This window comes from Peromyscus eremicus, chromosome 1, assembly GCF_949786415.1.
Source record: "Peromyscus eremicus chromosome 1, PerEre_H2_v1, whole genome shotgun sequence".
NCBI classification, from domain to species: domain Eukaryota; kingdom Metazoa; phylum Chordata; class Mammalia; order Rodentia; family Cricetidae; genus Peromyscus; species Peromyscus eremicus.
Window position 1 is genome coordinate 61,937,550 of NC_081416.1, and position 144,179 is coordinate 62,081,728.

Sequence of the window (144,179 nt, forward strand, 5' to 3'; positions counted from 1 at the left end):
ACTGGCGCTTTTAAAGACTCTCTGGCTCAGCCTCTGTCACTTTACATTGGCCTCCACTGGGGTTACAAGTGGAGTAAGTGGTCCCCTGGCCTCCCTTTGAGGTATCCAGTTTGCAGTTATTCCCCTCACATACCTTAGACCCTCAGCAGCACACGCTGGGCGACATTACCGTGCAAGCTAGCTTGCTTGGGCTGAGCGTTTGAGAGTCTCCCAGCTGCCTGGACCTGTTTACTCCTCTTGTCTTACTGTAGGTGACAACATTGCCCTTATCAGTCACCTCATACCCTAAACACTTGTCCCTTGTCCTCTCCCCTCCTGTGGACTTGTCCTCTACTTCTTCCGGTACCACTTCAAGGTTGTTCTCTTGTCATGGACACTGTTTGCAGAGGTAGTCCCTCTTCACATTCCATTTCATGCACCCTCTGACCGTCTAGTCTCACTCCCTCGAGTACCTGAGCTCTGAAGTTGTTTGGGATCGCACTTCCTGGCCCACATCAGTCCAGACACTTGTATTTGGTATATCGCCATTACAGTGACTCCTTGGCCTGTGCCCCTCACTTCTGGTAGTGTCTTGTGCTGGTTGATTTTTGTCAACTTGACCCAAACCCAGACATATCTGGGAAGAAGGAATCTCAACTGAAGAATTGTCTCTATCAGATTGTCCTGGGGGAAAGTCTGTGGAGTATTTTCTTGATTAGTAATTGATTGGGGAAGAATCATTCCTCTGTGGGCTGTGCAACTCTTGGCTAAATGGTCTTGGGTGGTATATGAAAACAGGTTGAGTAGCCACGAGGAGCAAGCCAGTAAATAACATTTCTCCATGGTCTCTGCTTCAGTTCCTGCCTCCAGGTTCCTGCCCTGACTTGCCTCAATGATGGACTGTGATATGGAAGTGTAAGCCAAAGCTTTCCTTCCCATGTTGCTTCTGGTCACTGGGTTTTAGTCCAGCAATAGAGAGCTAACCAGAACACGTGTCTTCTGAAAAGGCCCCAACACAGGATGAATTCATACCACTGTGCAGAATGTGGCTAGGAAACTACCTTGTACCTCACAAGACCACAGCCTTGTCCTATGTGCCAACAACTTCAGAGGATTGCTGTAGTGGTGTGTTCTCACACCCTGGAGATGGCTCCTGCCATACTACCTCCTAGTCACAGTGCCTCGGCTCTTATTTCACAGACATGGAGTAATCAGAAACAACAACCCAAGCAAACAAAAACAAAACCCTGCAAACCAATCACTCGACCTACTACCCTGCCTTCATTTAAAGATTCTATGCTTCATGTTCGCTCATGTCTTTGTACAGATCTCCAGCCAATCCTCTCGTGGCTACATTTTATCACTTCTCCCTGAGGCCTTTGCCACAGCTTTCTGCAATCTCAGCAACTTTGGCTGTGCTGAGTCTCTATAATCAGCACAGGTTTTTGCTTCCACACATCCACATTCAGGCAGAACCTGGGCTGGGTGTCCATCTGCTCCCTACCATCCACCCTTGCTCTTTTTGAGAGAATCTGAACTCCGTGAATTGCGTTTGTCTGTTGAGCACCAACGGATCAGAGGCAAGACAGATAGATTTCGATCTAAGTTTAGTTTTTAGTTTTTTATTATGTGTGTGCATGAGTGCATTTTTGTCAATGTCTCTGTGAGTGCGTGTACACACACACACACACACACACACACACACACACACGTGCACACACACACCACAGACCATAAGAGGGCAGTTGTAGCAGGAATCTTAGAAGGTCTTATTAATAAAATCAAACCTGAGGTCAGTTATTGGGGTAAATGCTGGAAAATCAGAGAGACAGAACAGGCCACAGCTTCCTCACCTTGCCAGTTCCTCAGCTGATCCTGTTTCCTCAGACTGGAAGCCTCTGAGTCCTCATAGCCGAATGGATTTCAGCTGAACTGCTGCTAGAAGCCTAAAAGCTTAACCAGCCAATAGCTTCTAGTTTCTGGCCCTCACACCTCATATACCTTTCTGCTTTCAGCCATCACTCCCTGGGATTAAAGGCTCGCTTTCTGGGATTAAAGGCGTGAGTCACCATGCTTGGCTGTATCCTTGAACAGATGGATTTCTGCCTCTGGAATGCTAGGATTAAAGGCGTGTGTTACCACTGCCTATCCTCTATGTTTAATATTATGGCTGTCCTGTTCTCTGACCCTAGATAAGTTTATTAGAGTGCACAATATTTCGAGGAACACAATACCACCACAGGCAGTTGATCCCTTGGAGCTGGAGTTACAGGTGGTTGTGAGCCACCTGATGTGGGTGTTAGGACGCAAATTCTGTTCCTCATGATTGAGTAGTAAATGTTCTCACTACTGAGCAATCTCTCCAACACCAGTTCTAAGTTTTTATGCTTGAATTTTCTTCTTTTTCTTTATTTTTCTTTTGATTTTTTTTTTTTGAGAGAGGGTTTCTCTGTGTAGCCCTGGCTCTCCTGGTCTTGCTTTGTAGACCAGGCTGGCCTCTAACTCACAGAGATCTGCCTGCCTCTGCTCCCTCCCCCAAGTGCTGGGATTGAAGGTGTGTACCACTATGCCCAGCTTTGAATCTTTGATTGTAAGTAAAAGCAAAGTGCTCCATATTGATCTGTGTTGTATCTGATTATAATTTTTGCAGATGTACAAGTATGCTATATTTGTTAAATTATAGAATTCACTGTAGCAATCTGCACAAATTCTGATGAATTTTCTAACATTTGTGTCTTCCGACTTTATCTGCCTGAATGAAAACAGTGTTGTATTGAAAGTTTTTTGTTTGTTTGTTTAGGGACAGGGTCTCTCTAGGTAGTCCTGGCTGTTCTGGAAACTTGCTATGTAGGCAAGCTGGTCTCGAACTCATAGATCCTTCTACCTCTGCCTCCTGAGTGCTGGGATTAAAGGCATACGCCCCCATACCCAGTGTCTTATGAAAATTTTAACACCTTTAAAATACTGAGGCTATGAACCAAGTAAGTTGCTCTATGCTGTTAATAAGCTGGGATGAAACTGGCTTTGTTCACAGGAACACTCCCTCTATAGTTATCCGGTCATCTTGTAGAATGCTGTCCTCTGAGCATAAGAGTCATCACCGCCTTCGTGGGAAGCAGCTGTGACTATTCACGAGCGATCTTCAAGGTTGGTCCTGTTGGCATTCCCTCCTAGAAGGAGGGGGTGAGGGTCCTCAACCCCTCACCCGAGGTCTCAGCTACTCCTTCCCGTACTTCCCTGCAGCTTTATGTAACTGTCCCAATTACATGTGGTCTTGTCGTCTAGAATATACAGAAAGCAGAAGGTTAACCGAATGGGGAACTCCATCTATTCAGCTGTAGGGAAGTCAGGGTCCATGGTGGGCAGTGCCTTGTTGGTGAAACAGCTGTTTGAGTCACCCACACTCCTGTAAGTAACTCCTTGCCCATGCTCTGTACGTAGGCCCGGTAAACTCACTGGTTTGCCAAGCTGAACAAGGGTGGAATCGGACTTTGGTCTGTCGTTGGCACCCTCCTTGGGTGCGTAGGTGTAGGAAAAGTTCATGTAACAAGTCCTAACAGAACTTCTCTGGCAGCCAGCACATCTAAAACTCCATTGGCAGTTGTTTCAAGCTAGCTTTCAAATTATTATAACACTTCATTTCCGATGCAAGTCAAAAGTAAGATGCAGAGCAATGGGAAGAGATCACACATGCAAGTACACACATTGACACGAAGATAACATTTGAATGCTGCCCTAAGCTGCTCTGTGGAGAGCTGGCTGCTGCTTTTTGGATTTGGGTGAGGAAATCAAGCCACATTCATGTCTATTACTCATGTCTATTTCTGTCTCTCAGGCTCCAAGGTGACCTTGTTGAGAGAAGTGAGTTATGAAATGTGGAGGCTGCCGAAATCCATGTTATCCTGCACGTTCCATGAGCATGTTCCATGTTCCATGAGCAAGAGGTGAGGGGAACCCAGCAACTTACACCAGCAGCAGAGAGGGTTTACTGAGCTGAGTTTTCGCAGGGAGAAGGAACAGGCTCAGCCTAAGGGCAGTGGGCCTCTCTGTCTGCTGTCAGGGATGCCACGGTCTCACCTATGCAGAAACACTCCACAGAGATCACTAAGGTGAGGAATAACTTCGAGAAGCAGGTTAGAGGCCAGTTTCTCACATTCACAGCATGTAAGATAGTGTTAGTAACTCCTTCCGTTAGAAGGAATTGCCCTCTAGAATTTGGTAACTCTGGGACCACATGCAGTGGGCCAGGGACATTTCTGAAATCAATGGACCCTACTCAGAACAGTTCTGGAAGCTACAGTTAGCACACACTTCCCCTCTCCTGTCTAAAACAGGCAGTTAACAGGTAGCACTTAGTCTCCTGGTCAACAGTCTCTTAACTCTGTTGCAGGATGGCCACACAGGCCATGCTAATGCCCACTAGGACCAGTGTCGGGAGCCATAGTGCAGGCTCTGATTGACTCTGGCTGTAGTGTGTGCAATATGCCATCTGTGAGCACCAACAGGGAAAACCCCACCGAAGCCGTCCTGCCCTTCAGCAAGATTGTCCTCTGTTCTGCCCCTGGTGCACATTCCTAGGCACCGTGAGCAGTGTCCATACATTCTCGTAGCCCAGAGTATCTGTTCTTCCTCTCCTGTGGTGCAGTGTGTGCTGATGCCTTTCAGAAATTAAGGCCAGGCATGGCGAGAAGATGAAGATACTGAGATGTGGGCTTGACCTGTGGGGAAAGACTACGATCCATAAAGTAAGAGTAGGCAATCCACTGATGCAGTGTCACAAGGAGACTCTTACTTGTATCACAAACTACAATGACAGCCAGCTCAATAATGTGACCCTCGTCAACTCTCTCAAAGTACTCATGTGGACTGGCTGCCCTCAGCCCCACCAAATCCAATAGACCTTTCTGGAAGAACATCAAGCCAGGCCCCTCTGCCTCCTTTGCCTGATATTTTGTAAAGTAATGTAACTTATCCACAGTCATAACTGAAAATCATCAGACAAACCCCAGCTGTAATGTGGGGGAAGCAAATAAGAGTTATTTTGACATGTGTGTGTCCAGCTAGAGCTGCAGTGGACCCCAGACCATGGCAGCTAATGTCACCCAAGTGGACGCTTGCCATTGTCTCTCGTTTTATATGATCCAGAGAATGATCTATGAAAACCAAATTTCCAGTTTTGAATAATAAGATTATTAAGCAATAAGTAGTGTGTGTATGTATGTGTGTGTGTGTGTGTGTGTGTGTGTGTGAGAGAGAGAGAGAGAGAGAGAGAGAGAGAGAGAGAGAGAGAGAGAGAGAGAGAGAATTAAAGTGGATACTCAAAGCACCAAGAAGAAACTGACTAGAGAAGCCCTTTGAAGGCAAACAGTTGGAGTTCCCCAATAGAGCAGCGCTGGGCAGAGCAGAATGCCCCCCCCCGCCCCCCCCAGGAAAGGTTTCCAATTAAAAGAACAAATGAGGACTGAGATAATTGAGATGAGATAATCAAGGAAGTCACAGTTGAACTGCTGCTCCCTGAACTTGGAGGGCAAGCGTCCCCTGGGGGACCTTCCAGCTTCTTCTTCCCACAGCAGGAACTTTTGATAAACAATGGTAACATCTGTTGGATGTTATCTTCCAGCTGTTCTCAGGGGCACAGGGTTGTTTTCACTTTTTTCTTTTAAACTCTTGAACTCTCTTTGCCATTCTCTCCCCTGCCTGTCAGTCAGGGGAGCCGGCCCATCTGCACACCTTGGAGGACACTTTGAGACAGACATGGGTCTTCAGATGGGAGAAGGAGTCAACCCCACTTCCAGAGCCAGCTTCTCAACACGTGATGATGTATAAATATAATGTACAGTACATCGCTCCACCAGTATCTTCCATCTCCAGAATCTTGCTTCCTCCCTCCAGGGCCTGACTTTTCCCTCAGGGGTCCACTTCCAAGCCCCTACCCCTTCTCTTCCTTTGGAGCCCCACCTTCTCCCTCAGACCCCATCTTTTCCTGTGGGCCCCACTTACCTCCTCAGCGCCCCCTCCTGGCGCTGTCAGGCCGGTATCCCTCCCCAGGCCTTGCTTCTTCCCTAGAACCTGGTCCTCTTTTCCTCAGGGTTCTGTTTCCTCCTACAGGGCTCCAGCCTGTGATGTGCTAAAGGTGTGGTTTCTGAGGGCCTTGCACTCCTCTGTGGAGAGGCAGGTGCAGCATGGCTGAAGCGGAGGGCAGAGCAGCGCAGAGGCCTTGGCCTGCATCTGCCCAGAATCACTCAGCCTGGCCCGGGCTGGTGCCTGATGCTGGCCTCTTTCCTGGCGTGGCTTACAGGTTTGCCTGTTGTGGTACGCTTATGGCTCTGCTCCCCGCGGTGTCCCAGCCTGTCCCTCCCTCACTCTGAAAGAAACATTAAATATTATTTAAAAACTGTAAAGCTTTTTATGACGAGCAATTTAGATCTTTTAATCTCCCCCAGCTTGTAAGACTTGTATGCAAAATTTTAAATCTCTATCTTATAAGATTTTTACAAAAAATTTTTAAAATTTTTCCCACCTGGTTAACCCCCTACCCCCAAACCTGGTAAACCTTTTGTTTATACAAAGGCCATGCTTGGAATGGATATGAAAATAGGATCCATCTTTCTGCCGCATACAAGAAACATACCTCAACTTCAAAGACAGACATTCCCTCAGACTAAAGGGTTGGGAAAAGATTAATAAACTAATCTGGGGTCAGAGAACAGAACAACCACTAGATATAGAGGCCAGAAAATGGTGGCACACATGCCTTTAATCCTATCACTTGGGAGGCAGAGATCTATCCGGATCTCTGTGAGTTTAAAGCCACACTGGAAACAGCCAGGCATGGTGACTCACATCTTTTTTTTTTTTTGTCTTTTGAATGCGCTCGGTTTATTCACACAGTCATTCCTTACACTGTCACGCTAATAGATGAACAGACATCTCACCAAGTGGGAACTGTTGTTTGAGCAGAAATGCTGCAGGATTCCACTGGGAAATCTTCTCCGGGGAGGATGCTTCAGAAGCCTGCGGGCTCTACCCAAGTCCGCAAGTCCTTCAGGCATAGCAAGTGGGAGGATGGCACTGATGGAGGTTCAGGAGGTCCCTGAGAGTGTAGGCCAATGGTTAGCGCTGTTAGGTGAGATTGTGTGGGCCCAGCAACAGTGCCTCAAGTCCATTGGTCACTGAAGCTATGGCCACACACAGAGTCTCAAGTCCTCTTGCCGATGTATATCAACCTAGAGGCTAGAGAAGCCATAGCTTGGAGCACAGCATGGACAGTGCCATCCTAGAGACTATTACCAAAATTCCATTTTCTGCATCATTTCACTAGGTAATAGCTTTGTGCTTTCAGGGGGTGACTCACATCTTTAATCCCAGGAAGTGAGCCTTTAATCCCAGGAAGTGATGGCAGAAAGCAGAAAGGTATATAAAGTGTGAGGACCAGGAACTAGAGCTGGTTAAGCTTTTGTCCTGGTTAAGCTTTGAGCAGCAGTTCAGCTGAGATTCATATTGGATGAGGACTCAAAGGCATCCAGTCTGGGGAAACAGGATCAGCTGAGGAATTGGCAAGGTGATGTGGTTGTGGCTTGTTCTGCTTTTCTGATCTTCCAGCATTCACCCCAATACCTGGCCTCAGGTTTGATTTTATTACTAAGACCTGTTAAGATTCATGCTACAGACATTTCATATTCATCACAGGAGAAATCCATCAAGATGAAGTCTCAATTCTGAACATTTATGTCCCCAAATACAATGGCATCCACATCTGTAAAAGAAACATTACTAAAGCTTAAATCACATCAAGCCCCACATACTAATAGTGGGAGATTTCAACACCCCACTCTCACCAATGGACAGGTCTGCCAGATAGAAACTTAACAGAGAAACAAGGGATCTAACAGATTTTATGATTCAAATGGTCTTAACAGACATCTATCTACAGAACATTTCACCCAAACACAAAAGAATATACCTTCTTTTCAGCACCTCATGAAACTTTCTCTAAAATTGACCACATACTTGGACACAAAGCAAATCTCAACAGATACAAAAAATTGGAATAAACCCTTGTATCTTATCGGATCACCGTGGCTTAAAGTTATAATTCAACAACAACACAAATTACAGAAAGCCTACAAACTCACAGAAACTGAACAGTGCTGAACAGAACCACCACTGGGTCAAGGAAGAAATAAAGAAATTAAAGACTTCCTAGAATTCAATGAAAATGAATGCACAGCATGCCCAAACTTATGGGACACTATAAAAGCAGTGCTAAGAGGAAAGTTCATAGCACTAAGTGCCTACATAAAGAATTTGGAGAAATCTCATACTAGTGAAAGCTTTCACACCTGAAAGCTTGAAAACAAAAAGAAGTAAACTCACCCAGGAGGAGTAGATGGCAGGAAATAATCAAACTCAGGGCTGAAATCAACAAAATAGAAACAAAGAGAACAATACAAAGAATCAATGAAACAAAGAGTTGGTTCTTTGAGAAAATTAACAAGATAGACAAACCCTTATCCAAACTAACGAAAAGGCAGAAAGAGAATTTTCAAATTAATAATATTAGAAATGAAGAGGGGGAACATAACAACAGACACTGAGGAAATCCAGAGAATCATTAAGTCATACTTCAAAAACCTGTACTCCATAAAATTGGAAAATCTAAAAGAAATGACAATGTTCTGGATAGGTACCATGTACCCAAAGTTAAATCAAGACCAGATAAACAATTTAAGTAGACCTGTAACACCTATGGAAATAGAAGCAGTCATCAAAAGTGTCCAAAAAAAAAAAAAAAAAAAAAAGCCCAGGGCCAGATGGTTTCAGTGCAGACTTCTACAAGAATTTCAAAGAAGAGCTAATACCAACACTCACTAAATTGTTCCACACAATAGAAACAGAAGGAACATTGCCAAACTCTTTTTTTTTTTTTTTTTTTTTGGTTTTTCGAGACAGGGTTTCTCTGTGTAGCTTTGCGCCTCTCCTGGAACTCACTTGGTAGCCCAGGCTGGCCTCAAACTCACAGAGATCCACCTGGCTCTGCCTCCCGAGTGCTGGGATTAAAGGCGTGCGCCACCACCGCCCGGCGCCAAACTCTTTTTATGAGGCTACAGCTACCCTGATACCCAAACCACACAAAGATGCAACAAAGAAAAAGAATTACAGACCAATCTCCCTCATGGACATTGATGTAAAAATACTCAATAACATACTGGCAAACCGAATCCAAGAACACATCAAGAAAATCATCCATCATGATCAAGTAGGCCTCATCCTGGAGATGCATGGATGGTTCAACATACAAAAATCTGTCAATGTAATCTATCATATTAAACAAACTGAAAGAAAAAAAATCATACGATCATCTCATTAGATACTGAAAAAGCCTTTGGAAAAATCCAACACTTCTTCATGATAAAAGCCTTGGAGAGATCAGGGATACAAGGAACATACCTAAATACAATAAAAGCAATATACAGCAAGCCAACAGCCAACATCAAATTAAATTGAGAGAAACTCAAAGTGATTCCACTAAGGCTGTCCATTCGTTCTCTCCATATCTATTTAATATAGTACTGGAAGTTCTAGCTAGAGCAATAAGACACCAAAAAGAGACCAAGGGGAGGGGATACAAATTGGGAAGGAAGAAGTCAGACTTTCACTATTTGCAGATGATATGATAGTACACATAAGTAACCTCAAAAATTCTACTGGAGAACTCCTACAGCTGATAAACATCTTCAGTAATGTGGTAGGATACAAGATTAAAAAAAAAATCAGTAGCCCTCCTATATACAAATGATAAACAGGCTGAGAAAGAAATCAGAGAAAGAACACCTTTTACAACAGCCATAAATAATATAAAATATCTTGGGGTAACTCTAACCAAATAAGTGAAAGACCTGTATGACAAGAACTTTAAGTCTTTGAAGAAAGGAATTGAAGAAATTATCAAAAAATGGAAAGATCTCCCATGTTCATGAATAGGCAGGATTAACATAGTAAAAATGGCAATCTGACCAAAAGCAATCTACAGATTCAATGCAATCCCTATCAAAACCCCAACACAATTCTTCACAGACTTTGAAAGAATGATACTCAACTTCATATGGAAAAACAAAAAATCCAGGATAGCTAAAACAATCCTGTACAATAAAGGAACTTCCAGAGGCATCACCATGCCTGACTTCAAGCTCTACTATAGAGCTATAGTAATAAAACCTGTTTGGTATTGGCATAAAAACAGACACATGGATCAATGGAATTGAAGACCCTGACACAAATCCACATGCCTATGAACACCAGATTTTTGACAAAGAATTAAAAAACTTACAATGGAAAAAAGAAAGCATCTTCAACAAATGGTGCTGGCATAACTGGATGGAGGCATGTAGGAAAATGCAAATCGAACCATATTTATTGTTTTGCATGAAACTCAAGTCCAAGTGGATCAAAGACCTCAACATAAATCCAGTTACACTGAACCTGATAGGAGAGAAAGTGGGAAGTAGCTTTTTCCTGAGGTGGCTTTGCCCAATGTCTGCCAAAGGATTTACCAAGAGCAACAACCTCAAAGGATGGCTTAAACTCACCTTTAATTCTGTGGAGTGGAGTCCCATATTTGGGGCCATGTCTAGACATTCCATCACCCTCATTTTTAAGGGTTCCAGATACAGGCAATCTCTTCCATTGGTTTCCAGGATCCATGCTGCCCAAACAGCCCCAGCCTCTCAGCTCTCAACATGCCAGTTTGGGCCCTGGTTCTCTCGCTGTACCTGTCCCTCAGATGCTGGTACCTATCCACAAAAAGTAGGGCCATTGGCTGTGTATATGCTTCTTAGGGGTGTCCATGACGTTTAGCTGTTTCTTGGGGGTCTGGGCATAGGAAGGGTGAGAACCAGAACTGAGTCTCCAAGTTTTATTAAAGCCTATCCTTACATACCCTTTAACTGTTGGCTTCCAAGCCATGGCTGAGATAAAGGAGCATTTTGAACATTTCCTCAGAGTCTGGCCAGGCTCCAAGTGCTCCACACATATCAATTCATCAAACCTTTCTCCTACCCATTGAAATTCACCCCTTTAAAAAGGTGTATAGGGTTGGGTGTGGTGGTGCATTTAATCCCAGCACTTTTGGGAGGCAGAGGCAGGCAGTTCTTTGTGAGTTCAAGGCCAGCCTGGTCTATAGAGTGAGTTCCAGGACAGCCAGAGCTACACAGTGAGACTCTGTCTCAAAAAGCAAGCAAGCAAGCAAGCAAGCAAGCAAGCAAGCAAGCAAGCAAGCAAACAGGGTGCTTCTTCCAGAGTGGGGATCAGAGACCCTAGTGTGGGGCCAGGATGGCACTTGAATGTTAGCACCAGTACTGTCACCTCAGATCTTGCTCTTGGGATAGATTAAGATGACCTGGGTCCTTCCCAAGGCAGGCCTTAGAGAAGATGCAAAGTCACTGAGGAGTCAGGAGAGGCTGTGCCCACTAGGGAAAAGGGGTGAGATGTGGCTTGATGCCAGGTGTGGTGGCGCACGCCTTGATCTCTGCACTTGGGAGGCAGAAGCAGGTGGGTCTCTGAGTTTGAGGGCAGCCTGGTCATTCTCCCTGAGAAGTGTCTGGTATCATGCAGGCCAGTTCTGCTCCAAGTTCGTCCCCTCTGTGAGCTCCATGAATGAGCATATACAAAGGTGTTAGCACTGGTCTGTAAACTGTTAAAGAACATTTAACTTTATTTATTTGCACACGCGGCTGGGCTCATTCCTTTCTCCCTGCCCCTGAAAGGAGCGGAACCTGAATCTTCGTGGGCCACAGCATGTCGGACACAGTGCCCAGACCCAGATGGACTCTTTCCCTTCCTGACACTGCCCTGTCCCTACAGGCGTACTACTTCTTGAACATCTGAGGTAAAACTGCCCTGAACAATGTGGAATCAAACCCCTAGGGATGGCTGTGATCAGACAGATGCTAGGCTATGTATTCAGTCACATGCAGGGCTCTTCATAGAGCCTCACTGGCGGCCTGCTTCCTACCTGTACCATGCCCACCTCTACATTCTGCCTGTGACCTCAGTGGCCTCTTCTCAGAGGCCTCCTTCATCGTCTGGTGTGATGGTTAGAGTTGTCAACTTGACAAAATTTAGAATGACCTAAGAGAAGGACCTCTGGGCATGCCTGTGGGGGCTAGCTTATGTTAACTGATGTGGAAAGACACATATTAATTGTGGGAAGGACCATTCCCTGGGCAGGGGATCTGAATTGTATGAAGTGGGAGAGCAGTTGAGTATCAGCAGTGCATTGCTCTCCTCCTCTTCCTCCTCTTCCTCCTCCTCCTCCTCCTCTGGTTTTCCCAGACAGGGTTTCTCTGTGTAGCCCTGGCTGTCTTGAAACTCGCTCTGCAGACCAGGTTGACCTTGAACTCCCTTTGCCTCCCAAGCCCTGGGACCTAATGGCATTTGCCGCCACCACCGCCTAGCCTTGCTCTCTGCTTCTTGACTGCAGCCACAATGTGACCAGCTCTGTCACTCAGCCTTCCTTCACCGTGACTTCCCTACCTCCAGGAACTGCGACTTGACCGGAGCCAGAATAAAACCCTGTCTCAAATCGCTTCTGTCAGAGTATTTCGTCACAGTAACAGGAGAAGAAATAAGATACTTGGAGCAGGGGCAGTGCTAGCAGATCTCTGGCTGATTGTCCTTGTCCCAATGATAGGTTCAGATTTACAGGTGTTAGAACTCACTTTATTGACACCCAACTCACAGCCGCCCACTAGAAAACTCCAGGCAGCTAGAATCTCTTCAGCAAGCAGCAACTTCATGTCCCTTGATGGCGACAAAGCCCGTGCCGTTGACTTGTGTGGGTGGCTAAGTCAGGGAAAGGGACAGGCAGATAGATGGCTTTCCTCAGGTAATGCATCCCTCTAACTCCCCCGGTAGGTGGTGTAGGACCATGGGCTCAGCAGCAGAGGTACATGGAACTTCTGGGTCTCCTTTGCAATAGTGAAAACAACCTGTGAGAATCAGAGAAGGCATGTGAAGACACTGTAGATGGCGAGTCCTTCCTGCAACACCTCCCGGGCCTTCCAGATGAGCAGGAGGTGCTTTGGTGACTGCCTAGAAACAGGAGACACTTAGGTAAGGCTGATGTTAGGGTTTGAACAGTGTTTCCGACAGGAGATGTAGTGGTCTTGGTTGCTGGTTGGTGGGCTTTGGGGAAGGGATTTGATCCCGAGGGCTCTGATCTAATCAACTGGTTAATCTCTTGTGATGAACTGGATTCATCATGGGATGACATCATTAGTAGGTACTGAAACTTGGAGGGGGCCCCACTGGAGGAAGGTCCCTGGGTAGTGTCCTAGGGATCTGTGTCTTTCTTTGTGTTCCTTTCTGCTTCTTGTCTACCATGAGGTGACAGCTCTCCTATTCCACATGCTCCCACCGCCATGGTGAGTGCATGGAGCCGAGCAATCATGGGCTGAAATTACAAACCCAAATAAATAATTTGCCCTTAAGTTGTATCAGTGATGCCGAAGTAACACACCCAGTGCTCTGGAGTCTGGGCTCAGATGAGAACCTGTCTACATAGGAAGATGAGACACTTACAGCCTGGCCTCTCCCTCTTATGCACCTGATCCAGGGGCAGCTCAGTGTGTCTGAGAGCAGACTTGCTGCCACCCAGTCTGTCCCTGGCCTGGAGGAGGCCTGGCTGCAGGACCTGGTTGTGGTCAAAGTGAGTCAGGGCCCAGGTGCTCCGCCCACCCGTGGCCCTCACCTCTACATATGGGTAAAAGCTCTCCTGACCCCTCTCTTTCCAGTAGCGCTCTGTGTCGAAGGACAGCTTATAGGTGCCTGGCTTTATCTGGCCTGGTGTCAGGAGCCCAGGACAGCGACCATCCAGGTTTGTGTAGCTGTGAAGAGACAAGGTGGAGAGAAGAGCTGAGAAACCTCCTTCCCCTAGCTTTCCTGATTCCCAACCTCAGATGATTCCCAACCTCAGATGATTCCCACATTTCACACATGAAGCACAGATGGGGACAATGTCCAAGGATATCGGCGCACTGCCTATTTAGGAAATCTTAAGGCAGAGAAACAAAAGGTAAACCTCTCCAGCTTTTGTGAAAGACTGAACTAGGAGCGGACGAGCCACACCTTGTTACCACAGGCAGGTCAGAAGGGAGGAGATGGGTGAACCAGTCTGCCTTAAATAGAACCTGCTCTCAAGGCCACAACTCCGCAAGCTTTGGCTGGCTAACCCTGAAACAGGAAGATCCCAGCTTGCAGCAGAGCATGTTCCAGGGGCATGGCCAGGGCCAGGACCTGAGCCTGGCTCACCAAAGACCAGAGTACTAGACCAGAGTGGAGTCTTCGCTTTTACCTCATGCCTATTATCTCATCTCCCTTCTGTAAACCAGGTTAATTACACTACCAGTTCACAGCTATTGAGAACAGAGAAGAGAAATACAGTGCTTGGCATGCAGTCTGGCCTTCATTTTCTCCCAGTCCTTTCCAGTTGCCTCTCCTCCCAGCAGCCCAACTGGGCTGCATCTGACAGGCAAGGACCCTACAAAGCTGTCTCAGACATTTCCATGACCTTGTCCCAGATATGTGTATCTGGTAAAAAAATTATTGTCACTATCCTTGTTATCTCAGATGAGGAAAAGGAAGCCCAGGGGTCAATTGGGCAGTGGTCAGTTCTGCCTTCCTGCCCCAGTGTCCACACCAGACTCAGTCCCACTTGGTGTTCCCCTGGTCACACCATTCCACCTCAATACCGCTGCCTAAGATCTTCCCCAAGTGGGACCCAGGAAGGACCCTGCTGCTGGAGCTGGTACTCACAGATCCCAGACCAGAAACTGCCTCCTACCTTGTCCTCAGCTCCATCCACTGCTGGCCAGGGGCTTCCAGGCGTGACAAACGGAGGCAGAGGCCTTGGGCAGGGAGCCCAGAGGCAGTGTCTAGTACATGAGTAGTCAGGGGACTGCTCTCCGTAGCCATGGCACCAGCCTGAGCGGAGAGAGTCAGCGTGATCACCGTGGAGCCTGTATGTACAGGCCCAACTGGGTCTTCGATTCACTTGTGAGGAGAACAAACAGCCCTATTGCCCCGGGGGCAGGCTGGATTGCTGAGTTGCAGGATGAGGTGCCAAGTGCTAAACAAAGCTGACCTGTGCCCTCCATTGCCCCTACCTGGGCACTACCCTCTCTCCTTTGTATGAGCCCTTTAGTTTCTGCTGCTCAGTGGCCTTAGCTTCCCAGAACCCAGCTCTCCTGCGCCCTGGCTCATTGGGTTTCCTAGGAGCAACCCCACCCCCAACCTCCCACACCTAGCTCCTTCCCTGTCTCCTTACACCCCAGACAGGAATTCTGAGGGTACAGGCCAACTCCTTACCTGTGGCCAGCCCAAGTGTCTCTGGAGCGTCATGAGCCGCGGGGCGGTCCTGGAGCTCATGTCCTGCCCTGGAGCTCCGGGCTGTGCAACACCCACAGGCAGTCACCCTGCCAGCCAGCCGCAACAAGCTCCTCCGGTCAGCCCGTGCAGGCTCGACTCGTGGCCCCGCCCCAACTCCTGGGGCCACCTATTCCAGCACGTCTAGGGAAGCCGCCTCCCGCTAGACGAGCCCTGGCGGCCACCCGGGGGTTGGGGCCTAAGGGGCGGTGACTTAAGGGAAATAAGTAGAAGTCATGGATGGCGTCCCTTGGGGAGGAGGTGGGAAGGCCGGTAGGCAATTGGGGAATAAGGGTGGCTGGGGGAGGACCGGTCCTGAGAGAGGCGGGGCCAGTGGGGCCTAATGGGAAGAAGAGTTCAATTCCTGGGACCCATGTAAAGGTGAAAGTTGAGAAATGATTCCACAAAGTTGTCCTTGACTTCCACATGAGTGCTGTTGCACCCTCGCCCCCACCACACATACAATAATAAACTAATTTTTTTGAAAAGATCGAGGCATTAGTCGGCTCAGGTCTCTAGCCTCCTGGCTAACATTTTGATAAAGCCACACTGAAGAGGGCAGGAAAGATTCCGGTCCTGACTACTGATAGGTCATGTGACCTTGCTTCAGTTTCTTCTAGGGTGCAGTGGAGCAGTAAGCTATGGTTGAGACGTCAAGCAAAGCACCCCCACTCCTCAAGGCCCTCCGACCATTCCACCTTTTGGTGCTTACCAGTGGGAGGGCAAGTCTCTGTAGGCAGAAGCTGTGTGTACCCTGGGACTTCACCTTAACTCCTCTGTGTTAGTGCTGCAAGCCGCAAAAATATACAAAGCAGGATCTCAGCTGATTATGACAAAGCTAGACCTGGAAGTAGCCAAGGGCCTTCCAGAGGTCAAGCTGAGGCTCAAGGAGCCTTGGTGATATTGGCTTTATCAGCCGTTTCCTGCTATGAGTTTCTTGTGTGCTATTGTAGCTTTTCCATCATTTATTGGACACCATCTCCCCTCTACTAAAGGAATATTTAGATAACCTTGTGTGCTGACAGCTATGCTCAGCCAGAACCCCAGTTCAATCCTCCCTGTAATTATCGTCATTGGCAGCAGAGTATAAGCTTGTAGAGAGAAAACTGACAGAATAATAAAATGTATTGGACTAAGGAATTTCGTGTACATAGATTCATTTCTTCTCATCAAAGATTAATTATCAGCTGGTTGTAGATTCTTCCCGGACTCTGGGAGGGGACTATCGAGGGGCTGGACCCCCATAGTCCACCATATTTTGGGATTATATAGTATATATAGAGAACATAGCCTGAAGGTATCATGTGATCTATAAAAAACAAAGGTGGACTGGTGCCATCACTTAGCAGGTAGAGGCCTTCGCTGGCAGGCCTGATGACAGGATTTGATCAGGATCCTCCAAGGTTACAGGAAAGAAGGGACTCCTCGGAGTTGTCCTCCTGTGTCCCGGTTATCCTTGCTGTCCAGAGGAAGAAGCAGAGAGACCATCCTCAGAATAGTCCCTAGAAGAATGCATAGAAAGTTGGAAGTGGTGGCCACTGCCCAAGATGAGAATTTGTGGATGAGGACTCTCATTTTCCCTCTTTACCTTTGGTGCCCAGGCACTTTTTTCTTTTCTCTTAGATTATTTTTATTTTATGTGTATAGGTATTTTGCCTGCACTGTTATGTCCCTTTCACAGAGTTGAGTTAAAAAAAGACTCAATTTAGCAAACTATTCCATTAAAAAGAAAGGTTTGGTCTATAACCCTATGTATTATTATCTGCCATTCAGAGATGATGGTGACTTCTAGACCAGGTTTATAACTGTTAACCCAAACGGCAAGTGGAATGATTTAATACCACATGTTTGCAGTGCCAGCAGAGGCCAGAGCAGGGTGACTGAGCCTCTGGATCTGGGGTTACAGACTACTGTTAGCTGCCGTATGGGTGCTCTCTCTGGAAGAGCAGCCAGTGCTTTTAACTCGCGCCGTTTCTCCAGTCCCTCTGGGCACTTTAGCAACGTGGACTCAGATCACTTCTTCTAAAGTCTCAAGTGTAAATAAACTGACAAACAGAAGTCAACCCTTTTTGAAAATTCTCTTTAAACCCTCCCCAGAAGAGGCCGGGTGCTGTCTGCTTGGAGGGAGGACTAGGTGGCATAAGATGGGGGTGGTGGTGAACGAGTTGTCAGGATGCTGCAGTTGTGCGGGCCTCCTGGTACCTGTCGTGTGATATTTTGATTTCATTCTGAAGATATAACTTGCTTTGAGTCAGAGGGTGGAGCTAGCCACTAGCTGACCAAAATTAACCATAGAGGTATGGAGGACTGTGGACAGATAGGCAGGAAGTAATAAGGCAGGGCTGAGAGAGGACTCAGCCCTTTTGGAGGAAGGAGCAGAAGAGGTAGGAAGTCACTGGTGGCTTCTCTGCTGCTTCTTTGATCTTTCAGGTTCTTACCTCAATATCTGACTCCCGATTTTTTATTGATAAAGAATAATTAGTTAAACGCTTCAGGCACCTTGCCCTTTTCAAGAACCAGGTTCATTACACCGAAACCTTCCAAAACTTCCCCAAAGAAGGCTCTGCATGTCAGGGCCCTATGGTGCCTTTAGGCAAATTTGAAAAAGGGTCCATATTATGTATTTACTTTTTTGTGATTCTGGGTATTGAACCCACAGTATTGTACATGCAAAGCAAAGGCTCAACCACTGAGATTCACTCCCTACCCCGAGGTCTCACTGTGAAGGGAATTAGCTCCCAAAAATTTGTCATAATAAACACTTGACCTATCTTTAGATTCAAACAAAGCATAATAAAACGTGAAAACATTTCAAAATTATAAAGATAGCTGCAGCATAGATGTAAGATGTCTAGTTACAGAATTTTGTCAGATATAGGTCTTATAAACAGAAAGAGATGCTTGGAGTTGACAATTCCTCTCCCATAACTTATTGTGGTATAATTACTTATCAAAGGGCTAGGGAACTAACTTGATAGTAGAACACTTGCCTAGCAAGAGCAAGGTCCCAGAAAGACCTCAAAACATACACAAAAAGATAAAATACACATATATGGAACTTTTTCATCTTTTTAAATTGAAACCAAGTAGGAGCTTGTTATTAGGGACAATTTTCAGACATACACAAACAGAACCAATACTGTAACATGAATTGCTAAAATGGTCTTATAATAATAAATCCCGGAGCCAAATATTGGAGTAAATGCTGAAAGATCAGAGAGACAAAGGAACAAGCCACCTCTTACCTCTAGGACTCCTCAGCCTGAAAAGCTTTCCTCAGCCGAAAGACTTTAGTTCCTGTCTCCTCAAGCCTTATATACCTTTCTCTGCCCAGCAATCACTTCCTGGGATTAAAGGAGTGTGTGCTTCCCAGTACTGGGATTAAAGGTGTGTGCCACCACTGCCTGGCTCTGTTTTCTCACCTAGACTTGAGTCAGTCTCATGTAGTCTAGGGTGGCTTTGAACTCACAGAGATCCAGACAGATCTCTGCATCCTGAGTGCTAGGATTAAAGGTGTGTGCCACCACTGCCTGGCCTCTATGTTTAATCTAGTGGCTTGTTCTGTCCTCTGATCTTCAGGCAAATTTTATTGGGTACACAATATATCACCACACAATACTGTGATGAGCATGGATCCCTACCACATATGTTCACTAGAGTTAACATTATATTTGTCTGTTCATCCATCTCTGCAACTATCAGTATTAGTTTGCTGTTACTGTATGTCTTAGTTAGGGTTTCTATTGCTGTGAAGAGACACCATGACCACAGCAACTCCTATAAAGGAGAACATTTAATTGGGTAGCTTACAGTTCAGAGGTTCAGTCCATTATCATCATGGTGGTTGGGACATGGAGGCATGCAGGCAGACATGGTGCTGGAGAAGGAGATGAGAATTCTACATCTTGATCCACAGGCAACAGGAAGTGAACTGAGACATTGGGCATGGCTTGAGTATATATATGAGACCTCAAAGCCAACCTCACAGTGACACACTCCAACAAGGCCACACCCACTCCAACAAAGCCACACCTCCTAATAGTGCCACTCCCTATGAGATCATGGGGGCCAGTTACCTTCAAACTACCACATTGTACAAGGAATTTCCACACATTTTGCTTTAAAACGTTATATGCTTATCTCCATGTCAGGAGGTCCAGAGTAAAGGCGTGGCTAGATCTCTTTCAGGGTCTCACAAAGCCACATTCTTGTATGGAGGCTTCCAGGGGAGGTCTGTTTCTGAGTTTGCTCAGTTGTTGCAGGACTCTTTCTGGAATAAGTACCGTGACACCAATGAGAGTAGAAGAGAGGAGATGTCGCCGGTGGACTGAAGCCAGGACAGTTCCTGAAAGGCTTCAATGCTGGGTCTCATTTGTATTCTCAATTTATACTATAAGACCACAAGGTGGGTGGGCCAACAAGCAAGATTTTACAGATGTGGCAGTCAGTAGGTTGTTCAGGGCAAAGACCCATTGTTTTAGCTATTTCTCCAGGTCATTTTGTTCCAGGCAGCACGTGAAGTCATGCTTGGCAAATAGGCAGTATAAATAGTATTTTAAGTCAGTCAGTAAATAAGTCAATAAATCATGTATAATAGTTGCTTTTTTTCTAGCTTATTCTACTTCACAGTCTGTTGACAGGATTCATTTTCTCGAGGATATAGGATGGAGACCTCTGTTTTCTGGTTGGCTGATGGCTGGAGATTGTCCTTGGCTCCTGCCCATGGCCTCCTCCACAGGCTGTTGATGACATTGTTGCTTGATTCTCCTGGCAGAATCTTTGGCTTCAGTGGGATAAGACAACCTTATGTAATATCACCACAGAAGTAACATCACACCGTCAGTGCTGTATTATGTTGGTTCGAAGCACACTAACTCTCGAGGAAGAGATTGTGCAAGTGTTTGTCCCGTTGGAGTCATCCCTCGACCTGTCCACCCACTTCTCAGTTACACTCCTCCTTCACCGTCCATCCCAAACTATCGATATTTGAAAACTGCCAATGCCAGGACTCTACTCCTCAGTGTCCATATGCATTTCCCAAAGAACCTTCCCATATTTTATTCCAGTAGCATTGCCACAAATAGGAAACTTGATGATACTTTCCAATACATCCCTAATGTCTTTTTAGTAGATTTCCAATCATTTAAAAACTTTTTTTTTTAATTTAAAGATTTATTTATTATGTATAGTGTTCTGCTTGCATGTATCCCTTCAGGCCAGAAGAGGGCGCCAGATCTCACTACAGATGGTTGTGAGCCACCATGTGGTTGCTGGGACTAGAACTCAGGACCTCTAGGAAGATCAGCCAGTGCTCTTAACCTCTGAGCCATCTCTCCAGCCCCATTTAAAAACTTTTATTGTGGGGTTGAGGATTTAGCTCAGTGATAGAGTGCTTGCCTGGGTTTGGTCCTCAGCTCTGGAAAAAAAAAAAAAAAAGACAAAATAACAAAAAACTTTTTTTTTTTTTTCCCGAGACAGGGTTTCTCTGTGTAGCTTCGAGCCTTTCCTGGAACTCACTCTGTAGCCCAGGCTGGCCTCGAACTCACAGAGATCTGCCTGCCTTTGCCTCCTGAGTGCTGGGATTAAAGGCATGTGCCACCATCGCCCGGCAACAAAAATTTTTTTTTTTTTTTTTTTTTGGTTTTTCGAGACAGGGTTTCTCTGTGTAGCTTTGCGCCTTTCCTGGGACTCACTTGGTAGCCCAGGCTGGCCTCGAACTCACAGAGATCCGCCTGGCTCTGCCTCCCGAGTGCTGGGATTAAAGGCGTGCGCCACCACCGCCCGGCAACAAAAAACTTTTATTGCTATTTATTTTTACTTCTTAAAGTTTTGATACTATAATATATTTACATTTCCCCCTTCCTTTCCTCCCTCCAAAGCCCTCCCATATACTCCTCCCAACTTTCCAAATTCATGGTCTCTTCTTTCAATGTTATTGCAAGCACAAATTATATACATATATATTCCTAAGTGTAACCTGCTCAGTCCATATAATGTTCCTTAGATTTATGTTTTCAGAGCTGACCATTTGGTACTGGGCAACCAATTGGTGTGCTCTTCCCCAGAGAAGACCACCTCTCCCACTTCCAGCGTTCCTCAGTTGCTTATAGTTCTTTGTGTAGAGTTGAGACCCCATAGGCTTTTTCCCTTGTCCAGTTTAATATGTTTATTGGCTTCATCCTTGTTCAGCTCCTGTTTGGGCAGTCATGTTGGTGAGACTGCATGGGTGTAGCTTCTGATATGACTAAAGAGACCCAATCTCACAGCCAACTCCTTCATCTCCTGGCTCTTACAATCTTTCCATCCTCTCTTCTGCAGTGTTTGCTGAGCCTTAGGTGCAGGAGTGTTTTGTAGATGTAGCCAATTGGGATTGGCTCCCAACTCTGCATTTTCATAGGTTTTGGTTTCTGTAATGGTTTCTGTCTATTGCAAAGGGAAGTTTCTTTCCTTGATGAGGGGTAAAGAACTACATTTATATGTGGGTAAGGACTGATGTTTTTCAGGGAAGTCATCATCTGTACTGGGTGCAGACTTTGCAGTACAGATATTTTATGGCCACCCACAATCCTGCTAGCAACCCCTCACTCATGCTCTGTAACGAAGCTCCATGAGCTCACTGGTTCCCCAGGGTGCACTTGAACTCAATCTTACTTTGGTTCGTTGTTTGAACTTTATGAAGAGGGGGTTAGACATGGTTGGTTCTCACCAGGGGAGGAATTTTCACTGCATTATCTCACTCATGGAATCTAAAAAGGTTGGTTTCATAGTAGTCAATGCTACACTGTTGCTTATTGGAGTGAAGAGAGAGTTCACAGGGTAGAGGGAAATGTTATTTTGATGAGTATGGAATTCTGTGTTATTCCACATTAAGGTAACTACATGTAATATCATGTAGTATGAACTTCAGGAAGTTTGAAGAGCTTTGAAAGATTTCACCACAAATAAATAATATTTAAAGAGATGTGGTTAACATGATTTATACGTTACATAGTATAGACATGTCAAAACATTACATGTTATCTCATTAATATGTATACTTTTCATGTGTCAGTTAAAAAAATACTTGAAAAGTATGCTTCAGCAAAAAAAATGCAGAAAGGTTTTCACTGGATTGAAAGCACAATCTAACTGATGTTTTCTTTGATCTTATCCCCATCTATGGTAGTCTGAAGGAGACTGGCCACCATTGGCCCACGTATTTGATAACTTTGTCCACAAGTGGTTTAATTACTTGGGAAGGATTAGGAGATGTGGCTTTGTTGGAGGTGTATCACTGAGTGTGAGGCTTCTGTCATTCCCAGTTAGCTCTCTCTGCCTCATAGTTGTGTCTTAAGATGTAAACTCTCAGCTACTACTCCAGCATCATGCCTGCCTGCATGCTGCCATGCTTGCTGCCACGATGGCCATGGACTCTAATCCTCTGGAACTGTGAACTCCAAATGAAATTTTTTCTTTTATAAGTTGCCTTGGTCATGGTGTTCTGTCATGGGAACAGAAAAGTAACTAAGACACCATCTAAACTAAGCATTAATGAGTTAAAACTAATTATTATTATTATTATTTTTAGAACTAATTGTTTTTTAAAACAGAATCAAAAGCCTGGTTGTGGTGGTGCATGCCTTTAATCCCAGCACTCGGGAGGCAGAAACGGGTGGATATTTGTGAGTTCGAGGCCAGCCTGGTCTACAAAGTGAGTTCCAGGCTGGCCAGGGCTGTTATACAGAGAAACCCTGTCTGAAAAACCCCAACCAACCCAACAACAACAACAACAAACCCCAATAATACAACCAACAAATCAACCAAGCAAACAAAAAACAAAAGAAAAAAAAAACCCTAACAGAATCAAGAGTTCCATTTTCTCCCTATTTTTGACGTCATTTATTATTACTTATTTTTCAGATAGTTGCTAACTTAATAGTTATGAACGCATGTGTCACAGTGGTTTTACCTTGACTTTCTCTAAAGGTTATTTATTTTGAGCATCTTTTAAATTGATTGTTGACAATTTGGCTGTCTCAAAATTTTAATTTTAAAAATGTGAATAGTAGAAAATTTAAAATTCACTCTTGGGCCTTACATTATGTGCATAGTGGACATTGCTGCCTTGAGGAATTGCTTCTTATTTCAAAGCTTAAGTTGCTTCCCGATAAAACATGTACTCAGAAATGTACTTTTGCCAAAAAGCATTATTAAATTTTCCCTTGGGTCCTCATGAAATAAAATCAGGATAAAAAGCCTGGCAGTTCTGCTGTCATTTTTGTATCTATCTCCTTTACACCCAATGATATGTCTCTGAATTCCAGAAACCACAGGACTGATAAACCACCTCTGAGGAATAAAAATTAATTCTAAGCAATTGGGGGGGGGGCTAGGCTAGACCATCCCCAAATGAGGACAGTTGACGCTCCACAGAGAAGCAAGAGTCATTGTGGAAACCACTGGTCCTCTGAGTCCACCTTGCAGAACCCAAACTGATCATCAACCCAACCACACTTGAGCGGGAATGATAAAGTATACATACCTGTATTCCCTGTCCCTATTCTTTCTCTAGTTAAAGCCGAATCTCACAAAGACAGACGGGGGATCATTGGAACCCTTTATTTGCTACTTTTCTTCGTGTGCACACAGATTAAATTCCTTATTTTCCTTTTCTCTTTTTCTTTGAGATTTCATTTTTATTTTATGTGTATGAGTGTTCTGTCTGTACGCATGTCTATCTACCACTGCCTGCTGTTACTGGTGGCTATGAACCCCACGCCGCTATGTGGGTACAGGGAACTGAACTACTGTCTCCAGGAAGATTAACCCGTGCTCATAACCTGTGAGCCATCTCACCAGCCTTTGTTTTTTTTTTGTTTTTTTGAGACAGGGTTTCTCCGTGTAGCTTTGTGCCTTTCCTGGAACTCACTCTGTAGACCAGGCTGGCCTCGAACTCACAGAGATTCACCTGCCTCTGCCTCCCGAGTGCTGGGATTAAAGGCATGTACCACCACCGCCAGGCCAGCCTTTGTTTTTACTTAGGTGTGTGCACAGGGAATATGTACACTTGAGTGCAGTTCTGGAGGAGGCCAGAAGGAGAGCTGGAGTTACAGGCAGTTGTGAGCTGCCTGGCTGCTAGGAACCTAGCTCAGGTCCTCTGAAAGAGACAGTACCTGCTCTTAACCATCTGTTTAACAGGTTTACTGGGACTGTGGCCTAGCGTTCCTAGTCTGTTAGAGCTGGATTGGAGTTTTTGCCAAAACTCCAGTAACAACAGAGACTGGAAAAGTTACGTGAAATTTAAAGATTTATATCTTTAATTTTAAATCTCTGAATCTATCACTATATTTTACTTGTGTGAATAGTGACATATAATTAATAAATTGATCTGACTATGTAAGATTAAATTAAAATGTCTTTTGATGGGCTAGGTCCTCCTGGTTAAAATTTTGTCTTAACATAGCTGCTGCCAGAAGTCCTGGCTGGGTTCAGTCCACCAAAATCGAACGAAACCACCCAACTGAAACCCAAACCCAAACCCAACCAGATCAGCTGCAGTCGAGAAACTGCCATTCTGGTCTCATTCAGTTACTGGCTTGTGCCATTTGTTGTCTTCCAAAGCCAGAAAAATTAGATCAGTGGTGTTGTCTTGTAGCGGTAACGCCCGCGCTACCACCACCGTTCACCATGTCCAAGCGAGGGGCTGTGGATCAAAGAACAGAGACAAGAACAGCGAGTCATTCGTCTCAGCAGAGGGCCAAATGCCGTTTATTGAAGGAGGAAGGAGGCCTTAAATACAGGCTTACAGCACAATGGGAAAACCCCCGAAGGGCAGAAGTTCGCCATCGATGTTTTACATTCTTGCATACTAGCTGTTTACACCAGATGCAGGATACAGAAACAAAGAACCTCAGGTGCAGTGAGCGTTCAGGAGGAAGGAAACCTGCAGGGAATCAGTATAGGAGGACCAGGAGGGGGTCGGGGTGGGTCGGCGGAGGCCAGGTCCCAACATTGTTTCACAACTGTCCAATCACGAATGTAGCCAGAGCGGAGGGCAGGGTTTTAAACCCTCTCGGGCTTTCTCTGGAGCCTGCCATCTTGAACGCCTTTGGGAGTTTCGGATCCTGTGCTGCAGAGGCGCAGAAGTTTTTGGGTCCCTTGTCGCCCTGTGACCTGTTCCCCGCGTGGCGGTCCCGGATTCTCACGGATACCTCGGAAGCCAGGAGATGGTGAGTATCCGCCTGGAGTCCCTGAGAGGACACGGGCTCCGCAGGTCGGCCCTGGAGTCTGCTGTTAGGGTCATGGGGTCCGGCTCTCCTCCAATACGGGGTGGGGGCTGTGTAGACAGTGGGGACTCTGGGTCCCATCTTGTTCCGTTCCGGGATGGTGCTGGGCAGGCAGTGGGGTCTCTGGCAGAGCTGCTAGTTGTCCACCCTGCGTTGTGATCTCAGATCCTGCTGAGCGAGACATTTCTGGGCAGCTGTGTGCCTGCAGCATCACTTCAGATGTGTGTTAATCACCGGGATCTCAGGAGAGGATCCCTATGTATAAGCTTGCGTGGTTTCCCTCAGCGGTTGTGGGGCAGGATAGGTCCTGGAGCCAGATAGTTGCTGCTCCCTGCCACTTTGTTCTACATAGCCGATTAAAACTTCACTCACCAGGTTAATGTGCTGCCTGTCGGATTTTTCATTATAAAGTTAGTTGCTTTTATCGTTATCTTGTGGAATTAAAATTTTTTTATTGTTGTTATTTTTGTGTGTATACATATGCACGTGCATATGGAATGCCCGTGGAGGCCAGATGAGGGCATTGGATCCCCTGAACAGAAGTGATAGCCAGTTGTGAGCGACCTGACGTGGGTGCTGGGAACCAAACTCCGGTCCTCTGCAAGAGCAGCAAGTGATCCCATGGAGCCATCTCTCTAGCTTGGGAACTTCTTAAATATCTTGCATAAACCGTCATAGTTGATACAGAAACTTTTAAAATTCTCTGTGTGTTTTGCTTTGGGGAATGAAATCTCTCACATTTATTGAGGTACTGGCTTTACCAGTGGAGGTCCTGAAGCTGATCTTAGTGTGTAGGTTTTCATTGTAGTACATCTTCATGTCATGGATATATTATTTGCCTTGTATTTTGAGGAAAAAAAAAACCCATATATTTCCAAGTGTCTTAAAAATCTAAAATATAGTGTAAAACAGATTGTAAATGAAGAATACGGAAGAAAATGTAAGACTCAGATGTTGCTCTTATTTTCTGTTGTTAAGTGTGTGCATATTAATAGTGTCTGAAAAGGAAGCAAAGCATAATTTCAAACAGATTAGTAAGTTTTGTCTGACAGCATATTTCTTACTTTTATCAAAGTGAAAATGTCTAGTCTTTCTCCCTGCATTGGCAATGCTCTTCAGCACTAAGCCATCTCTTTAGCTACCCCCACCTCTTTAAAGACTCGAGTATTTTCTCTAAGAAGTCTACCACTTTGGGTCTTGCTGCTTTCTTATTTCCATTATTCCATTATGAAAATTGCTCTGAATGTTCTTTTAACACTTAGACTTTATTTTGGCCTTTATGGTTCTTTTGTATGAATTCTAGGTCAGATAACCTTGGGTAAAACCTGGTCCTTACCGTTTACTGGTTACTGCTCTCAATTTAGACATTCAGATTTGAACACCTGGGCTCTGGAGAGATGGCTCAGTAGTTAAGAGTGCTTGCTATCCAATAATGAAGACTGGAGTTTGGATCTAGTACCCACATTACAAGCCTGGTATCCTGCAACTGCCACCTCCAAGGAATCTGATGTGCTCTTCTGGCCTGCACCCTTCGTGTGTGTGTGTGTGTGTGTGTGTGTGTGTGTGTGTGTGTGTGTGTGTGTGTGTACGTACGTGCCCCCAACACACACACACATACACAGACACAATCTTTTAAAAGATTTGAAAAAATGCTAGTATATTTTAAAAGATCAAGAAACATTTGTAATCTTTGTTGTTTATAATAAAATGTGAATGCCTTAAAAAACTTTTTCAATGTAAATTCCCAAATCAAGTCTTAGTGTTCTACCCAGTGTCTGTTGTTCAAGATTATGTGTCACCATTATCATTGGTGTTTCCAACTCGAAGCTGCCGAGTCAGAATCTTCATTTTAATATTCTAATTTATGCTTGTATACATTAAAATTTGGGAGTACTCTTGTAACTCATTGTGAATTTCTCATTTGAGGAATACAATTAGTTTATTTTTTAAAATATAAATATAATATTTAATATATTTATTCCTTTCTTGATGCCTGTCTTTAAAATTTCATTATTTCACCAGATGTTATGGTGCACCCTTTAATCCCAGCTCCTGAGAGGCAGATGCAAATGGATCTATGTGAGTTTGAAGCCAGCCTGGTCCATGCAGTGAGTTCTAGGCAAGCTGGGGCTATACAATGAAACCCTGTCTCCAAAAAAAAAAAGTTGATTATTTCATAAGAATATTACCTACATTGGTTTTGTGGATCTTTTATCATCTTTTTGCAGAGTTAGATAATATAGAAGCAAATATAATTGCATCAAATATTTTAATGATTAATTAAGACTACTGTCAGAATGAGTTCTAGCTCTTTTCATCTTTGGCCAAATTAGGAACTCTGTCAATGTTAATAATAGTTAATATGTTATTTCTATTTCTTTTAGGACCTGATGACATTTGGTGATGTGGCCATTCATTTCTCTCCAGAAGAATGGGAATGTCTGGACTGTGTTCAGCGGGACTTATACAGGAATGTGATGGTGGAGAATTACAGAAACCTGCTCTCTGTGGGTGAGGACAGCTTCCCTCAGAAATGTGCTGCCAACATTCATTCCCTTCCTCTAGGGAATATCTCCTGCATACCTTTATACTGCATGAGTGTAGTCCAGATTCTTGCTTTTCAGGAAAAAATGAGTTATTTGTATAGGTAAAATTTTTGTGATATGCTTGTAACCCACTCCATTTCTTTTCTTTCTTTTTCTTTTTCTTTTTTTTTTTTTTTTTTTTCGAGACAGGGTTTCTCTGTGTAACAGTCCTGGCTGTCCTGGAACTCAAACTCACTAAGATCTGCCTGCCTCTGCCTCCCAAGTGTTGGGATTAAAGGCATGCACCACCACTGCCCAGCTGCCCACTCCATTTCTTGAGGTAATACACATTCTTCATTTGTGGTAGTTATTAGGAACTCACTGGTATAAAAACTTGCTACATCATAAAATAGTTTCTTCCCTTTGCTTTTGATTTGGTGGTGGTTGGAAGTAGATCCCAGGATTTACAAGTTAGAATTCTTCTGTCAGTCTCAAGAACCAATGTTTGGAGAAACAGACTTCTAGAATCTTGTTATATTTTTTTTAAAAAATAAATATTTCTTTATTTTATGTGTATGTATATGTGCACGAGTAAGTATCTGTGCACCCATGTGTGCAGGAGCCCATGAAGGTCAGAAAAGGCAGTAGATCTCCTGGAAATGGAGTTTCATATATGTGAGCTTCCATGTGGGTACTGGAAACTGAACCCAGGTGTGCTTCAAGAGCAGTAAGTACTCTTAACTGCTGAGCCATCTCTCCAGCCCTGTTCAATCTTCTTTTGTATTAATCACACAACTGGAATAGAGATGTCATTAGTTCCTTTTGAGAGTCTCAAGCATCGTAAGTCTTTCATGGTCACTTTTCTAGAGCGAAGGGAAGAGCCTTGGAGTGTGAAGAAACAAGAGACGGTGACTATATGCCCAGGTGACCTGGACCAGCAGGTCGTTCTTCAGTGACCAGTTCCTGAGAGAGAATGGACCAGGGAAGAAGAGGCTAGGGGAGATAGAAAGCTGGGGTTGGGAGGTCTTGCACAGGCTGTCTTATGCCAAGCGAGTTTATTAAGAAGCACGACGGTATTTTTTTAGTTATTTTTACTTCAGGTGCACCGGGGTTTTGCTTGCATGTATGTGTTGCCTCTTTGCTCATCTTCTCATTTCCATCTTTCCGTTGTTTTCTTTGTTCTTATTTAGGTCATTTAACATCCTTTAAATGGTGGATTTCTTTGGCTAATTCATAAACCTGAGTTTTTTTTAGGGTCAATTTCTAGAATTCTAGGTTCTCAGTTGAGCCAGATCTCCCTGTCTCTGTATATTGTTAATTTTCACTGAGATTTGTCCGTTTTTAAACCAGTGAACAGTAGATTAGTGAAGCTGTTGTGGAAAATAGTAGAGAAGTTACAACAACAACCAAAAAAAAAAAAAAAAAAAAAAAAGAAAGAAAAGAAAAGAAAAACTTAGAACAACCTCATGACCCAGCAATTCCATGGCTGGATGTTAGGTAAGGAACATAAATCATTCCACATAATAGGGAGCTTTACTGCCATGTCCAGAGCAGCATAAATAATCAACCCAGGTGGCTTTCCATGGACAAGTGAGTAAAGGCACGTTAGATTACAATAGATTACTGTTCAACCATAGAAAAGTAATCTAAGGCAACATGAGTAACACCCTGGGTTTTACATTAAATGAAATAAACCAAAGAGAGACTCGCTCATGTGGAGTCTGGAAAAGTTAGCCTCAGTGGCTTTGCCCATTGGGAGGTCTAGATTATATTAAAGGCTACAGGACATCGTTTAATAGATTTAAGACCGTCAGGAGTGCTGCTGTGCAGCTTGATGAGTAATTATTTTGTCTTCTTGATAAGTGTTAATAGAATGGATAGAAATTTTTCTAATCACAAAATGATAGTTGTGTGAAGTAATTTATGTGTTAGGTCCACCATGTGTATTTATGGTAAAATATCACAGTGTATATGATAGATACATAGATTTTTAAACTTGTTAATTAAATAAACTAAGAAGTAGTACATTTTAAGAAATTAAAAAGGACAGTCATCTGTCTGAATTTATGCGTTGTCTCCATCCATGTATTATATATGGTCTGGAAATGACCTACAATAGTCATATATATGTGTGTGTGTGTGTATACACACATAACACACACACACACACACACACACACACACACACACACACACACACACACGGCTGATCTCTGAGTTCAAGGCCAGCCTGATCTATATATTTCTAGGACAGTGAGGGCTACACAGAGAGACCTTGTCTTAAAAAGAAAAACCAAAGCCCTGTGTTTTTATCTGTGGGTTGTTTTGCTGCTCTTTTCCTCCCTGTGATAGAGTTGGGGGTGGTGCAACCCATCCCCAGACTTTGGAGGACACTTGGCGACAACCAGCATGCTTGGGTCTGAAGTGGGGCAGGGAGGAACCATGTTTCTAGAGCTTGCTTCTCAATGTGCTTAAACAATGTGTGACAGTTTACCAAGGTAATGTGCACTCTACCAGGTAATACGACAATCAGTTATAACCAAATTATTGAAGCCTCTCAAATATACTTCACGGTTTTTTCTCTGTATATGTGCTTGCATTTTTTTTTTTTTTTGAAAAAGTTGACTCGTATTTCTTGTTCTCCTGCCCCTGTTGAATATATGTACGCTATCATTTCTTTGGTATTATACCTTTGGTCTCTTTTGGCCCAAACTGCCAAACTGGTAGGACTTTTGTGTCATGGTCGATAGAAACCAGTTTTTAGATAGTCCCCAAGAAAGCCAGGAGTTTGTACATGTGTTTTACCCTTTCTTTGCTCTCCTTAGGAAGAGGAAGGGAGGTGGAGATTGTTTCCCTAACTTCCAGTGTTGTGTGGGGCTTGGAAAGCTGTGGTTATTAAATTAACAATCCCGGCTGCATGACCTCCCAAGTGCTGTGTTCATCTGGAAGGTTTAAATATCGAAATTTCCTCGGGGAGCTGCCCTGAGGAAATTTCTTCCAGAGTCCTGGGGAGGAGGCTAAGGATGGTGTGGGGTAATCCAAGGGTACTCTATTGAATCTACATACATGCAACTCTTTATTCCATTCACTTTATTCTTCTGAGTCGGTTCTCTTTCTACACAGTTTCTGTTCTGCTCTCTTATTTAGCTCCTTTCTTGCCTGATTTCTCTCTACATGTATCTACTGTTCCCTCTAAGTTCTATCTTAATTCTTTCATATTAGTTCTGCCTCATCTAGGTTCTCATCCATCTAGTTCTTTCCCATCTTGGCTCCTCTCCCATCTCCTTCTTCCTCATCTTGTTCTTCCCCATCTGGCTCTTCCTCATCTTCCATCTCGTTCCTCTAATACTCTCTTCTAGCCCTTCAATCTAGTTCTTCCCCGTTTCAGTTCATTCCTTTCTAGTTCTTACCCATCTAGTTCTTCCATTCTCTTTCTTTTCTCAGTCTAGTCCTCCCAAGTCTCAGGTTTACAGTTATATACCCATGCAATAGCAATGCTCTGGCTAAGGCAAGGTCGCCAGGCTTGAATTCCCTAAGGGTCAAAGGGAGGGGCAATAAGATTTACACAGAGGAGCAGTAATTGCCAGCCATCATCTGCAACCCAAAAGGGAGGTGACTAATGGGGAATAGAATCAACTGAGCTCTAAATTCGGTCAATATCTGAGCAAGGGGGATTTTATGTGCTCAACTTTGTTCTTAGAAGTGGTTAGTTAAAGTGTTAGGAGTCTGTCAGTGACGAGTGGAAATAAAACTTCCTTATTTTCCTTTGGCCCCTTATCTGTCAAAACTATTTTGGCTATTGCGGTTTTCTGGCAGGGCAGGGGAGTGCTCTTGGTGGCTGGGCAGCCTGAGTCGGCTTGATATATCTGTAAGTAGAAACCCTCAGGTTCTGAGTTAATAGTTAAAGGTGGAGCTAAAACTAGAGAGAAGACTTTGGAAAGGGGAAAGTTAAACTTAATTAGCATATCTTCCAGGCCTTCTCAAACCTATAGTCTGGATGCTTAATTATTCTTAGAGAGTACAGAGGTATCTCTGATAAGATACTTTTGGGGATGGTCCTGGCCAGATGCTGCTAATGACAATAATGACAGAAAGGCCTGAAGTTAGGGATCCTGGCTTTGTCACTGCACAGAAGGTTATCTAAATATTCCATTAGTAGAGGGGAGATTGTGCCCAATGAGTGATGGAAAAGCTACAATAGCACATGAGAAATTCATAGTAGGAAACGGCTAATAATCAAAAGCCAGTATTACCAAGACTCCTTGAGCCTCAGCTTGACCTCTGGAAGGCCCTTGGCTTCTTCCAGGTGTTAGCTTGTCATAATCGGCTGAAATCCTACTTCATGTATCTTTGGCTTGCAGCATCTACAGATGGATTTGGTCAGCATGCTGGTACCTGTGGGTAATGAGTGCCTTGGTTTTGCTATCTGCTTCTCTGCTAATGTCCTCTCTTTGCTCTGATTTCTTATGTTGTGTGTGCACAGTATTTTCACTGAGTCTGGTCATTTGTTTTTATTTCTTTCAGTGGTCTCTTCTCATTATACCCAATACTTTTCATCGAAGGAGAACATAAAGCTTTCGTTCCAAGAAGTAATAAGAAGACATGAAGAGTGTGGCATTGACAGTTCAAGTTTAAGGAAAAAGTGGGAAAGTGTAAGTGAGAATGAAGGTCAGAAAGTGTGTTACAGTGGACAGTGTGTGGCTAACAATAGTACAAACGTCTCTGCCCAAAAGACTCAGGTTATGGCAGGTACCCAGGAAGAGCCCTACCTTTCAATAAGCAAATGTTCCCAGCGACATTGGAAATGCACCTTTCCTTTGCAAGGAAACTGGGGACATCTGAAAGGGGCCTAGGTCAAGGTATAACTAGTAAGCTGAACAGTTTAAAACGTAGCACTGGATTACACTTTTATTCAAACATTTCTGGAGATAGATTAGAAAATGAATGTATTTCTGAATGTGATCAGTTTGAGAGTTCTTTTACAAAAAAATTCATTATTTTGCAGTGAACGAGCAACGCCTTGTGCCAAAATATACAGTTTTAGTGAATGTGGGAAAGAATTTTCTTACCCATCATTGTTTTTTGGTTTTTTGACACAGGTTTCTCTGTGTAGCTTTGGAGCCTGTCCTGGAACTCACTCTGTAGCCCAGGCTGGCCTCAAACTCACAGAGATTCTTACCCATCATTGTTAAGTCAAAACACAGATACAACTATTTGGGAAAGGGAGGGCATGTTTAATGAAACTACACAGACTGTTAGTCGGAGCTGTATCAAAAATAATTACCAGGATATTTATATTGGAGAGAAAACTTATAAATGCACTGAAACCCATAAAGACATTAATCATGGTTCAAATCATAGTAAACATATTCCTTTTCCAGAGAATGTTTACAAAGGTAACAGATGTGTCTTTCATCAGGGCTCAAAAGATCTTCATCTGAGTTCCCACCTTCAAGACAAGGCTTTCAAATGTAAAGAATGTGGTAAGGCCTTTAATAGTTGTTCATATCTTAATGTGCATCAGAGAATTCATACTGGAGAGAAACTCTTTGAATGCAAAGAATGCGACAAAGCCTTTATTGATTGTTCAGCCTTTACTTACCACCAGAGAATTCATACAGGGGAGAAACCTTACGAATGTGAAGAGTGTGGCAAAACCTTTAACAAACGTTCAAACCTCAGACAACATCAGAGAATTCATACTGGAGAGAAACCTTACAAATGTCAAGATTGTGGCCAAGCTTTTAACCAAAGCTGGCATCTTAGTCGACACCGGAGAGTTTATGTTGGAGAATGTGGCAAGTCCTTTATCAAGTGTTCCACTCTTAGACGACATCATGCCATTCATACCGGAGCAAAGCCCCACAAGTGTAAGAAGTGTGGTAAGACCTTTGTTCATATTTCAAATCTTACTGAACACCAAAACATTCACACTGGTGAGAAGCCATTCATATGTAAAGAGTGTGGCAAAGCCTTCAGCAATGGTTTAAGCCTGAAACGACATCATGTAGTTCATACTGGAGAGAAGCCCTACAAGTGTAAAGAGTGTGAGAAAGCCTTTACTCAGATTTCAAAACTTTGTGAGCATCAGAGAGTTCATACTGGTGAGAAGCCCTATAAATGTGAAGAATGTGGCAAAGCCTTTCACAAATGGCCATCATTTATGTACCACCATCGAACTCATACAGGAGAGAAACCCTATGAATGTAAAGAGTGTGGCAAAGCTTTTACCAAAGGCTCGGATCTCAGAAGACATCACAGAGTTCATAGTGGAGAGAAACCCTACACATGTGAAGAGTGTGGCAAAGCTTTTACCACAAGCTCAAGTCTTAGGAAGCATCATAGAATTCATACTGGGGAGAAGCCCTACACATGTGGACAGTGCAACAAAGCCTTTAGACGTTGTTCGCACCTCACTGTACATCAGAGAATTCATACTGGAGAGAAACCCTACACATGTAAAGCATGTGGCAAAGCCTTTTCCAGATCTTCAATCCTTAGGCATCATAACAGAATTCATACTACAGGGAAGCGTTCCTGATGTAAAGATTATGGCAAGCTGTGTGCGTGTGTGCATGCATTCATATGTGTATGCATATGTACATGTGTGCACATGCATGATGGCATGTGTGGAATTCAGAGGTCAATATTGGTTGTCTCTCTCTATTGCTCTCTACCATTTTATTTTTTTAAATTACATTAAACATTTTGTTTTGTGTGTGTTAATGTGTATGTGTGGGTGTGCATGTGACATGGTTCGTGTGTGGAGGTTAGAGGATAATTTGGGGGTTGGTTGTCTCCTTCCAACATGTGGGTCCTGGGGAGCTAACTCAGGAGGTTAGGCTTGGTTGCAGATGCCTTAGCTGCTGAGCCATCTTGCTGACCTCACTTTAGTTTTTGATACAAGGTTTAAGATTCCCCCCACCCTCCACTGAGACAGGATTTCTCTGTGTAGCCCTGGCTGTCCTGGAACTCACTCTGTAGACCAGGCTGGCCTCAAATTCACAGAAATCCATCTGCCAAGTGCTGGAATTAAAGGTGTGTGCCACCACCACCTGACTAAATTTTTATTTTTAAGAGGATTTTAAAGAATTTTTATCTATGTAAGTGTTCTGCCTGTATGAGTGTCTGTACATTACATGCACTGCCCACAGAGGCCATAAGAGGTCATCAGATCCCCTGGAATTGAAGTTACAGACAATTCATAGTGCCATGTGGGTGCTGGGAACCAAACCCCAGTCGTCTACAAGAGCAATAATAAGTGCTCTTAACCAGTGAGCCAACTCTCCAGCCCTGTCTTTAAAAATTTTTAATTTATTTATTTATTTATATACTTATATGTGTGTGTGCATACATGTATGTTCAGAGGTTAGAGGGCAACTTAGAGGAGTCAGTTCTTTCTACCAGGTGGGTCCCAGGGATTGGACTTAAAGGTTGTTAGGCATGGTGGTAAGTGTCCTTATTCTGAGTTATCCCCCAAGTCCCGAGACAGACTTTCTTACTGAGCCTGGAGTTCATTGATTGGGACCAGCAAGCCCTCAGAATTTTAATTTTCTGAGTCTCCTAGTGCTAGAGTTACTCAAGTTGTCCTGCCATACCCAGCTAGTTTTTTTTTTTTTTAAATTTATTTTATGTGCATTGGTGGTTTTGCCTGCATGTTTCTGTGTGAGGGTATCAGATTTTGGAGTTACAGACAGTTATTAGCTGTCATGTGGGTGCTGGGAATTGAACATGGGTCCTCTGGAAGAGCAGTAAGTGCTCTTAACTGCAGAGCCATCTCTCTAGCCTTTGCTTGTTTTTATTTAATTAAAAATTTTGGTTTTTTTTTTTTGAGACAGACTCTGTAATTCTGGCTATTCTAGAACTCACTATGTAGATCAAGTTGGCTTTGAACTCACAGAGATCTACTTGCCTCTGCTTCCCTAGTTCTGGGATTAAAGGCATATCACACCATGCCTGGCTTATGCCCAGTTTTTAATTTTATTTATTATGTATACAGTGTTCTGCCTGCATGTGTCTTTGCAGGCCAGAAGAGGGCACCAGATCTAATTGCAGGTGGTTGTGAGCCACCATGTGGTTGCTGGGAATTGAACTCAGGACCTCTGGAAGAGCAGTCAGTGCTCTTAACCACTGAGCCATCTCTCCAGCCCTATGCCCAGTTTTTGATGTGGATGATGGGGGTCTGAATTTGGGTCCTTATGCTTGAAGAGCATCCCCTTGCCCCATTGAGCCATCCCCTCAGCCTGCTGGCAGTTTTTTTCTTTTTAAATACAATTTATTTATGTGTATGGGTGTTTTGTCTGAATGCATGTCTGTACATCACAGGCATGCCTGATAGACACCCTGTGAAGACCAGAAGAGGGTGTCAGACCTCCTGGGACTGGCTTACAGACATTTATCACCTGCCATTTGGTTGCTGGCCACCATCTGTTTAGTCATCTCTCCTGCCCCGTGGCAAAGTTTTTATTGAAATGTCAAACATTATTTAATAGATAATTTATGCTATATGCAAATATTATAGATGTAATGAATGTGGGAAGGCCTTGGTCCAAAATATGTATCTCAGAGAATAGTCAAAATATTTACATTGGGAAAAACAATTTTTAAATAAATATAATTACTTCTGTGTGTGTATATGTGATTGTATGTATATATGTATGTATCAGAGGTCAGCTTGGGGGAGTCAGTTTTTCTTCCTCCATGTGGGTTCTAGGGATCAAACTCAAGTTATCAGGCTTGGTGGCAGGTGCCTTACCAGATAGCCTTTTCACTCCAGTGCACCAAAGTATAGTAGAGCAACACCTTTTCAAACTTCAGGTTTTAGTGAATGTAAAAGAATCATGTTGGGAAGAAATCCAATATAGAGAGGATGCATGGCAGCCTTTTATTTGCTTAAGTTGTACATCATTAGTGTACTCAGAGCTATGAATAGTGAAGATAACTCCTATTTGAAAAGATAACATTTCTTATAAATTCAAACTTCCTCTTCATGGAAACAAGAACTCATAACTTGTGCATAAATTAATGTATCTTGTTTGACTAATTCTGCAGAGCTTTTAGCCTGTTTCCCAGACTTTGTAATACCTTATTTGTTATATATAATAAAAATTTAATATTGTATATTATATATACACACGTATTACATAATATGATATAAATAATAGCTTATTTAGATTATGTGTGTGTGTGAGAAAGAGGGTGTGTGTGTGTGTGTGTGTGTGTGTGTGTGTGTGTTGTACTTAATGAGTACTTTCCTGGTATGCTAAAATTGTGCATTGTGGGAATTAATTGCTCTGGCACAGGTGTTTAGCTACTAGACTACTGGGTTAGCAGAATATCTCTAATAACCATTTTCTCATTTTCATTAAAGTTTAAAATTATTTGGAGAACATTCCCATAAATTACATTTTTATTCACTTCATTTTTATTGCTGAAAAGTTAATTATGGGAAAGATAGTATAGGAGTATATAAACTCAATTTCTGAGCTTTAAGTGATTATAAAATTTTAACCTATAATGTTTTTATATGTTACACTTTAGTCTATGAAACACACAAATTTTGGGTTTGAGTTACATTGAAATACATAATTATTACAATATAATGATTAATTTTAGGACTAAGAGATCCATGGAACTAATAATAGCATGTATGTGTCTGAGTGGATGTGTTTGTGTTTTCCTATCTTGATACAGTAATTACTGGCGTGAAAGACAGTTCAGATTACTTCCTACTGTGATTCCAGTCCTGTATTAGTGGATTTTCTTCAGAGCTTCTTGTAATCTGAAGACTGGAGACCTCCATGTCTTCCTTAGGTATGTGTAGGGTAACTGGGTGTAACAAGGAGGCTTAACTTTAGCTTTCCTAAACCCTATATTCTCCAATAAAGAAAATAGCCCGCCCATTCTTCAAAATTGTCATTTTGATTTCTGTGGGGGAAGTCCTCATCTTAGTACCATGGGCAGTGAAGGAATCACTTTCCACTTGTAACAGCCCAGTTTAATTACCCCCCTTCTTTCTAAAGGGGTTAGTTTAGTAATAGGATAATCCATATATCTGATTTAATTGCTCACAGGATTGAACATACTTGCCTTAGTCCTCAGTTTAATTTCCCAGCTCTCAGTTCTGTGAAGGTGTAGAAGGCAAGGACTATGGGTTTTGTCTGTCTCCTGACACTTAAGACGAAACCCATCCCGAGAGTGTGGGAGGGGCAGCAGAAGGGTACTCTAGATTCTCCTTGGATGAGGGAGTGGGCACAGATAGGCAGGACATTGGCAGCCTTGGTCCAGAGATCAGGACAGCGCTTTGGGGACTTTTTACTTACTAGTGGAAGGATTCTAGGATTCTCAAGAGAGACTTTTTCCCCCCTAATCGGCCCCCTCCCACCCCCGCAGCACATCATTTCTTCCTGGGCCAGAGCACACTGTATCCAGTCTTTTGAGTCCATCCTGTATTTTCTAGTGAGTTCATGGTGATCTTACAGAAAAAGAAGAGTTGGGAGTAGGGCATTTCAGGTAACTTCCCTTCTTATTTACAGAATAACTAATTGAAGGATGGTATAATTCAGTTTCCCCTAGATTGGGTATGGTGGTGCATGCCTTTAATCCCAGCACTTGAGAGGCAGAGGTAGATGAATCTCAGTGAGTATGAGGCCAGCTTAGTCTACATAGTGAGTTCCAGGACAGTCAGGGCTATGTGGAGAGACCCTGTCTCAATAACAGCAACAAAAAACTCTGGGGCCGTTTTATCATTATCCACCCCACCCCCACCCCAATGCTATTCAGGCCCTGCATGTGTGGAAAAAGATTTTTTACTAAGCCTTTGGAGGTGTAACCTGCAAGCCAATAGGGACTCCTAAGGAATCATCTGTCCCTATCTGTACAGTGACACCAGGGCTGGGAGACCAATGGAGGTCATCTAATCTTGAGTCAACTCAGTGAAGGGGGAAGTTGGTGTGACCCCAAAGTGCACCCCTGTGATCCTTTCCCAGTGAGGGATTGGTTCTGCTTACCCACACCCGCTGTTCTGGTCCCCACCAGTTTCTCTTCTGTCTCAGTTACCTCTCTGGTTTTTCTCCATTCCAGGATGTACGCCAATTCCTTCTAACCTTATCTGTAGATGGAGAGGTCAAGGCGAGAAGCGCCCTTAGCCACAGACAGCACTCTTCCTTTGGAAGCAGTATAATGATTTCGATACTGTCTGAAGTGATGTAAACCAAAGTCACTTCTCATCTCATGCAGAGTGGAGTAGGACCCCAGTGCATCTCAAACAATGGCCTGAAAAAACAATTAGCCAGCAAGAAGGTGCTGGCCAATTGGCTAAACATGTATTCTGGGAGCTTCTGGTCAGCCAGTGGAGGTAGAGCAAGTGAGGTGGAGCAGAAAGGAGAAATTTTTCTGGCTCTGGATCTCCCTGTTCGTCTGTTCACCTTTTTGAGGATGCAGAAGGGAAAAGGAGAAGGTGGATAAATTAAAGGCTTAAGAAGAAACCAAAGTGTGCAGTTTGTTTTTAATGATAATGGTTGCCCAAATATCCTTAGAGGAAGTTGCCCTACCAGTGACCAAAGAGACAGCCACTCATCTCTCCCAGATATGAGGACTCAGAGGCTTCCAGTCTGAGGAAACAGGATCAACAAAGGAACTGGTGAGGTGAGGAAGCTGTGGCTTGTTCTGCTTCTCTGATTTTCCAGCATTCACCCCAATAACTGGCCTCAGGCTTGATTTTATTAATAAGACTCTTTAAGATTCATGCTACATCCTCCAATAAGGCCATACTTCCTAATAGTGCCACTCCCTTTGGAGGTCATTTTCTTTCAAATCACTACAACTTGTCCAAGTCCGTCCCACCTTGAGCTTATCTGATAAGCCTGGACAGGTCAACGGGAAGGAGGCGGGGGGGGGGGGGGGGGGGGGTGGGGGGGGGGGGGGGTGGGGGGGGGTGGGGGGGTGGAGATGATGGTGTCGGAAGATTGAGCCTGTCAGGGTTCTAACTCCTAGACCTTGGCTTTTAAGATTAGAGTTGGAGTTAGGTTTGGAGGATTAGGAGTTACTTAGGCTTAGGTTTGAAGGTTATGGGGATTAGGTTTAACGATGGTTAGGGCTAAGTGTTAGGGACAAGGAAGGATTAGGGTTATATGGGGTTAGGCCTAGTGGTAGAATTAGTTTTCTGTTGCTGTAACAAAACACCATGACCAAGGCAGCTCATAGAAGGAAGTGTACAGTGATTTACAGTTTTAGAGCGTGAGTCTATGACCCTCATGGCCGGAAGCATGGCTGCGGGCCATCATGGTGCTTGAGCAGTAGCTGAAAGCTCCTTCCACATTCAAAAGTCAGAGGGGTAGGGAGAGAGGGACACAGGGAGACAGAGAGAGGTGGGGAAAAGGGAGAGCTAGTTGTGAATGGCAAGGGCTTTTGAAACCTCAAAGACCACCCATATGACACATCTCCTCCAACAAGGCCACTCCTTCTAATCCTTCCCAACAGTTCCACCAGCTGGGAATCGGGCGTTCCACGGAGCCTCTGGGCCCCTTTTTCCTTCCAGCCATCGCAGTGAGGGGTGGGGTTTAGGTTAGGAGTGTGGAGTTAGGGTGAGGGTCAGCTCCTGCACAGAAGTTCTGTTACGAAGAGCCAGGCACGTACTGTAACCTGCACCGTGCTGCTGTCCCTCCGTGTGCTGAGAGCCGTGGAGCAGCCAGTGGAACACGGGCAGCTCTCCAGATAACCAAGCCAAGGAAAAAGGAACCCGAGCGTTCCAAGAGGTTTCTTTTAGGCCATAATGTTTCACTTTTAGTCAGAAACTAAAAATTGAATTCAAGTTAATAGTTGTCATTGAAGAAAAAGGAGAGGTGGTGGTCTTCTCAGACATCTTCCTAAGTGTTGTCAGAAGGAAAGTAACACGATTATTTTATGGTTATCATTAATTATTAATTAACTAGTTAATTAATTATTTTTTGGGTAGGATATCACTTAGTGGCCTCTAACTCACCCAAGCATAAACACAAGCAGCACATCGACTTTAACCTCAGTAAGATGTTTATATGCACAATGTGTGTTTACACACACACACACATATACACACATACACATACACACACACCCATAGACACACATACACACATACACACACACACACACATACACACACATACACACATACACATACACACACACACCCATAGACACACATACACACACACATACACACATACATATACACCCACACACATACACACACACCCATAGACACACATACACATACACACACCCATAGACACACATACACACATACACACACATACACACATACATACACACCCACACACATACACACACACACACACACACACACACACCCACACACACCCACACACATATACACACACACCCCATTAGGACTAATTTCCCCAAGGTTACTGCAGATCACCACTCCCAGTCCCAGGAGAACTACTACTAATGGTTCCATTGAGACATTGGATGTTAACTAGGATGAGAATCAATACTCCTTATCCTTTGGTATTAGCTGACACATATCTGTCCCACCAGTCCAAGAGAACACTCTTGGAGAGTGAAGATATCATAGTCTTCTTTGTATACTACACGGTGCTAGGATATGTAAAACATGGTGCGCATTGGGGGCACTACATAGAAGATGTTGAATGGGGGTGGGAAAATCACAGGTGTGCTTAGGAGGAATTATATATTATATATATTATTACACGATGAAATCTGAAAAATGTCTAACATAATATTTTTAAAGATGGTAAATTTTTAAAGATAGTTTAGTAGTCATAGGAATAGTTACCATCTTTTAATAACCAATTTATGGTTCTGTTTTCTCATCTGAAGGATAAAAGCACATGACTCAAAATTTTATTTTTTTTGAGTTTTGACTGCTATATTTTTATAAATAAGTTAATTTATATAATTTAATTTTTTAAAAATTTATTTTATTTAATTAACATTCTTTCATTTATTTTACATACTGACCTCAGTTTCCCCTCCCTCCAATCCTCCCCATTCCCATCTACCCCCCTCCCCATCCACTCCTCCATCTCCATTCAGAAAGGGGCAGACCTCCCATGGGCTTGAACAAAGCCTGGCACATCAAGTTGAGGAAGGACTGAGCTCCTCCCCCTATATAAAGGCTGGGCCAGGTAATCCAGCATGGGGAACAGGTTCCCAAAAGCCAGCTAAGTGCCAGGGACAGGTCCTGATCTCACTGCTAGGAGCCTTACAAAGAGACCAAACTACATAACTGTCACACACATGTAGAAGGCCTAGGTCAGTCCCATAGTTTATAATGTCTCTCTAGGTCAGTGATTGGTTCATTGTCCACATTCCTTAAGAGTTAGCTACTGATACTGAAATATTATGAAAGTAAAGTCCGTCTAGCAGTGCACAGGAGGCTAGAGCATAGGAAATAGCCTATGGAACATACGATCACTGGGTTGATAAACCCTTTTTTGCAAAGGGCCATATACCACAGTAAGCATTTTAGGCTTAGCCTTATGAGTAACTTATTCACCCTGAAAGCTAATAGTCTGTGTTTGTTTGTACTTTACATGTTAAAGTTGAACAACCAACTATTCTTAGTTCATGGTTAGTTCAAGAACTAAGCATAAATAAGCAAACCTAATTTGCCAAGCTGGCAACATGATAAAGTGAGTGCTTTGAAAAGGTCACATAAAGAAATGTGAGGAGTTAAGTAAAATTCAGTGAAAATGTGCTGCCCCATATTTAAAAATCTTGACAGGATTGGCTTAGCGGGATCATCATGGCTGGGATTATTGGCAAACAGTTGGCACACTTCCAGCTGCAGGTATGCAGCCAGTCACCACATGCACCAGGTGCTACTGGTACCACACAACTGCTGCTACTTGGATCTCATGTACATGCACGAGGACGCAGTGCCTTGTTCCCAAGGCACCTGCAGAGGTGGGACTAGGGCTGAGGATAGGGTACTGGAGTTAGGGTTAGGGTTAGGTTTGCAGTTAGGGGTGGGTTAGGGTTAGAGTTACATGCTTAAGGTTACAGGGCTAGGGCTACAAGGTTAGGGTTACAGGGTTAGGGTTAGTATACTCAGGATTAAGGTTAGCTTCAGCAAATTCAGACTCTGGGTTAGGGTAAGATTTGAAATTAGAAATAAAAAAAACCCAAAAAAATTAATAAACAACAAAAAGAAAAAAAAAGATTTGTTATTAGGGTTAGACTCAGGGTTAGATTTAGTTAGGTTTGGTGGTCAGGACTAGGTTTATGCAACACAGCACTAGGTTTAGTTGGTTTAGTTAAAGACTAGAGTCAGTTGGGGTTGGAGTTGGGGTTGGGGCGGGGTTAGAGTTAATCACGGTTTAGGGTTGAGATTGGGGTTAGTGTTAGGTTAAGAGTTAGACAAAGTATTAGGGATAAAGTTAGAGTTAAGGATTAGATTTAGGATTAGGGTTAGAAGGTTATTTCTATGGGTCAGTTAGGAATTAGGTTTAGTTTTGTGTAACTCTACCCAAATCACTGAGTGTCTAACCCTTATCCTAATCCCTAATAATTATCTTTACCTTAACAACAATTTTGACCCTTTAACCTATCCTTTGACTAGCCCTATTTCTAATATTAAATCTCAAATCTCCTAAATCTAAGACCACCCTAAGACTTATACCACTAAACAAACCTTAATTCTAATTCATAATGACCCTTCAACTTTAAATCCTAACTCCTAACCTCAATACAAACCTAAAACAAACCCAACTCTAATCCCAACAGTAAACTTCTAATCCTAACCACTACTTCTATCTCTAACCCTCCAATCCTCTAACCCTGAACTGGACTTATCTAACCCAAACTCTAGCCCTAAACTCTATAATCCTCTAACCCTAACCCTTAATCCTCTAACCCTGAGTTGTCTATCCAAAACCCTATTCCTAGTCATCTGACTATAACTTTAACCCTGAGTTGTCTAACCCTAACCTAACAGATAACCCCACCTCCTCACCCTTAACTCTACTATTAGTTAGAACCACAATCCTTTAACCGTATCCCCTATGCCTAATTCCGTAATTCTAACTACATCACTAAACTTAACTGTGAACCCTATCCCAAATCTATTTGCAACCCTAACCCTAGAAAAATTGAACCCTATAACACTAAACTGTAAGCACTAAATTCTAACCCCACCTCTTATCAGTAACCCTAAACTATAAACTATCCGTAGGTTTTTAACTCTAACTCTCTATCTCTATAACTCTAGCACTAACCTTAAACTCTAAACCCTAACCCAACCCTAGGCCTTATGTAACAAATATCAAGGGTTTTCGCAAAAGACCATGGAGGTTATCTCGTCTGTGCTATAGTAAGAAATGCATGTGAGAACAGATGATATTTCAAAGCACACTTTTCTGTCTATAGGTGGTCTTACAGTGGGAATAGGGCATGCTTTTGGCAGGAGCTGCATTTGTCTCACTTAGTGGCTATATCAGATAAAAAGGAGGTGGAGATGGAGATGCTGCCTTGATATTTATTATGGTTATGGATGCAAATATAAAGAGAGTACAACTTATATCTGTGCTAGGAGTATTTCTAGGATCAAAAAAAAAATCTTGGAATTCAGAGGAAGAATCCAAAAGTGAGGAAGAGAACATCATAAAAATGATACTCCTCAGATCTGATCTTTAAAAGAGCAAAATGGAAAATCCTTGACTCCATCTGAAGATGGGGATACTAATAATGGTCAAGTAGAAGGAACTATGATAATAATACAGGAGTATTCATCATCTGATCTGCTGGAATTGGCAAAAGCTTTGGAACAAGCAGTAAGAAAGCCTGTCAGAACTGGGTCTTGAGGCAGATTGGATCAGTCTGGATTTTGTGGAGGCAGAAAAATAGAAAAATAGTACTATAATTACACATCCCTTCTTCAGTCAAGGCTGGTTATCCTAAGGGAACATGGGGGAAATCAGTCACTGATGGACTAGCCTATATAAGACATTAGCAGTACTTGGCTATGACGGACTGACATCCCCATGGATACCAGGGGACAGAAGACAACAGAGGAAGGAGAGGCATCTGAGAGAGACCTGGAAATGAGAGAAGTGTTGTTTATGTCCCGTTTACTGGGTCAAATATAACTGTGGTTGCAGGGCAGTTAAAAAAGCAACTTATTCAGCAGTGACCTAAAAATTAGTATTGGAGCTTCACTGGCTTAACTGAGTCCTATGGTGGGACCCGAGGGGCCTAACTGGCATATAAATCAAGCCCTTAAGGTATGTGATGGCTAAACTTGTTTACCGACTTGGTTGTATCTGGAATCAACTAAAACACAATCAGCTGGGCATACCTGTGAGGGATTTTTCTTGATTGGATTATTTGAGGTGGGAAGGCTCACCCTAATTCTGGATCACCCCTTATGGTAGCAGCCCACAGAAAAGGATATGGAAGAGGGAGGTATTTGCTTTTTGCCTACTTGCCCTCACTCTCACTGGAAGGTTCATCTGTCCTGTTGCTGAAACATCTTTGCTGGTATTAGAACCTACTTATTTGGGATTCCAATGTAGACTGAACACCAGCAGCTCTCTAGGAATTTGCTAGGATTCCAGCACCAGATTCAAATTGCTGAGGAATCCAGTCTTGTGGATTGAACAACTACCCCATTCTTGGCCTTTCCATCGGGAGACAGCCGTTGTAAGTCTAGCCAGATCACGGCCTGCAAGCCACTCGAATATATATTCATTTTTATCAGTTCCGTTGCTTTAGAGCCTCACTAATTCAAGGTAATACATGAGAAAACAGACGATAGGTCCTACTGGAGCTACCTGAAAAGAAATGTGAAAAGATCTGTGTTGAGCTGGACTTTTTAAGGAGAAAATAAAGAACCAAATGCTATACTTGTGGGTCTTTAAAGATTGAAAAACTGACCAGCAGTTCAGCAAATGAGTGATGGAAAGAAAAGGGATAGGGAAATTCAAGTGACTCCCCATGTGTCCTGTGAAGGGAAGAGATGGTCTTGGGGTTCCAAAATGTACTTCTTGCCTTTTTCTGTGCTTGTTCAAATTAGAGGCTGCCTGGGCAGCAAGAGTTCTCAGGACCTGAAGGACTAAGGAGAGAAATCTCAGCTCTTAGAAGTGAGAGGATTGCCGGGCGGTGGTGGCGCACGCCTTTAATCCCAGCACTCGGGAGGCAGAGCCAGGCGGATCTCTGTGAGTTCGAGGCCAGCTTGGTCTACAGAGTGAGATCCAGGACAGGCGCAAAGCTACACAGAGAAACCCTGTCTCAAAAAAAAAAAAAGAAGTGAGAGGATTGTGCTGCAAAGGAAAAGGGTTGTGCTGGCCAGTTTTATGTCAACTTGACACATGCTGGAGTCATTTGAACAAGAAAAACCTCAATTGTGGAAATGGCCCCAATCAAACTGGCCTGTGGTATTCTCTAGATTGATGATTGATGTACTAGGGCCCAGCTCATTGTGGGTGGTATCACCCCTAAGGTGACGGTCCTTGTGCCATAAGAAGCTTACACCCTGATCTGTATTTTGGAGGCAAAGGAGAGCTAACCAGGAATGGTGTGGGCTTTTGAAACCCCCAAGCTCAAAAGCCAGTGCCATACCTCTTCCAATAAGGCCATGCTTCCTAATCCTTCCCAAACTGTTCCACCAACCAGGGACCAAGCATTCAAATATATGAGCCTATGGGGCCTATTCTCATTCAAGCAACCACAGAAATGGAGACACTGTTCCACATCCCCACATGGACCTGCCTAGTATATGTCTGTGGGAGGAAGATGCAGGGCATCTCTCAACCAATGCTTAGTTATTGTGCCTTATTTTCATAGTGATATCTCAAAATATCAGTATCTAACTCTTTAATGGTATGTGTGGTGAACCAGTCACTGATCTAAGGAGACTTTATAATTAAAGCATTTGAAAAAGTTATGAGCCACATGTTTTTATCATCCTTCAGATGAGAAAGTTAGACCATAAATTGGTTATTACAAATTATACATATGCAGCTGGGTGGTGGTGGTGCATGCCTTTAATCCCAGCAATTGGGGGAAGACAGAGGTAAATCTCTGAGTTTGAGGCCAGCCTGGTCAGCCTGGTCTACAGAGTGAGTTCCAGGACAGCCAAGAGGCTACAGAGAGAACCGCCCCCCATATATATTTTCTACTCTCACTTTGGAAAATTAGAAGTTAGAAAATTTTCAGATTTCATTTTGGAATTGTGGATATTTGTGCTGAGGTGGAATTCCTGGGTGTGTGTGTGGGGGGGGGGGAGAGCCAAATGCTGTGCTTGTGTGTCTTGAGAAGGTTTCAAAGGTTTCCAAGCAGCAGTTCACCAAATGAGTGAGGTAAACAAAAGATGGGGAGATTCAAGTGCACAGTCCTCTGCTCAAGTTCTCTGATATGGAGTGAGAGTAAGATGTTCAGGGGTGTGTGTGTGTGTGTGTGTGTGTGTGTAACTATTCAAGCTGCTCCTCTGACTGGGTGACAACATTGCTTGCAAATGAAGGCCATTCATGGCCAGAGGCATCCTGTTGAATTACAGATGCACTGGGTAGTGTATCATTAATGGACTACATACTTGGGCTTTTGTGAATACTGGGGCAGGGAGCACCTTAATTCTTGACAACCCCCAAAGCACCAGGGGCAATAGCCAAGAGTAGATAGACATGTGTATAAAACAGTACAGGAAAAAAAAAGAGACTAAGCTTACCCTAGGGATGGGCAATTATCCCACCAAAGGGTACCGTTTTTTCCACTTCCGGGAACATCCTGAAGTTGTATGTACTGTTGAGGCATACCCTGCTGACTCCCACTGGGGAGTTTGGCTGCTGGTGCAAGCAGTGATGACAGTCATTTGTGGGTAGAAGATACAGGAGCCTGTAAAGTTGCCTATTCCCAGTGTGGGCAATAGTATAGACTGTCTGGGAACTGTGAGAATTTTACCTGGGAACTCCCACAGCTGATAAATACTTTCAGCAAAGTGGCTGGATACAAGATTAACTCAGAAAAATCAGTAGCCCTTGTATATACAAATGACAAATGGACTGAGAAAGAAATCAGGGAAATGAAGCATTAATCTAATTAATCTTTATCAATAAAAAGCGAAGAGCCAGATATTGGGTAAGAACCTGAAAGATCAGAGAAGCAGGAAGCAGCCACCAGTCACCTCCTACCTCTACCATTCCTCCATCCAAAAAGGCCGAGATCCTCTCTCTGCCCCACCTTACTACTTCCTGTCTCCTCTCTGTCTACAATCCTCCAATCTCTATGGTTAATTTAGGTCGGCTAGTGGCTAGCTCTGCCCTCTTACTCTAAGCAAGCTTTATCTGTCAGAACACAATCAAAATATCACACAACAGGAAAACAACACCTTCCACAGTAGTCACAAATATAAAATATCGTGGGAGTAACTCTAACCAAGCAAGTAAAAGACTTGTATGATAAGATCTTCAAGTCTTTGAAGAAAGTAGTTGAAGGAGATATTGGAAGATGGAAAGATCTCCCATGCTCATGGATCAGTAGGATTAACATAGCAAAAATGGCCATCCTACCAAAAGCAATCTAGATACAAATTCAGTACAATCCCCATAAAAATTCCAACACAATTCTTTATAGACCTTGAAAGGACAATGCTGAATTTTATATGGAAAAACTAAAAGCCCAGGACAGCGAAGACAACCCTGTACAGTAAAAAAAATCTGGAGCTATTACCATCCCTGATTTCAAGCTGTACTATGGAGCTAGAGTAATAAAAACATGGTATTGGCATAAAAACAGACATGCTGATCAGTGGAATTGAATTGAAGACCCAGATGTAAATCCACACACCTATGGACACCTGATTTTTGATAAAGAAGCCAGGAAGACATTTTCTTTTTTAAAAAATGTCCTTGTTAACTTGGATCACCAATTTAGAAGTGTGAAGATCATTACCATCATGAAAATTCTGTATAGTAGGCCAATTTTTACAAATAGATTTGAATACCTGCCCTCCAAAATAAATCCTCAGATTACTACTCTAAGGTCAGTTCTTACTGCTGAGTGTCTTTTTTTAAAATTTTTTTTTAAAATTTTTTGGTTTTTCAAGACAGGGTTTCTCTGTGTAGCTTTGCGCCTTTGGATCTTGCTCTGTAGACCAGGCTGGCCTCGAACTCACAGAGATCTGCCTGCCTCTGCCTCCCGAGTGCTGGGATTAAAGGCGTGCACCACCACCGCCCGGCTTGTTGTGTGTCTTAAATGTATTCTGCATGTTTTCAGGAACATGACAAAGCTCAGGGTCACTCCGATGTGTGTGTCTCCCAGCTGATTCATTAAGATTCCTTCAAGCCCCAAATCAAGGTGGAATGTCTTGGCCTTCCCTCTGAGAATGTTGTATGCTGTCTTATTTTTCTATTCCTGTTGCTGTGACAAACTACTCTGATGAAAGATACTTAAGGAGGGAAAGGTATATTGTAGTCTGCAATGCAGGTGTATTAGTTAGGGTTCTCTAGAGTCATAGAACTTATGGAATGACTCTGTGATATGTATATGTATATATAAATTTATTGGAATGACTTACAGGCTGCAGTCCAACAATGGCTAATTGTGAATGGAAAGTCCAAGAATCTAGTTGCTGCTCAGTCCCACGAGACTGTGTGTCTCAGCTAGTCTTCTGTATATGCTGAATCCCGAAGAAGTAGGCCCCCATGCCAGTGAAGGAATGGATGTGCTAACAAGGCGAGGGCAAGCAGGTGAAGAAGGAACTCTTCCTTCTTCCATTGTCCTTATATAGGCTTCCCAGCAGAAGGTGTGGTCCAGATTAGAGGTGTGTCTTCCAGCCTCAAGATTCAGATCAAAGGCATGTTGTCTTCTTACCTCAAGATCCGGATCACAAGTGTGTCCTCCATTTCTGGATTGTAGTTTATTCCAGATATAGTCAAGTTGACAGCCAAGAACAGCCATCACAGCAGGGTACAATCCATCACGTCTCTGATGCCAAGGCAGCAGGAGCTGGAAGCAGCTGGTCACATTATGTCTGGAGTCAAAAGGAGAGGGTAATGATTGCATGTGTGCTGGTGCTGCCTCATGGTCTCCATTTTAAACAGCCCGTGATCCTTTGCCCAGGAAGTAGTCATGCCTACAGGTAAAATGGGTCTTCTCATTAAATTTGACATAATCAAGAGAATCTCCCATGGGAATGCCCAAAGGCCCTTCTTCCAGGTGATTCTTCCAAGTTGACAGTTACCTCCCATATTTGGCTGTAGGTAACAATGACCCTGAACTTTGGGATCTTTATGATCAGAACTCACAGAACTTCTAAACTAAAAAAAGAATGACACTACAGTTAGCAGGAGAGGCAGTGGAAAAGTGGAAAAAGCCATTGGAGAATAAGACTGAGTGCTAACAAGCACATGCAGGACTTGACCAATGCTCTGAAAGCAGGCCAAAAGAAACATCCATCCCAATGGCCTGCAAACAAAATAGGAGGCTAGCCAAACAAACAGAATAAACAACTAGAATAAATATTAGCCAAACCGTACAAAGATCTGGGCCCCAGAACAAATTCACCAGCTGTGTCTAAGAGGCAACATGGATGATTTGGTGTAATAGTAAAACCAATCCAAGTTCTTTTTTTTATTGAAAATAAATGGTTTTTCATGTAATATTCAGTTCATAGTTTCTCCTCCAACATCTCCTCCCAGATCCTTTCTACTCCCCCACCCTTTCAACTCTGTGCTTTCTTTCTCTCTCTCTTTAGAAAACAAACAGGCAAATAAAAAACCAGAATAAAACAAAACAAAAAACAAAGAAAAAAACCACTAGAAACACATACACATGCAGAGTCAGCCCACCCAATCAAAACCCAAATATAAGAAATAATAATACAGGGCTGGAGATATGGCTCAGAGGTTAAGAACACTGGCTGTTCTTCCAGAGGTCCTGAGTTCAATTCCCAGCACCCACATGGTGGCTCACAACCATCTGTAATGAGATCTGGCTCCCTCTTCTGGCCTGCAGGGATACATGCAAACAGAACACTGTATACATAATAAATAGAAGGGAAACACACACACACACACACACACACACACACACACACTCCAAACAACGAAATAACAGGAATCAACAATCACTGGTCATTGATATCTATCAAGTCTGCATTAAAAAGGCATAGACTAACAGAATGGATGTGAAAATAGGACCCATCCTTCTGTTGGATCTAAGAAACACACCTCAACAATAAGGATAGCACATTACCTCAGGGTGAAAGGTTGGAAAATGATATTCCAAGCAAATGGACCTAAGAAGCAAGTTGGTATAGCCATTTTAATATCTAACAAAATAGAGTTTAAACCAAAATTAATTGAAAGAGGTAGGGAAGAACACTACATACTCATCAAAGGAAAGATCCACCAAGATGATGTTTCAATTCTTAAAATCTATGCCCCAAATACAAGGACACACAAGTTTGTGAAAAGAAACTCGACTACAGCTTGAACCACACATCAAACATCACACACTGATAGTGGGAGACTTTTTTTGTTTGTTTGATTTTTTTTCCGAGACTGAGTTTCTCTGTGTAGCTTTGGAGCCTGTCCTGGAACTTGCTCTGTAGCCCAGGTTGGCCTCGAACTCACAAAGATCCACCTGCCTGTGCCTCCCGAGTGCTGGGATTAAAGGCATGGGGCACCACTGCCCGGCAGTGGGAGACTTCTATCCCTACTTTCACCAATGGACAGGTCATCCAGAACAAAAATTAAACAGAAATATTGGCGCTAACAGATGTTATAAACCAAATATGACGTAACAGATGTCTACAGAACATTTAACCCAAACACAAAAGAATATACCTTCTTTTCAGCACCTCCTGGAACTTTCTCTGAAATGACCCCACACCTGGACACAAAGCAAGTCTCAATAGATACAAGAAAACTGAAATAACTCTCTGCATCAGCCCACCATGGGTTAAAGTTGGATATCAACAACATCAGAAACACTAGAAAGCTTACAAAGTCATGGAAACTGAACAAATCTCTATTCAATGAAAACTGGGTCAAGACAGAAATAAAGAGAGGAGTTAAAGACTTTCTAGAATTCAGTGACAATAAATACATAGCATACCCAAACTTATGGGACGCAATGAAAGTGGTGCTAAGAGGAAAGTTGATAGCATGAAGTGTCTACATAAAGAAATTGGAGCGATCTCATACTAGCAACTAAATAGTACACCTAAAAGCTCTAGAACAGAAAGAAGCAAACACACCCAAGAGGAGTAGACTGCAGGAAATAATCAAACAGGGCTGAATCAATAAAATAGAAACAAAGAGAACAATACAAAGAATTGATTAAACAAAGAGTTGGTTCTTTAAAAAAAATCAACAAGATACACAAACCCTTATCCGAACTAACTAAAAGACACAGAGAGAATGTCCAAATTAACAAAACCAGAAACAAAAAGGGGGACATAGCAACAGACACTGAGGAAATCCGAAGAATCATAAGGACATACTTTAAAAACCTATACTTCACAAATTTGGAAAAATCTAAAAGAAATGGATAATTTTCTTAATTGGTACCACTTGCCAAAGTTAAGTCCAGATCAGATAAACAATTTAAATAGACTGATAACACCTAGTGAAATAGAAGGTTAAGTCCCTCCTCCCTGAAAAACAGAATAAACAAACAAACAAACAAACAACAAAAACTATCCAGTACCAGATGGTTTTAGCACATGATTCTACCAGACTTTCAGAGGAGAGTTAATACCAATACTCCTCAAATTATTACAAAAAATAGAAACAAAAGGAACATTGCAATTCATTTTATGAGACCACAGTCACCCTGATACCCAAACCACATAAAGATTCAACAAAGAAAGAATTACAGACCAATTTCCCTCATGAACATACTGGAAAAAATACTCAATAAAATACTTTCAAACTGAATTCAAGAACACATCAAAAGGATCATCCCCATGATCAAGTAGGCTTCATCCCATAGATACAGGGATGGTTCAACTTATGAAAATCAGTAAATGTAACCCACCATATAAACAAACAGAAAGAAAAAAACCCCACATGATCATTTCATTAGATGCAGAAAAGGCTTTTGACAAAATCCAACATCGCTTCATGATAAAAGTCCTGGAGAGATTAGGGATACAAGGGACATACCTAAACACAATAAAGGCAATTTACAGCAAGCCGATAGCAAATATCAAATTAAATGCTTATATCATGGCATTTTATCACAGAGAAAGGAAAGTAAACCAAATTAGAGACTCAGGTCAATTCTTCTCAGGTGTTGATGTTTTAAAATTTCTCTTATCAGAATAAAAAGCTAACTCACACCTAAACAGAAACTAAAGTCTCTGGTGCACCATCTTTCCCATATGAGAAACAGCTTCACAACTCATCAGTGACGTTTCTCATGTGGGTGTCTCATTTCAGTAGACTTTTTCACCCTTTGCCATGACCTTAATAGCAGATAATTTCTTTTTCTTTTTTTTTCATTTTTCTTTATTAAGAAATTTTGTATTCATTCAACATACCACTCACAGATCCCACCTCCTCCCTCCTCCCACCCCCCAGTCTTCTCTCCCAAGCCACCCCGCATCCCCACAATCCCCCAAATCAATGTCTTCCATGGGGAGTCAGCAGAGCCCAGCACACTGAGCCTAGGCAGGTCCAAGTCCCTTCCCACCGCACCAAGGCTGTGCAAGGCGTCACACCACAGGCACTGGATTCCCAAAAGCCTGCCCATGCACCAGGGACAGATCCCGATACCCCTGCCTGGGTGCCCCTCGAACAGTTCGAGCTAAACAATCGTCTTCCGTATCCAGAGGGCCTAGTCCAGTCCCATGGGGGCTCCACAGCCACCAGTCCACAGTTCATGGGCTTCCACTAGTGTGGCTGGTCATCTCTGCACGTCCTCCCATCATGATCTCGACGTCCCTCGCCTGCAGAATCCCTCCTCTCTCTCATCAATTGGATTCCCGGAACTCAGCCTGGTGCCTGGCCATGGATCTCTGTATCTGCCTCCATCTGTCACTGGACAAAGGCTCTATGATGACAGCTAGGTTTTTCGCTAGACCAGTCACCAGAGTAGACCAGTCCAGGCACCCTCTGGACCACTGCCAGCAGACCAGGTGGGGTCATCCTTGTGGATTCCTGAGAGCCTCCCCAGCACCCTGCCTCTTCCTATTCCCATGATGTCCTCATCTATCATGGTATCTTCCTCCCTGTCCTCCTACTCTGTCCCTGTTCCAGCTTGACTCTCCCATTTTCCTATGTTCTCATCCCCCACTCCTCGCCCTCTGCCACACAGCCCCCAGTCCGCTCATGTAGATCTCATCCACTTCTCCTTTGCAGGGTCATCCATGTGCTCCTCACATTTTCTTTATCCATTTTTTGGTTGAGGGGCATCTAGGTTGCTTCCAGGTTCGTATGGCTATTATGAATAATGCTGCTATAAACATAGTTGAGCAAGCGTCCTTGTGGTATGATTGAGCATCCCTTGGGTATATGCCCAAGAGTGGTATCATTGAGTCTTGAGGTAGATTGATTTCCAATTTTCTGAGAAACCACCATACATACTGATTTCCAAAGTGGCTGTTCAAGTTTGCATTCCCACAAACAGTGGAGAATTGTTCCCCTTGTTCCAGATCCTCTCCAAAAGAAGCTGTCATCAGTATTTTTGATCTTATCCATTCTGACAGGTGTAAAATGGTATCTTAGAGTTGTTTTGATTTGCATTTCCCTGATGACTAAGGATGTTGAGCAATTCCTTAAACGTCTTTCAGCCATTTGGGATTCTTCTATTGAGAATTCTCTGTTTAGATCTGTAGCCCATTTTTTAATTGGGTTGTTTGGTATTTTGCTGCCTATTTTCTTGAGTTCTTTATATATTTTGTACATCAGCCCTGTGTCAGATGTGGGGTTGTTGAAGATCTTTTCCCATTCTGTAGGCTGTCATTTTGTCTTATTTATTGTGTCCTTTGCCTTATAGACGCTTCTCAGTTTCAGGAGGTCCCAATTATTAATTGTTGCTCTCAGTGTTTGTACTATTGGTGCTATATTTAGGAAGTAGTCTCCTGTGCCAATGCATTCTAGGCTACTTCCTGCTTTTTCCTCTATCAGGTTCAGTGTATCTGGATTTATGTTGAGGTCTTTGATCTACTTGGATTTGAGTTTTATGCATGATGATAGACATGTGTCTATTTGCAGTCTTCTACATGTTGACATTCAGTTATGCCAGCCTCATTTGTTAAAGATGCTTTCTTTTTTTTCCGTTGTACAATTTTGGCTTCTTTGTCAAAAACCAGGTATTCATAGGTGTGTGGATTAATGTCAGGATCTTCAATTAGATTCCATTGGTCCACATGTCAGTTTTTATGCCAATACCAAGCTGTTTTTATTACTATAACTCTATAGTAGAGCTTGAAGTCAGGGGTGGTGATGCCTCCAGAAGTTGCTTTATTGTAAAGGATTGTGCTGTGGGATATCTTTCTGTATGCTGTGAATATGTGTTGCTCCCATTAGCTAATAAATAACATTGTTTTGGCCTATGGCAATAAAGCTTACAGCCAGGTGTGAATTCCAAGAGAGATAGAGAGAGAAGGATGGAGATGGGGAAGATGTGATCCAGTTACCTAAAAAGATGTGAAAGTACCAGTAAGCCACAGAGCAACGTGGCAAGACATAGATTAATAGAAATGGGTTGAATTAAGTTTAAAGAGCTAGCTAGTATAAGCTGGAGCCATAGGCCTTACAGCTGGTAATTAATATAAGCCTCTGTGTGTTTACTTGGGACTGAGCAAATGTGGGACCAGGTGAAACACAAGAAAACTTCCAATTACAGGATTGTTTTAGATATCCTAGGTTTTCTATTTTTCCATATGAAGTTGAGTATTGCTCTTTCGAGGTCTGTGAAGAATTGTGTTGGGATTTTGATGGGGATTGCATTGAATCTGTAGATTGCTTTTGGTAAGATTGCCATTTTTTACTATGTTAATCCTACCTATCCATGAACATGGGAGATCTTTCCATTTTCTGATATCTTCTTCAAGTTCTTGTCATACAGGCCATTCACTTGTTTTGTTAGAGTTACCCAAGGTATTTTATATTATTTGTGGCTATTGTAAAGGGTGACGTTTCTCTGATTTCTTTCTCAGCCCATTTATCATTTGTTATAGGAGGGCTACTGATGTTTTTTAGGTAATCTTGTATCCTGCCACATTACTGAGGTGTTTATCAGTTGTAGGAGTTCCCTGATAGAATTGTTGGGGTCACTTATGTATACTATCATACCATCTGCAAATAGCAGAAGTTAGACTTCTTCCTTTCCAATTTGTATCCCCTTGATCTCCTTTTGGTGTTTTATTGCTCTAGCTAGAACTTCAAGTACTATATTGAATTGTCTTGCTCCTGATTTTAGAGTAATCGCTTTAAGTTTCTCTCCATTTAATTTAATGTTGGCTGTTGGCTTGCTGTAAATTGCCTTTATTATGTTCAGGTATGTTCCTTGTATTCCTGATCTCCTTAGGATCTTTATCATGAAGGGGTGTTGAATTTTGTCAAAGGCTTTTTCAGCATCTAATGAGATGATCATGTGTTTTTTTTTCAGTTTGTTTTTCTGGTGGATTACATTGACAGATTTTCGTATGTTGAACCAACCTTGCATCCCTGTGATGGGGCCTACTTGGTCATAGTAGATAATTTTTTTTATGTGTTCTTGGATTCAGTTTGCCAATATTTTATTGAGTATTTTTCATCAATGTTCATGAGGGAGACTGATCTGTAATTCCCTTTCTTTGTTGCATCTTTGTGTGGTTTGGGTATCAGGGTAACTGTAGTCTCATAAAAATAGTTTGGCAATGTTCCTTCTGTTTCTATTATGTGGAACAATTTGGCGAGTGTTGGTATTAGCTCTTCTTTGAAATTCTTGTAGAATTCTGCACTAAAACCATCTGGGCCTGGGCTTTTTTTGATTGGGAGATTTTGATGACTGTTCTATTTCCATAGGAGTTATAGGTCTATTTAAATTATCTGGTTTTGATTTAATTTGGGTATATGGTACCTATCCAGAAAATTGTCCATTTCTTTTACATTTGCCAATTTTGTGGATTACAGGTTTTTGAAGTATGACCTGATGATTTTCTGGATGTCCTTGTTGTCAGTTGTTAGGTATCTCTTTTAATTTCTGATTTTGTTAATTTGGATATTCTCTCTCTGCCTTTTGGTTAGTTTGGATAAGGGTTTGTCTATCTTGTTGATTTTCTCAAAGAACCAACTTTTTGTTTCATTGATTCTTTGTATTGTTCTCTTTGTTTCTATTTTATTGATTTCAGCCCTGAGTTTGATTATTTCCTGCCATCTACTCTTCTTGGGTGAGTTTGCTTCTTTTTCTTCTAGAGCTTTCAGGTGTCCTCTTAAGTCACTAGTGTGAGATTTCTCCAACTTCTTTATGTAGGCATTTAGAGCTATGAGCTTTCCTCTAAGTACTGATTTCATAGTGTCTCATAAGTTTTGGTATGCTGTACATTCATTGTCATTTAATTCTAGGAAGTCTTTAATTTCTTTCTTTCTTTTTTTCCTTGACCCAGTGATGATTCAGTTGAGCATTATTCAGTTTCTATGAGTTTGTAGGCTTTCTGTAATTTGTGTTGTTGTTGAATTCTGACTTTAAGGCATGGTGATCTGATTAAATACAGGAAGTTATTCCATTTTTTTTGGGTATCTGTTGAGATTTGCTTTGTGACTGAGTATGTGGTCAATTTTAGAGAAGTTTTCATGGGGTGCTGAGAAGAAGGTATAGTCTCTTGTGTTTGGGTGGAATGTTCTGTAGAACATTCTATTAAGTCCATTTGAGTCATAACATCTTTTAGTTTCCTTTTTTCTCTTTTAAGTTTCTGTCTGGCAGACCTGTCCATTGGTGAGAGTGGGGAATTGAAGTCTCCCACTATAGTGTGTGGGGTTTGATGTGTAATTTAAGCTTTAGCAATGTTTCTTTTACATATGTGGGTGCCCTTGTATTTGGAGCATAAATGTTCAGAATTGAGACTTCATCTTGATGGATTTTTTTCTGTGATGAATATGTAATGTTCTTCTTGATCTCTTTTAATTAATTTTAGTTTGAAGTCTATTTTGTTATATATTAGGATAGTTACACCAGCTTGCTTCTTAAGTCCATTTGACTGGAAAGACTTTTCCCAGCCTTTACTCTGAGGTAGTGTCTGTCTTTGAAGCTGAGGTGTGTTTCTTGTATGCAGCAGAAGGATGGATCCTGTTTTTGTATTCATTCTGTTAGCCTGTGTCTTTTTATAGGCAAATTGAGACCATTGATATTAATGGATATTAATGACCAGTGATTGTTAATTCCTGTTATTTTTTGGTGGTAGTGTTGTGTGTTTCCCTTCTTTGGAATTTGTTGGTATGGGATTATCTATTGCCTGTGTTTTCATGGGTGCATCTAACTTCCTTAGGTTGGACTTTTTCTTCTAGTGCTTTCTGTAGGGCTTGATTTGTGGATAAGTATTGTTTAAATCTGGTTTTGTCATGGAATATCTTGTTTACTTCATCTATGGTATTTGAGAGTTTTGCTGGCCATAATAGTCTTGGCTGGCATCCATGGTCTCTTGGTGTCTGCATAACGTCTGTCCAGGACCTTCTGGGTTTCAGAGTCTCCATTGAGAAGTCAGGTGTTATTCTGATGGGTCTGCCTTTATAAGTTACTTGTTTTTTTTCTTTTGCAGCTCTTAATATTTTTTCTTTATTCTGTATGTTTAGTGGCTTGATTATTATGTGGTGAGGGGACTTTTCTTTTGGGTCCAGTCTATTTGGTGTTCTGTAAGCTTCTTGTATCTTCATAGGCATTTCCTTCTTTAGGTTGGGAAAGTTTTCTTCTATGATTTTGTTGAATATATTTTCTGTGCCTTTCAGCTGGTATTCTTCTCCTTCTTCTATCCTCATTATTTTTAGATTTGGTCTTTTCATGGTGTTCCAGATTTCCTGGATGTTTTGTGTTATGATTTTGTTGGCTTAAATGTTTTCTTTGACTGATGAATCTATTTCCTCTATCATATCTTCAATGCCAGAAATTCCCTATTCCATCTCTTGCATTCTGTTGGTTGTGCTTGCATCTGTAGTTCCTGTTCATTTACTCAGATTTTCCATTTCCAGCATTCCCTCCGTTTGTATCTTCTTTATTGTCTCTATTTCAGTTTTCAAGTCTTGAACTGTTTCCTTCACCTGTTTGATTGCTTTTTCTTGGTTTTCTTTAAGGAATTTATTAATTTCTTCCAATTTTTTGTTTGTTTTTTCCTCAATTTCTTTAAGAGAATTTTTCATTTCCTCTTTAAAGGCCTCTATCATCTTTTTGAAGTCATTTTTAAGGTAATTTTCTTCTGCTTCTTCTACACTGGGATGTTCAGATCTTGCTGATGTAGAACCACTAGGTTCTGGTGGTACCATATTGGTGTTTATGTTGTTGAATATATTCTTGCACTGACGTCTACTCATCTCTTCCTCCAATTGATGCAATGGTGTCTGTGTCTCACGGAGCCACTCTTGGTCCTATCGGCACTCTTGGTCCAATCAGACCTCTCAGTCTAATGGGAGCTCTTGGTTCAATTGGAGCTGGTGGAGTCTGTGTCCCTGGGAGCAGCTGTGGTCTTGGGGGATGTGTGGGTTTTGGGGGGTGTGGAGTGGGGCTTGTAGATTACAGGGTCTGGTGGGAGTGGTGGAGGTCAGACCTGCCTGCAGGAGTACTGCCTGCTGGCCTGCAACTGGGGCTGCAATGGGTGAGGGTATAGAGGTATGGGTTGTGCCCTGGTCCTAAAGCCTAGAGGCTGGGGTGATTGGCTAGGAGAGCAAAGACTCACCTCTCGGTCCAATCAGAGCTGGTGGAGTCTGTCCATCAGGTATTTTAGACAGGCATAATAACACGGCTTCATAGAGTTAAACAAATGTAACATAAACAAAAGTAACACACTTTAAAATAATATTCTACAACAGAATAGGTACAAGAAAAGAAGAAAATTACAGGTCAAAATCCATGATGAACTCAAAAATGCTTATTAAAACACGGCAAATAAAATACAGAAATACATCAAAAGGTTATACACTATAACCAAGTTGGCTTTATCCCTGAAATGCATGGATATGCAATATACACAAGTCAATAAATGCAATAAACCACATAAATGGACTTAAAGACAAAAATCACATGAACATCACCGTAGATGCAGAAAAAAACCTTTGACAAAATCCAAAATACATTCATGATGAAAGTTCTAGAGAATGTAGAGCTAGAGGGAACCTACCTCAACGTAATAAAAGTTGTAAATGAGAAACTCACAGCCAACATCATCCTAAATAAAGAAAAGCTTGAAGCCATCCCACTGAAATCAGGAATTAGACTTCTTTTAAGTATTGTGCTAGTACTAGCCAAAGCAATAAGGTAAGAGAAGGAAATTAGAGGCATACAACTAGGGAAAAAAGTCCAACTATCAGGTGACATGATACTATGCATTAGAGAGCTAAAAAATTCTTTCAGAAAACTTCTAGAAATAATAAACAAATTCATGACTTGCCAATGTCTAAAACTTACATAGGTGCCAAAATCTATAAACATAAACCTGTACCTATAAGACAGGTTAATTTGTAAATTAGTGCCTGTAAGAGACTAACAGTGTATTAGTTACTTTTCTAAATACAAAATACCTGACAAGAAGCTACTTAAAGGTTGAAGAGTTCCTTTTCATTTCTTCTTTTATATATATTTTTATTTTATAATTAATTTAATTTTACATATCAGCCATGGATTCCCCTGTCCTCCCTCCTTCCACTCCCCTCCTTTTCATTTCTAGTTCAAGGAGATAGAGTCCATCAGTGTTGGGAAAGAGTGTCCTACAGGAACAGGACACTGTTAGTCATATTGCTTCCATGGTCAGGGAGCAGAGAACGTTGAATACTTGTTCTCAGCTCCTTTTCTTTTTGTTCAGTCCAGGACCTCACTATCAATGGTGCTGCTCACATTCCAGGTTAAGTCTCTCTTCAATTAAACCTTTCTGGAAACACACTTAGAGCTATAAACAGGAATGTGTTTCTGTGGTAATTCTTTTTTTTTTTTTTCCAAGACAGAGTTTCTCTGTGTAGCTTTGTGCCTTTCCTGGAACTTGCTTTGGAGACCAGGCTGGCCTCGAACTCACAGAGATCCACCTGCCTCTGCCTCCCGAGTGCTGGGATTAAAGGCGTGTGCCACCACCACCTGGCTTGTGGTAATTCTTAATCCAATCAAGTTGAAAATGAAGATAACCATCACAAGGAGGAAAGAAGTGTATGTCTATTTGCTGCACTTTAAAAATATACACATATATAACTATTACATTCTCACATTTCTTCCTTCCTTCTTTTTTCTTCCTTCCTTCCTTCTTTTTTCTTCCTTCCTTCCTTTCTTCCTTCCTTCCTTTCTCTCTCTTCCTTCCTTCTTTTTCTTCTTCTTCTTCTTCTTCTTCTTCTTCTTCTTCTTCTTCTTCTTCTTCTTCTTCTTCTTCTTCAAGACAGGGTTTCTCCTTGTAACAGCCCTACCTGTCCTCGACCTTGCTTTGTAGACAAGGTTGCCCTTGAACTCACAGAGATCTGCTTGCCTCTGCCTCTAAAAAGATGTGTGTGCACCACCAGGCCAGCATGTTCTCACATTTCTGATCATGAATAAAATACATAAGCTATCAACAGGCATCATGTATTAAATACACACACACACCACACATTAAAATAGTACTTTAGTCTTGGTCCTCAATAAAACACAGAGTACATAATTCTCAATATAGTATACTATTTATTTCCCTATGGCCACCTCATGCTGGGTTGGTTATTTATTAACACAGTGTACATGAAAGCATCTCTACAAGTCATCAGGAACAATCTGAGAACCAGGTATTCTTTCTTATTTCTAGAGTGGCTGCTGAGTGGGATCCAGGGAGCCTTACTTAGCATCTGTTCAAGGGAGGAGTTTACCAGATTCCCCTCATTAAGAACTTGGAGAACCTCTTGTGTTCCAGGGCAGATATTTAAGACCTCAGACTGGGATGGGGGCCAGCAAACTACCAGACATGGACTGTTGGGTGACTCTGGTCCAAGAAGGTCTGTACCTGAGTCACAGAGATTACCATAGATGGGCAAGGTGAGAGTAGTTCCCCCAGGTGGGTGTGGAATGTGCCAGAAGTGCTCAGACTTGGGTTATGTCTTGGCAGATGGCGTAGGCATAGTGTTAGTTTTTCGGCTGCGCTGTGTTCTTACCCTGCAAGGAAATGTCACGAAACACGACAGAATCCACTAACAAGAGTTTTATTAAAGGTAAAGGGACAGAGAGTGAACAGGCCTGCGGGAAGCACGTGTGTGGAGAAGAAGGAACCGGGAACATGGCGCTGGATTTTAAAGGCTGGGCGTGGACAGATCAGCGTCACTACTACACGCAAGCGCGTAGATCACATGGCCACGTTGCGCCCCTACGTAGGCAATGGAACGTCATGGATCTTGGTCATGCGAGATGCCCTGACCCGGAAATGGCTATCCTGACCTGGACCTGGCTAGGCGGAAGTGTCTGCCAGGCATATACGAACACGCCTGACCGTGGGGGCGTGTTGTAAACCTTTCACATAGTATAGAGGAAGACACGAGGCTTTTTCAGAGTAGTGGTGAATGGTCTCTTGGGAACTGGGAACTGGGCTGCTTATCATGTCCACCGCAGGTCCTTGGGGGGTTCTTTCAGTAGGTATCATGGGTCTGCTTAATATCACTGTTCTGCCCAAGAGTAGGACATTTCCACGTTGTAACCCTAATCCTAACTCTGACAACATCTATTCTATCCCTAAGAACCATAATCTTAACCCTTGTAGAGGGAGAGGCCTTCATGCTTGCTCAGGCACTTGCCTCCGCAACTGGCCAATCACTGGCTTGGAAGTCTTCACTCCAAATGGGATTAGTATTTGGTGGGGGCTAAAAAAAAAAACCCCAAAACCAAACAACAACCAACAACCAAGAACCACCACCACCACCACCACCACCACCACCACCACCACCACCACCACCACCACCACCACCACCACCACCACCACCACCACCACCACCACCACCACCACCACCACCACCACCAACACACCACCACCACCACCAGCGACACAAAAACCTTTACTTCTGCGCATGCACAGCGGCTGGCCGCTTGGTGGGCCACAGCTGACGGCGCTGCGGATTGCGCAGGCGCGGTGTGTAACAGCTTCGAGGCCCCTGTGGCGGCTGAGGAAGTGGCGCGGCATGGCCGCCCGACAGAAGCCGTTGGGTGTGGAGCCCGAGGGACCAGCAGTCCGGCTCCACAAGCCTCAGGGGGCCGGAGGTAGTGGCCGAAGGGTCCCTGGGTTGGCCTGGCGAGCTGGTGGGGTGAGAGGGCGTCCGGTGGAGGCCTGAGGAGAGCTGGGCGGGTGGGCGCGACCCCGGGGGTGGGCGCGCTGACTGGGATCCTCGCTGACGAGGCGTGTGTCGCCTCAGAGCCAGCTCGCTGCCGCCCGGCGATGCCAGGCCTAGGGTGGGTGCGTTGCGGGGCCTCTCCTCCTGTCACCTTCAGAGCGGGCTCGAACCCGGGCCCCTGTGGCCGCAGGCAGGCCTGAAGTCAGGGGCCTGCCTACCCGAGCTGCAGTTGCCCTTCAGTGCCCGGAACTCGACGCGGTCCCCAGCGAGCCTGGCGTCGGGGGTGCCCGGATCGCAGCTGAACAGAACTACTGGTGTGGACACTTTTCTGCACAAACGATGTAGTGTCTGTGTATCGGGGTGGTAAAACCATGTTTCTATTGTGATGAACTCCAAGTTTATAGAGAAGCAGAGAGCAGGGTGAGCCTATGCTGTGAGCCTGCCCTCCAGCTTTGACGATGTGACTCGTTCGTCAATCCCTTCCCCCGGCCCCCACACCATCACCTAGTTCTCTGTTTCATGACAGTACCCCAGACAGCGGTGTCATCCATAAATGTCCCATGTATGTATTTAGAGACAAATACCCCAGAAAAAATAACACTATTGCTACAGCTATATAATAGCGCCAACAATTCCTTTATCTCAGCAAGTTGATTTTAAAAATCTGCTAATTGTTTTAGTATTATTATTATTTAAAGAATTTATTTGTTATGTATATAGTGTTCTGCCTGCATGTATCCATGCAGGCCAGAAGAGGGCACCAGATCTCATTACAGATGGTTGTGAGCCACCATGTGGTTACTGGGATTGAACTCAGGACCCCTGGAAGAGCAGTCAGTGCTCTTAACCGCTGAGCCATCTCTCCAGCCCCCTATTATTATTATTATTATTATTATTATTATTATTATTATTATTATTATTATTTATTATTTTACAATGTATTTATTTGGATCAAAATCTACTTACAGACTATTTTTTGTTAGATTAAATTGATGTGTCTCTTAAGACTCTATCATTCCTTAGGAGTCTTCCTTTCTCCCTCCTTTCCCCTGGATGTTAACAAAATTCTCTGTATAGTCCCCCAGTCTGGATGGTGCTACATGCACCCTTAAGTGCTATTTACTGTGGGTATTTAGCCCTGAATTGTTTCTTAGAACTTGAGCTTTAGTTAATAAGTGTTAGCATCAGTTTTACAAGAGTTCTTAATAGGTGGCATTGTTTTTAAATTAGGTGACTCATAATATCTGGTTCCTTTATTGTGATGGTAATGCCACAAGTAGTGATTTCTTACATTTAATTCACCAGATAATTAAAAACAGGTACATATATTGGCTATAAAAATTGCTGGGCAGTGGTGGCGCATGCCTTTAATCCTAGCAATCAGGAGGCAGAGGCAGGTGGATATCTGTGAGTCTGAGGCCAGCCTGGTCTACAAAGCGAGTTCCAGGACACCCAGGGTGGTTACACGGAAAAACCCTGTTTTGAAAAAACAAAATAAACGAACAAACAAAACAAAAAAATGAATACAAAATGTTACTTTATGTAGAAGCTTTATAATCAGTATCAATTATATATAGAAAAGCTATTTGAATGTTTTAACCAGATCCCTTACTATAATACATTTTTGCTTATAGTCAGTGTATTTTTGCTTAAGACTTTTGAGAACTTTGTAATTGATAATGCTATCTAACCCATTACAGTGATTTTTCAACTACTTTCCAGTTTTTTTTAGCAACAGCCTCTTTCCCCCAGTGGTGACTAAACTCAGGGCCTTGAATATGTAAAGCAAGTACTCTACCACTGATTCATATCATTAGCTATTTGCTTTTTTTTTTTTTTTAAAGATTTATTTATTTTACTTATACACCATGTATGACTTTATGCCAGAAGAGGGCACCAGATCTCATTACAGATGGCTGTGAGCCACCATGTGGTTGCTGGGATTTGAACTCAGGACCTCTGGAAGAGAAGTCAGTGCTCTTAACCTCTGAGCCATCTCTCCAGCCCAGCTATTTGCTTTTTTAGAGACATGGTCTGTATGTAGCTCAAGGTGGACTTGACTTTGTGCGTGATAAAGGCTATACTGGATTCAAACTGTTGATCTTCCTTGCTATTTCCTCTAAGTTCTAAGATTACAGGTATATGCCATCACACTTAGTATCTCTGTCTCATACATGGCTTTGTGAACTTGACCCAGCTGTGACAACATCCGCAGCACAAGTGAACTAAACACAGTACTGCCCTCACCTTGAGTTTTGTGAAGTGAATATGTGTGGTGCTGTTGTACCGTGAAGGAAAAGGTTAACCACGGAGGGGCCCAATTCACTTTTTTGTACTATCCATTTTGGGACAAGGATCAGTAACACTGTTTTGGTTAGAGATCTGTCCTCAGCTAATCTCAGTATCAGCCTAGGTACTGGATCCGTCTCCTGGCCATTTATACTGCTGAGTTTGAAATGTTTGGTTTTGTCTCCACAGGGCAGAATGTGTCCACACAGAAAATCGAAGACTTAATGGACATGGTGAAAAAGTTGCAGAAAGGTCATGTGTCTCTTTTGCCTATGAGATTTACCCTGAAGTTTGAAGTCAGCAGATGTAGATTCAACTCCAAGCACCGCAATTCACAAATAAGAAATTATTTTATTCACATTAACTTTCTTTAAAACTTAAATTTGGGTGTGTGTGTGTGTGTGTGTAGAGAGAGATAGATCAACAGTTAAGAGCACTAGCTGTTTTGCAGAAGAGTGGGTTTGTTTCCCAGCACTCATATGAGTATCCCAGTTATTAGTAAGTCCAGTTTTAGGAGATCTGATTCCCTCTTCTGGTCTCTGCAGGCACCAGGCACACATGTGGTGTGCATACATATGTGCAAGCAAAGCACTCACATGCATAAAATAAATATAGATGCTTTTGAACTTAAATTTTAATTTTAAGAAACATTTAGTTTGTGTGTATAATGGTTCACACACATACCATGTCAAAGAATGTGTCAAATTAAGAGAGTCAGTTCTTTTTTTTTTTTTTTTTTTTTTGGTTTTTCGAGACAGGGTTTCTCTGTGTAGCTTTGCGCCTTTCCTGGAACTCACTTGGTAGCCCAGGCTGGCCTTGAACTCACAGAGATCCGCCTGGCTCTGCCTCCCGAGTGCTGGGATTAAAGGCGTGCGCCACCACCGCCCGGCTAGAGAGAGTCAGTTCTTTCTAAAGGGAGTCAGTTCTCTTCTTCTACCATATGGGTTCCAGGGATCAAACTCAGGTTGTCAGGCTAGGTAGCAAGTGCCTTTACCCACAGAACCATCTCACTGGCCCCTTAAATTTTAATTTTTGAACTAAAAACGGAGCCACAGTGATTCAAAATTATAGAAGCATGAGTGAATAGAAGGCAGATGTTTCCCCAAAACCTTGTCCCAAGTCTCTCTTGACTCCACAACACTGTTAAATCCAGGTGTTTTACCCATACTCCTCTTCCCCCCTCACATCCTTCCGTCTTCTGCTTGTTTACTGTGTTCAATCCCATTTCCTCCTCAGGACAGGCCTTTGCACTTGGCACTCTCCACTTTACCCAGAGAGCTTGAGGGCCTTGCTTTCTTACAAGACACTTTCTCACATCTGACAAGCACTTGCTGACCTTTGCCTTTAGACATTTTCCTGCGCTTCATTTCTCTTGACAGAAGTTACCACAGCCTGACTCAGTATCTCTATTGGTCTTTTCCTTGTCCCTCACACTGAACGTTTGAGACCATAATGTAGCACCTGTGCATGTGAGATGCTCAGTAGACTGATGTGAAGAGAAAGCTGCAGAATCCCAGGAAGCCACACACTGTCAACAACGAGCTTCCTTTTTGCCCTGCAGTGGGAAGCCTAGAGCCCCGGATCGAGGTCCTGATTAACCGCATTAATGAGGTTCAGCAAGGTGAGCTTAGATCTGGCTACTATCTAGGACAAGCTACATGTTTGTCGAAGATAGGCCCAGTAAATAGTGGAAGTAAAGGCGTCCTTGTTAAATATCTGTAGTTATTTCACAAGCTCATAAGTGCAGGGCATTTCTGTATGTAACTGTCATAGTCATTTGCCTGGAACATTGTCCTGCTGCCACCTGAGCCCAGCAAGAAGGGCCAGGATTTAGAAAACCTTGTTTCCTGTTTTGTAAAATCTGGGCCCCTCTAGATTTTCTTGGAGACAAATATGAAATGTCATCATTTGTGCTTGAGGCTGTACTTACCAAATGTTTGTCCTACTCTTTGGTAAAGCAAAAAAGAAAGCCAGTGAGGAGCTTGGAGAGGCCCAGACTGCCTGGGATAGCCTGCAGAAGGACCTGGACTCTTGTAAGTTAACTTCCCAGAACATCCTAGACTTCTCCTAATGCAGTATTATATATCCTCATCAGGGTCAAGATTCCTCTCTTTCTCCAACCTCATATTCTTCTAGTATTGCCATCTTCTAATAGGAGAGTTCCAGAAGTGCCTTTGAGGACTCTTCTGCACCGAGTCATTTGCAGGGATGATGCTCCATGTGTTAGCACAGGTCACACAAGTTCTTGCCTCATAGCACCACTGTTGTGAAAGAGGTCTTTCTCTGTCATCTTGTCTTACCTGGTCACATAGCCCTTTTTGATTGATGTAGTTCTTCCCAGTCCTAATGGATGTCACCCATGGTCCTCACAGACATCTTTTGTGAATATTAGGGCCCATTGTGTTTACAGGAGTGTGTGCACCATAGGGGTGGGAACTTACCTCACTCAGAGACACTACATCTGGGTTAGGTCACAGCTATGCTTTACCTCTCATAGGACTGCCCTTGACATTTCTGTGTTTGGTCCCTAATGCCTGAACCTTTATCATCTTTTTTAGTACATGAAGAGAAAGTACGTCTGAAGGATATCTTGAACAAAAAGCAAGGTGATTCCATATTCCCCTATCTAGGCCACTCTCTAGTAGCTAGAACCTTAAAACCTCATGACCTGTGTCCTTTCTGTGGCTTTTACCAGACCCAGACAATGTTAAGAGTTCAGTCAAGTGTCCATGGACTTGACTGTTTTGTTCCGTCTGGCAAACTTGATGTCTTAACAAGCACTCAGAGGGCCCTGTTGTTATTCTTACAGAGTCCCTGAGGATGTTTCGGCTGCAGTGTCAGGAGAAGGAAAGTGAGACACGAAGGTAAGATACCATGCCTACAGTGGTCTCCCTAAGTGTTCTGCTACCTCCACATCACCTGCTGTGTTAGACACAAACCTGCATAGAGAGGAACAGAAGAGAAGCCCCAACCCTTTCTCCAGGAGACTCATTCAAAGAACATGGCTGACTGTTGGTTTTCTTCCCAGGAAGCACAGCGTATTACAGGAATGTAAAGAGAGAATTTCTTTCCTGAACTCCCAGATCGACAATGAGAAGGGCAGACTAAGAAAACTGAGGTAAGCTGCAAGGCATGAGGCTTGGGCTGGAGATGTGCGATAGGTACAGTAATGCCCTGGATGGTCCACAGGAGCTGACTAAGCTTAATCCTGGATGATGAAGGGGGTGAGTGTATTCCCGGTGGAATAGTGGACATAACAAAGTCACTGAGTGCTTGACAGACTTAGGCTTCCGCCAAGCTCTGTGCTAGCTCATGGCCTTCATGGCTCTGTGATTGGCTCCTAGGTTGGAGTTTGAACAACAGCTGGAGGATTTGATGAGCCAGCACAAGGACCTCTTGGAGTTTCATGTGAGTCATACAAAGCTATGCCACCTATCACACTTTATTCCTGTACAAGCCTTGGTCCTGTTGTTACCCAAAATCCAGCCCCTGTGACCACTCTTGAGGTGCTTGGTGTCCTCACTGTTGGTCTTTCAGGGTCACCCATGTTGCTGTGTCCATTCAGTGTTCTGGGGCTGCCATGATAACACCATTGGAGTCATCCATTGACACTATCCATCAATGTATATAAGACTGTCCCAGACACAGGAGAGACATCCCGGGAACAGTTAACATTCACCCTGGGAGTTCCCAGACTTGGGAGAGACATCAGGGAACAGAGAGTTAACATTCACCCTGGGAGTTCCCAGACTTGGGAGAGACATCAGGGAACAGACAGTTAACATTCACCCTGGGAGTTCCCAGACACAGGAGAGACATCAGGGAACAAGTAACATTCACCTGGGAGCTCTCAGACACAGGAGAGATATCAGGGAACAAGTAACATTCACCTGGGAGCTCTCAGACACAGGAGAGATATCAGGGAACAAGTAACATTCACCTGGGAGCTCTCAGACACCCAGGAGAGATATCAGGGAACAGATAACATTCACCTTGGACACCCAGACACCCAGTAGGGACGTGGGCTGAATGTCAGAAGGTCAGTGAGGAGGCCACGGAGGAGAGAAGAGGGGAAGAAACGCTAGTATCTAACTCTCTAGAGAGTGGCTCAGGGTCATAGATTTGCAGATTTTAGGGTTTCAAATACTTTTCCTTGAACCTGTTTCCAGGGTTAAAAAGTCCAAGGAGAGGGAATGGCAAAATCAGTGCTACCAGGATTATGCCCATGGCTGGCATGCATTGAGATGCAGGGTACTAGGAAGTGAAACTTACTCAGGAAGGAAATGACTAGGTCTATACAGGCTTCTCTGAAGCACGAGGAAGCCAGGAGATCTGGACAGGTCTTCTTTTTGTGCCACCCCTCAGAAGCCTGAACATCTGGAGGAGGAGATATGTGCTTTGGACAGCAGCAAGGAGCAGCTACTCAAGGAAGGTGAGGCCAGGGCAGAAGGGTGGCCCTCAGCTGCACCAGCCTGCCCTCACCTGCTCATTACTCTTTCTCTCTGTAGAGAAACTGATCGAAGTAAAGCTGGAGGATGTGAAACATCGGCTCAGTACCCTCTGTGGGCCTGAGGGGTCTTCCAACCTCACTGAGGGGCTCTTCCTCCGAAGTCATGAGGCAGCTGCAGCAATGTAAGATGCAGGGTGGGGCAGGAAGAGGAAATACCCGGTGCTGAATCCTTTCCCACTTTCAGGCAGCTGTTCAAGGAGGAGAACAAGAAAGCTGAGGAGCTCCTAAATGCTGCAGCTCAGCACCACCAGCAGGTGCAGGAGAGGTGCCAACAGCTGCAGCAGAAACGGCAGAAGTAGGCATGGAGCCCCTGTGTCCTCATTCCTCCCAGGAAGATGAATGTCAGCTCTTTCCCCTGTTCTGCCTATATGTCTCTTCATGCATCCCTTCTCTCTGTTCACTCTTACCAGGCTGAAAGAAGAACTGGAAAAACGTGGGGTACAGATCCTTGCTCAAGGTCAGAGTATGCAGGATGAAGGAGACAGCTCATGGAGGATGGTAAGTCCTGGGGCAGAAGGGAAGCAGAATAGTGGCATTCCCCAGAGTATAGTCTGTGGGAAAGGGCATTCCTGCTGCAGGAGGCACAGCTAAGGCAAAGGTTGAAATCCATGGTAATATGGACACAGAAAGGTGGAAGGGGGATGGTGTGAGCAGGGAAAAATTCCTGGACCTTTACCTCCCACAGGCCAGTCCCAAGTCCCTAGAAGTCCATGAGGAGAAGGACCAAGAGCACCCAACAAGCAGGACCTGATACCCTCCTTGACATACCAACCCCACACTCATCATATGGAGCTGTTGAAATAAAGGGCCTATTTTGTATAGTTTGCTTCATCTGAGTATGTGCTTAGTGGAAGAATGGGTGTTGGGGCCAAGCCCCTCAAATCGTTGAACCTGGAGATATCTTGGCTCAATTTTGATTCTTAATGAGCTTAGGGTCCAAAATGCATGTCCTTAGTAAATGCTCACCTTGAGTATCTGGCACACTCTTCTGATCCTGGGCAGAAGAATACAGATATGGACCTTCTCACAGGATCTGACTCTATCCATAATTTAATTCCTTCATATAGGCCCAAGATAGCATTGACTTAGAAACAAAAGGAAGATAATTACCAGCTCTTTCTTCATGTTGGAATCCACCTCATTCTTTAAGCAAAATAAATGTAATTTGAATCTGTATGTAGTCTGTATTGTTCATGAGCAAGACCATGTTGCAGGAACATCCCAAATTAAAAATACTCATTTGTTTGGGTAGGACAGAAGTGGTCAGACCCTCCCCATTCATCCTTGGTTCTATTGGGTCTTTGTTTGGTTGCCATTGTTTTGTGGTTTTCCTGGTAAGATGCAAATGAGATGTGTATTCACCCCAATAGGTAAGAAGACAACAAAGAAAGATCTGTCTAATCTAACTTAGTGAATAAATGAGTTAGGGGTGTGATTTACAAGAGCATGGATAATTCAGAGGCAGCTATACCTCTTAATGAAAAGTCCTGCCCCAAGTCAGTTTTTTCCCCCTCTTAGAGAATGTAACATTTGTGAATGAGGGAGTATTGAATGGAATCCCAGAAGAGGATTTTGTAAGGGTCTCCCAAGGGCCTTTCGATCTTTCCCTTCCATGCAGAAGTGAATGCTAACAGCCCTATTCTCATAGACCTTGCTATCTGTTGTGTAGCTTATTTCATTGCTGTGATTCAGGGACAGAGTTTGCTATAGGTTGCCATAGTCACTGTATCTTCAAGATGGGTATGGGCTTGCCAAGCCTGGAAGAAATATGTATACTGCAGAGCAATAGTAAATTCCTTAAGGTAAGACTAATTCTCTCAAAGAACTTACTCCTATTTTGTTTGTTTGTTTGGAGACAGAGTCTCACTGTGTAGTCCTGGCTGGTTTGGAATTTGCTATGTAGACTGGGCTGACCTCAAACTCATAAAATCTGCCTGGCCCCTGCTTCCTGAGTACTGGGATTAAAGATATGTGCCACCTTGCTTGGTTTGCAACTGTACTTGCAAAGTTAATGCCACTCCCTTGAAAAGACAACCAGACTTGAGCTATCCCAAGCTTCATCACTAAGTGAATATAGTTAGTGACTCTGCTGACCAGGTGTCAACCTCAGGCAGTGGCCAGATGATGCTACAATTAATTAATGGCCCTTAAAGCTACAGACACCCTATCTTTTCTCTGTCACTTCAGAATTTCCCTAATGGCAATCTTTTAAGTCGAAACCTCTCTGCCCCAAAGCAAATTTTAAAATTACACTCTTCTTTCCTTTTTATCTGGAAGAAGTCTTGCTATTGTGGAGTTATGATGATCCAAGTACCTTCAGTGGGGACACTATTGTGCCTGTTAACTTTGGATTTCAGTAGTGCCCCAAAGTAGATGAGCTGGAAAGTGGGGTCAGCCTAAAGCATCTACATTATAATCCCAAGAACCTATGAATATGTTACTCTGTACAGTAAGATAACTTTGAATATATCGATTAATTCAGGGTCTTGAGATGGGTGGATAACCAGGATCATCCCACATATCCAGACAAATCCTCAAGAGAAGTCAGGGAGAGACAGATTGGAAGATGTTATACTATTGGCTGTGGAATAGTTTTCACCCACTGGGGAACTTTTACATAGCCAAGTGAATAAGTTCTCCTTATTAAAACCACAACTAATACATAATTTATCAAAATTTTATTTATTTTCTGTTCTATTTTATGATAGGAACTCTATATGCTTGAAATTTTTAAAAAACAAAGTCACATATTAAGGGATAATAATGGGCATCTGTGTTGACTTTCCACTTGAGACAGGCAGTTTCCTGGTCTCATGAGCGGGGAATGACACAAAGTTTATATTCAGGTGGGATACTGCCAAAGCCAATGGCAACAGGCTTGAGGTCAATCTCCTTTGGGTCAACCAGAGACTTTAGATTAAAATGCTGCAGAATCGCAGACAAGAGCAGAAACAATTCCATGCGGGCCAGGCCTTCTCCAACACACACACGTTTTCCTAGAAGCAAAACAGTGCTGATGAGGTACTGAGGGATCTTTGCAGACAGAGCTAACACTTGTAACAGTGAGGTTTTGGGAGTGTGGGAGGAGGCTTCAGGCAAACCACCTGAAAGGATTCACTGTCCCTGCCTGTTGGTCCCTTCCACCAGTGGTCATATGTCAGAGAACAAGAGTGTCAGTGATGTTTACTCAGGGACCAGCTTCTGACACCACTCATTCAGAACTCTGCCTGCTAAGCAAGAGGTGGTTTAGGAAATGGACCCAAAGCTTCCCTTCCATAACTTCAGGAAGGTGGGACAGGTGAAGCCTATACAAACATAGGTGGTTATTAAACTGGCTGTGGGATCTCCCTTTACTGAAACCCTGGGTGAGGCCCTGAGATGGGACTATTTGGGAAAGTCCAGATGCTTGCTAAGAATAGTCCAGGTAGCTAAAAAATCAAGTTTAGAAATTTTTATGGAAATTTATGAAGAATTAGGTAATATAGTTTTGAGAGCTTTTTACTGCATCTGGTTAAAGTAGAAACAGCTTAAAAACAGCTTAACAATTAACTAGAAAACAATGTCCACTCTGTGATAAAATAATCAACCCAGAACATCTCATTTCCAAGACTTCTGGTGAAATATGCCATCTGACTTCTCTGAACAGGGAAGAACATACTTGGGTTATGTGTTACAAGGGCATGATGAAGTTGGGGTGGCAGTCCTCACCTAGAATACATGGGAAGTAGGCATAGGATTGGAGAAGACAATTTTCCAGAGATGGTGTGACCCCTGAACTCTGCTTACCTGCAGAAAATGCTTTGAAATAGTCACTGTACTTGAACTTCCCATTTTCATTCAGAAAATGCTCAGGTTTAAACTTCTCCGGATCTGGAAACTCTTGGCTGTCGTATAAAAGGGAGTCTAGAGTTGGAATCACAATTGTACCCTGGAAGAAGTAGAAGTTTCTATCAGTCATGTTAACAAAACATAGTCTTTCATCTGGAAGACCCTAGTGAAGAGGGCTGTTGGAATTTTATATTATGTGGGACAGCATATTTTTATTTGCAGTGTTGTTTATTTAAGGACTACATAGAAAAGACCTAGGGGTCAGGTCTAAATGAAGAGGAAGGCCCTATATCTTTTGTAAGGTGGGTTCCAGGCTGGGTTGCTGCTGCCATGAGATCTCAGTGTTCTACAAGTCCTATGGATCAGTTGAGATGTTTTCCATGATTCCCTTCATTTCTTTGGTCACAGGGTTATTGGGGTGACTGAGGGTGAAGTGTTCTACAGGGTAAGAATGTTGGCTTGATTCTCACATCCAGCCACATATGCTGGTAAAAGTGCCCTGAGTTCCAATCCTGAAGGGGAACCTAGTTGATAAACTAACAGGACCATGCCCATGGAGGGCTCTCCAGCTCGTGCCTCACCTTGGGAATGACATATCCTTGGAACCTGGTATCTTGGGTTGCTTCATGGGGCAGGTTGGAGGGGACAAGGTTGATGAATCGCTGAATCTCATGCACCACAGCATCCATGTAGGGCATCTCCAGTCTGTCTTTGATAGCAGGGACACGGCTTGGCCCAATAACTCTGTCAATTTCTTCATGAAGTTTTTCTGCCACCATATGAATGAGATCAATTTAAAGGGTTAATTTCAGAAATGATATTTACCTACTATCCATCCATATATATATATATATATATATATATATATATATATATAAAATTACTTCAATCTACCTGCTCACCTATCTGCCCATGTAACCCACCCACTTTTCCATCCACTTATATTCACTTACCCACACCTCTACACTCTCACTCACCTACTCATCCATCTATCCAATTATCCTGATCCCTCCATCCACCCATGCAGCTATCTAATTATCCTTTCATCTATCTGCCAAGCCACCCATTGTATGCTTATGGAGCACCTTAAATTGAATTTATAATCTCCAGGAATTTGGAATGTTAAATCATTTCCTCACAAATGTCAGTGAAAGCTAAGATCTGTGAGATTATTCACAGTTGACAGGGAGTTTGGGCATCCATTGTCATAGCTGGTGATAGTTTTTCCAACTCTCTGCATATCAGGAGTAGAAATAGCGAAAGGGTCTTGTGTATTTCTTCTTAAAGGGAAATCTTTGCATTATCACCTAGGCTGGTTTACTATTGTTAGAAATAGGAAGAGGGTGACAGACTAGAATATAGTTCTTGAAATCTGAAAGTCCCTGTGATTACGACAGAGGCAATAACAGTATTTGCCAAGTTCCTTAGTCTTTCTGTGTTTGGAATTCATTATGGGACTCTATAATATGTAGTGATATGTAAGTAAAGCCTTTATGTCTGTCTTTAAGTGAAATATATAGTAAAGCCTTTGTGTCTGGCTTTGAGAGAAGTGCTGCGTTTGGGCTAATCAGTAGAGACTGAGAAATTATTTTGAGACTGTTTAAACCTTGAAGAACTGTTTCTCTGGAGAGTCTCCACTTGGTGCTACATGAGAGCATGCAGCTGTACCGACCTTGGTCCCAAGACACTCCTGGCATTCCTGGACTGCTTTTATGGCTTGCTATAATCAAAAGGGACTAAGATTTGTGTGGGTTGTCTGCTCTCTTGGGCCACAAAAGCAAGATAACTTGGGTAATTGGAACCTTTCCCAGCCCCAATTAAGCTTGTAATTGTTTGAATAAGTAACTGGAGTGAGCTATCTGGGTGTCAATCTTTTCCAAGAAAGCTGTGCCCCTCTGCTACTTGGGACAATGAAACCTTAGCATCTTGGTGAACTTCTGTCTCTACTGAGGCACCTATGATGCAAAATCAAACAATAAAAATATGTGGAGTGAAAAAGCAAGAGGGATTAAGTTGTGTATGGTATGGTATAATATTAAGGCATGTATAAAAATAATGAGTTATGTGTTGATATTTAGTTAATATTAAATGTCCAAGTGAAATGGGGATGCCACACAGTGGCCCTGAAATATCGCCATATCTGGGGAGTGAGGCAGGGAGGTGTGAGTTACTTGGGCTCTGGCTGGTCATATAATGTTTCATTTTTAAAGACAGTCAAGGCAAACAAAACAAAATGGAAAAGATGTTCAGTTTGGTAACAGATGTGTAGGTGCCTGTCATATTTACTTTCTCTTTGTCTATATTAGAAATTTATTAAATTAATAATTTGAAACATTTTTTAGTTCATGCTTCCCTAGTATAGTAGTCAAAGTTCTAGGTATTGTAATTTGTATATTTCCCTCCCTGGACTTTCATCTCCTCCAGTTTTCATTTTTCTGTGTGATGTGAAAAGTCAAAGGCATTGCTGACAGGGAGGCCAGAGCTCAAATCTTGACCCTGGACCAACAGCTACACAACCAAGTTCTTGGAAAGCATTGCTTGTGTGTAGTAGCTGCTCAGATCTAGGCCTAGCTCAGAGAATGGAAGGGTTTCAGGCCTTCGAGTACCTTAGGTTGTAACCATCCTCAATTCCTCTACTAAAAGTGATCCCCATTGACTTACAGGTAGGGGTCATCATACTGCTCCTATCTGGTAAATGCATGTATGACCCTCTGCATCTGGGTTAAGGCCCCTATGCCTGCTTCAGGCACAGAATTCCTCCCACCTTGAAGCGAAGTGGATTTGGGGCAGCCTTGATTGCTTCTCTCTCAATCTCTACTTTAGAATCCCCTGGGGTAAAATTGCTCTGGGGTGACTCCAGCCTGGCCCCTATCCCTGTCTCAGTCTATAACTCCAAAATTTCTTTCTCAGGGGAAACTGGAATATTATTTTCTCCACCACAAATAAGTTGTTTACAGAGCAGAGCACAGACTTATTGCCCTCCATTTCATCCCTGGTCCATAGGCATCCCCGTGGAGTATGTGGGGGAATAGCCAGTCTTTAGGATACTAGGCCCTGGCACACAAGGGCTTATGCCCTTAAAGAGTTCATTTAGTGATACTGGAGCACTGAGAAGGTCAGTAAGCAGCCAAAGAACAGCAGCTAAAGCCTGACTTGCAAGGGTGATCCCAACAGGCTTAGCTGTGCCACATGTGAGTTGGGCTTCTCATAAATGTACCTTCAATCTCTGGGTATTTCATGAGAATCAGGAGCCCATATCTCAGGGTTGTGCTGGTAGTCTCTGTCCCTGCAAAGAACAGGTCGGCCAAAGTCACAGAAATATTTTCCATTGTGTACATGGGTTCTTTGCTGTGTTTTTCCTGTGAAGTTGGAGACAGATAGAGACCCGGTGAGATACATCTCTTCAGGTGTAAAAAGGCGATACCTATTGCTCTTCAGCAGGGAGGGACCAGGTTGTGTCAGCTCTCCTTATGTACCAGGAAACAGCCTTCTCTACCTCATGATGGGGAAACTGAGGCTTCCAGGAAACAGGCCAAGCACAGGAAAGACTTTATTACCCAGTCCACAGGTCTTGTCTTGCTCATTAGCTCCAGAGTTGTCAAATAATGATAATGGCCGTCTAAGCTGCAGGGCCTAGTCTCAGCCTCTTTTCAGGCTCAAGGCTGAGCCTTTGGACTAGGGGCAGGGAGAGGCTGAATAATGGTAAGAATTCTCAAATGGTAATTATCTAGAGGCAATCACTGTAGGATTTGACATGTTTTCAAGCCACTGTAAAAAGAAAGTAAGGGGTAGCAATCTAAGTGGTCCTAGAGGCTGCAGGAATATGAAAGTGGGGAGGCCTAGAATTCTGAAAGCCAAGCAAAACTGGATAATAAATACTGAAAAGGATGCCTAAGTTTTCTCAGATAAGACTGGATTATCCAGAGGGTTGTAGTTCATCTTGGCCTGGAGGGAGCTGAACAGAGGGACTTTGCCCTCCAAGTGTGACCAGAGAAGAGCATGGGGGTCATGCTGAAGCCAAGTATGTTTATGAAAAACCATGAACATCAAAATTCACCTATGGTGCTCAGTCTGAACACCAGTGAGTCGGTCATAATGTAAGAACTGTATGCACACTGCCCACCCCCACCCCCCAGCAAGTCCATCTTGTTTACATGCTGCCCCACCCCAGCAAGCCCATCTTGTCCAGTACCTTCTCCATCTCTATAAGCAAACAGTCAGTCACATCCCGGGGGCAGTTGGAGTCCAGTGACTGAAGGTGTTCCTTGGCTTTTTCAAGGGCGTACTGTTTTATTTCAGACACATTTTTCATTATTTTTCTATGGCTTCCAGGTAGGTATCGTAGATAATCCGCAAAGTTATTGTAAAGCTAAGGAGAACAAAAAACTATGTAACTGATAGGAACCTCCAAACAATGAATTTACGGTTGTCTTTATCATACTATTTAGATATTTTATCTAAATATCATAATATTTAGAATATTGAGTCCAATTGCCTTTTGGGGTTAGTGTGGGTAGGAATGTGTACATGCAAGTAGGCACAGGTACTGAGGTGAGGATACTGAGCCAACCTAGTCAAACGCCCTCCTGCATGCTCCTGTTCTTTGCTTTTCTGGACCTGTCTCCCCCACACAACCTGAATTTTTCCTCTCCTTCTATTGTAAACACTGCAACTGAAGGTTCATGGAAGAGGAGGAGCTTTGTCACCTGGATCCAGGGAGTACTCAGCAGGTAGAAGTTTTCATTGAACAAACTCATGAGCCTCAGACACTTCTTGTCATTGTAATCAAAACGTTTGTGGAAGAGGATATCCGCAATGACATTGCAGGGTGCACAGCCAATCAGAAAGGTGGGGTCGAAAGGCTGGCCTGGAAAACAGGTAGAGAGTGAGCACCTCACCGTGGCCTTCCCTAGCCCACTCAGTCTCCGGGGAGTTCCCACTGAGGACCTAGTGAATGTCTGAGCCGCTAAGTGTCTTTACTTTTTAATGCTATCTAGGGTACAACAGTCACCCGTGGCAGCCACTCTTGATCTCCTGAGAAGAAGAGTTGGGACTCAAGTTGGGAAGGCAGTGCCTGGGGACCAACTGCACCTCTTCCTTCCCCAGGGTTCCTTTAGTTGCCAACTGTCTCCCAGGTTGTTTAGCATCCTTGGGAGCCTAGCCATGATCCCTTCTGACTGCTGAGATACAAACCCTTGGTCTTCTTGAGCTCTTCCACCAGGAAGTGTGCCTCCCTTTGGATGCGGGCCTCGTTACCCTGTTTCCCCATTCCCCAGTCACGGAGGATGCTCAGGGAAAACCGCCGGACGTCCTTCCAAGTGGGTCCATTATTGAAAATAATCCCTAAGAAAAAGGGACCAATAGGAGTTACTCCAAATCCTCAGTTCTTGGAGACGTAGGGGAGAAGGGGGAAATGGCCTTGGGGCCTGGGTAGGATGTGCAGGTGCAGAAGAAGCACAAGAGAAGGTAACGGAAGGCTGTGTTTCATAGCTGTTTCTTCTGAGCACCAGTTCATTCTCTTTGGTTTCATACTTTGCTCAGAACCTTTACCATGCTAAGTAAGTTGTAGGCAGCCACTCCAAAAGAGGATCCTCCTCTTCTATATATTGATAGAATTCTTAGCAGCATTTCTGACTGAGCTTATGGATTTTAACCTTCATATCACAAGCACTTCAACTCACAGCTTTCTGGTTTCAGAGCAATATCCTTTCCTAAAATCTAAAGGTCACAGGACTTCTCATTTTGGAGAAGTTAAGATAGAAAGACTGAGTACTGTCCCTTCTCAATGAAATGTTATGGAGTACTTTCCCTTCAAACAAAACGTATTGTTTCTCCTCTGAGAACACGATCCAATGACCCCATAAAGACATTGGGAATCAACAAGTCCGAAACTATTTTTTCTTTTCTTCCATCTCTAGCTCAGCTAATTCTGTGAGCATTTTTCAAGCCTCAATCATGAATCTATGTCATCCTGACTGATGGCTTATTAACAGTCTCTTGGAGCTCTTGGATCCCCTTGGAGCCAGTTCTAAGTATTCAGGGCCAGCCCCACCCAGTCCCATCCAGCTCTTGTCTAGCAAAGCCCTTCTGGCCTCTCTACATTCCAGGAGTCCTTCCTCTTTCTTTACCCCCTTCTTTTCTCACTTTCCCCACCACCATTTCTTCAACAAATAATGTTTTGATGTCTAATGTGGCTAAGGCACCTTCTAGGCTCTGAGTATTCTGGGACACACTAATGAGTTCTATCCACATAGGGGGCAGTGCTTGCTTGCATTTCATAATCTCTCCCATATTAACTGCCTGATCACATGTGAGATGCCTGATGGAACACCCTGCAGAACATGCACAAATTCTCGGGGACATATGCTTACTATGGTCTAAAGAAATTTCTAGAACAAGAGATGGCCAGCCGGGTGGTGGGGGCACATGCCTTTAATCCCAGCACTCAGGAGGCAGAGCCAGGCAGATCTCTGTGTGTTCGAGGCCAGCCTGGTCTACAGAGTGAGATCCAGGACAGGCACCAAAACTACACAGAGAAACCCTGTCTCAGAAAACCAAATCAAACCAAACCAAACCAAACCAAACCAAACCAAACCAAACCAAACCAAACCAAAGAGATGGCCAGTCTGAGAGGGGAAAGGGAAATATATGATATGAGCTAAGAGTTGTGGGTCAGACTTATGATTTTAGTTTTATCCTGAAGGTTAGAAGAGTGTCCTCATGGCTGAGAAAGTGACAAGTTGACAGCCTACCACTTCAGTAAGGAGGCCTTTCACTAGGTTGATTATCTAGATGGGACCATGTTTTCTCAACATTTACTCAAATGATGCATGCAGTTATTTTGGTACATTGCCGTACACCTGTGCTTAATCTTAATATTATTGTAAGAAATATTCACATAATAAACACTGGAGACTCAAAGTCATCCCTTACCTAAGACCCAACTGATTTTACATGCCCTTCTGGTCTGTGTTGGATGCATAAAATAGGATTTTGGAGTCCCCAGACAGAGGCATTTGTCTCTTGAATCTAGCCTGTGGAGATGCAGACCCTAATTGCATTGGTCCATTGCCTGAGCTGGGCCAGAGGACAGGTAAGGGTCCCATATGAAGGGTTGTGCTCTTCTCAGCAGGTCCTTGTCACTTTGCTTGGTACCTCTTTAGTAACTCCTGTGTCAAGGACAAGGACTGAGATAGTTACTTCTGTTTGCACAGAAACTCCCAGTACTGACTAGGGAACATCAAATGCTACTGCTCAAGGTGAAATAGTTTTGGAAGACTGGGAAATTAAGTTAGACACTGAGGATAGGACATAAAGCTGAACATGCTTCGATGTCAAATCTCACACAAAAGGAAAAAGCTTTGTAGAAATTCATCACCAGAGCTGGCTCAGGCAGAATCATGGGGTACTTCTCTCTCTCATCTGCTTTGGGATACCTGGTTACAAAGAGAAAGCAAGAAGGTACAGACAAGGTGGAGGCTGGGCAAGCAGCTGGCACCAGTGATCTGGAGCACCCCTAGTCCTAGGTGCCCACACTCAATAGAAGGTGGAACTGTGAAAATAGTCAGCCTACAGTCTGGACTTCCCTGCTGCAGGAGGGAAGAGGTGAGCAAGATTCAGGGCAGCACAGCTCCCCCCACCCCCCAGCAGATCAGCAGCTGCAATCGAGGAAAGCAAAGATCGAAAGCCTGGTCCATCCCTGCAAACAGAGTGCCAGGCGGGTTTAGGTACCTCATAATAAGTGAAAGGACTTGGGTGTGTGGAACCATCAACACCTCAGTTGACAGTTGAGGAGGTGTACAAAGAGTTCCAAGAAGCACAGAAAAACACAAGGCACCGAAGATGGATGGATCCTCTGGGGGAGATTTCCTGGGTTTGGAAACAACCCTCTCCTTTCTCTGTGAGTTGGTCAGTGCTATGGTGAGGGTGGGGGCCTGAAGGTCCTCTTATGGGATTCCTAGTGCCTGCTTAGTACTTAGTCAAAGCCGCTTTCATACAGACACAAGCCGTCACCCAAGTCTTTGCCTGTCTGTCTCCATTCTATTACTGTCACTACAGTTTGTTAATATTTGGGGGAGCAAATGGTATGGACATCACTCTCCCTGTTAGTTTGCCCCCTCCAAAGGCCCAAGAAGCCAACTCACCCTTGTTCTTATACTCCTGGAACACAGGAATGTCTCCTCGGCCAGCGAACTCATTCTTGTGGTTCAGTAGCACCTCCTTGACAGCCTTGTAGCCATGCAGGACCACGATGCGCCTTGAGCCCAGGTGCAGTGTGAATACTGGCCCGAAGCGCTTTGCCAGCTACAGGGACCAATACACAGAGTGGGCTGGGAGGTCGACAGGAGACAGCCTGCTCTAGACTGCCCTCATCTCCTGTTATTGTTCCTGCTATTCACAGAGAATTAGAGGGACTCAGGGGAAAGGCCATTTTTGTCCAGTCTGATGAGGGCAGACACTCTCCACTTAAAGTTGCTGGATTTGCCAGCCGGTGGTGGCGCACGCCTTTAATCCCAGTACTCGGGAGGCAGAGCCAGGCGGATCTCTGTGAGTTCGAGGCCAGCCTGGGCTACCAAGTGAGTTCCAGGAGAGGCGCAAAGCTACACAGAGAAACCCTGTCTCGAAAAACCAAAAATAAAGTTGCTGGATTTGCAGGGCCCTTCCCTCCATCTGGACACAGTTTTCTTCTCTGTGGCTGTTTAATCAATGCCAACACTAATCATCCTCTTGTTTGTTCCCAAAATTAAGGCTCTACATGCCAGGATACTGCCAGCTAACTTGGAGTCAACATTCCCGAAGCCTGTAGCTACCTTGCCATGGGCAAAGACAACCTGTAACACAGACACTAAGCATCAATTCCATGCCTGGTAGCATTTTGGTGCTGGTTAGCCCATGCAATGTTCACAGAATTAGCAAAGGCAGATGCTGTTATTCTGGTGAATCACAAATGACTCAATATTTCCATTTCTCCTTTCACTGTTTTTTTTTTTTTTTTTTGGACACAGGCTAATGATCTGTTTTTGTATCACAGTTGGCACATAATGATACCAGCCACACCAGTATCTCTCTCTCTCTCTCTCTTTTTTTTTTTTTGGTTTTTCGAGACAGGGTTTCTCTGTGTAGCTTTGCGCCTTTCCTGGGACTCACTTGGTAGCCCAGGCTGGCCTCGAACTCACAGAGATCCGCCTGGCTCTGCCTCCCGAGTGCTGGGATTAAAGGCGTGCGCCACCACCGCCCGGCCAGTATCTCTTAATAACTCCAACTGCACAGGGTCTCTGGGCCTGCATGGCACTATTCACTGTGAGTGTTCCATGCCCAAGCTGGACTGGACTGTAAAATAAATGCAATGTAAATATCATGGTAATCTGTCATTGGCTAGCAACCGACAATGAGGTTAATATATATGCATTATATCTAATCTCTAACTTGTTTTCTTGATGTAGCAATATTTTTCTTACCTTGGTGAAGGACTTGGGGATATCCTTCAAATCCAGCTGAAAAACATTTCCCAAGATGGGAAATGGGAAGGGTCCTGGGGGTAGGTTCCAACTGCTGTAGATCTGCTTCCAGATGGATATGACCAGGAGGGTGGCCACCCACACCAGCAATGCAATGGTGATACCAAGAGCAGCCATGGTGTTTCTGGGCTCCGGATGTAAACTTGTGGGAATTTTCTGAAGAAAACCAAAGATTTTATAATGTGTCATTGAGAAGGAGGGTGACTCATCAGCCAATAACGTACCCTTCTTCCTTGGCCTAAGGAACTGGTTTATTATTAGCTGCACTTGGCCATCATTTCAAAGGCTGACCCTTGTAGCTGTTGCCTCTTAGAAGTTGCCTCATCAGACATGGAATGAGGCCAGACCCTGTCAATACTCCAGTTGCTGGCACCTGCCACAGTGTTGGTAAGTACAGGCAGGAACACCTCACCCACCCATAGGCCAGTCCTGGGGGTGGGAGGCTGTCCTCCCCTCCAACATGGATCAGCATAGTGAGCATGCATTCAGATCATGTCTGCATGTGTTTGTTTGTTGGGGAAAGGCTTTTGCAAGGCAGTACCAACATGTACTGCCCATTCCAGGTCAATGTCAGCACCAGACTACAAACATTTAACTTCTGATCTGGCGCTGCAGCACTCCTGGTCCACCACCTGGAAACTGAGGGCAGGACAGGGAATTTCTACTTCTGAATTCCACTTCACATTGTCAAATCAACTAGAAAATTCAATGGAGCAAAAATCAGCAGTAAGTAAAGTTAACCAGTTTTGAGATTTTTCTGACTGTATATATCTACTAATATTTGTAGTGAAGAAGACCAAGCCCAGGGCCTTGCACACATGAGGCAGGTGTGCTACTGACGTAGATGCACGGCCAGCCCTCCAGAAGTCCCACTCGTTTGTGAATGAGTGAATGACGTAGATGCACGGCCAGCCCTTCAGAAGTCCCACTCATTTGTGAATGAGTGAATGACGTAGATGCACGGCTAGCCCTCCAGAAGTCCCACTCGTTTGTGAATGAGTGAATGGAAAATGTTCTTTAAAACAGTTTGTCAAATTCTGAAAAAAAATCAGGGTATTTACTGGATTTGTTTCATCAATGGGTTAAATTTGGAGGAAGTTGTGTTTATAAAATATCTTGTATCTGTTCATTCAGGAGAGCAGTATTTTTCCACACTTCTCTGCATCATGAGATGTCAATACATGTAATATACTGACTACTTCTTTTTTTATTTAAGAATATTTTTTGTTCATTTTATATACCAACCACAGATCACACTCTCATCCCTTCTCCTGCTTCCCCCAGCCTCCACCCCACAGGCCCATCCCCACATCCCCTCCTCCAAAAGGGTAAGGCCTACCATGGGGAGTCAGCAAAGCTGGTACATTCAGTTGAGACAAGACCAAGCCCTTCCCCAATGCTCAAGGCTGAGCAAGGTGTCCCACCATAGGATATGGGATCCAGAAAGCCGTCTTATGCACCAGGGATAGATCCTGAACCCCACTACCAGGGGTCCCTCAAACAGACCAAGCTATACAACTGTCTCCTGCATGCAGAGGACCTAGTCCTGTCCCATGCAGGCTCCACAGCTGTTGGTCCAAAGTTCGTGAGTTCCTACGAACTTGGTTCAGTTGTCTCTGGAGATTTCCCCATCATGATCTTGACACCCACCCACCCCCCTTGCTCATATAATCCCTCTTCCCTCTCTTCAACTGGACTCCTGGAGCTTGGCCTGGTGGTTGGCTATGGATCTCTGCATCTGCTTCCATCAGTTACTGGATGAAGGCTCTATGGTGATAGTTAGGGCATTCACTAATCTGGGTAGGCCAGTTCAGGCACCCTCACCACTATTACTAGCAGTCTAAGCTGGGGTCATCCTTGTGGATTTCTGGGACCAAGTTTCTCCCTAACCCCATAATGTCTCCCTCTATCAAGATTTCTCTTTCATTGCTCTCTCATTCCATCCCTCCCCCAGCTTGACCATCCCGTTCCCTCATGTTCTCATCCCCCTCCCCTCTCCTTCCCTCCCCTCTATTGCCCCTCTCACCCCCAGTTTATCCAGGAGAACTCATCTATATCCCCTTTCCAGGGCGATCCATGCGTCCCTCTTAGGGTCCTCTTTGTTACCTAGCTTCTCTGGAGCTGTGGGTTGTAGTCTGGTTATTCTTTGCTTTACATCTAGTATTTGCTTATGATGAGTACATACCATGTTTGTCTTTCTGAGTCTGGGTTACCTCACTCAGGATGATATTTTCTAGTTCCATCCATTTGCCTGCAAATTTCATGATGTCATTGTTTTTTTTTTACAGCTGACTAATACTCCATTGTGTATATGCACCACATTTTCTTTATCCATTCTTTGGTTGAGGGGCATCTAGGTTGCTTCCAGGTTCTGGCTATTATGAATAATGCTGCTATAAACATAGTTGAGCAAGTGTCCTTGTGGTATGATTGAGCATCCCTAGAGTATTTGTCCAAGAATGCTACCATTGGGTCTTGAGGTAGATTGATTTCCAATTTTCTGAGAAACCGCCATACATACTGATTTCCAAAGTGGCTGTACAAGTTTGCACTCTCACTAACAGTGGAGGAGTGTTCTTCTTGCTCTACATCCTCTCCAACATAAGCTGTCATCAGTGTTTTTGATCTTAGTGATTCTGACAGGTGTAAGATGGCATCTCAGAGTTGTTTTGATTTGCATTTCCCTGATGTCTAAGGATGTTGAACAATCCCTTAAATGTCTTTTGGCCATTTGAGAGTCTTCTGTTGAGAATTCTCTGTTTAGATCTGTAGCTCATTTTTTAATTGGGTTGTTTGGTATTTTGATGTACAGTTTGAGTTCTTTATATATATTTTGGAGATCAGCCCTGTGTTAGATGTAGGGTTGTTGAAGATCTTTTCCCATTCTGTAGACTGTTGTTCTGTCTTATTTACCATGTCCTTTGCCTTACAGAAGCTTCTCAGTTTCAGGAGGTCCCATTTATTAGTTGTTACTCTCTGTGTCTATGCTACTGGTGTTACATTTAGGAAATGGTCTCCTGTGCCAGTGCATTCAAGATCACTTCCTACTTTCTCTTCTATCAGGTTCAGTGTAACTGGATTTATGTTGAGGTCTTTGATCCACTTGGACTTGAGTTTGTGTGTGGTGATAGATATGGATCTATTTGTAATCTTCTACATGTTGGCATCCAGTTATGCCAGCACCATTTGTTGAAGATGCTTTCTTTATTCCATTGTACAGTTTTGGCTTCTTTGTCAAAAATTAGGTGTTTATAGGTGTGTGGATTTATGCCAGGGTCTTCAATTCGATTCCATTGGTCCACATGTTGCTTTTTATGCCAATACAAAGCTGTTTGCATTACTGTAGCTCTATAGTAGAGCTTGTAGTCAGAAATGGTGATGCTTCTAGAGGTTGCTTTGTTGTACAGGATCCTTTTAGCTGTCCTGGGTCTTTTGTTTTTCCATATGAAGTTGAGTATTGTTTTTTTGAGGTTTGTGAAGAATTGTGTTGGAATTTTGATGGGGATTGCATTGAATCTGTAGATTTCTTTTGTTAACATTGCCATTTTTATTATGTTGGTTCTACCTATCCATGAGCATGGGAGATCTTTCCATTTCTGATAACAATTTCTTTCTTCAAAGACTTAAAGTTCTTGTCATACAGGTCTTTCACTTGTTTTGTTAGAGTTACCGCAAGGTATTTTATATTATTTGTGGCTATTGTAAAGGATGATGTTTCTCTGATTTCTTTCTCAGCCTGTATATCAATTGTATATAGGAAGGCTACTGATGTTTTTGAGTTAATCTTGTATCCTGCCACATTACTGAAGGAATTTATCAGCTGTATGAGTTTCCTGGTAGAATTTTTGGGGTCACTTATGGACACTATCATATAGTCTGCAAATAGTGAAAGTTAGACTTCTTCCTTTCCAATTTGTATCCCCTTGATCTCCTTTTGTTGTCTTATTGCTCTAGCTAGAACTTCAAGTACTATATTTAATAGATATGGGGAGAGTGGACAGCCTTGTCTTGTTCCTGATTTTAGTGAATCAGTTTGAGTTTCTCTCCATTTAATTTGATGTTGACTGTTGGCATGTTGTAAATTGCCTTGAAGGCTATAATGATGCTTGTGGCCAATGCTTTAGCAGAGGGCCATGTTGATGTCTCCATGGTCTGTACTTCCACCATAGACCAAATGGAGGTCTTTGGCACATGCTGATGCTGGAGAGCATATGGATGTTCGAGATCTGTGCTGTTGCCAGAAACCATGTAGAAGCCCATGATCTGTGCTCTGATTGACTGTAAAGGGCAAGGAAGCTACTTTTGCAGTGGTATTGATGACTACAGATGCATAGTTGAGAAAGAGAGACATTGAAAGCTTCTATGACATCCTCTACTCTCCCACTCTTCCTCAAAGTAATAGCCTAAAAAGGAAGCCATCAAAGAGAACTCTTAAAAATTGTGATAAGGATGCTTAAGTGTAGCTTTCCACAACTGATAACTTCTGGCAGGGGTGCAGGCAGAGAAGGACTGAGTTGTTTTTTTTTTTAAAGTGGCTGGCTACTGAGAGTTTGACCATGCTTCAGTGAATTTATGGACAACACAAATTGGACTTTCTTCTTCTTTTTTGGGGGGAGGGGGTGTTATAAGGGTCGGGGAGTGGACATGGGAGGACTGGGAGATGAGCATGATCAGAGTGCATAATGTGAAATTCTCAATAACCAGTAAAAACATTATGTTGGGAAAAAGCAATGACATCATGAAATTTGCAGGCAAATGGATGGAACTAGAAAAAAAATCATCCTGAGTGAGGTAACCCAGATCTAGAATGACAAACATGGTCAGTGCCTAGTCGTCATCAGAGAGGCTTCCTTTGGCAGTTGATGGGAGCAGATGCAGAAACCCACAGCCTAACAGTAGGCAGAGTGAGAGTCCAAATAGGAGATCTTCCCCCTTGGAGCTTTGGGAACCCCTCAGAAGAGGGGGAGTAAGAATTTTAGGAGCTAGATGGGTCAAGGACAGGTGTCATCTTTAGCAGGGACTTCAGGACCAATTCTTCATGAGATGAGATTTAATGGTGTGACTTGTAGATAAGTGGGTCATTGTGTCCCCTCCTCCTGATTCTCCTATGTTTTCTGGGTAGCATAACCCTGTCCCAAGGGTACAGAATAGGCTGTCTTCACTATTAGCACCTGCTCTCCTGTCTTGGGCCCAAATTGACCCTTTTGATGGTGCTGGAGGGGCACAGACCTCTCTGCTCAGGCTCGTTCAGTCTTGGGATCTGGTGGACTGAGTGGGAACATGAGGATATGGGGGTAGAGCAAGCCTCTGGAACCTATGACTGAGAATGCCTGTACTTGCACAACTCACTTGGACACATACATTCTGAGAGTCCTAGAGTGTCACCAAATGCAGGTGTAGTTTGCAGCCAAGTTGAGTACCTCAGAGGTTTCTGTCTATAATGTTATTGGATGCCCAGACAACATCAGGTAATAAATACAAATAGTCATGTCTTTTGACATTTCTGTGTATTTGATTGTTTGAAGCAATAGCTTTTATTTTCTTTGCATATTGCTCAATTGACTGGACCTTGTAGGTTAGGTTAGATAATCAGTTGGACAGTGTGACTGTGCCTAGTGCCACAGAAGTGGCTGTTTCTTCATGATTCGATCACATTTATAGTGCCAAGTGTATAGAGTGGAGATGATGATGTTGGAAGAGGTTTCTTCTTTAACTAGTTGACTACCAGTATTAACTGTACTAACAGTACCAATTGAGAGTTGAGATGATGACATGTTTTGATTGAGACAGTTCTTCAATCTTTTTTTTTTTTTTTTTTTTTTTTTTTTTTTTTTTTTTTTTGTTCAAGACAGGGTTTCCCTGCCTATCCTGGAACTCACTCTGTAGACCAGGCTGGCTTCAAACTCAGAGATCTGCCTGCCTCTGCCTCCCAAGTGCTGGGATTAGAGGTATGTGCCGCCACTGTCTGGCTCAGTTTTGTTCTTAGATCTTCCTGTTTGATTCTGGATATGTTGTCTCATGTAAATGCACTTCCATGCCTACTTCACAGAATGCTACTATTAGTTGGTGAATAGGCTTAACTGTATTGCTGTTGACCTTGCATTTGTACCATAAATAAAACTGAGCCATGGTGTTGTGTGTTCTGTTATGGTCTTATGTTTTAATTGTGCTAACTCTAGAAATCGTGGAAATACATACACTTTCTGTATGCTTTCAGTTGCTTTAACCTATAGGGATTGTCTGGACTTTGGTAGAACTCACTAGTAAAACAATAGAGAGAAGCTTTGCTGGAATGTAAGTATTGTTTATAAATATTAGGAAGATACTCTGGGTAAGTTAAGACAGGGATTTACTATACAGCTCAAGAGTAGCCTTAAACTTGAGATCTTCCTGCCCCACAAGTGTTAGAAATACATGCCTAGTGTTAAGAAGACATTTTTTTTTTTGCACTTGGGATGCTTAGGCAAAAGAATTTCCATGAGTTCAAGACCAGTCTAGGTTACATAGAGAGACTCTATCTCAAAACAGCAACATCTTGACCCCTCACAAAAGAACAACAATAACAACAAAAACCTAAAACTAAAGCTGAAATAAGATACTTTCAATTGGGAAAGGAAAACACCTCCAGTAATAGATCTAGACTATAAGAAGTAGATGAGCCGGGTGGTGGTGGTGCACGCCTTTAATCCCAGCACTAGGGAGGCAGAGGCAGGAGGATCTCTGTGAGTTCGAGGCCAGCCTGGTCTCCAAAGCGAGTTCCAGGAAAGGCACAAAGCTACTCAGAGAAACCCTGTCTCAAAAAAACCAAAAAAAAAAAAAAAAGAAGTAGATGAAACCCCAAGAGTTCCACACCTGACCCAATGAAGTAGCTTCCACATTTCAAATCCCATTAAAAAAGAACGAGTAGCCAATACTCTTCATTGTTTCTGATTTTTAATTTGTTTCTACTTATTCTCTCACTCTTTAATTGTGTCAAACCTGCTTAAACACTATCCAGCATCCTTTTGTTCTATCTGGAAAGACATCTTTAGCATTTCTTTTAAGACAAGCCTGCTCAACATGATTTTGGAGACTTTTTCCTTTCTGAAAAATTGTTCTCTCTCTGTCTCTCTGTCTCTCCCTGTCTGTCTGTCTGTCTGTCTGTCTCTCTCTCTCTCTCTCTCTCTCTCTCTCTCTCTCTCTCTCTCTCTCTCTCTCACACACACACACACACACACACACACACACACACACACACACACACACATTTTTTTAAACAGGGTTTCTCTGTGTAACAGCCTTGACTGTCCTGGAACTCACTCTGTAGACCAGGCTGGCTCCAAACTCACAGAGATCTGCCTGCCTCTGTCTCCTGAGTGCTAGGATTAAAGGCGTGAACCACCATTGCCCAGCTTTTTCTTTTTTTCTATGTGCAGAATTCTGTATTGGCAACAATTTCTTCTCAGTGATTTCAATGTATCCTCAGTCCTTCTGCCTCTTGCGACTCTGCTCTGTGGAGGAAGCTGCCATGTCTTACCACCTTGCTCTGATCCAGTGCTGTCTGAGTCTCTTTCACTGTCTTCCGCAGGTTGGCTCTGATATGTCTTGCTATGGACCTCCCTCTCCACTCACCTTGGAGTTTGCTCAGGTTATTGCATATGTACACAAATGTTTTAAATTATATTTGGAGTCTCTTCAGCCATACTTCCTTGGAAAAGCTTTTCTGTTCCCTTCTCTTCTCCTGTTATCAGGTATTGCTCATGATCCTATGGGCCTTAATATTCTGCTCTGAGGCCTTTGCTGGAGGTTGGTGATACTGCTCATGCTGTCATTGTTTTTTGAGAAGACAGTGAAGTTCTTACTCTGCCATTCCCAAGGGCTTCTCTTGTCTCCTCTTCTCATCAGAATGGTAGCTTCTCAAGAAACATCTGGAAAATGTGAAAGTTTAAAAAAATATTGGTTAGAGGATGTCTTAGGTTTCTATTGCTGTGAAGAGACACCATGACCACAGCAACTCTTATAAAAGAAAACATTTAATTTGAGCTAGCTTACAATTCAGAGGTTTAGTTCATTATCATCATGGAGAGAAGACAGCAGCATGCAGGCAGACATGGTACTGGAGAAGGAGCTGAGAGTTCTACAATTTGATTTGCAGGCAATAGGAAGTGAACTGTGTACCACACTGAACATAGATTGAGCAAAGGAGACCTTAAAGCCCACCCCCACAGTGACACACTTCCTCCAACAAGGCCACACCTACTCCAACAAATCCATACCTCCTAATAGTTCCACTCCCTTTGGGGGCCATTTTCTTTCAAACTACCACATTGCATTGCCTCCAAAGGCTTGTAGCTGTATCATAATGCAAAAATGTATTCAGATCAACTTCAAAAGTCTCCATAATCTGTAACAAGTCTCAAACTTATTTAAACGTCTAAAGTTCAAAGTCTCTTCTGAGACTTTCCATCTCTCAACTGTAATCACCTATAAAATCAAAATAAAACACCAGACCACATACTTCCTGCTATGGGGCACAGGAATATATTATAAGAACTCAGCTGGTTATGGCAAAGCCACTACCTGAAGGGATCAGGGAATTCCTTCGGAGGAAGCCAAATTCCAAGGAGCTTGTTATTTGGCTTGTTATACATCAGCTGTATTCTGTTATGAAAATCATGTTTGCCTTCATAGTTTTCCCAATTGATTTTTCCCTAAGAATTGCTAACAGTGTGGACTGATCACTCTTTGGACATATACATTCAATGTATTTGGAGAACAGCCTCAGGAAAGGCTTCCTCCCCCCATCACATCCATTTCTCCCCTTTCAGCACTGGCATCAGATATCTCCCTTAGCCACATTCAAGGACTAACAGAAATAACAGCCCAGACCACATGCTAGTCTCCTGACTTCAGGTAAATTCCACAAGGAGACACCACCTAGGTTAGGTGGACCTTAAGTAATGGCTTCGCACAATTTAGCCCGAACCTTCCTTTTCTTACAGCCTTACTAACTTTATAGAACTCTAACTCCTTTCCTAACCACTTCTAGGAATATTTAGATAACTTTCTGTGCTGACAGCTATGTACAGCTAGAACCCCAGTTCAAGCCTCCCTGTAATCATTGTCATTGGCAGTATCCAGCCAGGTCCATCCCCAGATGGAGAAAAGTACCTTGTCTGAGACACCTCTGTACTCTCTAAGAACAGACTTAAGAGTCCAGACTACCCATTTGAGAAGGCCTGGCGGATGTACCAATTAAGCTTAACTTCCTCCTTTCCCAAATCTTACCTCTAGTTCCAGATCTCCCTTTAACTATCACCAGAGGCATCTAGCTGTACACAGGTTGCTTAGCGACTGAGCACACTTTGCCCCACCCTGCAGAAAAATGGCAGATAGATTGGACAGATAGGAACCTCAGGAAAAAAAAAGGCAGTTTTATTTTCTCCCATTGACCTAGCAACTTATAGATTCTTTTTTTTTTTTTTTGAGACAGGGTTTCTCTATAGCTTTCAGCCTTTCCTGGAACTCACTCTGTAGCCCAGGCTGGCCTTGAACTCACAGAGATCCTCCTGCCTCTGCCTCCCTAGTGCTGGGATTAAAGGCGTGCACCACCACTGCCCAGCAATTTATAGATTCTTAACATTTTCTACCAATCACATTTAAGAATATAGTTGAGCACGTAAGATCCCTTTTCTTAGATATTACCTGAATTTAGCCTTTAGTTAATTCATTTCCCCATTAGTCACTTCCCTTTTGGGTTACAAATGAAAATTAACAATTACTGCCTCTCTTTGTGATTCTTATCACCCCTCCGTTTGACCCTGGAAGCCTGGCTTTGCACTGCCAAGGGATTACTGTTTGTAAGTGTATATATACCGGGACTCCCAGGGCACGGGGGTGGGGTAGGGGGGCGGGATGGAGAAGAAGATTTGGAAGAATAATTGACTAGACTAAGACCTCAGTGTGCTGAGATTCTATTTCTCGAAAATAGTCCTCGCCATTCATAGTTCTCTTTCTTGAGCCCCTGGGATGCATAATATTAAGACTGGTCCTTCTAATATTATATAAGAACTTCCAACATATAATGGCACAGGATACGCATTACTGTTCCAAAATGTAGGAAGGGAGCACAATGAGGAAGTACTGGACCAAATCAAGACTGAAAACCAGCTGGGCAAACTCCAAACTCTGCATCCTCATATCTGATGTCAAAATGATCTTCAGATCTCCAACTCCTTTCATCTTTGTTGACTGTAGCATACTTCTCTCTCTTGGGCTGGTTCCACTCCCTGTTAGCAGCTTTCCTTGGCAGGTATCCACATCTCTGGCATCTCCAGCATCTTGGAGTCTCTAAGAAAATCCAGACTTCACCTTTACAACTTCACAAAATGACTCTCCAGACTTCCATTCAGGGATACCCTTGACACATGCCTGGCCTCAGCAACCTTCCTTAGTCACAGAATAGGATTCCATAACCCCTTTCTTCTGTCCTTAACTCTAAAGACAGAACCACATGGCCAAAGCTGCTAAATTCTGTTGCTTGCTGGGACTGAAACATAGCTCCCTTGTTCAGTTCCATCTTTAGCAGCTTTCTGGAACTCACTCTGTAGACTAAGATGGCCTCAAACTCAGAGATCTACCAGCCTCTGCCTACTGAATGCTGGATTAAAGGCATGCACCACCACAACCAGCTCTAAGCTTTTCTTTAACTCCTTTTTACAAGTTGGAAACATAGCGGAGTGGCATCTTGCCCTGAGGTCACCACTCCCTTTATTTATTTCTTAATCTGTTTATCTCCTTGAATGCAGGACTTAGCTCTATTCCACTTCCTGGTGCTCCTTTTCTCCTCAAATTGTACATTTTGTGTTTTTACTTTCCCAGCTTGCTCCTTTTCATTACAAATCTTCATTAGAGTTACCACTAGTAACCACACAACAGAGTCTACACTAGGCTGTTTTGAGACTTCCTGCCAATGGAATTAATACAAAATTCTTCACTTTAGCCTCAGGCAGACTCTTCAGACAAGGACAAAAAGCAGCCACATTCTTAACTAAAATGTCATGAGAATGATCTCTAGGCAACATACTAAAATTCTTCTCTTTTAAAACCTCTTGAGCCAGGGCCCCATAGTTCAAATCATCCTCAGTACCACTGTCTTCCGTGCTTTTACTAATATGGCCCATTAAGCAGTTCTTAAAGCATTCCACTGCTTTCCTAACTCAAACTTCCAAAGTCCAAATTCCTCCAAACAAAAGCGTGATCAGGCCTATCACAGTAATACCCCAGTCCCTGGTACCAACTTCTGCCTAAGCTAGGGTTTGTATTGCTATGAAGAGACACCAAGATCACAGCAACTCTTATAAAGGAAAATATTTAATTGGAGCTAGCTTACAGTTCAGAAGTTTAGTCCATTATCTTCATAGAGAGAAGCATGGCAGCTTGCAGGCAGACATGGTGCTGGAGAAGGAGCTGAGAGTTCTACATCTTGATCCACAGGCAACAGGACATGAACTGTTACCACACAGAACACAGCTTAAGCAAAGGAGACTTCAAAGCCCACAGTAATACACTTCCTCTAACAAGTCCACACCTACTTTCACAAAGCCATATCTCCTAATGGTGCCACCCCCTTTGGGGGCCATTTTCTTTCAAACCACCACAGAAGGTGTCCCCTGCTATCTGCCAGAGGTTGCAAAGTGATTAAACTGGTATTCATAGTTTTCTGCCTCCACTATCATCATAGCTTCATGTTTCTGTTTATTATATTGTCTTAATTTTTGTTCATTCTCACATTTGAAATATTGCTATGTTATTTTTGTCTCAATAAGCATATTGAAAACATTCTACTATTCTATTTAATTACCTGAACCTAAGGCTATTTTCACTCAGGTACTTTGAATACTCTGAACATATTTCCCTCATATTGCCTTACTGTCTGTATTTCACTTTCTCCTATTAATTGCTGTGGGATGCTCTATATGTTAAATGCATTGCTCTGATTGGTTAATAAATAAAATACTAATTGGCCAGTAGCCAGGCAGGAAGTATAGGCAGGACAAGCAGAGAAGAGAATTCTGGGAAGTGGAAGGCTGAGGCAGAGAGACACTGCCAGCTGCCGCTATGACAAGCAACATGTAAAAGATACCGGTAAGCCACAAGCCATGTGGCAAGGTATAGATTTATAGAAATGGGTTAATTTAAGATAAAAGAACTAGATAACAAGAAGCCTGATATGGCCATACAGTTTGTAAGCAATATAAGTCTCTGTGTGTTGGGTCTGAGCAGCTGTGGGACTGGTGGGTGAGAGAGATTTGTCCTGACCGTGGGCCAGGCAGGACTAGAAAAGATTAGCTACAATTAATTGTAGCTGGAGAATTTCTATCCAGCTCCCGCCAAGTCTCACCAGTCCCGGAGCCCACTTATAAAAAAACCACACAGACTCTTATATTATTTAAACTGCTCGGCCATTAGCTCAGGCCTACCATTGTCTAGCTCTTACTCTTATACTAAGCCCATTTCTGTTAATCTATATGTTGCCACATGTTCCGTAGCTTTACCTGTTGCCTCTACATGATGCTCCCTGAACAGAAGTTGGTGTCTCTGCCTCTCTGCCTTCCTCTCCTTTTTCTCTCTCCTCTCTGCAAGTCCTGCCTATACTTCCTGTCTGGCTACTGGCCAATCAGTGTTTTATTTATACAGAGTGATATCCACAGCAATTAATCTCCCCTATTCCTGCAGTTTTGTTTCCATTTCCATCTCATCTATATACATATGATTTTATGTAGCTCTATAAAACTTAGGACTCACAGAAGAGAGAAAACTAACAGTATTTGCAATCATCATATAGCATTGACATAAGCTGACAGTTTTTTAATGGTTACAAAAGTGGTGACTGCTGGCCTGGACTCACCAGTTAGGTGAGGCAACCTAGTGGACTCCTGCCTCTTCCTCCCCAGAGCTGGCATTACAAATGCATGCCACTACCATGCCTTTTTACATGGATTCTGGGGATTGAATTTAGGCCCTCATGCTAGTGTGGCAATCAGTTCAGTGAGCTATAGATCTTACATGGTAAATATATTTGTAATAACTTAAAAAAAAGCAAACAAACAAAAGAGGTGATTGATTTATTGGAATAGGGAGCTGCTGGGTCCTGTCCAACTATCGAACAGTCTTGAATGGAGGAGTGAGGATTAAGAAATAATAGATATGAAAAACAGAGATGTAGCCTATGTAAAAGAAAAAGACGGAAACACAGAATAGCATTGGTAGGGCTCTGAGTCAATACCACAGTTGCCTCCAGTTTATTCCTCATGAGATTTTTATACACTAGCAAGGGGAGAGACAAAAGATCTCCCCGTCTCAAGGACACAATGGTTCAAGGTACAAAGTACAGACAAGTGTAAACACTTCCTTAATTCCCAAAACATCTAGCAGCCATGACTTATGGCAAAACATTCTGTAATTAGGCCTTGAAGTAAAAGACATGTGATAACTAGGCCTTTGGCCAAAACATCCTATTATGCAACCTTGTGGGACAAAACAAGCTCAGACTCTCTGATCTTGAGTCAAGATGGAATAAGGCCACACTATGGAGTCTCTGTGGGCCACCACAGGGAGCACGTAAGGTTATCATTATATGTACTTGGACACTGGTTGGACTTGGATGGAATGGGAGAGCACCATATATGCATGTATAACTCAAGTACTAAACAGTAGTATCTTTGTAAAACACACACATGTGACTAAAGCACCACACAATGGAAAGTTTCAAAAAACAATGTAGTACTACTGCAGCAAAATCTAAACTCCACTTACAATAAAGCCCATGAGTTTACTAGCCCAAGTCTTGCACCGAGAGCAGCACATCAGCTCCTAAGTGACAGTGATGGTTAAGAACATGACGAAAATGGTAGCACTACTACCACATCATGGACTTATTAATAGCAATGCACCACACTCAGAAGTACTGTAAGAGAAACGATGATAGATTACAGGAGAGCAGAGCACATGAGATTATTATTCAGTAGCACTGAATCAGGACACTGATTGAGCAAGCATGGAACAGGAGAGCACAGCATATGGATCTCTAACTGACGCAGTGTACAGTGGCATCCTTGGAAAGCACACACACATGTGCCTAAAACAATACAACGGTGAATCTGCAAAAGCCATTGTGCAATGATTGTAGTGAAATCCATTGTGCATAATAAGAGAGCTGGGATGTTTATTATAATCACTGGCCAATTAGGCTTTATGATACGTGTGTTCCCTTTCCAGCTTTTGCTTGCTTGATCATATTTTGTTAGCTCCTTTTCTTCCTTGACACGTCAGCATTCTAAAGACTTACTGCTGTTCTTTGAATTGCTATCCCTCCATCTGAGAGCATGTTTATGTTCTTAATTAGCTTTGTTATGCCCGTGTAGTGAGTCCTCAACAAGACCACCAAGGAGCTGACTTTTGATGCAAAAACAAAATGTTTCTTCATTCAAGCCCAGGCAGGGACTTCATCCAACACTCAGACACAGTGAGTGAAGGAGGAAGCCACGACTATCTATTACAAGAGTTTTATGTAGGAAAAAGTTTACAGGCAGTGGGTTACATATCTTGGCATCCCAGGGTTGGGATGCTATGGGTGAGGTAGTTCTTTGAAGTTATTGGTTGAATTATAAGCATGAAATTACTAATGGCTGACAGGATGCAGGGTATCTATAGAGACATACATTTTTACTCCCTATATCCTGTTTTGCTGGGTCCAGGATATATACATTTAGATTTCTTGTTCCAGCCCATTTCCATGTGTGTTCAGTCCCTGATCAACAGAGACCTTGAGATGGGGGCCAACTCTCAAGAGCTCCTGGTTTTTCCCTTCAGCTTGGACAGCTTAATTAACGAGCTCAGCAGATTTTTCTTCTTTACTCTCCACCCAATGTGCAGACTTAGGAATTTTAGAACATTAGCTTTAAATTTGTTTGGATTACATTTTCTCTTTATAAATTAATTCTAGTAATGACATTAATGTTTACAGTGTTCCTATCCAGTGATTCTTTGTGCTTTACTGGCCTCTGTCTGCCTTCTATGTCATATCTGGTCCATCCTGGGGTCTGTCCTGGTTTCCTGCTCCCGGTTATGTGAACTCTCTTACACCACAACAGTTGTTATGGGTAAGAGATCAAGTTCCACAAACGTGCCAAAGGAACATCCACCTCCTGGATTGTAAGGAACACATGTAAGGCCTAGGGTGAACAACCCTGGTCAGGAGTGATAAGCAATAGAATGATGTAAGTAAACCACAAATGGAGTAGTGATAAGCTATAGACTATGTGTGAAAGTAGGGATAAGACTAGAAACCTAGCCAGGAGAGAATATAAAAGATGAAGCCTCAGACCTGACCAACAGAGCTCATCAGGCCCTCGCATGAGATGACTCTCCTCTGCCAGAGACGTGAGATCCTGTGCCCAGTGCAGACGTGGCTGACCTGAGGAAGGCTGACCCAAGATCCAGAGGAACAGACGTGGCGAGTCCGGACCTGTATATCCAGAGAGGTACTCCTGCTTCCATTTGGAAGACAGGATGAATATTGCTTGTAATCTTACTGTGTGAATAAATGAGTGTTATACCAAGTCTGAATCAAGAGTGATTATTCCTCCCCCGTAACTGGGGTATGTGCTCGCTACAGACCCACAACTGGCTAAGGCACAAAGACTAAGAGCCTTGGGAATGTGCATCCCTAAGTGGAACATCTATGCTGCACCCTGGGGGATCATTGGGAAAGAGGAAGCAGAAAGAGGTAAGAGCCAGAGGCAGTGAATGAACACAAGGGAACGATGTTCTCTGGACACAACAGGGCAGTTGCACTTATGAACTCACAGTGGTTATGCAGCATGTACAAACCCATGTGTGCTCAAGCCAGACCAAGTCCCAGCACAGAGAGAGGAGGGACACATGAAATCCCACCCCTAGCCAAAGAGCTCCCTGGAAAGGGAGAGTCAGTTTTCTCTAAGAATGTTGCCACTGGTAGGTTGAGTACACTCCAGTGGAAGGCCACATATCAGTGAATATAGGAGCAGCACATATTAGACTTGATGGATTTTTTTAAAGGATACAAAATTGAATGGAAAGGAAAAGGGAGTTATCTGGGAGGTGTTGGGGGAAAGGTTGAGTATAGTCAAAACTCACAGTACAAAATTCTCAATGAACTAGTAAAAATTATTTTTTAAATCCATATACTCAAGAATCAAGCTTGTCTGCATGGATAGGGCTCTTCTTTTTCAAACTTTTGTTCCATCGGGGCTAAGAGTCTGTTGGACAGTGATGCCCAGATCCAGGGCAAACTTCCAATTTCAGTTCACTTACACACATCACAGGTCTCTGGAAACACCTTCAAAAATATATCCAGAAGTATAGTTTATTGATTTTTTGGCATCTCTCAACCTAATTGTGTTAATGAATAAAAAAAACCTCTCATATTTTGTTAAAAGATATACATTATAAAAATATTGTTATGCCAGGTGGTGGTGGTACACACCTTTAATTCCAGCACTCAGGAGGCAGAGGCAGTGGATCTCTGTGAGTTTGAGGCCAGCCTGTTCTGCAGAGTGAGTTTCAGGACAGCCAGGGCTATACAGAAAAACTCTGTCTTGAGAAAGAAAGAAAAAAGAAGAAGAAAGAAAGCGTGTTCTAAGGAGAGAAAAAGAGGGAACACGTGGGAATCGGGAAAGCAGTGACTGGGCATGTAAAAAGAAGGGAGAACAGAAAGATAATGAAAAGCAGCAGCAGGGCCCCAGCTCCACTAGAAGAGCCCCGGGGAGGGTGGGGTAGGATGGAGGTGGAAACTGAAGCTACAACCCCAAAGGCCCCTGGAGCCTGGGGATAGCAGACAACAATCTATGTTTAAAAGAGAAAGTGGTATTCATACAATTTATAAAAACAGAAAAATAACAAAGGGTTAGTCCGCTTACTAACATTGATACAGTTCCCTGACCTTTGCTCCTGTAGCCTTCCACCATTACCAACTGTTGTTTCTTTCAGTGAACTATTGTTCTGTGACAACCTGGCCATTGAGTACAAAGGGAACTTCTAAAACTGAGTTTCTTCAAACTGCCCATGCTGCTAACTCTGCTGTTTATAAACTTTGTTTTAGAATCTGCTAGGATTTCTTGGCTGAAAAAAAAAAAACATATTCAAACTTCTTTAGCAGTTTGTTTACGTTTCCCTAGGTAATATTTTGAAATTATTGACATAATTACAAACTTAAAGTTTATATGTTCACAAAAGTTCCCATGAGAAAATAAATCAATAAATATGCATTATAAAAGTCTCAAAAAGGTATGACATCTTGAACTCAGTGGCCATCACCGCATCTCACATGGTTGATGCATCTCATAAAGGTAATAACGGCTGAAAACTCAGGCCTCTGAGAACACAAATGTCATGAAATAACATATTAAAATAAAAATAAAAAAATAAGAAAATGAACAATAAAGATACAAGAATCATCAGAGACTATTAAGAGCAACATTAAGGGCAATTTTAGCCCCGGATGGGGCACAGCTGGAATGAATGTAGGTGCTGGGTTAGGAGCAAGTACTCCTGCTAATTAAGCTAGCATGTTTTTCCACTTACGGAGAGTACTGGCCCACCCTCCTTCAGACCTCAAACACGAGAGGAATTTGCTGCACAGCTGCATTTTGCCTTGTCCTCTGGCAAGCGGGCTGGGCTTTGCCTTCCCTACTGCCCTGGCTAAGCTGTCCACGGCAGATGTGTTGCACAACATCTCCACCGACAGCAGATGTGTTGTGCAACATCTCCACTGAGATCTCAGAGTGCTGAAGTCCACTCAGAACCGGCTACTTCCTCCACCCCCCAGGTCTGTTAATAGGAAAACATTGTTCTCCGAAGGTCAAACAGCAGTTCAGACTTGGAGGTCATCTGGCAGATAACAGCACAGCAATTCCAACTCCTTTGATGTGGGGAACTCTGTCCCCAGGCCAAGCTAGCTTGTTTGCATTGATTGTGTGTGTATTCTGTGCTTTTATTTTACTTTGAAGAGAATTTTGAGCTTCAGTCTGCTTGACTAAAGTCTATCAAATTGTGCAAACAGGCCAATTGTATACTATGTGAATTATTTGTCAATAAAGATTTTATAAAATGAAAAAAATAAAACCTAAAAACTAAAAAAAACAAAAAAACAAAAAAAAACCCAAAAAAAACCCATTAATTTTAATGGAAAATGGTATTAAATTGCAGGTACTTATCCAACAAATTTCTAGTTTGGGACCCTTTTAATTGGAAATAAGAACTTAACAATGGCCTGGCATTTTACTGTACAAAAACAATAGAGATTTTACAGGAAAGAGTCCTAGAATCAGCTCCCACTTTACTAGTTTTTTGTTTGTTTGTTTTTGTTTTGTTTTGTTTTGTTTTGTTTTTGTTTTTGTTTTTTAGATGTTCACAATGTCCTATTTGCCTACTGTTGTTTTAAACCCTTGTGGCCTAAGAATTTATGCTTGCTGAAAACCATTCTTCTTTGAGTGTGAAAGAGTGGAAAGTCAGCGCACCAGGCCTGACATGTGACCTGTCCCAGGGGGAGGGGCCAGGATCCATGTAGCGAGCACATACCCCAGTTACGGGGGAGGAATAATCACTCTTGATTCAGACTTGGTATAACACTCATTTATTCACACAGTAAGATTACAAGCAATATTCATCCTGTCTTCCAAATGGAAGCAGGAGTACCTCTCTGGATATACAGGTCCGGACTCGCCACGTCTGTTCCTCTGGATCTTGGGTCAGCCTTCCTCAGGTCAGCCACGTCTGCACTGGGCACAGGATCTCACGTCTCTGGCAGAGGAGAGTCATCTCATGCGAGGGCCTGATGAGCTCTGTTGGTCAGGTCTGAGGCTTCATCTTTTATATTCTCTCCTGGCTAGGTTTCTAGTCTTATCCCTACTTTCACACATAGTCTATAGCTTATCACTACTCCATTTGTGGTTTACTTACATCATTCTATTGCTTATCACTCCTGACCAGGGTTGTTCACCCTAGGCCTTACATGTGTTCCTTACATTCCATCCCCTGATGCCTGAAATGTCTTCAACATAAAAGGCATCACATGAGGTCGCAGCCTGGGAATTTACAATATATTATCCTAATTTGTTAATCCTAGCATTCTTATCCTTCTCATTCTAGGTGGTTTATTTTTATGTTTTTTCTCTATATATGCATTATATAACTTCAACCAAGTGCTATAAGCTGCAAATTCTTTTAACACATCTATAACAAAATCTCTACACAATATTCTAGTACATATGCTTTGTAAATACATTGGTTCTCCTGTTTCCCACTGTGGGTCATTCAGGAAGTCTTTATCAATGCTTATTATTGCTTCATCAGGATTATGTTTTAGCCATGTTCTATATGTTTCATATAGTCTGTGATTACCGCGGCCCACATATGCTGCAGCTAAAGCGGCGCTTATATGTAGGGCTGCATCCATGTTATTTCTGTGTATTTTATACATTCCATTCACCCTATATATACTAGATTGCATGGTTCCATAATATCTCATGTATCCATCTCCAATTAATCTTATATCATGTATACCTCTTTCTATTGTCAAGTGGAACGTTAAGTGCATCAAGAGCATTGGGAGGTTGTCTACCTCACCTGGTTCTGATAGGTAGAACATTGCATATTTATGGGTGCAGTATTTGCATCCCTGTATCGTTCCTGCCATAGATAATATACCTATTCTATAGAAAATATCAGACAATGGTTACATATATTTTTGGTATGTGGTATATAGTAAATTACTCATTCCATTTTTACTAAGTAAATCGAAGAGTCTGCCTGATGGATTCCAAAGTGGGTTTCCTGTTACTTGATTCCTGTAAGACATCTTAAGCATGGAGTTATTATCAAGCACTTGATTTTTTCAGACAAACATAAAGCAATACTTATCCCTAAAATTACTAAAAACCAAAAGGTTGCTAACTTTATCCAATGCCACCATGTGTAAATTGGTGTACATATTAGATCTAATCTGACTAATCTGCCTAAATAATCCCAAAAGCTGCATTTCTGCATCTGTTTCGCCCAGTCCTTGTGTATGTATGTATTTGTTCTTAACAGATTCACTAGATTGTGTGTTTGTGCTTGTGATGTATGTATGGCTGCATCTTGTTCTTTAATTTTGTTATGTATGGATTCTAGTTGTTTCTGATTGAAATCTGCAATGTGTTGTAACTCCATTGCTTGTTTTACAAATGTTTGGTGATGTTCTAATTCTGTTGGGTCATTAAATAAGTGTGAGCCATCAAAATAATGTTTTTCTTCTAGTGTTAATGTGGTCACTCTTTGTTTGGTTATGTTTTTACCATCATAATTAGTGAAATTCATTTGTAGGATGCTACAGTTGTGTACCATATAGCATCCTGATTCTGTAATATTGAATGTTGTGATATCATCATTCATTGTGGTTTCATTAAGATTTATGCAGCTAACTAAAGTAGGTAAATATTTAGCACATATCAAGAAAGTGTAATCTCCTGTATCTTCTAGTGACTGTGTGATAGTAGTTACTGCTAATTGACTAGTTTCAAGTGTGCTTTCTGGTAGATGTGGATAAACGTATGTATTTGCTCCTAATGATATGGAGTCTTCTAATGGTATGTACACTGGTGTGTCATTCATATTGGTCCATAAGTAATGGTCTATGGGTACTAAGTATTGGTGGTTCCATTCTGATACTCCTGTTTTTTCAGTATATAGCTGTGGTATCACCTTGGAATGATATGCTGAAAATGAATTTTGTAAGAAGATCTGTACTAAATGTATATTGTATAATCCATCCGTACATGAGCTTTCATATTCAGGGTTTAGTATACTTTGATATTCTCTTGTTCTTCTCCCTAACCCTGTGCTAAATAAACTATTTAATTCATTATTCATATTACTGACTTGAGTTCGATACATTTGACACATCATCATGTTATGGTTAGTATTAATAAGTTTTGCTTGATAGGAGAACTGCTCCTTATAAAGGTCTTGTGACATTTTTATCTCGCCTTGCATAGTTTGTATTAGTGTATGCATGCCATCTATAGAATTTGATATAGCTGCTAAAGCTTCTGCTGTTTTCTTATTTACTTCTTGTATGTGGTATATTTCTGCCTTTATTGGTTCTATCATTGCTGCTGATACTCCTCCACCCATTATTCCACCTAAAATTGCTCCTGCCATAAAGGCTGCTACTGCCATTGCTTGTAGTGGTTTTCTTCCTATTCTTGTCGGTGATGAGTAGTCTAAATCGAATCTAAAATTCACATCACTACAATATTCTATAGGTGGTTTCAGTGCTGTCAAGTCTATTGTAATTTCAATTTTTCTAATCCTAGGGTATAAAACTAATTTAGCTGGACTTTTTAGGTCTGGTATAATAGCTGGTGCCTTGACTACTGTTGGGGTTCCTTCTGGTGGTATTAGGTATCCTTTTGGAAAATGAGCTGTATATAATCCAATATTTTCTTTATTTGGTCTGGTCATATTTCCTCTAAATATAATTAATGGTGTGTTGGAATGTTCGCTGAGAAAATCCTTATTTCTTGATATCGGGAGATAATATATTTTATCCCAATATTGTGTATGTGATTTCATCGATCCTCTAGGTTTGTGTGCTACCCATTCAGCCTTATTCCATTCTTTATATTGTGGATTTGGCATTAACATGTAGAAATAATATGGGAGATTATGGTGCTGTAATTCAATTACTCTATCCATTTCATAATCCAAAGTTTGCCAAAAACTCCCTGATCTAGTTATCCCATTTTTATAATGTACCATTAGGTCATCTGGATCCATAACCTTATTGATTCTCATAGCCTTTGCCATTTGTACATATGGTGGGATATATTCTACCTCCCTTATACCTGTGAAATTGTATGCCCTTTGTTCAATTACTCTATTAAATATGAAAATATTTTTTGCTGCTACTTCATCTGTAGTAACATTGGCACTGACTTCCCAGGGTATGGGCATGTCCAGTAAGTCTTTAGATTTGTGAAACCAGCAAATTGATATCTTACTGCCACCTAGCATGTTATGTATTTTATGTTTTGGTTCATGTATCATGCCTATGGTTAATATTGGTGTGCTGTCAAATTTTGCTAATGACATATGTTTGTTTATTATGGTAATTTTACCATATATATTCAAATTTATTATTGTGGTTGCTTTATTTGTGGTACAGTTAGTCCATACCGCTGTATTATTTGTTTCGGTAAAGCATGATAATTTGTTTCTCAGGCTTGTGGCACCTCGTGTTAGTGATTTTGCTAAGGTTAGGTTAAAAAGTCCCAAATTGCTTGCTTGCGTAAAATATGTTGGATATGACTGTTGGTCATCATTAAATCTCATTATTGCCTGGACCTGTTTAGTAGCTGTTATATTTGCAGTACTGTCCACAAAAATTCCTAGCCATGGTATTTCCTGGCCTATTGTATCTGTGATTGCTATCAGATCTTGTACTGACCTTGATGTTCTTCCAGTAAATAAAGGTCCTACATGTAGGTCCACTATGGTTTTCGTATTGTTGTTTTGTCTAATGTTTGTGTTTGCTTCGGACATGTTGATACATGCATATGCAAAAGAGTGTTTTTCCCTGTGTAATGTGGAATTTACTGTAAGTATGCAGATGTGTGTTGTGGTGTCTGTGTTGCAATCATATTTAGGTTTCATTGTGTGTCTCATTGAAGCCCAAGGTTGTTGTATAATATCTGTAAGTATGATTGGGAATCTCCAATGTTCTACTCCTAATTGCAGTATTTTTGTCCAGTCATCCCATTTCCATTCCTTTCCTTTTACTGACGGGTTATCTGTGCTATATAATGCAGAGAAGTTACCATAGAATGGTAAATTGGGATAGTCTGCTACGCATAACCAGTTAGTACTATTTTGTCCTGGTACATCTAGCTTATGTTTTTTAATGTATCTCCATAAGTTATTGGGACATCTATTTCCCCAGGGTTTGGGTAATGGTATTATTCCAGATACTACTGGCCATGGTTTTACCATTTCACCATCATTGCATACTGTCCAATTCATAGGGTTGCATGGGTTTATAGGTGTTGTAGTTACTTTAGGTGTCGTTGAATATGTACTAGTAGGGTAATCACCATCATAGTAATCATCATTGTAATTATATACTTGTTCTTCCCACCTTTCTGATATCTTATTATACAGCATACCTATCTCCTCCATTTGTTGTGCTATTACTGGTGCGAAATATTGTCTCACAAAGGAGCTATTCATGCCTAGTTCACAGTCAAATTCTGGTTCTGTCTCTATTCCCATTGTATTGGTCCTATAGTGTGAGTTTACCCTTAATGTGTTTGTTCTGATATGTGAATTCTTTGTCCAATACATGTTGTATATGGCTGCGTGATTGGTAATGTTGGTCCATAATTCATTGTAATGGCATTTTAATGGGTTCTGCTCATGTATGTTGGTGTTAACATCATCCCCTGATTCTAGCATATATTCTTTGTTTGGATGGTATATGCTAAGTGCCATTCTATATTGATCACAACCCTTATACCAGGCATATGTTAAACATGCTGCATATTTTTGCCAAAAACTATGTGTTTTTCCTATATAATGTGTAAATCTTCTCTCTGCTGACCAATATAGTGGTAATTTGCCTTCTAGATCATAAATTGTTGGTGTAGCAATGGTATTCTGTTTCCTAGTGCCCACTTGTATAACATGTGGTGTGGTGGTGGGTCTGTTTGTTGTGGGTGTACTGTCCAATAGGGCTGGCATTGGTATGCTGTTATTGCCATCGCATCTGCTAACCTGAGACAGAAAAATGAGCACACAGAGGCCCCAATAGCATATAGCTTGCTTGCCTTTAGTGTGTACATCACCTTTGCTATTCTTATTGCCTCCTGTGCAGATAGTGTATCCAGCATACCGTGAAGTTGGCTGCTCTGGATGCTGCAGAAGCGTATCCAGGATTGGTATTGTTGACTATGTTGTATGAGTAGCTTCTTTGGTAAATGATGTTACAGAAGGGAAAAACAAATTCTAAGATTGGCAGTACTATGTATACTGCAATAGCTATTAGCCAAATCGTCAGGAGGGTTGCCCTTATGAATATCACCTCCCTGACACACATTTATGCTATATCCTCCAGCCTAGCTAATTTCAAGTCCTTTTTACCTTGAGTTATCCACACGTTGTTTCCTGTTCCTGGTGCTATTATTTCTGCTGGGGATAATTTGTTATTCTTCCGGTTCCTGTAAAGGCAATTAGGATTCCTTATTACTTCTCTATCTATAACTGTAGGATAATCTATTGTATGTTGTTTTTGTATAGCTTCTTCTATTGGTGACTTCCTATTTATTCTGGGTCTGGTATTCAATTCATAAGTTGCTATTTTTATTGCTAATGACAGTGGCATTCCCTTATGCATCTCTAGCTGTTTTTTAATCATTCCGTTCCATCTTTCTATTGCTCCGGCTGCTGTTGGTGTATAGGCTCTATGGAAGTCCCATTGAATGTTTAAGTTTCTAGCCATTCTTTGTGTTTTGGCTCCTGTGAAATGAGTTCCTTGATCTGATTGTATTATATCAGGTGTTCCATATGCTGCACACCATCCCCAGACTGTAAGTATCGTTGTGTTTTGGTCTGGGTGTGTGCTTTCTCGGGCCATCCCGAGGCCTGTCGTTATGTCTACTAGGGTACAGCAATATTTTCCCTTAAAGTTGTTTAATGGTCCTATGAAGTCTATTTGTAGGATTCTATTAAAATCCATTCGGTGTCCTATTATCCCTTGGTAATTGTGTGTTAATCTTGTCATAGCCTTTGGGCAATTGTTGCAACTATTGATTGCTTTCCTTATTGTCTGCCATGTTATCTTAAGATTTCTTTTATCGAACCAACTTTTTAGTGCATGTGTACCTATATGTCCTAACTGCTCATGGATTTTCAGTATCTCTTCTGTACTTATAGGTATGTCCTTAGTTGATGGTCTTACCTGTATCCATTCTCTCTGTATTTTACCTTTTCCTGTTTCTGGATCAATGTTTGCCTTCCATGCACCTTTTAATTTTATACTTAATGCTGAAGCTAGTTTGTCTACTACTTCATTGTTTTTACTTGTCTCATCCTGTTTCTTGGTATGTGCATCTACATGGTATACTATGATTTTGATTAGTCTGCTTGCTGCATCCAATTCCTGCCATGCTGCCTTTGACCATATGTCTTTACCATTAATTTTCCATCCATTATTTCTCCATTTACCTGACCATACTGCTATGCCATTTGCCACACACCATGAATCGGTGTATAAATAAATTTGTTTATAATTGTCCTTTATGGTTTGTCTTATCGCCAATAGTGCGGCTATAACTTCTGCATGTTGGGCTGATTTATCAGTGCCCTGGTCTGTAATGACCATTCCATCCCCAGGTCTATAGGCGGCTGCTTTCCATCTCACTTTGTTGTTCACCGTAGTTGCTGATCCATCAGTGAACCAGGCATTAACCAGGGAGGGATCATACTCTCTAGTCCCCCAATGGCCCATTGGTACCTGTTTCTGGGGAGGGGTTGAGGTTGGGAAAATGTATTCCTCTGGAGTCATGGGCCTGTCGGACTGAAGTATCGACTCCGATACCGCTGGTACCTACCCCTTTGCTGACAGAGGTGTTGATCGAAGGAACTCCTGAAGGTACCATTTCCATTGAAGTACCTTTCCTTCCATGGGTAGTCCAGCCCATGCCTCTCCTGGTGCCTTTACCCAGTCCAAAATGGGTATATGTGACCGGAGAGTCACATGGTTCTCTTTGAGCAGTGAGTGGATTGTCCTGAATGCCTCGTAGGCTGTCCATATGGTTCTTTCGAACAGCGAATATTTGTTCTCTGACCATGGGAATTTCTTGCAGTAGAAGCCTATTGGTGTTTCCCTGTCTTTATTTCTTGAAAATATATTCCAATTACCATAGCCCTGCATATACAAGATGTCCACAAATACGTGGTCACCGGGCTGTATATAATATAGGTGGCTGTACTGGTTTATATATTCCAGTACCAGTTTAATGGCATTTTCACAGTTTTGGTCCCATTCAAAATCCTGTGCTTTTTTTGTTATTTTATATAAAGGCTGTAATATGATCTGTAGGTATGGGATATGTTGCCTCCAATATGCAAATAGGCCAATTAGATGTTGTACCTCAGTTTTATTCTGGGGTCGCTTAATTTGTTTTAATTTATCTATTACTGTTTCGGGTATTGTTGGTCCTTCTGTAGTCCAATGTACCCCTAAGAATTTTACTTCTGTTCCTGCTTTATTTACTTTTTCTAGGTTTATAGTCCATCCTTCATTTCTTAAATGTTGAATTAGTTTCTCTAATGTACTTTGTACTTTTTCAGTGGCTTGTCCTACTATCATTATATCATCTACATAGGTATATATGTTACATTCTGATTCTGGTTCGAAGTTCTTTAATGTAGTTGTTAAGGTGTTGTGTGCAATAATAGGACTGTTCAAATACCCTTGAGGGAGTCTCAAGAATTGATATTGCTGTCCTTGCCATGTAAATGTAGTAAGTTCCCTAGATGTTGGGTGTAATGGGATTCCAAAGAACATATCACTTAAGTCTATAGTTGCCATTGCCTTTGGAGCCGAATTTTTAATTCTAAGAAAGATGTCTTTCACATCGGGAAGTTGTCCTGGAAGTTTGGGTGTTTTTTCATTTATTCTCCTGAAGTCAACTGTAAATCTCCATTTTCCATTAGGTTTCAACACCGGCCATACTGGGCTGTTATAATTAAATGATTGAGATTTCTCTATAATGCCTTCTTTTAGCAAAGTTTGTATAGTCTCTGTTATTTCCTTAATACCTCCTTTGATAGGGTATTGTGCCGTGAAGGTCGGGGGTGTGTGTGGTAATTTAATAGGTTGTATTTTTACTTCTGCTAGATTACATCTGACCTTAGCTATTCTCTTATTATTTAGAAAGTCTGGGAATAATTTTCTTATTTCTTTAATGCCTAGGATATTACAGGGTGCATTGAAACTAGCTGCTTCAATCTCATATTCCTTATTATATAATTTGAGTCTTAATTTTATTACTGGTACTTCTGTTTCTGCTGCTATTCCCTGTATTATAACCCTTTTGTCAGTTTTAAAATGTTCTGTAAATTCTGTTATTATACTAATTTCAGAACCTGTATCTATTAGCCATTTTACTATTCTCGGCCCTTTGTTAGTTATTATAGGTATAGCTACGAATGGTCTACCAGCTGGGTTGATCAGGTCTGTCTTGGTATGTAGCATCTGGGGGGTCCTGCTCTTGGGGGCCTGTGGTTGTTCTGATTGAAAAATTTTGGTCTGAAATTTGGTTTGAAATTTCGATTGCCTAAAAAAAGTTTTGGTTGGTATGTCTGTCTCCATGGGTTGCTCTGTGTCTCTCTCCATGGGATATTTTTCCTTCCTGTCAACCTTCTAATCGGATTCCATGGTTTGTTTGCATTCTGTCTTATGGGCATTTGATTAGCTTTTCCAAATGGTCTTATGTTTGAAAACCGTGGTGTAACTTTCTTCTTGTCCTGTTTCTTATTAACATTAAATGATACTACCTTGTCTATGTCCATTTCCCTGTAAGATTTAAAGAATTCCATGGCATCTGAGATGGTTTGACATGCTTGCAGGGGTCCAGCTAGGCTCATTTTAAGGTGTGCTGGAGCTCCTTTAATAATGATTTTTTTAAATTGTGGTGTAAAAGGTGCGGCTTGAGGTGTGGGTACCTGGTTGTATATGAAATATAATATACCTAATTTTCTACATTGTTTTATGGCTTGTGCGTATGTTGTCCACTGTGCTGCTGATTCAAATTGAGTGAGGTCTAGTGTTGGAAATGCAAATCTCCAAGCTGCAGTAATCCAATCTAATAGTGGATGTGTATCGCCTTTTGATGTCTCAATTACATGCTCTAGAACTTCCGATACTGAGGGGTTCTCTACTATGTTTCTGATCTTTCTCATTTCTAGATCAGTTAACATGACTGTGTCAGCTCCCTTTTCCCACAGTCGGCACATATATTCTGCATCTTTCTGTCCATTTTGGGCATAATCTTTCCGTAATTCTGAGATCTCCTGAGGAGTATATGGCCTGATTTCCTCAAACTTCGTTCCCATTTCAAATTTGGGATGATTACTACCTCCTCCAGTGCTGAAGGGGTTCAGAGCTGATATAGTACTTCTAATAGGAGCTCTCTTACTTTGGGTAGAGACAGGAAATGATGGTACGGTGTTACGTCCGTTCCATCCAGGAGTAGCGCTACGCTCCTGTTCCTTCCTCACTATGTTTAAGGCTAGCCTTTTGCCCATTAATCTGTCCTTATCAATATCCTGCACCGTTTTCATAAGCAGTGCGGTAGTTTGTGCCTTGCTACATCCCTCTAATTCTTGTTCTACCACATCCAGATTTGTTAATGTGTTAGTCACATTTACTGATTTCATGCCAGCCTTATTTTTAACCTTGGAGGCTACTTTCCCCCACTGTTCTTCAACCTCATCTTGATATTCTCTACCTGTCACCGGGGAGATGTTAGTTTTCTTAAATTTCTTAATTAATCTGTTCATTGTAAGTGGTATACCAAGCCGTACAAAAATTTAATTAATTTTTTCCTATGGTACCACTCCCAGTCACTAATTCGTTTAGACTGATTTAAGGAATCAGTTATCAATTTTTCAAATTTTAAATCCGCAATCCTTTCTATCCTTTTGGCCAGCCAGTGCCTCATTTAGCTCTTTCCCAGCACCTTCCGCTCTTCCCCAGGGGTCTGGGTTGGCATCAAGGTGTCTGGTATTCTTTCGGTACTCCGCACCCTTAGGGAGGGTGGTGTTTCCCGTCTGCTTCTGATACTCTCTCTCCTACCAGTTCTTCCTCCTTGGACCTTCAGATTTTCTTTAGGTCCTCAGAGTTGACTTCGAGGAGTTGATTTCTCAGAGCGGCTTTGAGGTCGCTTGCTAGTTTATTTGGTTTCCTGTAATTTGTTACTCCACCAGAGTAATAGCCAATTCTTTTGTATTACTTATTTTACATTCCTCAGTGCTCAGTGGTCAAGGAGGCCTTAAGCCCAAAATCCTGCCGACTACGCCAACTGTAGCGAGCACATACCCCAGTTACGGGGGAGGAATAATCACTCTTGATTCAGACTTGGTATAACACTCATTTATTCACACAGTAAGATTACAAGCAATATTCATCCTGTCTTCCAAATGGAAGCAGGAGTACCTCTCTGGATATACAGGTCCGGACTCGCCACGTCTGTTCCTCTGGATCTTGGGTCAGCCTTCCTCAGGTCAGCCACGTCTGCACTGGGCACAGGATCTCACGTCTCTGGCAGAGGAGAGTCGTCTCACGCGAGGGCCTGACGAGCTCTGTTGGTCGGGTCTGAGGCTTCATCTTTTATATTCTTTCCTGGCTAGGTTTCTAGTCTTATCCCTCCTTTCACACATAGTCTATAGCTTATCACTACTCCATTTGTGGTTTACTTACATCATTCTATTGCTTATCACTCCTGACCAGGGTTGTTCACCCTAGGCCTTACATGTGTTCCTTACAGGGTCTCTATGTGAATCACCATCTACACAAAGTAGAAGCTTCTCTGATGAGGGCTAAGAGATACAATTATCTATGGGTATAACACTAAATCGCTAGGAGTCCATTTAATATTACATTCAGTCAGCAGAATAACGGCAGTAGGTTCTTGCCGGGGGACTATGACCTGTTTAGTCACAGGCTGTTGGCCAAACTTGGTGCCAGGTATGTGCTCCATCATCTTGTGGAGTGGGACTAAGTCTAATAATAAAGTGGTTGGCCATCCCCGTGATGCTCATGCACCAGTGGGCATGACTTGCCAGGCAAGTCATTATTGTAGTTCCCAGAGTTCACAGCTGTTTACTTCTTTTCTCCAGTAGGTGGCTAGCATCTTCCAGGACTATGAAAATTCTCCGGTAGGTTTTAAACTTCAAGATCAGCACCAGTTTAATCTCCATGATTTATAACTCAAGTACATGGTGTCCTCAGTCATAGGGAGGGTCTTATGGTCAAGTACTGGAAGATAACCAATAGCATCCTCAGTTGCCTGCAATGTTTGGGGGTCTGTAGGACCTCACTGGCTAACAACTCCAAAAGATAAAGGCTCTTCCTGTGTGGCACTTGGGTTTTCATTTTTTCTTCTTTTGCTGTTTAGTAGGGACATTGTTGTCTTATTATAGGGTTTTAATTACATTTTCATTACATCTGTACAATTTTAAATTTTATATTATTTTAATTACACATATACATTTTATTTATATATATAACTCATATATATAATATATGAAGCTTCTACAGTAACAGTAGGTTTCCATGTGACTTTTTCAATGGGTCTTTTGAGTTATTTATTTTTCTCTATGTTCCCTCTCATCCCCCATCCCAACTTAACCTTCCTAGTTCATTAAATCCCTTTAAGCTTTTATATCACTACTTTCTATCTCCCTTTTCTTGAACTCTACTCCACATGGCCCCTTACTGATTTCCTGACTTCTGTGGATAGTACAAAGGAAATGTATGTATCTGAGGTTCAAAAATAACAACCACAAATGGGAGCTAGCACGTCACATTTGTCTTGCGGGGTCTGGGATACCTCACTCAGAATGGTTGTTTCCAGCTGTGCCATTTTACCTGCACTAGTCACAATTTCATTTCCTTAGTAGCTGGATAATATCCCATTGTGTAAACATACCACATTAAAAAAAATCTGCTCATCAGTTGACGGACATGAAGGCTGTTTCTATTCCTGGCTATTGTAAATACAGCAGCAATGAACGTGGATAAACAGGTATCTCTGTAGTAGGTGTAGTGGTTTAAATAAGAATGGCCTCATAGGTCCATATATTTGAATGCTTAGTCACCAGGGAATGACACTATTTGAAAGGATTAAAAGGATTAGGGGGTGTGGCCTTGTTGGAGGAAGTGTGTCACTGGGGGTGTGCTTTGAGGTTTCAAAAGCCCATGTCAGGTCCAGTGTTTCTCTCTCTGCCTACAGAACAGGATTTAACTGTCAGCTACTTCTCCAACACCATAGCTGCCTGCCACCATGCTTTCTGCCATGATGATAATGGACTAAGCCTCTGAAACTGTAAACAAGCCTGCAATTAAATGCTTTATTATAAAAAAGAAGTTATCTTGGTCATAGTGTCTCTTCCCAGCAATAGAACAGTGACTAAAACAGTAGACTATTGGATCTTCTGGGTATATGCCCAAGAGTGCTAAAGCTCAGTCACGTGGTAGATCTGTTTTTTTTTTTTTTTTTTTTTTTTTTGAGGAGTTTCTACACTGATTTCCATAGTGGCTGTACAAGCTGGCACTCCCACCAGTAGTGAGTAAGTGTTTCCCTTTTTTCACATCTTGCCAGCATTTGTGATTTTTTTCATAGCCATTCTGACTGGCATAAGATGAAATCTCAAAGCAGTTTTAATTTGCATTTCCCTGATGGCTAAAGATCTTGAATGTTTTATGAATGTTTCTCAGATATTTGCATTTCCTCTTTGGAAAACTTCTTATAATTCCATACCACATTTTTTAAAAAAATGGGTTGTTTGTTTTCTTGATGTTTAATGTTTTAGTTTTTTTTTGTGAATTCTAGATACAAATCTTCTGTCAAATGTGTAGCTAGTAAATATTTATTCCCCATTTTGTGGTGTTCCTCTTCACTCAAGTGATGTTATTCTTTGCTGTACAGAATATTTTAGTCCCATGGGGTCCCGCTTAATATTCTTGGTGTTAATGCCTGTCAGAAAGCCCTTACCTGTGTCAGTGAGCTCAAGTGTATTCACTACTTTCTCCTCTCTCAGATTTGGGATATCTGGTCTTATGTTGAGGTCCTTGGTGCATTTGGACTTGAGTTTTCTGCAGACTGAGAGATAAGGATCAAGTTCCATTCTTCCATGTAGCTATCCAGGTTGACCATCCAGTGAGACAATTTCTTGGAGATGCTGTCTTTTTTTTTTCCAGTGTGTATTGTTGATTTTATTTATATTGATTGATTGATTGATTGATTGTCAAAAATCAAGTGACCTGGGGCTGAAGAGATGGCTAAGAGGTTAAGAGCTCTGGCTGCTTTTCCAGAGGTCCTGAGTTCAATTCCCAGCAACCACATGGTGGCTCACAGCCACGTATATTGAGCTCTGGTGCCCTCTTCTGGTGTGCAGGCATACATGCAGACAGAACACTGTATACCGTGGTGATCTTTTATTTGTGCTTTAATAAATAAAGTTTGCCTGGAGATCAGAGGAAATAGCAAGCCATTTTAAGTAAACAAAGAAGTCAGTCAGCAGTAGCACACACCCTTAATCCCTTAGTAGGCAGGATCTCTGTGTGTTCAAGGCCAACCATAGAGTTCTGGAGGCCTGTACAGACAGGAAATGATAGAGCCAGCCAGGAAGAGGAAGTGATGTAGCTAGACAGAGAACAAATCAGATGGCAGAACAGCAAGGCATAAAGGCCTGGGTAGACAGGAAGTTTCTCTCTCTCAAGCTGCAGAGTTGGTGAGGTAAGATTGGCTGGTGGCTTTACCCATTTCCTTGATCTCTCTAAGGCTTTCACCCCTATGTTTGGCTCTGTGCTTTTTATTTAACAAAACCATTTAGAAATTTGTCTACAGTATACATTGTAAGTAAATCAATCTTAAAAAATATCAGGTGGCTATAGCAGTGTGAGTTTGTGTGCATCATAGATTCTAATCTATTGAATGGGTCAATTTTTTTTTCTGAGACACTGTTTCTCTGTGTAACTCTGGATGTCCTGGAACTCACTCTGTAGAACAGGCGGGCTTTAACTCAGAGATCTGCCTGCCTCTGCCTCCCCAGTGCTAGGATTAAAGGCATTTGCTATCCCTACCCTGCTGGATGAGTCATTTTTTTTATGCCAGTGTCATGTTGGCTTTATTATTATATCTCTGTGGTATAACTTGAAATCTGGGATGGTAATACCTCCAGCAGTTTTTTATTTAATTGCTCAAGATTAATTTGGTTATCCTGGGTTGTTTGTGTTTCCATATGAAATTTAAGATTATTTTTCAGTTTCTATGAAGAACTGCTTTGGAATATAATAGGGATTGTACCTAATCTATAGATTGCTTCTGGCAGTATGGTTATTTTCACAATATTAATCTTGCCAATCCATGAACATGGAAGGGCCTTCCATCTCCTGGTATCTTGTTCAATTCATTTTCAATATCTTAAATTTTTTATTGTGTGGGTCTTTAACTTACTTGGTTAGATTTACTCCAAGATATTTTTAGGTGCTTGTTAATAGTATTTTTTCCCCTGGTTTGTTTCTCTGTGTATTTGTCATTTGTATGTAGTAAAGATACTGATTTTCACATGTTAATTTCATACCTTGTTGCTTTGTTGGATGTGTTTATCAGCTGTAGACATTTCCTGGTGAAGTATTTGGGGTCTTTTTTGTACAAAATCATCTCATCTACAAAGAAGGATAATTTAACTTCTCACTTTCCTATTTGTATCCCCTTGATCTCCTACAGTTGTCTTACTCCTATAAGACTTCAAGTACTATATTGAACAGAAGGTGGGAGAGTGGGCATACTTACCTTGTTCCTGATTTTACTGGAAATGTTTTGAGGTTTTCTCCATCTAGCAAGATATTGGCTAGAAGCTTGCTATATATTGCTTTTCTTATGTTGAGATAAGTATCTTGTATATCTAAATTTTCCAGGGCTTTTTATCATGAAAGGATGTTTAATTTCATCAAAGACCTTTTCTGTAACAAATATGATGATCATGTGGTTTCTGTTCTTGAGTCTATTTATGTGGTAGATTACATTTATTGATTGATGTGCATTGAACCATCTCTATATCTTTGAAATGAAGCTGTACTGACTGGTTTTGTGTGTCAACTTGACACAAGCTAGAGTCATCAGAGGGGAAGGGGCCTCAGTTGAGAAAATGCCTCCATGATAAACAGTTGTAAGGCATTTTCTCATTTAGTGATCAATGTAATGTGGGGAATTACAAGGCAACTCTACGCAGTTTATCTAGTAGTTAAAGGAAGTTTACTTCAGGGTAACTTACAACCAGTAAAGGGGGTTGGTTACAGGATCCAGGAGAGGTGAGGTGCAGTCCAGCATAGTTCTTTGGAGAACTCTGACTTGGTCTGCAATCCAGCATCCAGGATCATGAGGAGCCAAGAGGTCCTGCAAACATGCGTCTTGGGTCTTAAGGGCTCCCATCTTGGCCATGCCCCAGGGGCAGATCATAGGCAGGCATGGCAGTTACCAGCTGCCTCACTAGGGGCAGTGCTTTAAGGTCAAAGCTGTAACAGCTACCCACTACAATTCCCCTTTTCATCTAAATAGGAAAGTTTGTATAACTTAATACAAAACTTATACAATAGGAATGATTATCAAATTTTCCAAGAGGAATAAGGAATAATGACCTAGACAAGATGGAACTATACCCAACAAGAACATCAAACAAGAAACACATACTAAAATCCAGAGAAGTCCGGAGCACAGGTAAATGGTACATTACAGAGATCATTCCAAAAGGTGTCCTATCCTGAAGAACCTGAATCTGATACTTAATATGTTCTAGCTAAAATACAAGAAGATTGTAACTATAACTGTTAGTCTTCAATCCCATCAAAGACCTGAGAAGAAATATAATAATACCTGAGAAATGGGAGAAGGATGCAAGCAACTTTTGGGAGTCTTGTGAGAGTAGACAGAGACAGCTGGCAGCCTGGACAGTCACCTAAAGTTTCTCAGCATCATTGGTGCATTCAAATTGGCTACAGGCCTAGACTATCTGTCAGACAAATTAATTGTCAGCAGTGAAGGTAAGGGCAGTTCTTTGCCCAGTAGGCCATTTTGTGCCAAGATGAAGACAAACTTCCAAATGGAAATGTCTCAGAAGCCCAACATTCTCTCGGGATCAAATTGGTGCTGCCAGCAGCAATCATGTCTTATGTCAACAGAATTCTAAGTTATCAAAACATTTAAATGCCATATTCTCTAGGTCTATGAAGTGTTTGAAGATTACCTATCCATCTGACACATGTTTCTGTAAGTCTGGAGAACTTAACTACCATAACTATAGAGATGACAAGCCTAGGTGACTATAAATCTGTAAGTCTTATCTACCTAGATAACCTAAGGACTAAGGCTTCATGTAAATAAGGTAAACAGTCTGTAAGCAGATGTACTATATAAGGACAATGACCTCAAAATTGTGACAATACACAAAATAGCTTAAGCAGAGGTAGGAATGTATAATGCAACATGCAATATGACAATAATCCTAAATATATATCAATATACAAAATACCCTAAACAGAGGTAGAGCATACATACAGTATAACAAATATAATTTTACATTTGTGTCAATATACAAAATATTTCAAACAGGAGTAGGAATATGTGTACAATACAGCAAATATGGTTTTATATTTGTATCAATATACAAATTATCTTGAATAGGAATGTAAGAATAGTCAATATACAAGAATCCATATCAGTGCAAATTATCTAAGGCTGATATTTTACTCAATTAGTTTACTAGTAAATACAACAACCTACCTTAATATCCTATACCTATCCATTCCCTTTTTTCTTTTAATCTAAATGTTTTTTTTAAAGATTTATTTATTTATTATGTATACAGCATGTATGACAGCAGTCCAGAAGAGGGCACCAGATCTCATTACAGATGGTTGTGAGCCACCATGTGGTTGCTGGGAATTGAACTCAGGACCTCTGGAAGAGCAGTCAGTGCTCTTAACCTCTGAGCCATCTCTCTAGCCCCCCTTTTTTCTTTTCTAAAAAGAAATACTGAGTCCAAATTTTATTGTTTCATCCCCAACTTTACAACTATCCATCCATAACCCTGAGAAAAATGAAACATTTGGGAGAGGGGCATCATTTTCTTATAATTACTTCCTGATGTTTAGAGGGCGATGGTATCTCTGTGGTATTTCTGTAAGAAAGCTTAGATTGCGGGCGGTGGTGGCACATGCCTTTAATCCCAGCACTCAGGAGGCAGAGCCCAGTGGATCTCTGTGAGTTTGAGACCAGCCTGGTCTACAGAGTGAGATCCAGGACAGGCACCAAAACTACACAGAGAAACCCTGTCTGAAAAAAAAAAAGAAAGCTTAGATTGTTAGGTCTCAATAGGGCTAGCCATAGAGTCTGCAGCCAGTCTCAGAAATGGATAAGATTGTCTGAGATTCTGGCTAGAAGTGTAGTATGATGGACCATCTCATCTTAGAACTGCCCTGAAGAGTTTTCAGTCCAAAGCTGATCATTGAGTAATATTCTTAGGTACCATGGCATCTTTCTGGACTGAGTAGAGTCATTGTTGTGGGGCCCCATTTTTCTTCTAGAGACTTCGGAGGTTGCTATTGGGAAGACTTATTTTCACTGTGGAAGACTTGAACATTATTAATATCAAAATGGAAAGTTTGGATTTAAAGATGACATGACATGTAAGATAGGATTCTGAGAAATCAAGAATAAGCATGGAGAGAAATAGAATCTTGACAACAATAGTCCCTTTTTATTGGTTTTCTTCTGTCCCACCCCAGATGGCTCTTCTGATATGAGACAGAATCTCTTAACCTTTTTATTTTTCAATATGCTTGGGTTTAGAGAAGGAGGGAACCAAATTCCAACTCCAAAGCCAGCTTGATATATAATTGAATCAGGACCACAACTATTCTAGAGTTAAAGAGATATAGATGGTAGGCAGTGAGATATTACCCTGTGTAGATTGGTACCAATAGATTCTTTCTTTTTGCTGTAGACATCTGGATATCCAAGGCCTTATGATTTCTGGAAGATGGGTATTTCTATTATCCTGTAAAGACAAAAACAGAACCCTGCCCCGACCCTTGTTTGTTAAATTTTTCTTACAACTTGTAGAGATGTCACATACATGGATGAGCTTTTACTTCTCCTCATCAAGTGGTTTCTTTTTTTTTGAATCAAATTTTTATTAATTTTGTTGGTATCCATAGCTTTTCTTCTCCTATAGAAACAAAAGCAAAACCCTTTCCCCAATATAGGATGTATCCTGGTTTCCATTCTGAGGTCAACACATCTTTGAAATAAATTAGTTGATTTAGCTCAGAAGTTTTGTCTGTCATCCAATGTCTCTCTGTAGCTGTGGTTCCTTTCTAATCAGCACTGAGAAAATTCAAGGTTAATAAAGCATTATTGTAATCTATTTCTAGGATTCATTGTTACCTGTTGCTCTTTAGCATATCCTTTAAAGTTCAATTGGATCTTTCTATGACTGCTGCCTGTGTGATTGTGTGGTATACCTTAACATGCTTTATATTGTAATAAGCAAAAAACTGTCTCATTTTATTGGAGACATATGCTGAGGCATTGCCTGTCTTAATTTGTATGGGTATTCCCATGATGGCCATAACTTCTATTAGGTGTCTAATCACAGAATCAGCCTCTTCAGAACTCTAGGAATTGCCCACTGAAATCATGAATAGATGTCAATGGTATAGTGTACATACTTTAATTTTCCAAATTCTGTGAAATGAAACACATCCATCTGCCAAGTTTCAAAAGTAAGACTTTTTTTTTTTTTTTTTTTTTTTTTTTTTTACAATATCCTTGGCTTGTTGCCAAATGATGGAGAAATCCTTCTTCAAACCTTTGCTGTTTACATGGTGTTTCTTATGAAATTCTGAGGCTTCTAGCATATTACCTATTAGTAACTGATCAGTCTCATCATTACCTTGTGCTAGAGGTCTTGGCAGACCCATATGGTATCTGATATGTGTTATATATATATATATATATATATATATATATATATATATATATATATATATATATATATATATATATGATGTTCCCTTTTTCTGATAATTTCCTGAAACTGTATGAATAATGAAGTTAATTCTGTATTATCAGGAATAAGTTCAGCAATTTCCATATGTAACACAACTCTCTCTGCATATTGAGAGTCAGTAACTATATTGAGGGGTTCTGTGAAGTCCATCAGTATCATGAGAATGGCATATAGTTCTGCCTTTTGTACGTAGTTGCGTGGACTTTGTACCACTTTACTTAAGTCTCTTGATTTGTATCCTGCTTTCCCTGATTTATTTGCATCAGTATAGAATGTGAGGACTCCAGAAATTGGCTTTTGTCATACAATGTGAGGAAGGACCCATTTAGTTATCTTTATGAATTCTATTCTCTTGCTTTTGGGATAACGGTTGTTAATCTCTCCCAAATAGTCACTGCAGGCTCTCTGCCAGTATTCATTACCTTTTCATAGTGAGGAAATTTTCTCATTAGTTAAAGGTACTACAATTTCTGCTGGGTCCATCCCTGTCAACTGGCGAAGTCTTAATTTTCTTTTTTGAATCAAATCAGAGATCTTTTCTACATAAGTCTTTAACTTCTTACATGGTTTACATGGTAGAAATATCCATTCCAATATAATATCGTCCCTCTGTACCAAAATACCTGTGGGGGAATATCTGGAGGGGAGTATGACCAGAATGCATTTAAGTTCTGGATTCATACGATCCACATGTGCTTCTCATGTTCCAGGAGTTAGTCCTACTTTTATGCTAGGTATTTCTAAAACTACTTTGTTGACATTTTATTTGTTAACAGATTGTTCTGTATACCTCAGCAAATATCTTTACAGCCACTATTTTTAATTCTGTGAACCAGGTCCTTTTCAATAGAGTTGGTTTGTGGAAACCTGTCTTATCTTCTTTTTTTCCCATTTTTCTTTATTAAGAAATTTTCTACTCACTCCACATACTATCCACAGATCCCCCTCCCACCCCCAGCCCTCTTTCCCAAGTCACCCCGCATCCCCACATCCCCCAAATCGAGGTCTCCCATGGGGAGTCAGCAGAGCCCAGCACAGTGAGCTTAGGCAGGTTCAAGCCCCTTCCCACTGCATGAAGGCTGTGCAAGGTGTCACACCACAGGCACCGGGTTCCAGAAGCCTACCCATAGACCAGGGACAGATCCTGATCCCCCTGCTAGGTGCCCCCCAAACAGTTCGAGCCAAACAACTGTCTTCCATATCCAGAGGGCCTAGTCCAGTCCCATGGGGCCTCCACAGCCACCAGCCCACAGTTCATGGGCTTCCACTAGTGTGGCCGGTCATCTCTGCGCATTTTCCCATCATGATCTCGACGTCCCTCGCCTGCAGTATCTCTCCTCTCTCTCATCAATTGGATTTCCAGAGCCCAGCCTGGTGCCTGGCCATGGATCTCTGTATCTTCCTCCATCAGTCACTGGACAAAGGCTCTATGATGACAGCTAGGTTATTTGCTAGGCTGGTCACCAGAGTAGACCAATCCAGGCACCCTCTGGATCACTGCCAGCAGACCAAGGTGGGGTCATCCTTGTGGATTTCTGAGAGCCTCCCCAGCACCCTGCCTCTTCCTATTCCCATGATGTCCTCATCTATCATGGCATCTTCCTCCCTGCTCTCCCACTCTGTCCCTGTTCCAGCTTGACCCTCCCATTTCCCTATATATCTTCATTTTTTAAAATTTCTATTGGACTCTGTGTTGTTTCTTTCAATTATATCATACATTTATCTCTCTTAATCCTATCAAAAAGGCTTTGTGTAGGAGAAGGACCTTAGCAACTTAGTCTGATCTGTTTATATATGACTTGTTACATATAAGGGACCTCTATAACATTTGAATTGTGTCTGTCCAACCCACTGTCTGTTTTCAGTGGGCTTGAGTAGATTAGGATTTGCCAAGTCCTGTCAACACTCTGAGACACCTGAGATAGAAAACACACCTTTTAGATGCTGCTGGGGAGACTGGAGTGTCCAGTGTGTGTCCTTGTCCTCAGCACAGGGAAAGGCTGGGGTTTGTCCTCCACTCTCTCAATGCTGTCTCAGAGTAAGCACATGTGGCAGTTCATCTGAACTTTCAGCCAGCTTGTCCTGCTAATCCTTGGGAAGTGTCTGCCAACTGTGAGCCAAGGGCATATCAGTACTGGTTTTCTGTGGTGTAGCTTAAGTCCCCAACTTAGGTTAGGGAGGCGGTACCTTGGACGGGATCTCTAACAGTTGTGCTGCAGGGATAACTCCTTCTGGGGAAAGTCTACAGGCTTTGCTTTATTGAGAAATTAGGAGAAAATATTTCCATAGCCTGAATTCCCCTTTAGTTAAAGGAAGGCTATGTTTGTTTTTCCTTTTTGTTCCCAGTTCCAGGTTGGATAGCAGCCTGATCCTTACACAACAGTGAGAAAAAAAAAAAAAAGGTTAAAAAAAAAAAAGTAAACCCATTCCAAGGAGCAGCTAGGGATACATTTTAGTAGCTTCTTGGCACTGATCCTGGGGAGCCATTTAGATCCTGGAAGTGCTTGCATATTAATTTAAAACCACTTACTTATTGTGAGCTAGGGCTGTTAAAGAATGCCATGTTCTTCCAGCAGCTAGGGCTATGTGATCTTGCGTAGAGACCCTTGGGTAGGGTGAACTCAAAGTATGAACCAAGTATTTCCAGAAGGAGTTTCTGGGTTCATAGCGCTGAGATGAGCAAGGAGAAGAGGCTTCAGGAACTGACAAGCTCTTATTTCATCTCCAGTTAATGCTCTGATGTAGACTGGCTAGAAGCTTTCCCATCATCAAGGCTTGGAAGAGACTGCTTGCTTTCAGAAAATAAAAATGGAACTTTGTGGTTTTAGCCCCTTCTCTGCTCTGGTTTAGGGAGGAGGAGGAGGAGTCCTTGGAAGTACTTGTACATTTGTATAAACCATCACTTTGTTCTGCAGAGTAAAGAGAGTCATATATGCCTAGTACACTCCGTTCCTAGAACTTAATAAAGAGCCAAACCCTGGGAACCTTGGCACTGTCTGTGAGATTAGGCCTGTTTGATTAGAACTCCTAACCACTGATGTTCGATAATATTCCATCCTGATCTTTACACTATATATTGGCCATAAATTACTATTTGTATATGATAGATAAAAAAAATGAATCAAAACTCCCTGCTGCACAATCCATTGCAAAAGTTTCAATTCTTAACATGATGGTCATTGATAAAGCCACTTTATTAGATTTAAAAAATAAATATTACTTTTCTTGTTTCTTCAGTTACTCTGGGCTATGTGCTAACATCTGAAGATTTGGAGCTAGGAGCCTTCAATGAGAGAGAACACGTGACATTTATCTTTCTGGGTCTAAGTTACTTCACTCAATATGATCTTTTCTAGTTCATCCATTTACCCATAAAGCTCATTATTTCATTTTTCTTTCCAACAAAAAGCTACAAACAATCAAAATGCGGAGGTGTGGAGCTCAGTCCCAGTGGATGCATCTACAAAACACTCCTGTTCCCAAGGCTCAGAGAACATTCTGGAAGAGGGGGTGGAAAGACTGTAAGAACCAGATGATCAAAGGGTTTGTTGTGAAAGTGTGCCTTCTAGTAATGCCAGAAGCTGCACCCATAAAGTTTCACCAACACAACTGCCCAAATGTGAGCTGAGCAAGGATGACACCAATGGACATCCCAAAGTGAATGGTGAAAAGCCTCAACCCTACACAAAATACCACAGGCAACTGAGGAATGCTGGGAATGGGAGAAATAGTCTTCCCCAGGGAAGAGCACATACTAATTAGTTATCCAATACCAAATGATCAGCCCTGACAATGTACATAAAAGTAGTGTTATAAAGATTGAGTAGGTTCTATTTAGGAACATATATGCATATATGTATACATGTGTGAATGAAATGATGACTCATGAAAACTGAGGCCATAAATTAAAAAAGGAGCAAGGAGGAGCATATGGGAGGGTTTGGAGGGGGGAGAGGGAAGGGAGAAATGTTGTAGTTATATTATAATATTAAAAATAAAAAGAACAGTAAAACAAATTAAATAACGTTTGTTTAACATTTCTCAGTACTGTTGTCATAAAGTACCAGAAGATGGAAGGCGTCAATGACAGAATCTTATTTTTTCATAGTGCTGGGACCACACTACAAAATTCAGTACCAGCGGAATCATGATGCATGTGAAGTCCACAGGAAAGAATCTTTTGTTGCCTTTTCTCACTTATGATGTTGCTGCCAACACTGTGCACCCCAGGTTGTAGACATGCCACTGCAGACTATGTCTCGGACCTCACTTGACATCTTTGCTATCTGTCTGTATCTCCCTTGTGGGTAAGAGCCCGTGCTAATGGTTTTATTTCAACCAGTAAACACTTATCTTCAAAAGACCCATATCCAAAAATGAATCCTATTCCTCTAGGCACTGGCCCTGCAACACATGTTGTGAGACACAATTCAAATCATATCTGGAGGGAAACAGGATTTTAAGTAGATCATGAAGAAATTAGCAGAGCTAAAACCAAGGGTTTGTGTTGGGAATCTGTGGGAAGAAAACATAAGTGTGAGGAGCATTTGGATTAGTTTGTGTGGAGATGAGAGGACAAGATCAACATTTAAATGATGACAGGTGCTATGATACAAGTGTGGTTTGAGGATTAGTGCTGGAGGGGTGGGGTGGGGGTGGGAGGGTGGGGGGTGGAGGCGGGACCTTTAGAGAGTGGTACTCATCAGGAGGCCCCTGGGAGGAGTCCTTGGAGGATAATTCTTAGAGGACTCCTTGGCATTGTTTTTCTAAGCTGATTATTATAAAAGTCCGAGTTTAACCCCACCCAGCTTCTTCTCTGCTTGTTGGCTCTAGCTGTGGCTGCTTTCCCTGATAAACACTCCAAACATGGCAGTCTATCAGTCATTCTCCATGACAGTCTCATGAGAAAGGAGTGAATGCAGGTGCCATGCCCTTAAGCCTCCGAAATTGGCAGCTTAATAAATCCTTATCAAGTTATCTGTGTCTGGCATTCTGTTAGAGGTATGTGAAGCTGACTAATACAGGGGCCTTTCCGTGTGTATGAAGGGAGTGAGCTGGTGGCTGGCTGTTTTAGGACTGGAAGCTCTGGAGGGAGCAGTTCAGGTAGGTCCCACAGCAATGTTGAGAATACCAAGGTAATTCTAGGGCTGTAATGAGACATGGATTCCAGGCTGGTGATGGTGGTGGTTTGTGTGTCAATTCTGACATGTGAAAATTAGGTAGAGGGATCTCAAAAGGTGAAAAGAACAAGTGAGTATGAAAGAGAACTTCAGTGTTGAGATCACAAACTGCTGCATAAATGGTGCTGATACTGGTCCTGCCCAGTCACCTGGACAACTGAAATCTGAGTTACAACCAACTGACACCAAAGAACCCCACAGATAAAGCCTGTGAGCGATCCAGTCACTTGTTAGATACACAGGTCACAGAGTGGCACAGGATCAGGCACTCTGCCCAGGGTGACTGTATGGTGCCTCCTCCATGGACAAAGGGCCATTCCTGGGATAAACATCCATTTCAGAGATACCAGCAGGACACAACCGCAACATCACAGGAATTAAAGAGTGGGCAAAGAGTTGTGTCACTATGCAGATGTGTAGGTTGGAGATGGGATTAGCTACACATACTAAGAAGTTAGACTAGAATTAGGTACTGGCTGAGCAAGGTTCAGATAGAATGAGGAGTAACAAAGGAGCTGGAGCTTCAGGAGGCACAGTGACAGGTCATTTTTGCCTGATGAAGGAAGGCTGGGGCATGGTATGTGGAGGATTTTGAAGAATAGAACATGGCAATGTATTGAGGGAGGGAGAGGATGTGAAGAACAGACCGTTAATTACCCTCTTGTGATGGATAATTTGACTGTCAACTTGACAGCACCTAGAATTCCCAAAGAGACAAGTCTCTTGGTAGTCAATGAGCAACTATCTAGATTAGGTTAGTTAAGGTGGAAAGTCCGGCCCTAACCATGGGGCATGGCTATTCCATGGACTAGAGTTCCAGACTATATGCAAAAGAGGAAGCTGGCTAAGTGTGAACATTCTTTGCTCTCTGATGAGGATGCCATGTATCTAGTTGACATTTCTGCCACCATGTTTTTTCTGCCATGGTGGACTGTACCTCCAAACTGTGAGCCCAAAATAAGACCTTTGTCAAGTTGCCCATGTCAGCTATTTTGTCAAAGCAGTGAGAAAAGTCAACTAATCCACCAACAGGGTGAGTCATTGGGAAAGAGGGACACTGGCCTCTTGAACAATGCAAAGGAGTAGTGGTAAGTAAGCGAGGGCTGAGCTGAGCAAAGCCAAGCTCTGGGGTGGTGTCACCCTGGGATGTTTACCTAGATGGGAGAACGTGTGTCAGGACTCTGAGGTCACCGGTGCTTCTGAAAAATCAGACATTTATGGCTGGCACATACATCCCTGTGACCAAAATAACACAGCAGAGTCAAAAACACAGAGTCTATCACCTGTGACTGAGGTTATTTTCTTTATTATGACAGCTGATTCTGAACTTTATGGAGATACTCTCAGCAAGGCAAATGTGAGAGGAGCATAGGCCTACAGAGCAGCTTGAGCATCATCTCCTTATTTCTCAGTGTGTGGATGAGCAGGTTCAAGGTCAGGCTTAGGACTGGGTACGACACTGAAGACGCTGCCGCTTTGTGGGGTATAGTTGGAAGTGCTCTGATATAAGCACGGAGCACAGAGAAGCAGTGCACAGAAACTGCTGGGAGGTCTGAAGAAGAGACAGAGAAGGTTTCCAACTTCCCCTCAGCTGATCACATGTGCAGAATGCTGAGGATGGTTCAACCACAGGACAGTAAGGTGAGCAAGAAGTTGATACTTCCATAGAAGTCATTAGCCATGGGAATCATGATGCTGTCTGTTCACAGTCGTGCCATCAGACCAGTGTGGGCAGATGCATTCGGAGCACAGATGGACCACACACCCATGGCTAGGGCCCCACATAGGTGTGGGCTCATTCTAGAGCTGTAGTGCAGGGGATGGCAGATGGCCATGTAGTGGTCATAGGCTATAACCATGAACAGCAGTAGCTCAGAAGATTCAGACCACACAAGGAAGAAGAGCTGTGCCATGCGCCCCTTGAAGGAGATGGTGTTTTCATCAGATACCAGGCCAACCAGCGCCTTGGGCAGCACGGAGGAGGTGCAGACAATATCCATGGTGGCCAGGTTGCACAGGAAAAGTACATGGGACTGTGGAGATCAGTGCTGGAGGTGCCCAAAGCAATGGTTGCAGCATTGTCTGTGAATGCTGTGGTATAGACTCTATGCCATACCCTCTATACCACATAGGGACAGGAAACAGCCAAGCAGGAACCGTCACAAACTTGGCTGTTCTGAGAACCTTTGTAGCACGAACTCAATCACTATTGTCTGGTTGGGACTTGACATTAACATTGGGCAGCCCTGGATCCATTCCTGTGTCCACAGGCCTCTGAGACAGGTCATAGTTTAAAACTTCAAAGTCTGATTTTCAAACTTAACCATCTTAAAGCTTACCCTCTTGCCATAAAGGGGGGGGGGGCAGAGTGAACCTGTCTTGCTCATGAAAGCTTGCTTACTCATCACCCACCCTTCCTAGTTTTGAAAGCTCATTTTCTTCATTTACTTTTTAATTTATACCTTTGAAACTTTTGCTTTCTAGGTTTAGGTTCCAAGTGTAGCAGAGCATCTCTTATTCAGGACCCATCTACTCTACTCCGTGTCACTTCCAAGCTGTGCTCTGGTGACGGTTCTGAAGACAGATTTATGCCCTTCTCTTTCATAGCAGCTATTCTCACCACCACTGTCCCCTCTTGGAAAGACTACATGCTGAGATGGCTCTTGCAGTCTCTGCACAGCTTTGTCTCCTGGGATCTATCTCGGTCACTATCCTTTCCCTGGTACTTGTGTGGACACCGCTTGCCCATATCTCTCTGTGTCACTCTTCATAAATGCATGTCTTTTTTAAAGTGTGAATTGGTGTTTTGCCTGCAGGTATGTCTGTGTGAGGGTGTCAGAATCCCTGGAACTGGAGTTACAGTCTTGAGTTGCCATGTAGATGCTGGAAGTTGAGCCCTGGTCCTCTAGAAGAGCAACCAGTGCTCTTAACCTCTGAGCCAACTCTCGAACCCCAAATGAATGTCTTTTATAAGCCTTGCTTACTGTGATCCATCGTTCTTCTTACCGTTGATTCCATCATTAACATGATCTATCTCAAATCTGTCACCCCAGAGAGCCTCCCTCTCTACCACAAGCCTGTGAACACAAAGTACTCTGTGGCTTTTCTGCCTTTGTGACCAGTAGCCATGCTAAATTCAAAACACTCATGGTCAATGGCATCACTATTTTTCAGAGCCTTTTCCGTGTGATTTAATATGCAGCTCACTCTCAGTCATCCAGTGTGTGAGGGAGGGGATGGTGCTTGTTTTGCCGAGCAAGGCTCAATTTCTCTAATTATCTTATTTTTAGACTCTGCAATCCCCCCCCCCCCAAGGAAATACCCATGCCATGACCTGAGACCATCCAGTGGCCTTTTCTGTAGGTTTCTCCATGAGTTTATAGACAAACACACTCTACCTAGGACCCTGTAGGTGCCAATTCTTTGTGGTGCTATTTATGTGAAGATGCCTTCACTGTTCACCCCTCTCTCACTGCCTATAGTCCTAATCCTTCATGGTCTAGCATATCCACAATGTACTATTCAGGGAAGCTCTTCCACAGTCCCAGCTAATTCAGCAAAACTCACCACATCTACACTTTCCCCCACAATATCTTACACTCTGTAAGCTTCCATTTCTGTCCCCTAGCTCTTCATTTTTTCCTTGTTGGTACTTTTAATCTCACAAATCATGTCTAGAACAGGACTCATAACCTGATTTTTTTCTCATGCTCAGAAATAATCCTTGGACTAGTTAAGGATAGCCACCATTCCTATCCGATAGCTTCTGGTCCTCTATCCCAAACTGGAGATGCTCAAATATCAAATTTGCCCCAGGAAACCATGCTGACAGTGTAAATTCTGACTATGCTTCCTTGCTGTCATAGAACCTGTGAGATGCAACTACCTTGTGGATGATTTAGAAATCTCATTGGCAGACCTATGTCATAAGAACTCTAGATAACAAAAAAAATATTCTGACCAATTCACAAAAGACACCAGTAGTTGTTAAACATGCATAATTACCCTGGCTATAAATAAAATTCTCCAAAGTATCACTTAGTGCCAGAAAGACACACACACACACACACACACAAAAAATAGATAAGAGCTATATAGTGTTACCTGCAAGATTTACTTTACTCTTAAGTATACACAGAGAACGAGTTGGAAGGGGTCTGTGATGGCTGGTCTTGACTTTCAATTTGTTGGGATTTAGGATCACCTAGGAGACACACCTCTCAGTGTGTTTGTAAGAACATTCCCAGAAGGGATTAACTGAGTGAAAAAGTCCCACCCTCGAAGTGGGCGGGACTTTGCAGTGGGTGGTCCAGATAAACAGGGGTTTAAAGAAAAAAGCAATATGTGTGGCTGCCTTTATGTCTTCTTTTTGAGCAAATGTGTCTGTCACTGTTGCTGCTGCTGCTGCTGCTGCTGCTGCTGCTGCTGCTGCTGGGAGCCTCCAGTGACATCAGATTCCAGATTCTTTTCCCTTCAAATATGGACTCAATACTAGGAGCTCCTCAGACAGATTCTGGTTTTTAATGCCAGATGGGGTTGCTGAAGTGACATGTTTCTTGTACAGATCCACTATTTGGCTCTCTGTCTCCCCAGAATACAGTTATTGTTTGATTACCCACCTCCTATCTTGTAAGCTAATTTAATAAATTCCCTTTTAGAAAACTCTCTCTCTCTCTCTCTCTCTCTCTCTCTCTCTCTCTCTCTCTCTCTCTCTCTCTCTCTCTCTCTCTCTCGGTTCTATTCTCCTAGATAATTCTGCTAATACAGATAATGGTATTGTCTTTCTAGAGAAATGGTTATAAAAATGAACGTCTTAAATGTGGTGGTTTCTGGGACTAGTTCTCTAATGTGACTACAATCCAAGTTGCTAAAGACCTTTTTGATAATAAGGAAAGCATGGACCATCTATCCATATGAACTTTTAAAATAACTAGGCAAGATAAATGCATGTGATACCTCGCAGTGACCACTTGTGAGAATCAAGGAATTTAGTGACTGTATATGTAACAGTTTTGAGCATTTGGGGAAATCTAAGGAATATAATAATGCTGATTTTTGTTTCTAGCATCTCTTGATAAAGTAAAAAGGGAAAAGAATGAGCTCATAGATGAAATTTATCAACTTTAGCCCCAGATATAAATAAACAATCTAAAGTCTTCTATGTATGCTTTGAGAGAGAGTCTTCTTTCCTAAAAACATAGGACTAGGGTTACCAAAAATAAAACACAATCTCTCATTATATAATTGAGTTAATTACAATGGAAGTCTAAATCTCAGTCTTGAAGGGCATCTGCAGTTAAAGTGAGGGGAATGATTGGAAGAGAGCAGGATCTTATTGGGGTAAAGATGTATTGGGAGGATTCTGAGGTTGTGAATATTGAAAACTTGGATTCTGATGGGTTGTTTTAACTTCCATAAGTACCATTGCACACTTCAATTGGTAGATGAATCCCCACCACAAAACCTGAAAGAGGGAATTAGTCCTGCATTGTATATGAAAGCATCAATGACCTTTCCAGAAGTAGATATCAATGTAGAAAATGCTGATGCCCCTCAGAACCTCCTCACCACCCATCTTTTCCTTAGATATATAAACAGACTCAAGTTTAAGCAAGTCCTTAGAAATGAGGTATATAATGTGACACATGAGGAATTATTGGTCAGGGGAAACTGAGAGACCCCCCCCCCCAAAAAAAAAAAAACCACTATAGATTATTGTTTGCCATTGCCCTTGGTGCCTTTCAGAGAAAGAAGGTAAGACCCTGTTGCTGAAGACGTCACACACTTCAGACACAGGACTTGGAAGAATCAATCTGGATCTGACCTGGAAGCTTTGTTTCTGGGGACAAACTTCCAATTTCCAAAGGAGTCACGAGAGCTGCTGATGGAGAAAAGCAATCCATATGCCACCCAGCTGTAAAGTCTGTGAACTACAAAAATGATCAGCCCAGCAAAATATTCCTGGAGGTGTTAATAGCAGCACTTATATCCCAGGAGTAGCCACCTAACTGGATTTAAGGCACATTAAATAGGAGGGGTTCCATCTTGTTACTATAAACTAGCTAATTACTTCTGCTTTGAACCAAGAGGAGAACCTGCTACTGTCACTTTCCTAAACCAATATCATTTATAACTGTATTCTGAATACTTTTCCACATATATATTCCAAATACATTCACAGATAAACGTAGCTATCATCATTCATCAAGGAAGCTTCTTTATGTAGTAGACAGAAATTATTATAGAAATCCACAACTAGTTAAAATGAAGAGATCAACTGACTGTGGGGATGTCCCGTCCATTTACAGCATAACTCCTACACTTAAGGCCCAAGGAACATCATGGAAGAGGCAGCAGAGAGACTGTAAGAGTCAAAGGACATCTGCTGCAAAAAAAGGGACACTGAGTGAGGTGGGTAGGGAGGAAGGGTAGATCTGAGATGAGTTATGAGGGGGAGTAGAGAGTGAATGTGATCAAAATTTCTTGTATGAAATGCTCAAAGGAGTAATAAAAATATTATTTAAAAAAGAACCAGGAAAAAGGAAAGGACACTATTTCAAGCAGAGGCCCCTCAGAAACAAAGGCAATTGAAAGCTGAAGGGACTCATAACCACTAGACCCGCTCACAAAGTATTTGTCATGGAGTCCTACATTCAGAAGTGAAGAAAACTGCTATCAGGAAAACATGTGAACTCACTAAAGGAACAGGTGTATGAAGAAAAAGAAGGTGAACCAAACTTTACTAATACGCCAAATCATCTTGTTACACGAACACTTAGAAGCAAGAACAAGAACCATTACAGTGAACATCCAAATCCTTATATATAGTTCTGGATTAATGGGAACCAGGGCTGGTTCAGGGCTGAGGCTTAGGCAGAAAACCATTAGCATAGAATATTGATTTGAGCTGTGATGGAAGGAACTACTTATCAACAATGAATCTATGCTAAAGGAGACAAAGGCACTGTGAAGGACTCCTGCCTGCAAACCCCGAACCAATGTGATACAAAACAACTGAGGAAAACAGATGGGAATTTGTGATCTAGGATTCTAGATCTCACATTTAGATTACATCTAATTGGAAGGAAGAGGAAGAGAACTTATTTCTGAAGAGCACAGTGGGAAGAGTGTCATAGCCAGGGGTTCATAGAGGGGCAAAGGCTGAGTTAGACATAGGACTGATACATTCTTAACTCCCAACAGATTATGTACTGGTTTCATAAGAAAAAGTAGAAACTTCATGTTGAAGATCTCATCTAAGTTGTAATATCAATTTCTGAAGGGCAGTAACATGGGATCTCAAGTCAATGGTTATAATATTGGCATAGACGTTGACTATAAAGGGAAAGGTAAGTGGAGGAGCTCACACTAGTGGCCAATGACTGTCTTTATGGTTCATCTGGCCATTTGGGGAACTGCCATACACTGATATGAAGGATATATTCAGCCGCTGTAATGCAGGCTTTTTGTGGAGTGTTTTGTGTGCATGATAAAGATGAGAGTGGTTCTTCACAGAATTCAAAATGATGCCCAGTCCTGCACATTGGCATTAGCAACTGTCTTAGGGTTTTTATTGTTGTGAAGAGACACCATGACTGTGGCAACTCTTATAAAGAAGATTTAGTGGGGGCTAGCTTACAGTTTCAGAGGTTCAGACCATTATCATCATAGCAGGGAGCATGGCGGCATGCAGGCAGATATGGTGTTGGAGGAATAGCTGAGAGTCCTACATCTTGTAGGCAGTAGGAAGTCAGCTGAGACACTGAGTGGTATCCTGAGCGTAGGAAACCTCAAAGCCAATTCCCACAGTGACACACTTCCTCCAACAAATCCATACCCACGCCAACAAAGCCACATCTCCTAATAGTGTCACTTTCTATGAGATTATGGGGGCCAATTACATTCAAACTACCACATTCCACTCCCTGGCCCTCATAAACTTGTAACAATATCATAATGCAAAAAGCATTCAGTCCAACTTCAAAAGTCCCTATAGTTTATCACGGTCTCAACAATGTTTTAAAATCTGAAGTTCAAAGTCTCTTCTGAGATTTGTGCAATCCCTTAACTGTAATCACCTGTAAAAATCAAAATAAAAAAATCAGTCACATACTTCCAACATATAATGGCACAGGACATATATTATCATTCAAAAACACAGGGAAGGAAGCATAGCAAGGAAATACTGGACCAAAGCAAGACTGAAAACCAGCTGGGCGAACTCCAAACTCTGCATGTCCATGTCTAATGTGAAAACACTCTTCAGATCTCCAACTTCTTTCAGCTTTGTTGACTGCAACACACTGCTTTCTCTTGGGCTGGTTCTATTCCCTGTTAGTAGCTCTCCTCAGCAGGTATCCTACATCTCTGGCATGTCTGACATCTTGGGTTCTCCAAGGAAATCCAGGCTTCAACTTCACAGCTTCACGAAATGTCCTCTCTACTAGGCCTCCATTCAGGGACACCCCTGACACATGCCTGGCCTCAGTGGCTTTATTCCATAGCTCCTTTCTTCTATCCTTAACTCTAAATCCAAATGACCAAAGCTGCCAAGTTCTGATGCTTGCTGGGGCTGAAACATAGCCCCCATGTTCAATTACATCTTCACTAGCTTTCTGTTTTTGATTATTACTTCTACTACTTAAACTTGGCTCTTCTTGAACTTGCTCTGGAGACCAGACTGGCTTCAACTTCAGAGATCTACCAGCTTCTGCCTTCTGAGTGCTTGGATTAAAGGTGTGTCCCACCACACCTGGCTCTAAGATTTTCTTTAATTCCTTTTCACAAATTGGAAATTTAGCTGGGTGGGATCTTGCCCTGAGGTCACCACTCCCTTTATTCTATTTCTTAATCTGTTTATCTCCTTGAAAATAAGACTTTACTCCATTCCACTTCCTGGTACTCTTTTTTTTCTCCTCAAAATTTACAATTTGTAATTTTCCCTGCCATGCTTGCTCCTTTTTATTATAAATCTTCATTATAGTTGCCACTAACAACCACATGACAGAGTCTATGCTAGGCTGTTTTGAGTTTTTCTTTGACAATGAATTATTCCAAAACTCTCCACTTTAGCCTCAGGGAGATTTTTCATACAAGGACAAAAAGCTGCCACATTCCTCACCAAAATATCACAAGACCAGTATCTAGGCCACAGACTAACATGCTTCTCCTCTGAAACCTCTTGATCCCCACAGTTCAAATAATTCTCAGCACCATTGCCTTCCATGCTCCTACCACTATGGCCCATTAAGCAGTGCTTACAGCATCACACTGCTTTCCTAACCCACAATATCAAAGTCTAAATCCCCCCAAATGAAAACATGGTCAGGCCTAGCACAACAATACCCCACTCCTGGTACCAACTTCTGTTTTAGTTAAGGTTTTTAACAATATTTTGATGCTACTCATCCCTGCTTCCTGACATGGTAATATTTTTGTGTTTTTCAGATGTGGAATATCCAGAGTAGAAAAAAAGACAATGAATATGCTTTCAACTGCTCACCTATATATACAGCCAGGCTAGTGTATTCTTCTGGGACTATAGCATTGATGGCTAACGTATACATCTGTTTCTTAAAGAACATGGGCAAATCTAGGAGTATGGTAGGAAGTATGTGAAAAGCTTCAAGAAGCTTCACAAACAGCTCCATGTTGCAATTAGTGACTCAGATCTCAGCAAGGTTGGTTCTCCAACTTACAATAGCTGAGCTTCAACTAAGAAGAAGGCTGCTGAGGGTCCTCGCCATGGTTGTACCCCAGGCCTGGCCTGGAACCTTGGTGTACACAGAACACTTTATTGAAAAGCCACTTATAGCTACAACTGTGTTATCATCATCTAACCACTCTTATTTTGTCATTTATTCTGACATTTTAAGGTCAAGCACAGAAATCCTTTATTTAGCTGAATCCCAGTCACAATGGGTGGGGGAAACCCTGCATTATTTTTTCAGCTCCTCCATATTGCTAGCATTCTTTTATATTGTTGTTCCAGACTATGTAAACACTTTGGCAGCTCAGACTGGAAGGGCTAGTACAAACAGGTGGAGGTGAAAATGTCACCATTGTTGTGAAGGGTTTTATATATGAATATAGGCTTAATTAAAAAAAAAATCACACACTGCAAGGCTGCCCCACAGCAAGCTGTCCGGATGGGCAGGCACCACTACAATGAACAAGTACGTGGTGGAGAAATGGGAGAGAAGGAGAAGCAGAGTGGTTTGCACACTAAAGAGAGAAGAGGCCCCCTGAAGATGAGATGGCTGTGAGGAACAGGCTGATGATATGGGTGGCCTGTGCTGCCACCTGGGGCCATGTAATGTCCAGACCTATGCTCCCGTGTATGGCCATGTCTGGGTTCGTGGTCCTACTGCAGCCAGGGTCTGTGTTGATGTCCATGGCCTGTGATACCACCAAAGGCCGTATACATACCTATGGTCTGGGCTACCACATGAGGCCATGCTGCTGCTGGGGGTCATGCTGATCTGAGTGGCCTGTACTGCCACTTAAGGCCGTGGTGACTTCCAGCTGAGCTGTAGCTGAGGGCCACATATGGGTTCATGGCCCTACCACAGCTGGGGTCTGTGTTGATATCTGTGACCTGTGTTACCACCAAAGGCTGTGCAGATGCCAGTGGTCTGGGCCCTCATCTGAGGCCATGTTGGTGTCTGGGGCCATGCTGCTGCTGTGGCCATACTAATCTGAGTTGCCTGTGCTGCCAGTCAAGGCCATGGTGATGTCCAGGCCCAAGCTTCAGCCAAGGGCCATGTCTGGGTCCATGGTCCTACCTCAGCTGGGGTCTGTGTTGATGTCTGTGGCCCATGTTACCATCAGGGGCCATGGGAGAGCTGGTCCAGTGGCCTGGGCATAGGAGAGCTGGTCCTGCCCCTTGCCGGCTGCTTCAGTGGGACAGCTGTCCCTCCCCCATCCCAGAAGACTCTCCCCAGTGTCATGGACACAGAAGAGCTGGCCCTAACCCTGAATGGCCCTGGAAAAACTGCTCCTCCCCCTTACCAGCCACAGTGGGAGAGCTGGATCTGAATGCACATGGAAGAGCTGGCCCTGATGGAGTGGGCACAGGAGATCTGGCCCTGACCCTTGCCTGAGTTGGGGAGGTGCCAGTGGAGGCTGGGACTAACCAACTCAGCTATCACCCAGGCCCACATCCAAGGCTTTGAGTTTACCTACCTCAACATCTATCCCATCTATGAGCTGCTGGAGTGTGTAAAGGGATGGGTCCTGTGGAACCATAACCACAGGTTGTTGGTGATTCCAGGCAATAACAGAATATCTGAGAGAAATTTTGGTGAAGGTCCAATATTGACGGTATACCAGAAGGCAGAAGCTTTGAACCAGACCAACAACTCATTGCAATGAGCATTTGCAAATAAAGCTGTTTGGGCAAAAGGGTATACTTTGAGACACATTGCAGCTCCCAAGGCCACTATGACAAAATGATTATATGATGGGGGGGGGGGAGATGTGGAGGAAAGAAGTGGATTTCTTTTCTTTTAAAAATTTTTTAGAAAAATTTATTTCGGGGGAGGGCTACATGGATGGAGGATAGACATGGAAAGACTGGGAAATGAGTAGTATTGGGGTGCATGATGTGAAATTCCCAAAGAATCAATAAAAATTATGTCAATATAAAAAATCAGATACATTGCCCCTAATTTTAAACCTTTCCAGCACCAAGAATGTAAGTTCCACCTTTATTCCACTTCTCTATCAGAATTTTGTGATGCTAAAGGCATTTATTATCCTAAAACTTGTACCTTGAGGAGAAAGTAAAAGAAACTTTGTTGGTGGAGGTCCATTTAAAGACACATGACTACCATATTTCAGGGAACTAGATTCTTACAGCTCCAGCCTGGATAAGTGTACAGCGCCAGCCAGTGTCTGAGGTGCTGGGGTATGTGGGATAGCAGCCTGGGGTCCTAGAGTCCTGTCTGCCTGGACTCTCCAGGACATCCTGCAGGTCTCCAGCTCTAGCTTGCCTCTATTGAGACAGAGAGTAGGGTGACCTTTTCCCACACATGTTTTGTCATCGCAGTTCCAAAGACAGGCAGACTTCTTCATGAATGGTCTCATGAAGTTAAAGAGAGTTGAGATCCTTTTCTGGTGAACTAGAACCTGTAGGTACCATGAGTCCTCTTCTACTCTATCTCCATCTGAGACTTGGAGGCAAGCACTGAGCTGGTGTGGGGCCAGCATCTGGCTTCTGGCCACAGGCAGCAGGAACACAGAAAAACACCTGTGACCTATCTGACCTGGGTATGACCTTTTGAATAAATTCCACCGTGGACTTGGCAGGCAGGTACAAGGCCACAGGACCCAGGGCTTGGGGAAGACCTCACATGGGGCAGAGGTTGCCTTGGGTTGCATCATATAGCCAAGGCTGTCCAGATATAAGTCAATATTTCTTGATGTTGGCAGATACCTCTGAACTCTGAGCGGCAGGACAGAAGCCTTCCATAGACCGGAGGGTGTGATGAGATCTCGAGGGACCTTAGACCTGGCTGGCTCTCTCCCAGGGTTTGAGCCTCTGCAGTACATTGAAGACTGCCATTTAGGGAATCAACTAGAAAGTTTCCTGCTTTCAAAAACCCTTAATGTACATCGATGTTTAAAATTAGGTAGTGCTTTCTCTTACCTGCTGGTTGTTCAATCAGCAGATGTATTGACAGTTTGAGACACTTAAGAGCATGAGGGCTTGTGTCAGAAAAATACAGATGCACATTTGTGGATACTTCTGATGTCTGCTGAGGAAGCCACAGGTTCATGTTTTCTTGTCTATCTATCTATCTATCTATCTATCTATCTATCTATCTATCTATCTATCTATCTATCTATCTATCTATCCGTCTGTCTATCTGTCTGTCTATCTGTCTATCTGTCTGTCTATCTATCTGTCTATCTGTCTGTCTATCTATCTGTCTACCTGTCTATCTATCATCTATCTATCTATCTATCTATCTATCTATCTATCTATCTATCTATCTATCTATCTATCTGGTTTCTGTCTACTGACTACTGGATGCCCAGCCCCAAGCCTGTACTCATATATAAGTTCATACTTGTGACTTTTCCATTGCTTTGGAATTGAAGTATGTCCCCTCCATAGAGCTCATGTGCCTTACCCACAAATACATAAAGATACAGTGGGCACTATCAGTCATGATTCAGGAGTGGTTGGAGCCACTGACACTGGACCTAGAGGAGGTTTAGAGGGATTGTAAGGGAAACTCCTCAGCAGCAGCTCCTGTCCCTAGCCTGTCTGTCACAATTAATGTGACACCTTTAGTCTCTCTGGAGGACCTGCACACCATCTCTATCTCATCCCTTCTTTAGTAGGGGCAGCAGGTAAAGAATTGCCTTACTTCCCTGAGCAGGAAAAATGACCCTGGACTGTATCCATCTCTCATCGTGCTAGTCACTCTAAAGAGACTACAGGCAGCGATTTCCTCTGGACACCTCTGGAGGGTAGGTGTTGAGGTGAATATATAGATGGCGTCAAGGGATTTTCAAGTCTGTAGGACATTGTGATTCACCTCTCTGACACCCGAATCTTGACGTGGGGGAGTTTACTAATTGCTACTGGCCTCAAAGGCACAGAAATAGTGTGGTCTTTGGTAGTGGCTCAAGTACCATTTTAAGAGAAGATACAGGATGCCTCCTTCCACCTATATATTAGATCAGCAGCAAATCCTCTATAATTGAATTTCCCAGGCAGGATTTGGGACATAAATTGACTAAGGTGTACTAAGGTTTATCTGGGTATCTGGGTGTTCAGGGACACCACATACATGCCCTGGCCACTGGCCAGTAACGGACTTCATGAAACTTAGGCAAGCCTGGACAAACAGACAGTGTCCTGGGGGCCCTGTGGCTGAGAAGGTGAAGACAAAAAAAAATGAAGGTTCATCCCAGGAAGAGGTGTACAAGCCTGCCAGTTCTGATGGGACCTTTATCACATTGCTGTTGATTTTCTGATTGGCAAATGGAAGCGGAGCCAGCATAACACAATCTTCCCACATCTCTCTCCCCACAAGACCCTAACAGGAGAGTGAGAAGTGGTCTTGGGGGGGGCAGTCACAGGGTGGTGGAAACATCACTAATATGCACCTAACACCCTCTATCTCTGAGACTATGTTCTAGTACAGGGCACAATCTTGTGGAAGTAGATGAAGGACTTTTATTAGGAACCTGAACTTCATTTTCAGCCTGATCTTGATGACTGATTGACAGCAATCCTGCTCATGCTGTGTACCCTCATCATAAGGCCACAGTGGATAGATACTGCTGTAGCCCCAACACTGCCCCAACTTTAGACTCATGGCTCATACACACAGAAAAGCCTAGTGTTCATTGCACTCTGACTGCCCAAGTAAGGTTGCAGGACCCCGCTCCCCATGCTAATTGTTAGTGCATGTACTCTGGCTGACAAAGGCATCTTGTCTGTTCTATGTGGACCTGTGCAGTTCAAGCACATGTTGGACTGGTGTGACTATCAGAGTTCAGTGCTTCAGGGTCAGCACAACAGCCTTGTTGGTTTCCATGGGAAACTGTTCTGAGTCTGGGTTGAGGACCAGCCTAGTTGCTATGGCTGAGAATCTGAGCCATCTGAGACACCCTGTCAGCTAGGAGGAGCTGACCTCACAGAGGACCAACCTTCCTTCTTGGGCTAGGCTTGTGTACCCTGGTTTGATGTCCTAGTGAGAACAAAGCTCCTGATATGGGGGTTCAGGACTTATTGCTGCCACACAGATGACAAGATGCAGTCCTAGAGAGAGCACACTGGGCCTGTCTCTGGAGAGTGTGCCACTGGCTTAAGGACCTGAATGTTATATCCTATACTCTGTGGTCAACAGCTGCACCAAAGCAAATCCTTCTCATGGCAATATCTCACATCCACATCCCATTGCTGGTTTTATTTCTGTTCCTAGCATCACCACATGGTCAGCTCCCTGGAGCATGGCCAACTCTGTCCCTGTGAAAAGTCAGGTCCTTGATGCATACACAGTTTGCTCAGGGACTTGACACACAATGTCAACTCACATTCATAAGCTGTTTCCATGTGGTATGGTCTAGCCTGCTCTTTCATTCAACTTGTGAGTCAAGAGAATAGATACTAAAGGGGATGTCCAGAATGCCTCTGTGTTGTGTGGATGAAGAGCCCCATTGTCATACGGATCACATTTGGGTCTGTCCTTGGAGTCTGTCATCTCAGAAGAATGTGTGTTATTCTCCATACTCAGAAGCCTACAGCAGGTATAAAAGAAAACACTTCTTACTGCCTCCTAAACTGCACAGCCTCATTTCTGATTGTATTCTTCCAGCACTCCAGAAGGGGCCTGTGAGTGTTTCCAGAAAGATTTACTGAAGGAAGAGATCACTCTCCACGTGAACAGCAGTACCCCAGGGACAGTGGACTAAAAAGCTTGGACTAAATGGAAAAGGAGGTCAGTTGTGCACAGGTGTTCCTCTTCTATGTGTTCTGGGCTGCCACGATGGGAAGAAACTTCTTCATCTCATACTTCCACTGCCTTAGTCCCTGCCTTACAATAGGCCAAAACAAAGAGCCAAGCACCCATGGACTGAGTCCTCTGAAAACATGAGACAGAACACATGTTTTGAAAAGGCATTTTGGTCACAAGGTTGAAGAGCTAATTCATACAACATACCTGATTTGTATCACAAGTCCTGCTGTGGTACAGAATTTAAGAAGAATAAGGAGTAAGCTGATGAAGGATGTGTTCAGTCTGAAAAGGATGCAGCATCATCTCAGCAGCAGTTGCTGCAGATGTTGCCCTTTCTCCACTGAGTTGTCTTCCCACCGAATCTTAGCAGTGGTCTCAGATGCACTTCCCTTCCTCTTCCCACAGATGCACTTCCCTTCCTCTTCCTGTCTTCCTCTTCCTACAGATGCACTTCCCTTCATCTTTTTGTCTTCCTCTTCCTCCAGATGCACTTCCTTCCTCTTTCTGTCTTCCTCTTCCTACAGGTGCACTTCCTTTCTCATTGTGTCTTTCTCTTCCTCCAGATGCACTTCCCTTCCTTTTTCTGTTTTCTTCTTCGTCCAGATTCACTTTCTTCATCTTTCTGTCTTCCTCTTCCTCCAGATGTACTTCCCTTCCTCTTCCTGTCTTCTGCCTCCTCATTCCTCTTCTCAGATTTGCTGTGGATATCTGAACGCTATGAAATGTTGCTCTGATTGATTGATAAATAAAATGCTGATTGGCCAGTAGCCAGGCAGGAATACACAGATTGTTCGAGGAATTTTAGCCAGGAGTGGTTGGTCAACACAAAACTGACTCCATTTTTGCTGTGTGCTTTTTGTTTTGTTTTGGTAATTTTTTGTCTTGTTGACTTGGATTTGTCTTTTTTTCTTCTTTTTTTTTGCATTTTGTTTCAGAGAAAGGGGAGTATTGGGTGTATAGGTAAGTAGGTAGGTAGTGTCTGGGAGTTGTGGGAAGCGAAAGAATATGATTAAAATACGTTATATGAAAAAGTTTCATCCTAGCATTTTGTCTATCTTCTTTTTATGTTGATTTTCATGCATAGGGTGAAGGAAGAGCTCCATTTCACCCTTTGCATTTAGACATTCATCTAGTTTCCCCAAAACTTTTTGTCGGAAATAATTAATCTTTCCCAGGAGTTCGATTGTCATCACTGTCATAAGCAAGCTGGACTCACACATGTGAATTCTTTTTGAAACTTAAATTTAATCTCTGCTCCATAAATTTCTGTTTTCTCCATTCCAGCTTTGACTTCCACAGCTCAGTAGGCAGCTGTGAAATGGAGAACCACTCAACTTTGGTCTTCCCAAGACACTGTGACTATGTTCACCCCTCAAGTTTCCTTATGAAGTTTAGATTCTAAGCCAGAGTTCTGAAACAAAGCCCTGTGATGTTTACAGGGTGGCACTGGAGGAAAGGGCTTTGTTTTGTGACTATGACCATTATCACCCACTGAAACTTTTCAGACTAGGAACATGGAATCTCCATTTAAATAAACTTTGCTTTTGAAATGGTTTGTACTAGTTAGGAGATAAAGCTTAAGTATTTGTTTACATTTAAATCTAAAGAATTTTGTTGTTGTTGTTTTTGAGGTTACAGTAAGTACAGTTGTCCAGTCCTCACATCAGAGAATGGTTTTCTAAAACAATGATAGGTACACCCCACTCTACAGGGCTGCTCTCAGGAGGGCATGTGTAGGGAGAGTCCAGGCCAGGAGAACAGCCTGCACATCTCCACTTAATGTGAGGAAGAGGGCAAGAGTCTCCCCAGAGCGAGCTTGACATCCTTGTTCCTCAGTGTATAGATGAGG

At 42.5% G+C, this 144,179-nt stretch overlaps 5 protein-coding genes and 1 pseudogene across 7 annotated transcripts in view; 2 read left to right on the plus strand and 4 right to left on the minus strand.

Annotated features, from left to right (window-relative positions):
- Window positions 1–12,677: 12,677 nt before the first annotated feature.
- LOC131898775 (5-hydroxyisourate hydrolase) lies at window positions 12,678–15,575 on the minus strand. Of its 2 annotated transcripts, none has more exons than XM_059249967.1 (4): window positions 15,346–15,564; window positions 14,822–14,961; window positions 13,730–13,865; window positions 12,678–12,968 (listed from the first exon to the last, which is right to left on the minus strand). In XM_059249967.1, the coding sequence occupies exons 1-4, from the start codon at window positions 15,403–15,405 to the stop codon at window positions 12,879–12,881; spliced, it is 426 nt and encodes a 141-aa protein (XP_059105950.1). In that variant the 5' UTR covers window positions 15,406–15,564; the 3' UTR covers window positions 12,678–12,878. The 2 variants fall into 2 exon arrangements, with proteins under 2 accessions (XP_059105950.1, XP_059105957.1); XM_059249974.1 differs by lacking the exon at window positions 12,678–12,968 and adding an exon at window positions 13,081–13,535 and having other exon boundaries at window positions 15,346–15,575.
- Window positions 15,576–28,057: 12,482 nt separating this feature from the next.
- Window positions 28,058–34,742, plus strand: LOC131898789 (zinc finger protein 345-like). The gene is given in 5 exon segments (XM_059249985.1): window positions 28,058–28,178; window positions 32,717–33,046; window positions 33,049–33,182; window positions 33,184–33,269; window positions 33,362–34,742. Coding segments are annotated over 5 exon segments (2,043 nt in total). The 3' UTR covers window positions 34,734–34,742.
- Window positions 34,743–63,394: 28,652 nt separating this feature from the next.
- On the plus strand, window positions 63,395–71,587 carry Syce1 (synaptonemal complex central element protein 1). 2 transcript variants are annotated; one of them, XM_059264781.1, is made up of 13 exons: window positions 63,399–63,541; window positions 66,091–66,153; window positions 67,463–67,522; window positions 67,860–67,934; window positions 68,460–68,507; window positions 68,711–68,765; window positions 68,930–69,019; window positions 69,246–69,309; window positions 70,267–70,333; window positions 70,410–70,533; window positions 70,596–70,706; window positions 70,822–70,909; window positions 71,097–71,587. In XM_059264781.1, exons 1-13 carry the CDS (start codon window positions 63,463–63,465, stop codon window positions 71,160–71,162), a joined length of 990 nt encoding a protein of 329 aa, XP_059120764.1. In that variant the 5' UTR covers window positions 63,399–63,462; the 3' UTR covers window positions 71,163–71,587. The 2 variants fall into 2 exon arrangements, with proteins under 2 accessions (XP_059120772.1, XP_059120764.1); XM_059264789.1 differs by lacking the exon at window positions 71,097–71,587 and having other exon boundaries at window positions 63,395–63,541; window positions 70,596–70,710; window positions 70,822–70,915.
- A 1,487-nt stretch (window positions 71,588–73,074) lies between these two features.
- LOC131912509 (cytochrome P450 2E1) lies at window positions 73,075–83,899 on the minus strand. The gene is made up of 9 exons (XM_059264802.1): window positions 83,698–83,899; window positions 82,384–82,543; window positions 79,433–79,582; window positions 78,946–79,106; window positions 78,432–78,608; window positions 77,457–77,598; window positions 74,821–75,008; window positions 74,198–74,339; window positions 73,075–73,407 (listed from the first exon to the last, which is right to left on the minus strand). The coding sequence occupies exons 1-9, from the start codon at window positions 83,872–83,874 to the stop codon at window positions 73,223–73,225; spliced, it is 1,482 nt and encodes a 493-aa protein (XP_059120785.1). The 5' UTR covers window positions 83,875–83,899; the 3' UTR covers window positions 73,075–73,222.
- Window positions 83,900–128,197: 44,298 nt separating this feature from the next.
- On the minus strand, window positions 128,198–129,091 carry LOC131904621 (olfactory receptor 13A1-like; annotated as a pseudogene).
- A 15,015-nt stretch (window positions 129,092–144,106) lies between these two features.
- Window positions 144,107–144,179, minus strand: part of LOC131898798 (olfactory receptor 13A1-like) — a 954-nt gene continuing 881 nt past the window's right edge. Inside the window, exon 1 of the mRNA XM_059249996.1 lies at window positions 144,107–144,179. This exon is cut by the window's right edge and continues 881 nt beyond it. Coding sequence (XP_059105979.1) covers window positions 144,107–144,179 — 73 coding nt within the window.

Excerpts from the sequence above, each read along its gene's own strand:
- LOC131898775 (XM_059249967.1), bottom strand. The coding sequence starts at position 15,405 with ATGAGCTCCAGGACCGCCCCGCGGCTCATGACGCTCCAGAGACACTTG. Across the intron at positions 14,962-15,345 it reads GACACTTGGGCTGGCCACAG|GCTGGTGCCATGGCTACGGA; the intron begins GTAAGGAGTTGG and ends CTCTCCGCTCAG. Across the intron at positions 12,969-13,729 it reads GCTTTTACCCATATGTAGAG|GTTGTTTTCACTATTGCAAA; the intron begins GTGAGGGCCACG and ends TGATTCTCACAG.
- Syce1 (XM_059264781.1), top strand. The coding sequence starts at position 63,463 with ATGGCCGCCCGACAGAAGCCGTTGGGTGTGGAGCCCGAGGGACCAGCA. Across the intron at positions 63,542-66,090 it reads CAAGCCTCAGGGGGCCGGAG|GGCAGAATGTGTCCACACAG; the intron begins GTAGTGGCCGAA and ends TTGTCTCCACAG. Across the intron at positions 69,310-70,266 it reads AGGACCTCTTGGAGTTTCAT|AAGCCTGAACATCTGGAGGA; the intron begins GTGAGTCATACA and ends GCCACCCCTCAG.
- LOC131912509 (XM_059264802.1), bottom strand. The coding sequence starts at position 83,874 with ATGGCTGCTCTTGGTATCACCATTGCATTGCTGGTGTGGGTGGCCACC. Across the intron at positions 79,583-82,383 it reads CCAGGAGTATAAGAACAAGG|GGATTATTTTCAATAATGGA; the intron begins GTGAGTTGGCTT and ends CCTTTTTCTTAG. Across the intron at positions 74,340-74,820 it reads AAGGATATGTCATTCCCAAG|GGTACAATTGTGATTCCAAC; the intron begins GTGAGGCACGAG and ends TACTTCTTCCAG.